Raw genomic sequence first — 134,375 nt, 5'->3', positions numbered from 1 at the left:
CCATGATGGCATCGTCGATCTTTTGGAGATTTTCCTGTCTTTACAAGAGCTAATCTTATTCTGCATAACCTTTCAATTGAGATTCCATATATCCCATAAAATGCTTTGGCAGACACGAGTACTTCATTGACCCCATCTCTAATTTTGTATTTAAAAGAAGCTATACAGGGTGATTCAAAATTGGCGTCATTCCTCTGGAGGTGTTGTCTGGCGCTGTTATAGGAGTACATAAAAAATAATAAAATAAATTAATTGCTATTAAAAACTGAGAAATTTGCAAAAAACTATATCAGAAATACGGCAGCAATGTTTTTCAAGGTAATCTGCCTAATTAACATTGCGCAAATATCTGTGGCTTCGTAATTATTTAAAACTCCGGTAACCATGGAATTATACTTGCAAATGAAATTGAAATGCAAATGTTTTGACACAACGTACACCCTTTCGATCAGCTACAAACAATGCCCTAACCTAACATAAGCTAACAATATCTTATAATATATTGTTTCTCGCAAAAACAACAAATGTCATAGACAACTGTTGTTTTTACGGGAAAAATATTTTTACTTCTGTTGTTTTTATGGAACCGCCGCTTCTTTTAGTGCCTTTTACACTGAGATTTGTGCTTGTTACGGGAAAGTTAAACATCCAACAGCAGCGTTCCATTGCAGTATGTTGAACGTGAAAGCATTGCCACCTCAATTTCAAGAAAAAGTGACTTTGTTGTTTTTCACAGAAACCTCTCAATTAAGTTCTTGGTAGTTAGAACTAACCAAAATAAAATCGATTGAAAGTCTCGGAATCAGATAAAATGAATACAGAATATTTTTATAGTTTTCCGGAGAATTTCGCTGATCCGAGGCAAAGACCAGGAATTTTGTTTTCCATTAAAAATACATTCCTACTGTTGCTGGAACTTGGAAGAGCTAAACAATGAAAACTGATTGATTTTTTATGAGGAAATGGGATGACACTGTTAAACTTAAGAAAAACAGAAATTGCAGCAACGAAAAGAAAGAATATAAAACAACAATGAAAACGTCCATAGAAACCTAAAAAAGAAGTGGCCAAATCGAATAAGTTACGGCCTCAAATGGTTGTCAGCTGGTTGATGAATCCCAATTACTAACTTGAACAAAATTGGTAAATCCCATAAGGCGGTAAGCTCCTTAATCCAGCTCTGCCGCTCCTACCAACCTGCGTACAGGTACTTGAAATAAGGTACAATAAACTTAAGTGCAAAATCATGCTAACCCTCGATGAACAATAGGGATCTTCCGGTGTTTATAGCTGCTCTATTCAACGCCTGTCAAATGAGAATAGATAACAGTTTGTGAAAATATTTTCATCATCCCTTTTCTTGCCGCCTCCCCCTTCACTGGCAGCAATGCCGAATTTTTCTCCTATCAGTTTTTATAGGTTATTAACATTCTTGAGGACCACCTCAGTAGTACGAATAACACATTCCTCGACAGCGGTAGTCTAATAAGTGTGTGTCCTTGCCGAAAGACACTGATAAGATCGGGAATTTATCATCTAGTCAAATTTACACAATAGTAAACCGCTATTGTATGAATTTGTTTTTTTTTTTGTAGAAATACCGTCTCCCACTCTTCACCGAACTCACATTCCTTTAGGTGAGTCATGCATTCCAATCAATGTCACACTCGCAAATTTCGCGGAAAGATCAAATTGGGTTTCAGGAAGACTTTCTAGCCGCTTTTATGTCTAACATTGTGCGGAAGATAATACAAAATGAGTCACGTACAACAAAAAGGTCGTTAAGAGATAAGTCGGTTTTGCAAATTGGTCCTTTGAAAATTTTCACGCTAGTTAAGGGTGACTTTCGTCATGGTGAGATAATGTTCAGAAGATTTCTTAGATGTACCAGGTCACTCTCGCAGTTAGGATGAGGGCTAATTCTTAAAGTACTTTAAGATTATCTCCTAAAACGTCACCCTAAGCGTTTTTGTTTTAGTTGAAGGATTATAAAAATGATTAAATGTTACTATAAAAATGGTGATTCTGCTGTATCAACGTTTAGGGCTTTACGAGCAGATTACGGTCGAGATAATCGACCAACAGAGCAAACAATTTCGAAGATAGTCGAAGAAATTGAAGAGACTGGATCGGTTACTGATATTGTAAGGCATGTGCATCATCGCAATATTCGTTCAGCTGAAAATGTCGCTGTTGTTGCTCAAAGTGTGGAGGAAGGCCCGAATTCGTCAATATCCCGACGTGCTCAACATTTGGGCTTGTCCTACGGCTCATTGTGGCGAATTTTGCAATTGGATTTGAAGCTCCATTCGTACAAAGTCCAACTGACTCAAGAACTTAAGCTTCAAGACCATGGGCAACACAGAACATACGCAAATTGGATGATTGAACAACAACCCGTTGATGATTTTTCGAACCGAATTTTCTTCAGCGATGAAGTTCATTTTTCGCTCGGTGGTTAGGTGAATAAACAGAACAGCCGTATATGGGGCTCTCAAAATCCTTAGGTGATCGCAGCCTTTGCATCCTGAAAAAGTGACCGTATGGTATGCATTATGGTTCGGTGGTGATATTGGCCCGTATTTTTTTGAAAACGATCGAGGAAGAGCCATAACGTTGAATTCTGAGCGCTATGGACGCATGTTAACCGATTATTTTTGCAGAAAAATGGGAGATTATGATCTGGACTGAAAGACATGTGGTTCCAGCAGGATGGGATCAAATTAGCACCACGACTCATGAGCATTTAATCAAGATACACTTTTTAGCTTCTCAGTTGAGATTGGAGCATTTAGTGACGAAGAATGGCCTTCTTAACGGGATCTCTTAGTGCGGTTTGTTTCTTCAGCAAAATTATTTTTCAAGGCTTGACCCTGGATATGACACGTGGTCTTAGCCAAAAAATGATGTAAAAAAAGAAACCGAATTGGTCTTAGAAAAACAGACGTTCGATAATAATTTCGTCGTGTGCATTTTATGGAAATGCAAAGGCTTTGTGAACTTCGAGCTTCTCAAGCTGAAGCTATAAATTCTGCAAAACGCTGCAAAAAACTCAATGAACAAAAATTCTGTCTGTGGTTAAGACGGCAAATTCCTAATCGTAATCTGATCGATATTTTGCAAACACTTTTAATAAACTTAGGAACAAAAAGATAATGAGACATCGTGAGAGAATCACAATAAATTTAATTTAAACAACATATATTGTATATCCGATTTGCATAAGAAAACAAGCTTTCAATTGTTGCGAAGCAAGAACATCATTCGAGGAAAGCTATTTTATGCATTTTATAGAAATGGAAAGATGTTACGAGCTGTTCTGTAAATGCTGCGAGCAAATCGATGAAAATTCTCTTCGTGATAAAGGCGTAAGCGTAATAAACACGCACCATCAAGAATATTCTGGGAATAAATTTAATCATTTTTGGAAAGAACGCATAATGAGGCTTCGTGAAGACACGTTTATAAATATTACAATAAATTTAATTTAAGCGACAAATATTGTAGACAAGAAACTTAACTAAAATTGGGAGAAACTTAAATAGGAAAAAGCTAGTAGTTCCTCTAATCCTGTAATCGACTTAAAATTTTAAAAAAATACTGAACTAACAAAAATGCAGAGAACTTTAAGTATAAATATTATAAAGGATCTTTCATTGGAAACGCCCCATTTTTACATTGACACTTCTCATGCACGGCGGCAATTTTTTATTTGTGACATTAATATTTGTATTTGTAAATGTCTACAATTTAATCATGGAAAGGCTCACGTTTCAACAACGTCTACAAAGAATCCAAATTTATTATCAAAAAAGTCGATGATTCGATTATTTCAAGGAACGGGCCGATCAATTATCCTCCTTGTTCCTCCGATTTAACTCCATTGGACTTCTTTCTTTGGGGCCACATAAAGTCACACTTTACAGCAATCATTCAGCAATTTTACACGCTTTACAGATCAATATTGAACGAGTAATGGTTGACATAAGACCTGATTTGTGTGAGAGGGTCATGAAAAATTGGGTTCAACAAATTCATTCCTGCCAGCGATTACGTGGACATTTAAATGATGTTTTGTTTCATAGCTAATAGGATCCATTGTACTTTACAATGAAGTAAAAGTTTCCGTATTTTCTAAATAAATAATGTATTTTATTTCCGAAACAAAATGGGGCCTGCTCAATGAAATACCCTTTATAATTAATCAGCTGTTTCCTTTAAGATCATGCTGCAAAAATTTTAATTAATAAATGAAAAGAGCCACTAAACGATAAAGATACCGTTACGTATATAGAATGTAAAAACGGTGTAAAGAAACCACCTAAAAACAATGAATAAAGATAATGAATAACGAAAATTTCACATCTGAATCAGAAATGAAACAGTTACTTTTCGTAATCTAAAGCAAGACTCGTAAGTAATAGACCAATTATTAATGTATGTACTTTTGTGCATATAATAAAGTTTCTATGTTTTTTCCCGTTTAAAGAAATATTCCGCTTAAATAAAACTGACAAAAAATAAGAATGCGGTTACGTGAAAAAATCTTGCACCTTGAGTGTCTTAAATTAGCACTGAAATTAAAAATAGATAGTTCAGAAACTATATTTAGCGAAAGTTTAGTTTTGAACTGTCCAAATAATTGATAAAAACGAATTTTTACTTATGGCTTATGAATCATATTTAATATCGATTACACAGAGTAATTCAAAAAAATTGAGAAATACGAAAGCAGTAAATAAGACACCAACGCACACAAATTTAATCCGAATGGTAATAATTTCTGAAGTAGAAGTGTTGAAAATTATATTACTAAACAATTGGATAAAGTTATGCTTTTTACACAGTTACAGTAAAGAACTTTTACAGATAAACATCTAAGATGAAACATAATTTATGGTTAATTTCATGTTGAATGCCTTTCTTTTCCATCGTGTGGATTGTCAAAGTCCCACAAATGATTATTTGTGCAGAAAAACATTCTAGGCTGAGTAAATCAAATTCCGCCGCTTCAGACATACAATTTTTGCAAACAAGTATATTCGTTCGTTTATTCTTCTTGTCGAAGGGTGTAGTTTTTCTTGGTTTAAAAACTCTCCAACTGTGTCTTGCAAAATTTAAAAGACGAATACCTGAATTCTCCGTCAGTCTATCTAACTTTGACTCTTGTTCCTCAACCGAAATCGATTTAAAGGCGTTGTTTTCACAATTGAAGAGCAAATTTCCTGTTTCCACGTCATTATTTATTAGCTTGAGTGTACTTTTATTTTTTGGTTTTAAAAAAATTTTAATTTGTTCGATTTTCCTTGAAAATGGATCGCAATATCCAAATGGCACTAAAGTACAAAATTACTTTAAAGTGTGGGTTTATCAAGTAGTTAGTCAATTTTCATGTAAAACATTCGGTCTAATAGTTATTGACTATAAATAAATCTCATATATCAACTAGAAAAACAGAATTAGAACTTTACAAGAATAAATTAAATAGAAAACTTAAATAAAATCTTATCTTGAACACCTTTTTTTCTAGATGTGCAAGTCTTCTTTTCAAACTATTAACATCTTTCGTGTTAAAGATCTTTAGATCAACCTTCATCATTCCTCTTGTTAATCAATCGCTGTGTATAAACTTGCCAAATTGCCGACCGTTTGTTAAATTCGTTTTTCAATAGTAAACAACGTTTTACATCAAGATCTTGTCGCATTCCTTCGTATAGTAAATAATTTGTGCTTGTTTCCATTAAATTTATTGAACATAGCGATGTCTCAGTAAATCAACAGAAAACCAGGTACATTTCCATGCAAAGCGCTTAATAAACAATTCAAGCATGCATGATTACACGATGGAAAAATGATATTTACAGCATTCAAACAGACGTTTTTGTTTAATTTCGCCATAATTCAAAACTATTTATCGCTTTCAAACACCTGCCAGCTGATACCCTCTCGATGCTTTTTGAATTCAATATTATTTAAAATTTTTATAATTCGACGATTTCTAGGAGCTTATGGAATATTTAATTATTTCTGCAAATTCCGTATAATCGTTTAATTTATTATTTGCTCTTGCCTATTAATTGTTGTCTATTACGTTAAATGTGAAACCGTGCAATCAGATTTTATTCATTCTTCGAATTTGCTATATTATTTGGCATTAACGAATCTACAGCGTGATCCAAAATTGTCGTCAATCGTCCAGCTTGAAGAATTCGGGGTACATGTAAAAAAATTGAGTCGTTTCCTCGAAAATTTGAGCTCTTGAAGATGTGATTTAATTTTTGATATTATGCAAGGTTTTAAAGTAATTCATTAGTTTATTAGTCTCTGGCGCACTATTATTAAGTATTGCTAAAATCTGCAATACTTGTTTAAATTTTCGAAACTTTCCCATTTGGAAAAAAATCTATTTGATCTTCAAAACTTGAAATCTATAACAATGTCGAACATTAAACTGTGCAGATTGAGTTGTGCAAAAAAAATTGAGCAGTTCGGTAATAAATTGTACTGTGTGTTCAAGTACTAATAAATAAATGAGTAAATCATTAACAAAGCTGTAGAACCTCACATAAAAAAGCTGATGACTGAGTTTAGAAAACAATTTGATGAAGACTTGGCGCGTCCAAAAATATTTTTAACTTATTTCTAGTGATGGAATAACGATTGCTTGAACTCGAAAATTGTCCAGAATAAGCAAATATTAACTGATATGATCCAAGATCGTGATTGGCTCCAGGAACGAGCCTTAAAAGCTTTCATCAATACCATTTAGCACATGGATGGATGGCACTTAGGTAGGTAACACAAAGTTAATCCAATCCGAACAAAGAATACATTCGGAACTAGCGCCTTCAACGAACTGGAAAAGTTAGTACAAGTGGCAAACAACCAATGAAAAAGTGAAGAATTTTGCAAATAAATATTCGAAAAAGACACACACACAGCACAACACTCTCAAAGTTGGGTTAATCGAACAAATGAAATATATTTACCATAATTATATTATGAGAGGAAGCTTACAGACTGGCCAAATAACGGCAAATATGGCGCCTATCTTCAAGGTTGGATGGAATCAAACAGAATTGAGCTAACGAGCGAGCGATAACAAAAGTAGGTCTTAAGACAAACCCTTGAATCGAACAACAACACATGTAGCAAATATTTCAACAAAGCCTTTTTTCGTAGGCAATGAAGAAATTATCTAACACTCGCAACTTTGAGGTGATAATACAGCCTAAAAAAATCGACTGCATCAATCACCTACCTTCGCTGTATGTGAATTCAATGGAAGGTCACAAATTGACACTGATGAACCGAAGATGTTTAAGAACGGTTAACAATGATTGGAAAAAAAATGCTAACGCAATAACACTCTCTCTCGATCAAATCTTGGACGAGCCAATATTTGCAGAAATCCTTCACAGACAGTATGGCTTCGTGTATGTGTGCCGCGTCATATTTTAAAATAAATACGACAGACTGGCTGGATCCACCTGTTTCACTTGCCCATCCCATCAGGTCTTCTTTTATTTATTGATCTGGCTTTGACGTGGATTATTTGCCTTTGAAGAAATTCCTGCGAATAGCCAGTCCGATCAGAAGTCGCGATAGAACCGCCTCAGGGGCTTTAGGTTGCTTTCCGGGCGCTTAATAGAACAATGAGGCAATTACTACCTCAAACTCTTTATCGAATCGATCAATGTTTGAGGCAACAAAAGTATTCTCAATTAAATTAAAGGTCAATTACCGAATTCCAGTAGCGTCCCCCTTTTCTCTTACTGCCCCCTGGTCGGGATGAGCAAACAACGCATGTTTCGCGAAGAATGCAGGCCCTCGGGCAGTGCACCTGGTCGCTTCGGCCCCACCCGGGCCCCCTTAGTTCAATCAGCTAAAACTGCGCAGTATTTGCATTGGCTTGTTATAAATATTGCCGCTTTTTGAGTGCAACGTAATTGATTTCTAACCCTCCGAAAGTAGCGTTGACTCTATTCCAGTGAGCTTAAGCAAGCAACGCCTTTGAAAACGACCGCACGCAAGTCATTCTCTAACTCATTAAAAAGGCACTAAAAGGCAAACGGTTCAGCAACGATCATTTCTTGCCTTATTGACTGAAAGAAAAAAACCTGCCAGTGATGTCCACCCGAGATGATTATGGGCCAATTATCACTTCCTGTCCATTTGGACACTGTTTGATTTTCCGCTCTAATGTATTTGTGCTTGCTCAATTTATTTGAAACATGATCATTCTAGCACCTTATTTACTGGCATTAGACCCTGTTTGTTTAAGCATAAAAAATGAAAGCATTAGCGCTACCAAAATGCCGGACGTGTTTAAGGACAGATGCATTTTTTACAACTACTTTGTTTGGCTTCAACAAATAGGAATGAAGGTTGAAGATTTGATTTAACTTATGATATCGGCATAAGGGATGCAAGCCAAGCAAATGCGGGCTTTGCCAAATTGAATTTTTATGCCTATAAATATTCGCTTGGAAGAAATTCACTCGCACTTGGTCTTGGTACTACTATAACGCTTTGGATCGAATGCCATTCAGAAGTTCAATTGCCTGATTTTCTTAAAACTACGAATATAATAAGCTGATGATCAAAATAAACTTTTAACAAGGAGGCCAGTGTTGAGCAACAATTCAAGTTACAACTGAGATTTCAACTAAACACTCTTCCTTCTAGATTAGCAGTTTAATTATTAGTTGAATCATGTTAAAGATCGTTTTTTACCGCTGAGCATGCAAAACATACTGCAAAAAACAACAGCCAGATACTAAAAAGGCGTTTCATAAATTAATGAGAATGGTGGAAATGAACCATTTGATCTCCTTACGTAATAAACCTCATTTTCAATGGCGGTCCATAAATTTATAGCAAACACGACTGAAAAAGCAATGTTTCCTCCAATAAAGCGTTTTATTAAGAAAGTTGAGGTGTTTAACGACTGATCGTTTTAGGGCTGTGATACGAAATATACACTACTTTGTAAGAGGTTCTGTGTATAAGAAACTACTCGAGGTAACTGAAGAAAGAACATTTTGTTTGACTTTATCTCCAAGATGTTTTGCACTAATTTATTACTAATTCAGTAATTCTATTCGATTTCCCAAGAAAATAATCTATCTTACTTTGGTTTGTCTGCTATTTCAGTCTGGATTCCGGACTAAAATTGCTTTATTTTAGCGGTTAACGCTCATGTTCAAATTGTTGTTCGCTTGTGCAAATCACTTGCAGTATCAGTCACATACTTGAATAAGATAACTTTCATTTGCTTATATCAAAAACAGACCAAATTAGTTTGGGGAGTTTTCTGATCACATTTCCGTGAGAAGGAATTCAATACGAAGTCTAGTCTTGCCTCTCATCTGCTTGAAACCTTTGACTACTCAATGCCAAGTTTCATTTTTCGCACTTCTCCTAGAGAACCCTTTTTGAGCGTGACATTTAACAACTGAATCGATAATTTTGAATAAAATTTGGTGGCACGGGATAAACCTTGAATAAATGGCAGGCCAGCTGGTTGGAAGATGCCGTACAAAAATTCGCAGGTGTTCTTCTTCCGGGTTGCCATCTTCATTACAATAATCGGCCTTTTCGGTGTGATGTAAGTGACTAATAAATACTAACACGTATTGTAATAACTGCGTTTTTTTGGTTTTCTGTCATAATAGGAGTTGCGTGACCGACAGTGACCATCGCGAGCAGAAAACGGCCTTTACATAATTGTAAATCCCTGTTTCTGTGCAGGCAAATAAATGGCGGCCCGGACGATGTGTCAAAAATGACGAGGGACCCCGATCGAAAGCCACCTGAGGCTCTTCGGCTTTTGTTTTTACCGCTCAGGCTTGTTGGGACCTGCCGGGGGGGCCCATGACATTCCTTAATGGTTTTTTCTCAGGCCCCTTTGCGCTTATGATTAATTTATTTTATCTGATCACTGCATCTTTATGGGATAATTTAATTTTATGGATATTATATTAAATAAACAAAACGTCCCTAGAATATTAATTTGGATAAATAATGAATCGTCGGTCGTTTTGGTCAATTCCAATTACAAACGCTCGGTCGATTTTGCCTCAACATTCACCCCCTATGTAAGTCGCTTTTAATCACGAACATAAAGCGGCAGGAAACGCACAGTTTAATTCCGATAATCAATGGAAAAAGTGGCCAACACGACAACATCGGCGAAGACCTGGCAGTTGCAATTAACATTCCTGAAGACCTGCCATCAAGCAGCAGGCGTAGAACAAAGATATCCGTGAATGCTCTGTTGTGTCTTCCCCGATCTTCATTTTTGTTCCCACCGATCCGGCCCCGGTATAGTGGATGTTGGAAATCGGTCTTGTCATTCAGTTATTAAAATGCCGAAAATTTCATTTCGTTGACCTGCCGATCCGATAATAATTAGGAAAAAGTAGGCGGATTTGTTGTAAAATTGATACAACACAAACATGATTCTGAGGATTTTTCTATTGCCAATCAGTGGCTATCCTGGAACGAACTGAGATCATTTATGTGTAATGCAAGTTGGCTGCCAAAAATTCAACAGTACCATTTAATTCACGATATATTAAGAGCAAATAAACTAATCATACTGGGCAATCTAGCAGAGTTTGGAAAACAGTTGAGAATATTTAAGGCAGTAGTTTGCTATAGATTGTCTCTAAAATGTGCGAAACAATGATCTTGTGAGTGATTTTAGAGTGTCAAAGGTTAAATTTAGTATCAGGTTTTCAGAAATATTTTCTTTGAAAACTAGTGCATCGGCACAACATTAAGCTTTTCCTTGGTAAAATTAAAATCTGCTATCAATTCCATTCAAAAATGTGGCGGTGGTAATACCGTCGTGAGAAGATTACTATACGTAATTACTTTTTTGACTCACTCGGAATTTTATTTAAAAAATAAAATAAAATTTAAATTGCCAACTTTTGTGATATAACGACAGAAATTCAATGAACATGTATTTAACCTAGGGATGGGAGAAGAACAGAGGATGTAATTCGTTCGATGTTCGATATTTTTACCATCGATGTTGGAAATTTGGGACATCGATAAAACATCGATGTTACATCCTGACAATAAAACATCGGACATTTGATGTTGATACTAGATAGAAACATTTTCTGTGTACTCTTTGATAGTCCCGATACAAACGATTCCGCGGCATAGCGGCCGATTTCCAGCTGTACCCGAAAAAAGCCTCTTTTTGCAGTCAGTTGACCGAAAAATGTGGCAATTATAAGTTGAATAAATTTACTCGATTATTTACCAATGCATTGTTTTAAGATGTCATAGTAGTAGTAAAATAAAATTATTTAAGTTTAAATCAACCAATTTGAAATTTGTATTCAACGGCAAACTGTCAAGATGTTGTCAAACATCGATGTTCTGCCTTCGATGTTTCCCTAACATCGGTATTACCTTTTGATGTCAACATCGATGTCTACCATCGATGTTATAAAATCGATGTCCCATCCCTAATTTAACCAGAATTAATCCAAACTCACCCAAGTAACAATAGCAACTAAATGCCCCACAATCTCTAATTACATTTCTTGCAACATATTAATCTTTAAATACGATAAATATTTTGATAATTGTGAACATTTATTGACGAAAAACCGTTTTTAATTAAGTTTCCGTTCTTTATCACAAAATTAATTTTTTAAATCCGACAAAAAAATTAGTTTTGTAAACACGAAATTGTGATTCTGATTTTTTTTACCGAATACATGTTATATGTTAGAATATAACAGATTTTTTGTGGGTAAAATAAAAAAAAAAAAATAAAAAAGGTTGACCAAAAAAATATGTTTTATTTTAAATGTGCATAAGGTCCTGCCTCTAAATGGCGCCTCAACATTTCATCATAACAATGGCTGCAAACTTTAATGTTTTGCCCCAAGGAACTCGTCCTAGCCTGATATTGTGACAATAGATTCGTTAAAAAAAATATATTTATATAAACCCAAAATCGCATTCTGTATCTTCGAAACCATCCACTTCCGGACTGAGATAAGTTTTAAGTCCCATATTGAAAGTAATTGCTTGAATGAATTAATATCACTGTTATTCGAATTAGTTTTGCAGGATAGAAACCTTCAAATAATTGATGAATGGCAACAAAAATTTACATTTGCTAACCAAGCTTGTAAATTTTCAGGATTCGGTTCAAGGATTCCTTAGAAATATCAAATCTAATCTGGGCATGAGTTGAAGTCTAAGAGTCAGATATTGGAAAACTTTGAATGCAAAAATTAATGTTTCCGGAGAACGGCAAGTGAACATTTTCTTATGGTGCTCAGTAAGTAACTAGTTTTGCTTCAGAAGGACTCACAATGGGGCGATGTGAAGCTGATATACAAATGCCATTGCTCACTCTAATCTCAAACAAAAAATAATTGCAAGAATGTGCATAGCAAGCGAAGGCTTGAGAGATCTGGTGACACAAACTTAATCCCAATAAAAGTAAGATTTTTCCAAAAAAAAGTCAAACCAGACGTCACCCGAATGTTACGAGTGGTTTCCGGAAAGTAGTAGAAGGATTCCTTCAACTTGGCTAATTCAAAATGGCGTTGATGATTGTCACCATCAGCCATCGTTGTGCAGCCAATAAAATCTCGAATAGCCACCGTCATATGCAAATATTCACCGATTATGAAAAAGCAAAAACAGGTATTCTCGTGTCTCACCTGTTCGACTTAAGTTTTACCTTCAAGAATACCATCAGTTGGTAAGGAGAACGCTCGTTGAACATACCATACCAGATAATATCGTGCGAGAGTGTCTATATGTGAGAGTGTGTGTCGAAGAAAAGAAATTTTCTGTTGTGTCGTTTCGCCGATAAATATCGCACTAAAAAAAACACCGACTTGTCTAGAGTGGCAGCTGAATAAGTCGACGGATAGTCTACAGTGCCTTGAACGCAACGGGGCTCATTAAGAAATTAAAATATCTTGGTAAAACAGTGACTAAATGTAATAAAACTAATCCCGTGTGGGCGTCAATTTCCTAATTTTCGTAGCCGACCCGAGTGCTGTTAAATTGCCATCAAAAGAATTTCAGTGTTTCTGGAGATCTATCGGACTCAAATCTGTCTAATATGGTGTCGCTTTTGCTTGCAGTGCCTTAGTGTCTGTGCATTTCAATTCATTTCTCAATAGCAGTGATTTTCAACCATTCGCAGCTTAATTTAATATAGGAAACGCGGTTTGTAGTCAATCAAGGATTTCGCGTCGACATGTAGTCTGCCGCGATCTAGGTGTGTGTCTTTAACGAGGAGGTGTTAGCTACAAGCTGTATTCTGGCCTGGATTTTTCCTTGCAGGTATGTCTTAATTACACCCATAAGAAACCCATAATATGTTGACGACTTATTTTATTATGAAGATATTGAATTAAACTGGTCACTAAATGGATCTAAAACTTGTCAAGGCCCTGGTATAAGGAAGACATCAATAATCATTAAATGAAAATGCGCATACAACACTGAAATCTTACGAAGTCTGATTATGAGCCTTCTAATTAGCATATAGATTTCTAAGCCTGAATGATGCCAACAATATGACTCTTAAATGAATTTAAACCTTTGAGGCGACTCAAAAATATTTCGCTTGAAACCACTGAAAAAGCTTCTCTTAATTTTGACAAACTCCTTGATTTTTTGACTAAGAATTTTTTAAACTGTCCACATTCTAAGTTTACTTTTAGACTAAATCTTCCGTTTTGCTTGGCATCATCTGAATTTTTTAAAGCAGAAAATGAGAACTAGTCACTCTGTCAGTGTAACTAATACTTCGTGTAACAGTGTAACTAATTAATAGTTTAATTAAATAGCCGAAATGTATTAGTGGTAGTGAGCCATCAAGTCATTTTTTAATTTCTCCAATTCTTTTGAATTCATTATTGAACTAAAATCTAGTAGGAAAATGTATAGCTGTGTAAGTAATAATAAGCATATACAGGGTGGTCCTCAACTAATGTCCAAAAATTCACTGACATATTGGTTAGGCAAAAATATTGCGTTTCAGGCAAATTTGTCTTATCTGAAAGTTAGTAGATTCCGAGATACAGTGTCAAAATGTAAATAAAAATTTCGCTTTTTCTAAATAGATTTTTAACCAGTTTTACTAGAACCACAAAAACTTCTGTTTGGGTGTTTTTTAGATCGGAAAATCCAAATTCCCTATTGGTTGGCTTGCAGTTTCTAGAGGGCCCTAGCTGCAATAGCCTGGAGCAATCTAAGACATCAGAACTTTTTTGTCGTTTCCAATATCGTCATACGGTTGGTAAAATCACATTTTATGATATTTTTGAAACATAACATGTATACTTGTTTGAAGTCAATATCTCTCACCGTTTACGAGATATTTCATATTGAAACATATAGTGATTTTTTCAACTAATTGGAAATCTATCTGAAATTGGATGTCGAAATAAAATATTTTTTTTTTGCAAATTTTCTATTAAACAAAACTTAACAAACATTAGACAGCATTTATTTAGGCACGTTTAGAACTACTTTAAAATAATATAAGTCAATTTACGACAATATTAAGGATCTAATTTGAAGTAGTTCAAAAAATTACTAGATGTTTCAATGTGAAATATCTCGAAAACGGTGACAGATATCGACTTGAATCAAGTACACACTTTTAGTTTCGGAAATATTGGAGAACCAGATATTTCCAACAAAAAAGCGATATATTAAAAGCCAAAAAAGTTCTGACGTTTTCAATGGCTCCAGACTATTGCAGCTGGCGCCCTCTAGAAACTACAAGCCACTCAATAGGGAATTTGGATTTGCCGATCTAAAAAACCCGCAAACACAAATTCTTGTGGTACTAGCAAAACTGGTTAAAAATCTATTCAGTAAAAACGAAATTTTTAGTTACACTTTGACACTCTGTATCTCGGAATCTATTAACTTTCGAATAAGACAAATTTGCTTAAAACGCAATATTTTCGCATAGTTTTGCAGCACCCTGTATAATAATGCAAAAGAAACGTTAAAAAATCGTAGTCAAAAATCGAAAATGTCCGTTCTGAGAGCATCTTCGGATTGTTCTAAGACACAAAATTATGCATCGGGGGTTTTATGATACTTTAAATGCCAAGAATAAGTAACACCGAACAGTGGAAAGTTTTGAATGTGTTAAAATTATATAATTAGTGGTTTCTTTTCCGTTTTTATAATAATGAAACTCACATCTGCATTGTCTTTCAACAGTACATGTACTGTGGTTCAATAAGTGGAACAATTAACACTTGATAATTGTTGTATTGTTGGAACCGACAAAGTTTAATAATAACAATGATAAACAATGACGCAAAGTTGTATTAAAATATAAAAATATTGTTGGAACGAAACAAAAGTCCTAGACAGGCATCCTGGAAATGGAAAAACTGCAACAATAGAAAATAAACATTGCGGTTGCCAGTTTATTAAAAAACAACTAAATTACCATCATTGCGTTTACCCTAATTAGCACTCAAAAGTAGAAAAAGAAACTAGCCTTTTGCAAACATCAGAACTCTGTTACAATACTCATTGTGTTTTCACAGTTTCACAAAAAACCTTTGAAAGCTTTCTTGAGAATGTTAAATACCAAATCGTTTATAGTTCAAACAACATGTGTTTGTCCAGTTATTTCTTTGAAATATTTCATTGAGCACCAGTTATGTAATTTTATTTGTCCATACTGTATCCACACTAAAATGAACTAAATGTTAAATATTTGCTTTTTCAATTTAACAGCCATTGGTAGGCGAACTTGCAACTTATTACCTATGAAACAATATTTGCAGACCTGCTTACTGTAAATTGTGCACAAGTGCTAAATGGAAGAGGTCGTCTATAACAAAATTATCACATTCAGTTTCGCACATTTGGCAGGTCCAAAGTTTAATATTGTTATTTCATTCATACTTTAGACAAGAATTAAGTTGTCTTCAATTCCCATGATTCGTTTAAAATGGCTTCGAAAAACGAACAGCAATTAAGTTCCGAAACAAAAAACTCATCCAAAGAATATCCGAAAGGAAGAGCTGTTGGGCCACAACAGCGATAACCGAAAACCAGTCGAATATTTGTGTAATCTTTAATAATATGTAACCTTTCTGATTAAGATTTATCTGTCGAGGGTATTGGTTTGGACGTAATTAATACCAAACCAGGTTAATTAGAATTTTTGAATTTTCGACCAGTTTGACCAGATAGCAGCGAAACGTTAGAACAGTGTTAATTTCTATCTTGGTTTATGACATAAATACTTTTTATAGATTTCTTTGAAACTATCACTTTAAAGTGTTTAATGTCAAAAAAATAATGGATGCGATCTAACTATTAATCTGAAAATAATTAACAATATCCATATTGCGTTTCTGAGCACAGCACAAAGTGATGAACTATGTAATATATATTTGTATTAAGATGCTGTTCTTGCTTCCTACTAGAGTAATTTTGGCACTCTGATCTATTCATAGCGTTTACTTCATCATTAAATAGAATTTGGACTTTTGAATGAGGCAGTATTGTAAACAATTATTTTTCCGATAACGCTGCAGCTGCCTAGTTATTTTTAACAATTTTCTGCATTCAATTGAGGGATTCAGAATTCTGAGAGAACGTACAATAAAAATTTCCTGCCAGCATCATTGATGGGCGAGTTTGGGTATCTATTAAAGCAGTTTATAAGCCCGATTCGTGCAAATAAATACAGACATTCAAAAATTCGCTTTAAAAGCTGAACATTTGACGCAAGTTGCATTTTAAAGAAGGAAAACACAGCAACCCAAGTTTATAAATTTAAGTGTAGTTTAATTTCGAATGTCAGGCTATTTGTGTTAGAAAGCTAGTCTGATTCGTGCCCTAAAAATTATTTGGAAGTGGTTGTATTTAATACAATACATATTTTTTCCTTATAACACAAATAAATACATCCGGATTTTTTTTATTTGGGGAACATAAAAATATTTTCTTATTTTTTCCCAATTTCCGCCTGTCTGTAGGTTCATGAATAAACCTGTCAAACAATTCCTCTATAAAACTAGTATACTTCTAGCTAGCATAATGCGCTGTCCATCATCAGTATCAGCGAATAAAAATATCTTGCACTAACAGTTCATAATAAATCATACATGCAAGCCAAGTAGAAAGATGATAATCAGACAAGGAACTATTTGCCTTATATTGAATGAAAAATTTAGAAAGCAGTTAGATTAGTAGGTAGTGCTGCTTCAGTAATTTAAGGATTTGAAGCAAGCAACTTCTCGGTGATTAAAGGCGGAAAATTTGATTTGATAAGTGAAGTCTTCTGCTTCATTGCAGCTCTTTAGTACTGAATTTGTGACTCAATTAACCGGAAAAAACGTGCAACTTGCAAAATATTGCAAGACTGCCATTCAGATCGCCATGTCGTCAAATACCGGAATGCGTGGCATTGAAACATGGCGAATAATTCTCATATTCCTCGCCCCGGCTTTTTTCGAACGAGAAAAATGCTCAAAGATTGCCATTTGCCAGGCTGTTGTCCCTTTTTTCTCCATGAACTATGGCTGTGAAGCTGAAGAACTTTAATTGCGAGCCACTGTGACATAGGTCGACGTGTGGAAACAACGCAGAACGCACATAAAAATGTAAAAGGTCCCGCGAGACGTTTTCTAAGAAGACTTTTTTGTAATTTTTCCGATGAGCGCAATCACTCTTCGTCGACCCATCCACTTCATTGTCTTTTTTCCGATGCGTACCTAATCAATACGTGGTTTGCGCTTTATAGCTGCCATTTAAAAAGTATGAATACAAATGACATCTTGAATGCCGCAGGTGAGCAAAAACATGCAATTATTATTGTTTTCGAAGCTTCAGTAGAACGTCTTTCATTGGGGATTTTGTTTTGGAAAATTGGAAAAATATTCAAGTTTTAAAATCCAGTTTCGGACGAAGGTGCTTTTCAGTTTGGTCTATTCTTGTATTTTTCAATTTCAACATTACAGCAGCACATTTTCCAGATATTCGCTTATACTGAAAATTGACTACCATAGAACACATTAGAGAACTGAGACTTGGAGGTAATGAGTTGAAAGTTCCTTCAAACGGGTCAATTTTAAATCCAATTTTAATTTGGATTTTACATACTCTAATGATCGATACTTAATGAACGCATGTTTCAGCGGAAGTTTGAGATCCTATAACTGAACAACCAGAACAGCTATAATAATAAAAAATAAACTACTAAACCAATAAATACGTAAGTTATAACGATAAAATGTAAAGGCCGTGGATTCTAGATGCGATAGCTATGGGGAAAGCAGATATTTAGGCTAGAAAACTTCTCACGGCTCGAGAAAAATCGAAGAAAAAAAACAAAAATCAGAAGTTCGGAGAAAAGAAAGCATGGCTGGTTTAAGACCTTGAGATTGCACCACTCACAACACTTGCACCAACAACAAATTGTTTAGTTTCACAAATTGCCAGACTTCGAAGCAAAGGTGACAACGAAGAAGCTCAGATTGCCATTTTGAAATATCTTTACGAATTTACGAATATTTTTCAGCACGAAAACGATCTTCAAAATACTTTGATAGAAAGTAAAAGAACTGTACGATTGAGGGTAGAGAGTGCAATTGGCAGGAAGAAATTGTAGCTGAAAAAAATTTGCAAATATGCACACCATCAAGCTATTCAACTTTCAAAACGAGTCTTCTGAGTTTGCTAAATCAAATCTATTAAACCCATAAGAGTTAGATAATCGGTAGTTCTATTGTGTAAACTATAAGCAGCCTTATAAATCAGAGAACTTGAACTGAATGTCATAACGAGACTCTGCAATGAATTTGCGATTTTAATGCACTTGTTCCACTTCGAACGTTTTCAACTTCGGTGTAACACTTCTTGTACACAGGGTTATTCAGATTATACGACTCGGAAGATTGCGGCTAAACTATTTAATGTACTATTTTAAAATGTAACATTTTATGGAGACACCGAAGACCGCTGAGGCTATATTTTAAAATTAATTTCAAACGTTCTCAGATATTTGGAGTTTTGTGAAAATTAAGATCTTTTTTAATTTAAATTCTCAACAGCCATTTAGAATTTTGAAACGAAATTCTACCCTGCTGCTACTAATACATAGTTCCATTTCCGTCGTAAAGACGCCGGTGAAATGTTCGATTTACTAACATCATAAAATGCGCATTTTCACCGTTAGGTAAAGCTGAAACCATAAAAATTTCGTTCAAATTTTATATAACCAAAAGTACCTACAAACTGCAGTTAAAGGATTTGCGCTATTTCTCAAAAAGACCATTTTTTTGCATTGTTGGGGTGGCGATAATAAAAACGAACTGGGGACAAATCCGGATAATGTACTGGCCAGCATTTTGTTTGCATACAAATCCTTAATACTTCCGGGCCTAGTATAGCATTTATTGTGATTGAAAGATTGAAAAATTTGGCTGAACATATCACTAACCGTCCCTGAAATTGTTTTCAGATATTCCTGATGCTACTAGAATACTCTAAAAGTGTAAAATTCAATTGTAACATATTGTGCAACTGACTAAATCCATTCGAGTCTCAATTAAAATTGTTTGTTCAGCGGTTATTACATGGAAAGATCCGTGCACTAAAAACATGTTATTTTTAGGAAGCAATCTAATTTCAAGTGTTGCAATATAACATGTTATGCAAAATCATATATTTTTGTAATTCCAAGACATTTACCTAATACTAAGCGCATGTTGTATAATGCAAGTCATCTGGATCGCACGATCCAGCGCTGCATCCAACAGCTCGTTGATATTATATCATTTAAACTTATGCTGGAAATATAAACGCAAAAACTTGCATATAAACGATCAATATTGATTATTTTAATTTCCAGGAATACAGTGTATATAGGATGAATATGTCCGCGACAAATAAACTGCTAAGTTCGATCTGGAAAACACATGTTCTCCATCTTGAAAAAATAAACACAATTAGCCGATCGAGTAAATGTTGTGAAAACCATGTTGTTTTTTGGTAATTTCTCAAGGTCGAGAGGAAATATCGAAAGTTATTTATGACCCAATTTATGGTGATTTTAGCGTCGATAACAATAACTTAGTCGAAAGTGTTAGTGTAAACTATGCCTAAATTTAGCAACAATGCCTTCCTAGCAGACATGCTTTGAATGGGCAGCATCATTTTCGGAAACCGCTCAATCATCTATATAAACATTGCCTGATTGAGTCTTTTTTCAAAAATAACCATTTGGCCTTATTACGCAACATTTTACGTGCATTCTCCAAAACCTTCCTTAATTTCAAAAACTTAAGTTGGACCAGAGATAGACAGAAGAATACGTAAATTTATGAGTATTTGATCCCGTTTAAGCCATTTGAAGTGATGGTTTTTGAAATTGGCGATACAAACAATAACAATAAATGTATTTTAGTGACTTACCTTAACCTGGTGCGACTATCCTTCACGTCCGAAAGGATAGCAGGATCTGAAAGAATATAAAATTTCAGACGTTAGTTAGTACTGTCCTTTTTATAGAATATAGGTTTTTAAAACTGCAAAACACCACATTTTGATTCTAACGGCGATAGTAAAAAGAAGCAAATCTTGAGACTCGCTTTATGGAAAACATTTCTTGAACACTCAAGTAATGTTTTCAACGTCCAAAAGTCACAATTGGACTATAAATACATATGAGAGTATGCATTTGTATTTCTAGTAGAGATTAACTCTCAAGGAAAACTTTACACACAATAACTAACTATTTGTATAAAATTATATGCAGTATTTATTTATTTGGGTAGAGTTTAAAGATTACGTTTATAATTTTTTTTTGAAGCAAGACATTTTAAATAGATCGCATTAGACTTTTAATCAATTTCCTCCAAACTGACTGCATTAGGCAAACTGAAAGTGTTAATTAAAGCAAATTAAATGTTTTTTTCCTGCAAGCAGCACTTTTCCTGCACACAGTAATAAAAGCCTAATGACCATTTGCTACTGTAGTGCAGCTAATTAAATTTATGGACAAAATCCCATTGTGCGGAAATTTTCTCATTGCCAATAAGCAAGAAAGAAGTTCCAGGAACGTCGTTACACACGCACTTTTTCTGCCTTTTTCATTCTTGCATGCCATATTAATATTTAACAATGTATCTTCAAGTGGGGGTACTTTATTTTATGAACCGTTGCGTCGTTACTCAGGAATCAATCTAGGTAGGAATGTGCTTGCTATCGATCACCAAGAAGTTACAAAAAAGTGAAATTATTATAATGGACTTTTTTCATTCCAGTAATGTTATTTAAAAATTTGCTAAATCACTTTAGGCATGTGGTTAATTAGCAGAATTGATTGTATTTTCACTTTTCACATGTTTTTTAGTGAACCCCGAACTGCGAATGTAGCAGTGAATGAATAGTCGACATAAGAAATATTAACGAATTTATCTACAATTAGATATAAACATTAGAAAGATTAGAAAATTAACAATATATCAGGTAATGGGCTTAAAGCAACCTTGACTACCCGATGTATGACCATTGAGTTCACCTTAAGAAGACCACTACCCTGTTGATTTTACTTAGTGTTTCAGGATGATCAAGTCTGTCACTGTTTCTAAGTCAAAGTAACTGTGTTTAAGTAATTCGTCTTGAAAAAGTATTTTATGTAGTTTTTTTGGTTTATTTATCATATTGTCTTAACCAAATAATAACTTCTCATTTGTATTAGTTCAGTTAACGTTTTTTTGCTTATAAATGTTTCGTCTCTTCTTTCGCTTTATTCCGACACCAAAATTCCCATTTATAGCTTGCAGATTTTCCATTTGCTGTTTACAAATAGATTTCCAATTGATCATTTTAATTAGCACTTTGGCACTAGCGGCTCCGCTTCCACAATGATCTGGCATAGCAAATATTTACGTATCTCACAAGAAAAGTGTGATATCAGATAGTCTGTCTAATTTCCACTCCAAATGATTCAGTGGAATTCAGAAACGATTTGTAAAATACCAGAAAATGTCGATGAAGAAGTACAGTGAAGTCATTGGTTAAAATAAATGGACCAACCAGCCCATCTGTAACAATACCAGCCCACATATTAACTGAAAATATTGACTGAAGCCCATGTTTGCAAATTTTGTGTGTTTTTCATCAATGCATATATGGTTGAAGCCGAAATTGAATAATCGTTTCTTCATAAATTTGAAGAAACACACATTTTCAAAAAATAGTTTTAGTTAGTTTCGATTGTCCCTAATAGAGAAAGTTATCAGGATGCAGGCAGCATCTGCTCCTTCAAAGATGAGAAGATGATTTCCTTCCACTTTTCACATGTAGAGGGATGAGAAGTAGTTTGCACTTTCGTATCTTTTGGTGCTCCTGCTTGTTCTTTTCCAGTAGAAACACTGGCAATCCTTAATCCAAAGTTAGATGATTGCAACGTTAATTTCACTCCCGACTCATTCTAATAGGAGCATGGCTCCATTTCGGTGACTTGAGTCGAATGGATCATTTCGATGTAACTCATTCCTAAGCACAAAATCAAGTTCAGGACAGTTGAGCAGCTCGTTGTTCGCTTGCGAAGAGGTTGTCTTGAAACGCTGCACCTGTTGCATTAATGCGGCGACCGCAAGAGACACGAAGGCACCGTTTATATTGAAATCAAAATTCCACAGCTTTTCACACACACTCACACCGGGTCTTTGGTCATGGCTTGTTTTCATTTTATTTATTTGCCAGAAGAGCCCGTTCCTTCGGGTGCCCCCTTGTCTGATTGTGCCTTTCAATAAATTAACTGCCTTTGGGCTTTCAGTCTTTCATTACCGCTTTTGTGACTTACAATATGTGGATTTGGCTGCCTGGTCTCCCAATCGCAATGCTTATTTTTCTCTCTCATTATTGGGACCAAACACCTGTTTGGTAACGCGTAAATGAAAGTACGGTTCACGTATGTAATAGCCTAATTTATTCCGTTTAATTTTATACAAGGTGTTGGCAGCGAATTTATGAGCATAATTGACATATTTATCATTGGAAATTTATCCGGCTCGTTAGGCATATGAACTCACACCTTAATTAAGGCCTTGCGATGGGAAATTTTCAAAGCTCATTCAGAGAATCGTTGTTTGTGTTTTGCAGTTGGAAAAGTGGCAGGCTAGAAATACAGGACATATATGACCTACCAAACTGGTTACATCGCAGTTGCTGCTGCGGAGAAGAATACCCATGCCGGAATCGCCATTGGCGTTCAAATGGGTGCAGCAAGGCTGCGATTTGAACCTTCAAAAATTCGCTATCCAGCTTTTGTCAATTTATGTAAAATCCATCGAAACATGACAAACCTACTCAAAATAACAACCCCCTTTAACGTAACTCGTAACACAGACAATGTTATTTCCACCGAATTCATGCGCTATACATTAAAATACCCCCCATATATGAAAATAAAGAGGGTTCAAACTAGGGGACAACCAGAGCCAATTGGGTCACTTCAACTCACCATTCTGGTCCTGGCGACTTTGAAAATTTAAACCAATAGCGTGCATGCCAAGATAAATGCACTGGAAGTCCTTGCAAATAGAGTAATTTCAACAAATTCCTTTAAAAGCGTTTCCTGGCTTACGAGCAATGATGTTAATGCGCCCGTATGTGAACTTGCTAAATGATAAACTAATCAAAGAAATATTTATAATGTAAATGGCTTCAACAATTATACTTATTTAAGTATGTTTTCATTCAGGTTTTCGAGTATAATGAAGCCAACGGGTACAAAGTAACGTTTGTGGTTAATTTTACCATTAAAGCGTGGATTATTTTAAAGCTAAGATAATCCTGACGGATTGATTAAATAATCACGTATGAATAACCGTGACAAGAAGCGTCATAAAAAATGGACTATCGAAACCCCAGTGAGTGAGTGTTTGAGCTGAGCTTTACTTTCAGGTGTAGGTATAAAGCAGACAAGGCCCTAATTTCCGGGCACCTTGGAAAATTTAACTGATATATTGAGTCAAATTTAAGATATTTGGTCCTTCGACCCGGATAACAAAATTGCAAACAAGTAAGGAAACATAAGTGAGATTGACACGCTGAAAATGAACTTTTGGTAAACCCCTCTGCTGACAACTGATTAAATCAAATGAAAACCCGAAATGAATGAACTAAAAGTGTTCTAATAATACAGTCGATTTTACAACTACGCAACACACACACCAACAATAAAGTGGCTCAAACATGCATTGGAAAACAAGGCAATTTTCGAAATACTTGTCGGTTTCTCGAAATGAACGTGGGTTGACTAAATTACAAACTAGTAAACAAGCTACAACAAAATAAGACGTAAAAATTGAACCGATTTGCATTTGTATTCTATTACTGTTATAAATAGTGCTCATATTAATAAAGCACGTAATCCTGCGAGAAGTTGAGGTGCAGAAGGTCGACGATACAGTGCAACAAAAGCGGTGTTTCATTTTTGGATTTAGGGGGGATTTTCCGAAAATATTACGATGGCAACGATGGAGTGGGCACAGGTGTGCCCCAAAGTCACGTGTGGCCTCGTGTGTGTGAATTCGGACAGACAGACCGGTGGATCGGGCCCCCCAGTGGGTGGCCTATCTCAGGATTGTTACTTTATATGTGCCCCATTGTTCGGCGGACAGATGCAGTGAAAAACCCACAATGGCCTATCTGTTTATCGTCCCGAGTGGATTATAGGTTAATAAATAATCGACGAGCTTTTTTTCGGAGCTTTGAGTATCTGGTTACGTTATTATTTACGTATTCGGGGGCATTAATAACTCTCTCGGAACGGGTATGGGAAAGGCAAATATGATGGGTTGGGCCAAAATGACTTTCTCGGAAAGCTCTCTATGAATTTCATCCAAAGCTCACAGGTTTTAATTGATTCACAATGATCCATCCACATTCTGCTATTGTACACTGTATAGGCAAGATCCCATTACTCTTTAGCTAAAGTATAAACGATGTTATATTCGAAATAAAAAGTTTTTAAAAGACTCTTCGAGCAACGTATCATTTAATTTTACTTATTGCACACACTTTGTTCATTCCAGCTTTATGGTCCGCAAAAGTGGCTTTGCATTTTCTGGAAACCGACAATGTTGGTTCATTTGCTGAGACATGCAGGGAAATCCGAGCTATTTTCCGATTGCATAATTTTAATTGCATATTTTACCAGCAAGAATAAGGCAAAACGTTCATGTAAACAAGTAATAAAATAAGACAGCAAATGCTCCGCTTACGAGATACAACGAGTGTTTTACAGAAGCCAGAAGCCTAATTTTTCCATCACAAAAGCGTGATTTTTGCAAATTTACTGAAACAAGACCTGCATCCACTGCAAATGTGCAACCATTCCAATTTTTTTTGTTAAATATTGACGAATGAAATCTGACATGTTGCACAAAATTGATAAAATGCTCTTTTTTTCGCCATCAATAGCTTTACGTCTGTATCCAAATCAAGTAATTTTCAATTGAACCGTATGATAAAGCTAAATTTGCTCGTAATAACAGAGTATGGAAGTAGTTATTGATTGAACTTTGGCCACCCCGTTTTAACATCTAATTTGAAAATTAGAGAAAAATATTAAATACAGGGCAGAAAGACCGATTGGGTCGATAGCCTTTTTCCGTAGGAAATAAAGATTATTTATATATATATTAAATACAAAAGTTGTAGATATTAACGTCTAGTTTATTTTCAGATAGTAACAATTGATACAGGGTGTCTGAAATTCAAGTGACAGACCAAACTTACATTTTTTTAAATGGAAGGCCGAAACTTCTAGGTCTATTCGATATACAGGGTGGCCATTTTCTGAATCTTTGTATGGGTAACTTCTACATTTTTAAAGATAGAGAATCCGTTAAATGGGCAAAATTGGGCCGAATTCGATTGCCTATTCAATACAGTTTTCAAAATTTAGGTACCCGACTTGGTTCCTAAAATATCCTGAAAAGGCAAGAAAACAACACTTGTTTAATTATCATATAATTCGTAAACTGCTTAAATTAGAAAAAAGTTAAAATTGTCTTTGGTAGAACTTTTTGCGTTGAAATAAACTTATGTTTTCCTAATCCTAATTTTTTTCTGAATTTAACGATATAACTGTTTGTATGTTTTTCTCCTTTTGTTGCCGTAAAACTTAAAAAATAAAAAATGTGTAGTAGGCTAAATACAAAGATTCAGAAAATGGCCACCCTGTATATGTTCTTTAATGATTTTCAACTGTTTTCGAGTTAATAACCAATATTGATTGAACTTTGGTCACCCTGTTTTAACATCTAACTTGAAAATTAGAGAAAAATATTTAATACTAAAGTTATAGATATTAACGTCTAGTTTATTTGACGATAGTGAAAATTGATCCAGGGTGTCTCAAATTCAAGTCACAGACCAAACTCAATTTTTTTTAAATGGAATGCCCGAATATTTAAATTGTTATTAACTCAAAAACAGTTGATTTTGACAATAATTTTGCGTAGGTATAGTTCGAATATGCAATGAAAAGTGCGCCATTGCATTTAAAAAAAAAAGGAAGTTTGCTCCGCCACTTGAGCTTGAGACACTCTATATCAATTTTAACTGTCTTAGAATAAACTAGACGTTAATATACAAAACTTTTGAATTAAATAATTTTCTCTAAATTTCAAATTAGATGTTAAAACGGGCTGGCCAAAGTTCAATCAATATTGGTTATTATCTCAATAACAGTTAAAAATCAATATAGAACATTTACATCGAGTGGGTCTAGAATTTTACGAATAACTCGAATATGCAATAAAAAGTACGGCATTCCATTTAAAAAATGGTAAGTTTGGTCTGTCACTTGAATTTGGGACACCCTGTATCAATTGTTACTATCTTCAAATAAACTAGACGTTAATGTCTACAACTTTTTTATTTAACATTTTTCCTTAATTTTCAAATTAGATGTTATAACGGGGCCAAAGATCAATCAATAATCTTGTACATAGCTCAAGATCATTTTGCAAAATTCTTTAATGAACAATTTTCTCAACGAGCTCGTCTTTCACCTATAAACAAAGCCAAAACCTGACTCATCTGAGAAGAAACTTCAACAACAGAAAGATGCTTCAAAAACAAGTATTTTTCTTCCATTTTTTAGATCCTGGGACTGAAGTAATACATTTTTTTAACAGATACGTTTATTGGACAAAGTGTCGGAAGAAGAGAACATATTGACTGAGCTCTTAGATCACTAGATATTGTTTGATTAACTTTTAAACAGCTCAAACTTGGTAAATGACAATGTAAGAACGTACCAAACAAACTTGTTCTATGTTTGAAGTTTGGCTTCCGTAGCTCCTAACCAATTACAGTGCGAGAAGGATTTGAAAACAAATAAACTGAAAGTGACCTGGTGAAAGCCAAAACACCTGCATAAGAAGATCGTGGTGCTTCCATGCTCGAAACTGTCAAGATTGTCAAGTAGTCGAATGGGACGTTTAGCTTCCACTTTACATGACTAATGTTTGTGATGTTGCCCATTGTGCCATTGTTGGCTTTGTGTATTCACTATTTAAACCTTTTCTTATCTGGCGGTTATCCTAATATTAGGATTTATTTTCTCTTTTAGGGACGGTTTTCTGATATCGTTATCTTCTGTGGTTATCACTTGAAGCTTAACAGATTATATCTAACTCACAATTATCACACCGAAAAATTTGACAAAAACAATTTCGATGCGGAAGAGCAACTAGATAACCTCTAATTACCTACTGCGTTTTGAGCAAATTTTCCTAATTACCTTTCCGGCTCAACACAAAACAATGCGCTTCAAAATCCCATTATCAAACCTGGAATGCGAATTTTCATCAATACCTGTCTAACGCAAATTACACAATTACAGGAAACCGTTCCCAATCATGTTCAAAAATAGTCCAGCATTGATCTTTATCGATTTTACCGGAACATTTTAGACACAACAACATGATTTAGATGAGTTCAACCAGAACTTCTGGGTACTTAAATAAGAACAAATTATCGAGAGCCAAAAGTCAAGCCATGCAAATAAGCCGTTATGTCGTAAATTAGACGAATGTATGATGAGCAGTGGGTTAATTAGTTTCAGCCAATTTATGGTTTGATAAACTGGTTCGTTTTGTTCTGGGGAATTTTGAATACGATGTTTTTCTTCCAAGTATTGACAGTCATAACGGTAATAAACACTAATTGACTGAAATGGGCATTGGCATTATTATTAGAACAACGTGCAAGAATGACAACATTTTTTTAAATTTGAAGGCAAGATAAAACAAGAGTGCAGGCCAATTATCTAATTTCCAAATCGAAGATAACGGAATATTCTTTTATGCTTGCAAATATATAAAATAATTGCAAAGTACGTTTGGCTTAGCAGGTGGGTATTGAAGCAGCGTCAGTTCTGATTTGTAAAATGTGCGCAAAAAATTATGAGCTTTTATAAAAAGGACCATTGATGCCACATCAGAGTTATGAGACACTCCATATACAAGCTAGTTTCTCCAAAAATCACCCATTTAGCTGCTAAACTCAAACGTATTTCAAGTTCGGTGTGTATAAATTGGGCAACGATGCGTTCTAGGGCGCGATTTTTATACAAAATTTCCTAGAATTGATCAAAAACCGACTTATGTGGGAACATAGGACTGTAACACTAAAGCGGAAGTGCATATCGCAGTTGCGAGTATAGTTTCACTTAGTAAACATCCTTAACAGCATTTCCTTTCCATCCCTAACAGGTTGCCCATTAGAGCCAACAGCCCCTGTGTTTACTTTTGAAACACTCATTTCATAAATTCATAAATAAGTTGTGCGCGTTTGCGTCTAGGTTTCTTTGAAAGTATGTTCATAATTTTCAAAAATATCTAACTCAGGTAACAAAAAAAATGCATGGCAATTTTATGAATTATTCTGCACCTTTATTGAAAGCAAATACCTAGTTTGGATAGAATTTAGAAATTTATTTACATTGTTTCCCGGTACAACTCACAATCCTCACTGTCTGTTTATGTAACGAGGATTCCGGGTTGAAACCAATTAATTCAAAAATGATCTTTTGGATTATCGGAAAAACGCTGGTTTAACAGCAGCTTTTCTGATTAAAAGCTAATTTATGTACGGCGGTCCAAAAAAGTTACAATGATCAACATTCATTTTTCCCAATGGAACACTAGTTTTTACATAAAATTCTACACCGACATACGACAATTGCAGTTCGAAATAGATTTTTGAATTTGAAAAAAATATCTTTGAACCCGATTTTGGAACAGCAAAAGTTGAAGTGTCTGAGCGTGTTTACGAAAACAAACTCCTAATGTTTAACTCAATTGGCCAAAAAATGTCCGAATTTTAGATGTTCTGATTTCGATTGCAAAAAGGTCAACAATTTTGGGACACATTAGTGATTACTCTAAAAAAGCGGTACAAGTAAGAATATTAGAGAATATATTCCCTGAATAGTTTTTTAAACAATTCAGCTGAATGCTGTTTTTTCTTCGGCAAAAAGGTTATATTGAAATGCCTGATAATAAACCTAATTATGTTTAGTAAATATACATTCTGATACGCAAATGCGTTTATAAGAATTTGTAAATACAGATTTTGGTTGTACTTCGGAAGAAATCACACAATTGTGTTCTCGTTTCAAGAGGATATATTAGAAAAGTTTAACTACGCTTTTAAATATTTCTTGAAAACTTAAGTTAACAAATTTATCAGAATAACTGTCACGATAGTTTTAGCGAAGTAAATGAGTTTCAGTCAGGTGAAGCTGAAAACTCTAAAAACATTAGAACTTATATTTTCCAAAGTTTGTGCACGAGGTGCTTCTAACGGCGATATTCGATTCAGAGTAAGTAAAAAACATTCATAACGCAAGAAAGATATAAATTTTTGCAATTCTCGCACAATAATAAACACTAGACCAAAATATAATTTGTTGCTTAGAACCAGGGCAGAATTCATTAACCTGTTACTGGTGAAAAAAGACTTACTTAGCTTGTTAAATTGTACTATACCCGACTAAGAATTTGATTTTTGAGAAAAAGTGTTTAAAATCTGTTTCATCTTAAATTTGAACTAACTACCCAGTTTGTATGGACTTATACAAGGTTTGAAATAAAAGTATTCCGCAAGAACCACTCAAACGAACGAAAACTTCAAGTAATCATTCACAATTCTAAGACTTTGAACCAGACAAGGATTTGTTGAGACAAGGAAATAAACACAATAAACTAAAAGCTCTGTTTCTAATGACAAATCGAATTGAAACCTCCATTTCCGTGATATTTAAATTGGGCACACCCCAGTACAGTTGAAATGCATTATCGTTAATCGGACCTAAAATTAATGACCACCAAACGCCATGTTCCACAATGCTTGAACGAATTTGTTGCACCCAGTCGCCCTAACCGCATAAGGCCAAATAGAAAAGAAGAAGTTCAGGCTTGAGGCGTTTCATATCGATGAAAAAGAAAAAAAGGCTATCGCCTAAGTTAGTAACCATCTTGAACCACCCGAATGGTGGGGAAGTTGAGAAAAATGAGAAAAAAAAGCAAAATAATCCATCCAATAATGCCTTCTGTTCGTCCGGTGTGGGTGGTACCCTTCGGGAATCCAAACCCACCCAATTAGTACTGCATATAAAACCGAATCTCGACTGCATATCTGAAGCAGTGCACAGTAAAAAGCACAACAATAAAATACAATAGTAAACTGAAAATCGAGTGGAAGCTTTTGTGTGCGAGCACGTGTCAAAAGCTGGTACTGCCGTACCATTGGTTCGGAAGTCCCCACGACTTCGACTGGAACACCTGAGCACAGGTAGAGGGTGGTCAGCAAGTCTACGATCTTCAAATGCTTCAGTGTGTTCGGCTAGTAGCAATCAAGCCACTGGATCGATCCTGAGCGAGCTTTTGCAAATTTCAGCGCCGGTCAGTTTTTTGAAATGTGCGTGCAGTGTCTTGGTGTGTTTCAAATTTCGGATTATCGTTTTTGAGTGGTTTTGTTCTACTATTGGATGTACTGTCTACCCCGCCTATTGACTATAACGGTGAGTGGGTTTCCTCGATTTTCGATTTGGGATCTCGTCCGAATTGAATTGTTAAATTACACCAAATTAACAAGCGCACTCGTAGATTTTTGCATACATCCATTATGCATGGTTCACAAACCCGTAAAAAACTTTGAGTTGGTTGAAAGTTAAAAGTTATTTTTTACAATTTAAAAACTTTTTGTTTAAAGATGCCAGTAGAAAGACTTAAAGTGTTTCAGTGTTCAAGTGCTATTGGCTCCAAATTTATAAAGATTTTCTTGAAATCTTCCAGCAACATTTCTAGCTTCTAAAAGCCTCAATTCAATCGATCCACCACAATTATTAATTTCATCAAACGGAAATTTCGTATGTCTGCATGACCCTACATTTAACTCTTCCATTAGCGAACCAAACATTTCACCATCGTGTAAAGAAGAACAAAATCACACGTATGCATTTAGTCCATAATGGAATAATTTAATCACACATTCGTTCATTCATAAAAATCATACATTAAAATGCTGAATTTTACTAAAAATGCATATAAAACAATTAGTAGAGTAGATCAGAGAGACTAGATCACATTTAGGTAGGAAGACCGATACAAACGAACCAAAACGCTAGAGTTGCGAAAAAACGACCAGTAGCAGATAATTATAAAATTTTAAATAGCCAAATAATTTCAGACACAACTTGCATAAAAACACGAGTAAATTTATGAATTTTTTCACTGTTCTGGATGTATTCGCACGATTTCTTAGCTCATTCAATCATCTAAGGGTCGATTTTTTAATCCGCGAGTCTTGAGTCAACAATTGAAACCAGAAAAGTATCGGATCATTGATATTTTCAGTTCAAGATCAATACCGGGATGCTTCTTAATCTTTGTATCTCATATTATTGTATAATTTGAACCATTTTTGTCATCTACAATTCCTCTCATCTGTAAAATCAATCAAATATTGTAGAAAGCTTAAACTCTTTTAAAATCGATTCTCATTTGATACGACTGAAGATTCCTGTCGAATCTCATTATTTAGGGACCATGAATTTTCAAAGAGTCGGCTGTGTTACAAATTTAGAAGAACCGCACTCCTTTGAGAAATCGTGACTTCGCTTGGACCCTCAGCTTATAAAACAGGTGGGGTGCCAAGTTTAACAATTCTGTTACCAAACCATAACTCACGAAACTTCACTATCACCCAACGTTTATAGCATTTCAATTCAGTTTGAATTATACGCAAAGGCGGAACTAGTGGAACCAGGCAGTCTGCTGGTTGAAACCACTTGGATCTAGGAAACACCTTTTGTCTTTTTATTGCAACTAACCCTAAGAACACACGTGTTCCACTGGCCTGGGAAAGTAGTGCGAAACTCGCACCCCGTGATTTTAGGCAATTTAACAACAAAAATTTAGCTATATGGTGGACGACCTGTCGACACCTGGTAAAATTTAGCACTTTTCTATGGCTTTAGAGAAACTGCGTCAAATCCTGCGGGCAAAAGAATGTTCCTAGAAACGGGCTTTGATAAAGTGCAATTTCATCGATATTGCCGGTTGTATATTTGCTAATCAAATTGGACGATTTCGCCGATCGGGCAAACATCACGTACACCGAATATTTTTAGAACTTTTCCAGAAAATTAGCTTCTGTAACGGCCTATTCGGTGAAATGTGTTATGTCTGATATCGAGTTTATTATTCCACTGAAAAAATCTGGAGCTTATTGGATTTTCCCATCTCCCCAAACACCTGTAAACTGCGAAATTATCGCCCATACTGGCAAATTTTCGCGCACTCATCCATCGCATTTAATGTACATTCTTTGCCCAAAAGAAACGCTTGGGCTGGCAATAAACATTTCTTCGAAAGCGAATCGTTAAGGCAATAAACATTTTTCAAACTTTAATCTATCAATATCTATGCATGACATTCCGGTATAAAAATTTTAATTGTAAGAATGAATATTAAAATTATTACTGAATACATTAGAGCTGGCAGTAAGCACTGCATATTTTAATGTCATTCAAGTACTTTTTTTATTACAAATTGATGTCGGTCTATTAATAACCAAGCTTTCATGCATTAAAAAATCGTATTTTATGCTTTTGTGCTTTTAAACAGCAAACTTACTGAAATACATATTTGAGTTATGCGTGGATTTTACTTGTTTGGAATGGCTCAGTTTTACACTTTGCAATAATATCTCAATATTAAGTAACCGCAGATTATTTCAGTAAATCAAAGTATTTTTTTCCTATTTTCAATAAATGTGGATGCAGGATTCTTAGATAACAAATACAAGAGTGATCGAAAATTCAATCCTCCATTGCTTCTCTGTTAAAAAAATTCACAACCCATACAATATCGGCTTATGGCTAAAATTCCGGGTTTAAAATCAAGCTTTAAGGTTCAGATAAATGCATGGAAAAGTCTCGTTAAATTCAACGAAATTATTCGCTTGTTCTTCTAATGCATAATCCGGTTCAAGGCAAATAATCTTTAAATATTTTGTTGGTTTCTGAAAATAATTAATAACTGAAAAGCGTCAATGAACAGTTGCAAACTGTAAGAGAGCTCAATCAGGAAACAATCGTTTGGCCATTTTCCATGCAAGGTAAAAGGTTCCCCAGTAAAGCATGCAAATTCGGCCACTTTTTACCAGAGCTAAATCAAATGGAGCAGATATAGATGCATGAAGAAAGAAGATATAATAATAATAATTTGCTTATTCAATACTGCCCGAAAAAATGCTAAATAATAAAATCCAGTCGGTTAAATCTGGACGGCGCGGAGGCCATCGAAGGTTTCTCTCAGGTTACGCGTTTTTTTTTGGCATTTTTGCGAATTCCAGTAGCTATTGGTGTTCTTTGATGGCAAAAAGAGCTCTTTAGCCTGTCAATACCATACCCAATCAGGCCATCAAGCAGCATATTTATTAAGTGCCATATACGTTTCGCGGGTACTGTAGACTGCTCGGCACCACATCGTGTTCTATAATCGGAGATCAAGTTGCCTTATACAGCTGGACGTACTCAATTGTTTTACTTCGTAGCTGAAACAATTGCGTTGCCATAACGACGCTAATTGTTGCTCGATCGTTTGTTTTGACGCGCTTTTGACAAATAAGGCGCGATCCGAAAATAGACAAAGTTACAGCAGGTTGTTAGCACTTTGCTTTTCTTTTTTCGTATCTTTCTTCTAACAGGTGTTTCACTGCACTGTCGGGATGTTGTAAGATGTGATTCCAGCCAAGACAAATATGGAGAATGGATTTTTCAGCGACTTGTTTGGTTTATTAACCAGTTATAAACCTCGAAAATGGTGGATTAATTGGCGTTCGGGGACTAGCTTAACGACTCATTGAAAAACTAATCAGTATCAGAGCAAGTAATAGTAGTTTTCGATAGAAGGGCGAAAAGTGTCGTTTTTCGAACGACGACGGCGTTTGACACCCGAGACGAAGTTCAGGGGTCAATCCGTTAGGAGTTCGAACAATGGATTTTCGCCCTCGTACCAAACATTTTTTTTTCGAATTAAGGACATAACACGAATAATAAGTTACAATAAATAAAAATAGCCAAAAATGAAAGCCGTCAACTTCATATTTAAAATTTGATGTCAATGCCATTTTTGAAATTGTCATGTTTTGACGTTTGTAATTTTTCAAAAGCGTACTTTTGTAAGCATAAGCTAGTGAAACAATGAGTGTTGAAAATTCAAGTGCTGCTTTCACGGTATGGTGTTTCTATAAGATGCATATTTTGCATAAAATTTGCTATCTTTAAAAAAATCGTGTTTTGCTTGTGGCAACATCGGCGAGTGCAAAAAATAGACCATTTGAACGACTTTGAGACTGAACTTGTAACAAATTTATATTTTCCAAATTGTAAGTAAACTCTAAATTATGATCAATAGTTGTCTATAAACCTACGTAATTCATTAAAAAAGCATGTCGTTTACTTTTTAATGAAAATACTTCAAAATATTTTATGACAGTGGCACGTTCAATTTGTCAGATTTACTTTTGCGCACATGTGCGTAAAAGTCCGTGCGTAAAAGTAAAACAAATGAACAGTAAAGAAAAATGTTTTTTTTATAATCGCTTCTGATGGAAAAATGGCACTTTTAGATTCATTCGAATAAAAACGTATTTTCGTGTACTCAGTTCCCTAGAACAACATATGCACTTTTGGACAAGCGCTTCAAGTCTTGCGCACTTTATCACTAAGCGTATTTTCTTTTTTTTTTAATTGAGTTGTTTTTCCCGACAAGTTTTCCCGTTAAGTTTTGTTGCGGTAATCGATCTTCATTTCACAATCTTCAAGACTTGTTAGTTTCGCTATTCTCACATTTTCATAGTGACTTTCATCGAATTTCCAGCAGGCGTAACAGTCTATGGAAAACACACGATCAGAAGCTGCACCTTCACTAAGGCATCGCATATTTTCCACCTGAGTTGCTTGCAACAACCTTTAAATTGAAAAGTTATCGGCAAGTAATAAGTTACTTAACTCTGTGTCTATTTCCTCTTGGGTTTTTCCAACATCTACGTAAATCTTAATAACCAACTATTTCTTTCGCTATCCTAATGTTTATTAATGCTTAAATATTGCAAATCAATGCGAGATTCAAGGAATTGCACTTGTGCTGGCCAATTAATACGTTTTTACGTTGGCGTTCTATGAAATTTCTCAGTGACGTGTACTTATTAATTTATTTATTTGTTGTCATTTCAATTTATCTGGTTAATAAGACGCCAATAACAAGTAGTGTCCATGTTGGGCGAGCCTGAACTAAATGATCCCAATGAAACCCGAGGCTACTGTGATATCGGTTAATCATAGCAATGTTAATAATAAATTTATTACTATTACATCTAAGTGGGAACAGTTCAATTGGGCTCCAAACTATCAATAAGCATAAGTTGGCAGCCACTCGAACAATGAAAGAAACTCGATCCTTTCCATAGTAAATAGTAAACTGTAATTACGAAAAACTCATTTATTGCCACTAAAAGTAACGACTTTGGTCATTTTTCTATTCTAAAATTATAATCGCACAAGGTCGCACGCTTCCATAATACCAGCCAGTCTTTTCAGTCGGTAATTTCAAGAAATCTCCTTTGTATTCTTGATGATTGAAACAGAAATAGAAACTTCTGAATGGATGGATATTTAAACGGTTGAAGCTCGCATATGGAAAGTATAGACATTTATCAGCGATGGTTGATGTGAAATTGCACAACACAAGTGCTAATATTATCGATGCATGTTGATAAAGCGTCAATTGTTTGTTTTTTCAACACTTTTACAGATAACTTGACATTTGTTTGGATAACGTCTTCCTTAAGAAGTAAGAGTAAATAATATATGAACGCGGCCAAAAGGAGTCGCGAGTAAATAAACGATAGAGCCAAGTGAGGCCAAACTTAAGAAAGGTAAAATTGTAATCAGGTAATGTTGAAAAACAAAATTATAAGTTTATTTAAATTCGACATCAATCCTTTTTTATACATTTATGGGGTTTACCGACAGGTGTTTAGTAGATAAATGTATTTTTTTATTCACTAACATTCGAATTTCCGTGTATTTTATACTCGTTGTTTCTTCAAGTAATTCTTAACAATTTTGTTGATGTGACTTACCAAACAATTATTAATTATTGCAATTGGGAATCACAATTCCCTTTTACGTAAGTTTAAAAATTGATTACCTTTACCTACCTAAAGATGAACAATTGTCTTCAGAATTTACAGTTTATACTACTATATACTACCACAAAAATCTGCTTTTACATAGCAAATACATATAATCAATTTCAGACAAAATAAATCAAACCTAAGTTACTGATAATTACTGATTGTTTCATAACTTTAACTACTAAAGAAATTGTTTTATGTTCGTGTCCTAGAAAGCCGCCGTGGAATGAGAAAAAATGGTTCTTGCTTTAAAAAGGTTCATTTGTTACTAAGTATTTATGAATAGGTTCATAGTTAGTGAAAATTATGCATTTTACAGGATTTTTAAGTTTCTGTTTAACAAATCGGATCAATCTTTTTAAAACAATGTGGCAGAAAATGAAATATCTTGTTCCTACCACATTTTCCCAGCCATCACGCCAAGGAAATTTAGATTGGGTTCTTCCAATGGCCAATTTCCAAAAAATTGTTTATAAAATACTCAAAACTCAAGCCGAATTAAATGTGAAACTTTTGCCTAAATATAAGTAACAAGTGCATTTAGATGCATGGGTCTGGCATAATGACAAACTGAACTTCACTTTCTTTCAATTTTCATGTTCTATACTTCCAGGTGTAAAGGTAGAAATTTCCAGCGCATTTAGAGTGCAATTTTTTTGTGACTGTTACTGATTTTGTATCTACAGATCTTCAAATACTGGCAGATTTCTCTGTACTCTTGCAGATTATAAGATTTTCAAACAGTTGCGAAGAGCACTCAGCAAAAGTAATTGGATTTTTCTCGATTTTAATCTGTTACTGTTATGTGGGTATTTGCCTCTCATCCATTTGTTTTAAATCCTCAGTATGGTCGAAAAATCGTCATTTTTATTGGAACCAGTGTATCTGACTGCAGATTTTACTTTCCTATGGGATTTTTCATTTTTGAGGTTTCAGTCAAGTTATTGTTGCCCAAGGATTTTCCAGAAGAAAACCTCTAAATCCCGCTTTATCTCCTTGATCCATCACACATAGCAAAAATAGTAGAAGTTTTTATAGTGGGATTATTTGATATCGGATGCTCAGAAGAACTTGATCTTTTATCGCTTTCAAGCGTTTGTTTTGTTTCACATCACTTTTGTTCCAAGCAAAATTCTATTCGTCGTTATCTATATTATTGGATCGATCAGCATCCCGAACCCCATTTAGTTCCTAATTACGTTGCTTTAAACCATTATTTTTAAATTTACTGATCCTTTAAATCATAGATTTAAAAATTGCATGCAATCTAAATTTCCGACGTTTTTATTCAATTGGATTTATTCAAACGACTACTCTCAATGCGTTTTTATAAGTAAATCTCACCATTAACTTCCACCAGCTCCCAGCAAATACCTAAAGCATGTTGTGAAAAAGCTAATCTGGCTTTGCATCAGATTTCTGTTGGTTATTTAAAGCACAGAAAGGCAGTCGATAAAAGCGATATATCTTGGAAAGTCAAATATACACTTGCACTAATTAAATTAGAATGCTTTGAAGGCACGATGTGGCTTAAATTTCAATAGTAAACATTGTTTTTAATGGTAGTAAATTGCAAATCGGATAATTCATTATTACATAGGTCAAGCAAGAAACAGCTCTAGTCATTAAGAACGCGGCCGAAAAAATGGAAGGTGCGAAAGCGCTATTAAAATTTTATTGCTGAAAAAATTAGCGGTCGTCCTTGTCTGGAATTACAAAACAGTGTCATCAACCTGTTTTTTTTTTCGTGTTGGTCAGAGGAATTTTATGATCTCGATTCGTCGAAAAATATTTACAGCATATTGAGACAAATCGCGTATTAAGCATTTTTGAAAGTAGGTATAGTAAGGGAAACTATAACACCACATAATCTAGGTCATGGAAAAATTACTAAATGCGAATCTTTGTTCAGTAAGGCAACTCTTCCATTTATTTTTAAATCGAAAATTCCCACTTTATCTGCCAGCATATTCTTCTTCATGTTTATCATCGAAGCACTTGCGGAGAAAGCTGACAATCGTATTTTCTTTGTTTCTACATCGTGGCCTGCTGGAAGTGGCGTTTCTGCCTCTTTCGCGCAGCCACACTGTCTGGTGAGTCCTCTCTGCACTTAAAGTGAGTACTAGCGCAGTACTCTAATAACGTTTATCGTTAAGGGTGGCTTCAGTCTGTTTTACTGTTAATATTCTCCGGTTCAGTCCTTCGGATCCAATAACGATACCTGAAGTAACTGTCAAGGTGTTTGTTAACTATGCTTGCACGAAAAGATCACTTTGAGTGAATAGGAACGATGACAAAACTCGCCTCATCTGCTAAAAACTCAAGTAGAATATTTATCGAGGCCAACAGAGTTTGAACATTTAAACATCTGGTCAAACTTAAACGGGCCGCTGTTTATTTTTTCAAGATATTTAAGCAGCGCTAACTGATACTGCTTTACAGCCAGCAATACGGTTACAGAACAACTTTTTAAGTTTCTGATTACTTTAAACAAATAACTTTTATTTTCGGGCTATTTCGGGCTTATAACAGACGATTTTTTCCAACAAGATTTATTAATGTTTACTCGCCTTTAATTGGGTAATCCTGATTCTGTTAGGAAATGTGGCCAATCTTGACCTCTACTTAACCTCCTTGGAATAATAAAAAACCACTTTAATCCAGGTGTTGCCGAGAATTAATATAGTTTGATGTTATGGGTTGACAATGAACAATCTTGAAGTATGGTAATTTTATTTGAGTTCGATTCTGGAAAACCAATTCAGATTGAGGAGCAGAGACAGTAAGGCTTAAATAGTTTTTGTTCTTCAGGTAGTGAAACTTTGCCTTTAAGATTCGATTGAAGAGGGACACCTAAATATGATCAAGATAACAAGGTAAATTAGGTATACTGAAAACCATCAAACAATCAAAGAAATGAAAATTGCAAAATTTCTTCACCAGATGTATCACTTCAAGGTTGTTTTTGAAAACTTCATCGACATAGATCTGCTAGAAATCGTATTAAACAAAAATAATTAAAATTGGACATTAGAAAATGACTGAATAGCATTAGTTGGAACACGTTTGGTTAGTTTCAACCACTTCAGACACAACACAGAAACACTTCTGAAAACATCTTACCTGAAGATTTCTGTTTGAAAGCAGTCTGACTGTATGTTAGTTTAGTGTTAAAGCGAAGAACCAGCGATAATAGTTTTAGGAAACGGTTCCAAATTATGTTGTGGTGCAATTCGCATTTGAGAGATAGCGAAAAAGTTTGCAACAACATGATCGAGTGCGAGTCTCAACATGTGTTAAAAATGTTTTCAAAGTTCTGCAATTTGTTTGCGGCTCCCATTAGCTGTATCAACCAAAAACAAACACGCTTGCATAACACACGGCAGGCGTTAATAATTCAACAATTACAACCAATACTTTTAAGTAGGCAAAGGAAATTTACTGAGAGCATTCCGATACTTTCTCTGAAATGATCGAATTCTTGTTGAACTTAAAATCTACACGGATTTGTCGTGCCTTGACTACCTGGTGCAAGGAAATTGTGTGGTTTGGGTGAAGTGGTGAACAGATCGGAGCTAAGTAATAGAGCTTTGAGAAAGCGATTCTCTAGCGATGTTGTTGTGCTTGTGCTATTGGTGGATATGTGATCTTCATTGACGAAGAATGTAAACCTGCAAGTTCTCCTGTAACGACCACTATCTACGTCGTTTGATACAGAAAGGCCATAAATAAATCAGGTGACGTAGTATCTACACGAGATACAAACATAATAATGTTGAAATTGAAATATACAGCTAAGCGAAGACCGGTTCGCCCGGTATCCTTTTCAGCCTAGTCGCCTGGTGTACACGCAGCACCTCGTTTTAATGAACACGCTTGGTATTTGGTATTCAGATTTGATGCAAATACAGCATTCTTCGGATCCGTTTTTATTGCCCTGCGTTTTTCATTATACCAGATACGTTTCGAAACCTCTGAATTGTTTAATCATCTCAGAATATTCAATCGGTCCTTCGGACAACATCTGCCAACCCTGAACATTCACCACTCAGCTTTGTGGTGTTTCAGCGCGCAACAATGCAGACCGTATGCAAACGAAGTAAATTCCAATAGCAATTTGCTACTTACCGCTTGATGAAGGTGCGAAGACGATTCCTTCTAGTCCACTAGTGATCAGCAATCCTTATTACTACGGCCATGAAGGTGAAGTTTCACCTGCATAGAAGAAGAAACAGTGTTTCAGTAAGGCGTTATTATGTACAAAATGAATTGCTCCAAAAGAAGTAAATCTTATTTGCATATTCGATGAAAATATAGGATTATTTCAAAGTGGTTAATACCTACACGAGTCAAGTAGCAAGAAAAGTTCTTAAATAAATTTAGCAGACAATCTAAAATTATTCGGTGAATTAGACAGGTTCCTTTTATTGGCCGCTCAAAGATTGTATAAATATTTATCATTCCCGGTTCTTTAAATAGCACGTTGGATAAATTTGGATAAATTATACAATGTATTACAATCAGTCAACACATCATATGTTACTGGGATCGGAACCTTTTGCGCTCTACACGCCCTGTAACTTGCCGCTCCGATATGGTTGCAATAATAGGATAATAACAATTAACACCAGAATGCAAAAAGTTTATGATTTCCATTTATTTACCGGTAATTAATAATGCTCAGATTTAATGCCTTGAACTTTACTCCGTAAGAAGGCAGGCGGGCAGTCGTTTATAAACAATGACAACAAACATTTAAACTGCGGCATATTGTTAGTTTTATTGCTCAATATCGTTTCCTCATGTGAATATTTTACCTGCAGCTTTAGTTTACAACGAATATAAATGCATTTCTATATTTTAGCGTGGCGGACTACTATTTGTTAATTGGTTAACTCTCTTGCTTTCGTTATTAGCTAACCTTCCTTATAATATGGTATCAATGTTTTCTACCCGGGCTTCAGGTAATCGCGATTTGAACATGGAAAACGGTAGAAAATGAGTATGTTCGATTAGATTAAATCTTGAAATACACCAAGCTTGAATACAACAGTCCAGTTCCGATTAGCCATAAACACAACTATTTCCGTTCCGACTCTTTTGAAACCTGATCCCAACGTTAATAAATCAGATTGTTACTAAGTACTCATGCGATGAAACTTTATTGCGTCCCACGCTTGTATCATCTTCTCAAGTGGTTCTGTAGAGTATGATACTAAACAATTAATACATTTAAAAAAATGTAGCCAAACTAACCCAGGAAACATAACCAGAGCTACGAAAAACGACACCTAGACGAAAACTTTGCAAACGTTTTTTGGTATTCGTTTTTTATATTGAGCCATTTCGTTTGAAACTTAATTTGAGCTCAAATTATAGGTTTTGTGAAATAATAAGTAAAAATATCAAGTTCGAGAGTTATCCATGTGTGTATTACACTTTTGAAGATTTTAGTATTATAAAATGTATAGTGCAGAATAGTTGCCTGTAAAAAGAGCTTTGGTGTTCTAAATGTAAAAGAGTGTTTGAATTCAGCTCGTGGAGTGACGAACCAGTAATTTTATTTCATTTGCGTCGCTTTCAATTTTTTTGTATCCAACTTCTCTGTTTACCGTGAAAGCAACAAGCCGATAAAACCGCTCGCTTAATACATATGCAATTAAAACCCTTTTAGAATTACCGACCGTAAAGAAATCATATTTGACCCATTTCAGTCCTCCAGCAACCAATCAGGTATGCTACTTCGAGATCAATAAAAAGAAGACACATAAATTAAACACTTCTTGGTAAACGATGAAATCACCAACTAATTGAATGTGTTACTCAATCAGCTGAATCATTGATTGCAAGCTTTTTCACTAATTGTGGGGTTTTGTTTCAGAGTGTCCGATAATGAATTTCAGCAACAGCTGTTGGCTGCTGGTCTTGGTGACCATTCTAGAGTGTTGCTGCTCAGCGACAGCTATTCCCGATAGTTACCCCCAACACATCATCGAACAAGTCGAATCATCGCTTCTGTCGCTCTTTGGACATAGACGACGACCCCAGAAGGTACTTTAATTAGCACCGTTAATTTTATGTATCGTTTTAACGCAAAATCAAAACTCCAATACGAAGTCTAAAGGACATTTACAGCACAGACTTTATCTTTTTGAACGTGAATAAATGGTAATAAATTTAGATTGGTGTCCCCGTAGCAACTACCTGCTCTTACCCAACTAAACTACATCATTATGTCAACGTGGAAGGACAGTATTATCTATTATCGTCGAATTTTTGCGAAAGCGACTTAAAAGTCTGGGGTTGATAGGATGCGCCTTTACCATACAGTGTGTCCAGCTAGGCTCAACAATGTAAAATTTCAATTTGGGACTATGTAAAACACCATTTAACTACCTGCAATAGGTCATATTTTACATCACATGTTTGGTAAAGGTTTAAGCTCCGAAACTAAGGTTCATCGACGAGATGAAAATCCGTAGATCAGATGTAAATGAAAGTCTTTATTAAGGGTCTGGTTTCACTAGTTAACTATTAAGTAGGTACTTACAAGCTACAGGCAATGGAATCAATATTTTTCAAATTTTAGTTAATTTAATAATCTCGAAAGTTAATAAGTATACATAGTTTGTTTGCTCTATATTAGTCCATATTCTGCACTAAATGAAGCAATCAGGGTGCTTGAACTGTTCGTGTTGCGTTTACTCTCATGTTAGTAAGTCCCACTTGCTGATATCGATAGTAAAGCGTATAAAATATTTTTATGCAGAATCGGCGCTGTTTCTGTGAACCTAATTTGTCCGTTCTTCTACTTTATGATTATCCTGTTTCGACCTTTTTTTCAACGAATTTCGCTTGAAGACCTTTCGCGTTACCGCATTGTGTCTCATATTTTTACGCAGTATTCGAATATTCGAAAAGCGAATAATTATGTGTAGTCATAACTCGAATAATCGAATACTTGAATACACCAACATTATCAAACTCACAAGGTGCGAATATCTTTATATGCACTTTGTATACTTTTATAAAATTAATTATTCATATTCTACAAGCATTTAAACAAATACCTATATATTTAAAAGCAAATGAAAATAATCATATTTACTCTCCTGCAAATGAATGTAAAATTACGTCGTCTGGTGATACGCGTCATCAACTTTTGCGCGGTGTTACAATTAATGTGCCGACAAAGGCACTTTTTTATCCGTTGCGGCTAGTTGCCAAAAATGATATGAGATAACACTCGAATATCTAACGAATACGAATAGAAATACTCGAATATTCGAATACTCGAATACTCGAATATTCGAATACTCGAATACTCGAATATTCGAATATTCGTTAGATATTTGAGTATTCGAATAATTTTACTATTCGAATAAACCACTGAACGAATATTCGAATATAAGATTTTAAAAAATTCCGAGCCCTAGTAACAAGTACTTCCTTTGGAGATCTTCTTTTTCATCTAATTGATTTATCTGTTACTTTGTGTTTTATGTATTAAAAATGCAAATCCTTCTTTCTTTCTTTCTTAATGTAGATTTCTCCTCCATATGACACGTTTGAATGAATTTTCACTACATATTACCTTTTCAACTCTCCCACCACGATTTTCTCATTGTTAAACGGTTTATATTTAAATAAAAGGGAATCTGCCAAATGCGTCAGATCAACAAACGTTTGAGTTCACTTAAATCGCGGGTGAAAATCTAAGGGAGTTAAAAGCTATAACTGATACACAATGATTAACATGTAACAGACACTTGATAAATAATGAAAAAAACTGTTTATCCTGTAATAACCAAAGGAAGAAAACTAGCACAAACAATATATTTTTGGTAGACTGTTCAATACCAATAAGTACTGAATTTTAATTGCAGGTTGACAGAAATAAACTGGAAATTCCCGAAGAGATGATCAGACTGTACGAGAGGCAAAACGGAATGAAGTTTGCCACATCTAACTTACCGAAACGAGCGCCTTACTTGACCAGCGCAAATACTGTGAGGAGTTTTGTCCATATCGGTACGTACTTCATTGACATAAAAGCAAAAATGTACAAACAATTTCAAGTTTTGCCTGATAATTTAACACGAACCCTCGTATCTAGCCGATCTGCGTCAGTCGATTTTTGAAGGGAAAAAGCAAGTGTTTATTAAATAATTAATACCGCAGGTTGTATAATGTGCTTAAATAAATACATGTACGTCCTACTTTCGCTGCCTGGTAGCTATCTCGTTTTTTGGAACTACCACAGTGGCGTCATCAATGAAAATTTGCTTCAGTTATTATAATGATGAAAAAAAACGGGATCAAAGATATAAATAATATTTAAATCAAATCCGATTCAAAGCTTTGAGAGGATTGAAACTCCAGATTTAAAAAATTGACACATAATTTGACAAAAATATTGCGGTTTCTACGTTCAAGACTCATATTTGGAAAATTCCTGAACATTAGAACATTACGCACTACATTTCTATTTTTTTGAATACATCAATTTTAACCCACGTGTCATCCTCAGAAGCAATGAGAGAACCGGTAATCAGAAGCCGCTAATAACATTTTATGAGTTGTGCTTATGTGCGTACTCAATTTAACGACAGGAAACCCTTTTCAATTACGCCACTGGCTGCTTAGGAAGCTTAATATTTTTTACAAAGAGTACCAAGCTGAAGATTTTGCTGAAATGTCGAGGAAATTATCATAGATTATTAGAATATTAGATATCTTGAATAAAATGAACGTTTCTAAACGATTGCTTAACGTTCGCTATTGCAGGAAAAAAAGTGCTGAATTAATCCAATTGTTTGAAATTCCAATGCTCTTCACAAATTATTCCTGTTAGCACCCGATGTACTTTTCGCGCTTAGTGTAAATTTGTTCTCTTTGGTTATAAATTAACTTATTCTATTTTTTTCCTTCGAGTAAACTCTTGAACATGTTCTTTAAGTTAAGGATTGATTCCCAGAGACCCTTTTGCGTTCGAATGCTTTTCAACACAATGCCTCATTTATTCCTCTTTCTGACCGAATTCAAAGATATTCTGAAGATTTACCATAAAACCAATTTCCGGTTTTTTTATTTCCTTTCTCCGTGTTTTAGATATTTTCTTCCTTGATCACCGAGCGGTTTCTCGGCATAAAATTATTTTTTTGTTTGCCATTTGATGCATGGCTCATAATGAGTTCAAAGATTCCTGATTTTATGGCAAGTGTAATGCTATTACTCAGGCATTCTTAATGATAATGACAGAAAATCTAAAAGCTTTGGCTCATTAAATATTAATTTGAAGCTCGTAAATAGGATTTTTTTTGTTAAATGTTCTACATCATGCATAGACTAAACGTACTAATCTAATTGCCCCTGCGTCATAACGCGGACCATCTGTCGGTTTTTTGGCTGGCATTTTTTCCAATCACTGAGCAAGTAAAATCCGCATTTTCCAATCGAACGCCACTGAAATTAGGTGTTTATGATCAACACGTCCAGGCTGCAGAACCACACCCAATTTGTATCTCTTTGATCTCGCTACCAGCTGACTGGGACGGTATGTTAGTCATGACGTATTTCAAGCTTTCTTAAGAGGTCGCCAAAGATATGAGCAAGTTGAGAAAAATTGGTTCATTTGATAAATTCCACCTTGAGAAATCTTCTTCGTGTTTCATTATCTCACTAAGAAACGTTTTGACTGCGCGTGTGAGCCAATCAAAAAAAACATTCGAGCTGCAAGACTTATTTCTTTCCTGATCGTTTTGACTTCATCTTCGAAACTAAGTAGATATGAAAAAGCCCAACAATTCCACAAGTTTGTTATTTAAATCCTAAGTTTTTCATGAGTTCGCAGTCCAAACAAGTACATAAAATTCGTTCGAGTTAATTGACTCTACTATTAAAATTATTAAGTATTATTAGACAAAATTTTCGGTTTGGCTTACTTTCTGAAATACACAGTGGCGAAATTGATTTTTATTTGCAATTTTAAATTTGATTGAGTTTAAATGCCAAAGAGCAAACTCGAATGTTTCTTGTAACTATGTCATTTTTTATAAATAAAATTTATCAAAAATTGCCGTTAAATTATAAAAAATATATTTATGTTAAAGACTGTTTAAGATCGAACTGCGAGTCGCATTACACAACAGTTTCAGTTCAGTTCTCACTTTTTAATTCCGAAGCACACCGTGACATAATTGATGTTTTTAGAATAAGTACTGAAAAACGAGAAACAATTACTAAAACGAGTTGATTTTTCGAACTCCTAGATGTGTATGACAACCTATAAATGATGAAATATTCAACTATTCTACTATTTCTACGCTCATTTTACATCATTCGGCTTCAAACAAAACTACTTACTTAGAGAGAAATTAAACCGAAACCAACGATATGATTTGGGAATTAGAAATTTACTCATTTTGATCGATTATTAAAAGTTCATCTACTTGTGTGCTAATTTGCAAACAAGCTTACCGCTGGGTCTGGATATTTTAAAACCGTAACGCGTTTAAGGTGCTTCTGAGCAATTGCAAAAATCCATTATGTTAACATCAAAGCCAATCAATCTAACCGAATATTCTTCATTATTTTCAGAAAGTCCCATTGACCGACGATTTCAAACTCCATCTAAAATGCGCCTAAAGTTCGAGCCAACAATGCCAGAAAATGAAGACTTGCAACATGCTGAACTGGCTTTACACAGGATAGCGCTGCCAACAAACTCAATGAAAGACTCCTATATCAGAATAGTTGTCGAAGACATATTGAAGCCCGGCATCAAGGGCAAACATGGGCCCTTAAAGAGAGTAATCGAAAGCAAGCTGGTGAATATCACCAAAGACTCACTGTTGAAACTAGATCTTACGGAGCCAGTGCAAAGGTGGATCAAAACCCCGAAAGAAAACTATGGAGTAATAGTGACGATTCTGGGTAAAACTGAACATGTCCGAATGAAACGAGACTTAAATGAAGACGATCGAGCATGGACGAGATATCAACCGGTGCTGTTCACGTACAGCGACGATAGGAAGAACGGGGAATCAGATATCAAGGGAGTAGCTAGCATGATAACGCGGAGCAAACGAGCTGCTAGACGCGCAAGCCGAAGAAAAGACGACCATACCGATTGCATGAGACACAAAATGTACGTGAATTTCCAGGATGTGGGATGGAGCGATTGGATTGTAGCCCCGCCTGGATATGAGGCATATTATTGTCATGGGGAGTGCAGATTTCCGCTGGCTGATCATTTGAACACAACGAATCACGCCATCGTTCAGACATTGATGAACTCAATGTCCCCCATGTCGGTGCCAAAAGCTTGTTGCGTACCCACGCAACTCAATTCAATATCAATGTTGTATTTGGATGTAGATAACAAAGTCGTACTGAAAAACTACAAGGAAATGGTTGTGATCGGATGTGGGTGTCGGTAGTAACTTTTTGAGTAAAGGCCAGCGATGTAACAGCTGATTTTACTTTATTTTTGAACCCATCCTTAAGCAAAAAAAAGCAACTGTTGCATCCTGAAATAAAAACAAGCGTCTGTGATCCAATCTGTTGGACTCGGGTACGGAGAATTGTAGTGTGCGGAGTTCCAGTGATTCCCGAAAGTTTGTCCAATTATTGTCAGGACTTGGCACCTTGATTTATTTTAGACTTATATTTCTCGTCTGTGATTGTAATTTTTATTATATTTGTTGTATGTCTGTGTGTTGTTAGTCTCATATCTTATGTTATATTGAAACTGTGGAAAGTTGGTTTTTTTGTTGCAACTGATAACAGAAAGCTGCTCTACCAAGTTACCCCCCGTCACTCTGTACATATTCATTGCTTATTGACAGTATATATGAGTTTTCACTCAGGCTCTCTTAAAACAAAAAATATATTGTTTTAACTGGATGTGCCTTTAGCACAGGTGTTTTATACATACAACGATTGTCTCAACTATTTTTAAAATAATATAAAACTTTAATGTGTGGTTTTTAGATGCAGAAATTTTTTTGTAATATCGGGAAACCACGACACGCAATTTAAAAAAAATATATTATATTTAACCACTCCATATGCATTTTTCCGTAGGATCTCCACATACCAGCCAAAATCTTAATTATAAATCTAACGATCCATTATATTAGAGCGCAGGATACTAATATGAAAGAGCACCGATATTTCAGAGCGTTTTAAACCTGTACATTTTTATACATGCCACGAAACACTTGAACATTATATACCTCAAACGTCTCAAACTCGAAGGGGAATTCTGTAACGTTGTTATCAATGGTAACCAAGTAAAAAGTAGCTAGCGGATGTGACAAAACTCTTTGAATAAAACAAAACTAAACATAATTCCTTTACCTTAAAAATAAAAACAAACAGTTTAAAATTTTGAATAAAACATTGAAATTCTTAAGAGAGGCTGTGCGATCACTTGCTCGTGTTAACCAACGATGGCTGTATGCAGTCACGTGAGTGTAACTGTACACATTCGTGATCAGCGTGAACTATCACTAAATATTTTATGAAACAATAACTATTTGTTGTTTTAGATCTAATGCCTTGTACGGTTTTGTATCGAAGCTGGTCAAGTAGTGCGATTTAATGAGTTGAGACATAAATTGATTTTTCTAGTCGAAAGAAAATGGTGCGTCAGAACAAGGCTTTAGATTTGGAAACTAAAGGAGATGTAATATATAAGTACCTGCAAGGATATATTGGAAGTATTTATTTTAAATAGAGACTATTGAGATTTGTGCATATTGTACATACAACTTTAATGTAAATTATTAATTTTTAGCTTTTTTGTAAAGTGTGTAAGCTGTACAAAATGTACATAATATTAAAGCATTCTATTCATATTGGATTGTTTTCTTTGTTTGCGAGATCCTTATTCCATAAAATCACCTTTATCCTGGCGAGACAAGAACATTACTTAGAATTTAGAACTTAGATGTGAGTCAAACCTAGAAAAAGCTGGTAGAGTTTCATTCAGATGTGATACAAGGTGAGTATGAATCGAAATTTAACAGTTTTCTAAAAAACAATTTGCATTAAAGAAAATTCTTGCAAAAATATACCGACATTAAATTAAATTTGAGACAATCACTTAAAAAATTAATGAAAATATTAGTTTGAAGGAATATTTTTGACGAAAACTAATCGTTTGTAGTGACACTGTGACACTTACAAATTATGCCTAATACTAATACAGATTTAATCTTTTATGAAACTAAAACAATTTGTTAAAATTCGTATAAGGGAACTAACTAAGAAGCAAAGAAAAACGAAAAAAGCAAAAATAATACATTTTTTGAATTCCTATGTGGCTTGGGTACTTAATAAAGGAACGTTTTAAATATAAAAACACATCCAATAAAGTTGATAAAGCAACAATATTCAAGGAATAAGTGTCAGAGTTACAACTCGAATGAAGAAAGTAGAACTTAAACGCACACAATTGGTTAACAATTGATTGTAAAAGCAAATCAGAAATGTCCTTCTAATTATTTTATATTATTATCAGATGTAACTTATTCAGACATTGCAAATGTGACGAAAAGCAACTTAGTATCATTTACGAACACACTCAGATTCAAGCTACGAAAGTAGTCAATGGAATAAACTGAAATCTCTCTTATCCTACATAAAACTGAAAGGGGAACTTAAAAGATGCTATAAGAAAAAATGAATAGTACAAAAATTGGAATGCAATTGCGTATTGCAATCAGCCCTGCAACAAAGAAACAAGAGCTGGTTGAAATAATCGTCGAAAATTAATAAACCATAAGAGAACGATAAAAAGAATACAAAAGCTTTCCAAGACTACATCAAATTTTCAATTTGAACAATGAACCAATAAATAATAATGTAAAGGCATCTGCAATTGGAATTCAGTTGAAATGAGAAACTTGAAAACTATTGGAGTAAATACTGTTAAAAATTAAATGTGTCTCTGAAACCGGCCAAAATGTACACGTTTATGTGCAAACATAATTGAGGCATTTGAAGCAAATGAAAATTGCGGCTTGTCTTCAAACCTTATTTAAGAAGCTAATCATCATGAAAATTCGCATTTTCGTGGTGTCGATAAAACGAAAATTTCAATTCTAAAGTCAATCAATATTTGGATTGGAAAGTATTTGTTTTTGAAACTACTGGGCGGTCATAACATTTAATTCAACGTGTTTTTAAACTACTCCTTAACAAAACCATGCTTTGTTTTGTATAAACAATCTAGAAATTCGCCCACAAAAAAAATCCATATGATTGAGATCGGAAGGGCTTGGTGGATATTCAGTTGTTCCGCGCATGTATTAATTTTTTTCGTCAAAAAATGCATACTTAAAAGCAATAAAATACACGGACAAGTACTTTTCTGAAAGAAATTCCCAGAGTTTTAATAGAGTTTCTGCTTTCTCTATGGGGACATGGTCTATTCAAAAACATGTCTTGGAATGTGTGCAATTATAAGCAGACACCAATCCTTACTTGGCATTACTATACATATAAAAAAATACAACTTACCACACGCGGAAGAAATCGAACTAAATCGCACACATTATAATTCACCGATTTCAGGTAAACAGTTAAGTAATTCCCGCTGGAAACGGGGCAACAAATGAAACTTTTGTCCAAAATCAGCTGTGTAACAAAGAAACGCGAGTTACTTATAGTATTTTTGCTATATACTTGCTTTGTAAAATCGATTGATTATTTAAGACCAAATTAATAAATCTTCAAACTTTATTGCATATGGAATTCGAAGGCACCAGTAAAAAGATCTTTTAAATATTACAGTCTCAAATTCGCATAAAGCAAATGAAAATTACGACTCCTCTTTCAAGTTTATTTAATTAAGAAGCTGGAAAAAAACTAACCAAACGCCTGCCTTTTTCAGCTAATCCACACGGCAAATAGTTACTGTTACTATTTGGAGCTGGTTTTAAGTTTTACCACATTAGTTATACCATTGTTCAGTAATTGGCAAAGAAAACGCGTATATCGGAAGAACTTCGTACTATCCGAACGGCAATGCAAAGGGAACTAAAGAAAGATATTACCTACAAGTGATAATCACTTCAGGAATTCGACAGCAAAACAATTTTTTTGCTGGACGGCTCTTTGCGTCGAATTGTGTATATATTATTTCCTTATTTTAACGTGAACTTCAAATATAGCCATGGGTAGTTAGTTAGTCGACGACGATTTTATCAGGAATTTATTTTCCTAGTTTTCAAATTTGCAACTCATGATTAGTTTTAACAATATGTTTTTCAAATCATTTGTAATTAAATTAAACTAACTAAACAGCTAAATTAGCAAAACTAAATGTATGCGTTTTCCCAATGAAATTTGGCTGGAGGTTTTCAAGAGTTTGCCAAAATTTACAGATTTACAAAGAACATTTTTGCGGACGTTTCTTTTTATCAAATGTTTATGGAGTGTTTTGATCTTACATTACACCCAAGAGAACCATCCAAAAAAATCACAGTCTTGAATAAGTACCGTACTATTCGCTTATGTCCTAGACATTAACACGTATTTGTAAAAAAACTAATTTTCCCATGCATATCAGTGCGCCCGCAAGTTTAATTACGGCATATTACCGCTTCATTTTCCATTTATTAGCATCGACAAAGCCGTTTTTTCCAATCTAAAATAAAAATTAATAAGTTGTTTGGGAACGCTTTAAGTATGTGCTTTTAAAAGTCAATAAACCGAAGAACACAATGGGCAGGACGAGCGAGATAGAAGCACGGCATAGCGGGATTTCGCGCTTTAATTATATAAATAAGAAAAAAAAGCTCATCGTAGAGATGCCGTGATCACGTGAATGGTATTGCCTGATGAGAAGTCACATACATTGCTGCTAATTAGTTGGTACTTCGCCAACCACTAATTCCCAATCAATTTACTTTAACCGCAAAATTGCGCTCGTAAAATGTGTGCCTAATGGTAAAGTCAGCTCAGCAACTTGTTTCAGCTTTAAGCGATTACCATCTACTCGATATAACGATTGTTTTCCGACAGAATTTGTTTGTTAGTGTTGCATATGAGGTGCAATAAATTCATCCCGGTGATGTGAAGAAACTGTGCAACTTTGGACAACATTCTATATTCTGTTTACTCTGAAAAGTTTACCCAACAGTAAAAAATAATAATTTTCAAAAAAATGTAGAACTCCCTGCAGTCACACAGTAAAACGCACGCCAAAACTCCCAGTTTTTTAATTTATAATTATTGATAAGAAATGAAAACAGAGAGTTTTTCACCCTTCAACAATTCACTACTGAAGCTAACTGATTTGCCTCTTCAATAATGTGGTCTTTCTGGACAGTTATTTGGAAGGAATGTAAAAGTGCAAGTAAGTTTTGCACTCTGATTCTTTGTTGACGATAAAGAGTAGATGCTGTCTAAATTCTTTTGATTCCTGTAAATAATGTTTTAATATTTTGATGTTGGTTCTTACTTCACCAGAATCAGTTAACTTAGCAGAAGATATGCTGCCGTCTGAGAATGAATATTTCCGAAACAGCGTATTCTTACACATTGAACAGTAAACATCCATCTTCTAAACTAAAGTGACCATGAAATCCGTTCGAACGGATGTTGGGTTGACTGAGATTTTCTGTACAATTCACATGAGACGAACCGATTCATCAAGCAGTATTCCGAAAATCAAAACAATTGTCGCCTTTTACTTTTACGTTAAAGGGAAAAATTGGTTTCATAACCATTTCAAATAACTCAAACCTACTTGAAATAAACCTTAAAGGCATATTAACTCTATAAGTGAAAATTAAACCTTTTGTTCTATTGCCACTTTCCTTTATGAACCATTTTCTGTAGGTATATTCCAGATCAACGCCTATCAAAGTTTTGCTGTTTAAGGCCACTGAAGCTAAATGATCTTATAATATATATATTTATATGATCTATATAAATATAATTTCAGTAAAATAAATTTTATTTCTATCAATCCAATCAAATTAAGCTCAAACTGAGCTTGTTGTTGAGAGTATATTTCCGAATGTTAGTTCACATTGGCAATAATTTCTAAATATTTGAAACACTTTCGCAAGAATCTTACAACGTTGTTGCAAATTTAATATATTTTACATGATTCATCTTCGAAAGAGGTTGAACTGAATCATTTCAGAGTATGGCACTTAAATGAGTGCTTCAAACTTTCTTTTTAAAACATGATGCAATGCTAATGGGTAATGCTTTTAGAAATGCCAAGAAGTCTGCACCGATTGTACTGCAGGCTTCTCGTCTAAACTTGGCCTTTTGCAGACACCGGGTCTCAGATCGGCCGGCCTGCCTGTTCGCTGCATTCTTTCCCAATCATTCCGAAATTGTAGAGACTATAATTTTTTAACCGATGATCGTTGTTTTAGCTTTACGGTCATTTGCCAGTGACGTAGAAATCAATAGAATATGAGAGAATAACTTGTGAAAAAAACAGTCAATATGCCAAGCTAAAACGTGGTGATGAATGTTAGAATGCGTTTCGAGATTGTTCCCTTTTTTAACACATTCTTTCCTATCCAAAGAAAACGAAAGGTATTAAATTCATGCTTAAGTTAATCCACAAACTAGATGACTGAGACGATGAGAAAAAACCACAAATTAGATGACTTCGTATTCGGTTTTTCCGGAAACAAAGCGATGTAATAATGAAGTCTTAATAAAATATTCAATAAGGACAAATCGGGCAAAAAGAATTGGCAAAGCCGACGCCAGTAAAAACCTTTCTAATTTATTTATCTAAATTCTATCACCAACGATGAAGTCGCTAAAGAATACGTTCAAGTGGAATTTTATTTCCATGCTTATAACATAATAGACTTATCTACGACTTACACGCTATTTAATGCGATGGGAATTAATTCCATTTGATTTAGAGCTGCTTGTAGAGTAGTACAACTATTATCGCACTTGTAGTATAATGAAGCTATTTATTTGCTATAAGGTGCAATTGAAATACCAAGTAATGGTAGTCCGTTCAATAGGCAAGTAGCATTTATTAGCTATCACTGACAAAGTTGCTCAGAGCATAGTTTACAAACAGTTGAAAAAATTAGATATAAAAAACTATCAAAATAAATAGAGTTTTTCACTATTACTTATGACAAAAATAAAATTATAAAATTCATAACTGAAAATTAGAATAAAAATTACCTATCAAATTTACTACTTCGTCAGTGACTTTTTATACATGCATATGTTAATGTTAGTTATTGCAATCCGATATTATAAATCATCTCGATTTATTGGTCTATAAAAGGGGACAATTATTGAAGATCACCAGATATGAGCGTAAAGCGTGAAATAGGCCGCCATCGATAAATCGTAGGATTTATTGAGGACTGCGTGTTGGAAATTATTGCGAAATGTAAAAAATTTTCTGGGAATTTGGGGATATTTGCCGATTGCTAACTGTGCAAAACAATTCTGGCGGCGATTCTCGAAGTAAAGTAAATTGCTTTTCTTGTGTTTCAAATGCTGAAAATCTGTGTTGTATGCAATAAGTTTAGCAAATTAATAAAGAAAATTTTTAATTTCTTTAGAGGCATAAGCTAATATTTGGCTCTTGGCTCATATGCACATAATTACCAACACAAGACAATAGAACAAAAGTGTTGAAATTCATGTTGGTTTTACTGGATACACAATATCCAATATTGTGTAGTCGATAACGGCCAGGAAGATAAATGGCTCACTTTATTGGCCAGTAAATTGGGGAAAAGTGCGTAGTGTAATAATGGCATAACAGATTAAACTGTAAAGATCCATTATGATTCACATCATATTATTATGAGTTTGCTGTGTTTTTTTAAGGTCAAAAGGAATTATTATCAAAATAAATTACTACATATATGCAAATGGAATGAATCGACAAAAGTGCAGATTATTTATATGGGTATTAAAGTTATAAATGCTTCCTATATTTAGCAATAACTTTTTTTCAAATTTCAACTTAAATAATTAAATTAAAAAACTTAGACAGTTGCAACGTTTTGTGTATGATTGAGAAATGCGAGCTGGTATGTTCAAAGACAAGATTTTGCCAAATTTTGTGACAGTTTTCAAAAATTATCTGAATGTTTTTACCATTGTAATAATATGAACAATTTCTTAAATTATATGATAAAACAAATTGGAAGGATTATCGGAACAAGACATTTGAAGAAAAACTTGACACTTAAAAAACCTTAACGGTCATTACATGAGTACCGTTAAAATGACTCCAATTAACGACGGATAGTTGCTAATGAAAATAGTTATAAATTAACACAAAACATGAATATTTGCATGTAATGAAAATTATTTAGAAGGGAGAAAATAAATAGTAGAGAATAAAAGCGTCTACATTGATCAAGTGCACTTTGTAAATATTTGACATTATGAGTGTGATATTTGCTTTATACACTGTTTAGGTAACTATAAAGAACTTATATACAAAAATTCCAAAACAACTCATATTTGCGCTTTCCTCCCATTTACAAGAGAAAACTCAAATGAGTTAAAACAGCTAAAAAACTAACACATCAGTTTAGAAACAGAAGGCGATTGCTTTCTGTTTCTACAAATGTACTAAAGCGGAAATCCAATTGATCCAATAATTACACAATCGGTGAAACCAGGAAACATTTTCAAATTTTCGAAGACAAATTAAATCCGGTGCCACCACATTTCAAAATTAATTATATAGTTATACATACAAAATGTGAGTCTCCAAAATACTTCGGTTCAAGCGCATTAAATTAATAAAATTGATTAACTTTTTATGCTATTTTCCAACAATATTCTACCGCAATGGTGGTGTAGATGGAGGGCAATTTTTTAATAAAGTCGAGGCAGGGACCCCCACATTTATTTCCAAAGGCTCCGCCCATGTATTCGGGACTGCCCGCCACCCAGGTGTTCCGTGAGTTCGTTTGTTATCCCGTGTTTGTTAATGACGGCGCGATGAGTGCCTTTGTTCATCGACATGATCGGTAACGTTTTAAGAGGCCCTCACTAATTTTCATAATTCATATCGGCCGGCAATGAGAAGCACCTGAACCTAAAGTTGCTAAAATGCTTAATTAAAGTAGGTATCTCATTAAAAGAACATCAAGTTATTTACTGAGGATATTTAGAAAAACGAAATGTTTATGAGGACAAGATTCTCTAGACTATAGAGCTATAACAGGTCAATGCGAAAACATTCAACGTTTTCTAATTTGCCTAAAAGCTGCAACGAAATATGAACTCGATGAAAATAATGAAATTCAATATTCCAAAAAATATCAGTTCAAGCATTTAAGTATGAGAAAATGGTCATGGAGTGAAACACGACCGTGATTTCCTCATGATGAAACATTCATTTCAAGGTGGAAATCCAGAATTCCGATGTTTCCATAAAAATTTCTGAATACAGTTGATTCACAGATAATAAAAATATTAGCCATGAATCAAAACCCACATTTAGCAGAAGTTTGAAAATGTTAAAGTCGCGTTAACCAGTTAAATGAATCATCAATTCTGATGTTCAGCCTTCCCCTTATTCAGAATAATTTATATATTTATATTTATACTCCTATCCTCCTCATATCCCTGATTTGAGCAAACGCGATTTTTTGTCCATACTTCTAAAAAATCAATTGTGAATCTATTTTAAAATGAAAAGAGCATAAATGTTTCGTAAAACTATGGCACATAATGGCAAGAAAGAAATGCATTTTTTGCAAATTTGCCATAAGCAGATGATTAATGTTCTCATATTAGCCTCAAGTCGAACCTAATTAACTGAAAAAAAAATGCGAAGCTTCTTCCGGTCTCACCATTGCAGAAGTAAAGAGAATGTTAAACGTGTGGGATAAAATGTAGAATGCTGATTATGCACCTTGAAGCAATATGGTCATGTCGAACCTTTGAGAAGATACTATAATAATAATAATTTTTGTAATTATGTATATCAAATGTAATTTCTGGTTTTGTATTTTAATTATATTTCATTTATTTCTACTGAATTTTCACTTTAATTTGTGCATCACTCTTAATAGATTCAGACCTGACAAGAAAATCTACATTTTGATACTTGACTGGCCAATAAATTCTCATTGAGAAATACCAGCTTGCTCTAAAACTAGCTTACATCGCAAAATAATACATAGAAGAACTAGAATAAGAGTGAATTTGCTTATAAATGTCCTTTTACGGATCGAGGTTTAACGGATGGTTCACACACCTTAAATGAAGCTTGTTTAACGATTATTTGTTGAGAATTTTTCGATGATGGTTGATGGCTTATTAAAACCATCTAGATTGGACCTCTTAAGGCTGGAATGTTTCTCAGGCCATCTCCGAGGTGGGCCATAGAGGAGAACGTGAGGGATGGGGGGAAGAGCACTAATGGGGCCTCTACAAATCAATCAGCGCGATCCTCGAAACAATGGGGCACCAAATTTCGACTTTGCACCGCAAGAGACGCTAAGTCTAGAGTAGGGTTTTGCGCGCTTTGGGGCATATATTTCGAATTTTCTACCGCATTTCCCTGAATATTGTTGAAAAAATTTGCTAGGAAGGTTGTTAAAAGAGCAAAATGAACTCATCTAGACCCAAAGCAGAAACAACATCTAAACCCGGCAATTTACGGATATTGTATGCGATGATAATTCCATATTCTGAAAAATTATAGCTGCTGACCATCTTATGACCATAATCACCAAAAATAAAAAATGACACTATAAAGGAATGCTTTAATTTAGGAGTTAACATGGTCTAACCTGCAATTTTACATCCTTTGGGAATTTTTAGAGATCATTAAAGACGTAACAGCCTTATAAATAAAATCATTGAGAAAAAATCTTCGCTTCGCATTAAAGTTGTCATTATTTTTAATATCACTCCGAGATCTCGGACTGATTTGGTGCGGGACAAATGGTCTAGTAAATTATATGGTGGTCCCCGTCATTTGGTAGTAGTTATAATGTGGGAATTTATTGTGGAGAATTAGCGTTATTGATGGGATTTTATTGCCGATAAAATCGACAGATTTACTTCTAATGGTGAAATTGATGCGTGTTCACTAGTATCTATTGGAAAGAGAAAATCATATATTTGAGAAGGACATTTTTCAAGGTGTTTTAGAGTCTACAGCATATCAAAGTTAGATTGAACATTAGCTTTTGACAACCCATTTTTTAGGATTTCTGTTTGAATACCTGAGCACATAATTGCATTAACAAGATGATAAAAATTGCATAACTAATTGGAGCTCACGTGAACTATTACAATCTGTATAACAATAAGTAAATTTGATAATAATGAATATGAAAATGGCACAAGAAAGACATGAAATGGATTTACCATTATAGATCTCTTGTGTGACCCTCGTTGAAGGCTGTTAAATGGAAAGCGTTAATTTTATATCATAGTCAGTAGAAATGGGTCGGCATCTGGATCAAGTGAAACGGTCTGGCAGACCTGGAGGTTTAAATCTTTTTAGCCTTCTGGTGATATGGCCACTGAGTAGTTCAATGGCGAGGATATTAGGGTGTTTTTTGTGCGATCTTGGTATTTGATCGAAGACCTGACAATTTCTTCGCGGGCCCATGGAACATGCAGGTCAGACTGGATTGTTGACGTACCAGGGACTTCTCGCAAGGCATCGTAGTATTTTTGACTGGAGCCTTTGCAGAATTTCAATGTTTTATTTACTGGCGGTACCCCACAGCTGAATGCCGTACGTCCATATAGGCTTCAGAATTACTTTGTTCAAAAGTCCTCTGTTGTATATGCTTAATTGTGATTTTCGATTTGTCAGTCAGTACATCTTCTTAAACTGTAAATTTAGTTCTTTGCGCTTAACTTGAATGTGCTTTTCCACGTCATCTGTTTGTCAATATGCCTCCCCAAGTATTTTGCTGAAACATCTTGAAGTATTGGAATTCCATTTAGTGTAACTGGCGGGCAGTCGCCTTTTTGCATGGAGTAGGTTACATTTTTTTATTTCTTTTCGGTAACTGCAATTCTCCACTTAGAGAGCCAGTCTTCTATTTTATTTCGTTGGGTTTGCTTTGCATGGCTGCGGAAGCTTGGACCGGGTTTTCATGTGTGGTCATAAACGCAGTATCGTCAGCGAATGTTGAGATAAATTCATCTGCAGGTATGTCAGCAGTTAACAAGTTGTAGAGTGTTGGTCCAAGAACTCAGCCTTGGGCCACTCCCGCCTTTATATCTCGCAACTTAGATAGAGATTGATTTACTCTGACTTGAAACATGCCTTCAGTCAAGTATTATTTGAGTAAGACAAAAAACTGTGGCAAGTCAGTTTTTATTTTGAATAGGAGTCCTCAATGCCAGACACAGTCGAAAGCTTGCTTAACGTCTAGGAACACCCCACAGTCGTAAAGTTTATTCTCTAGACATTCGGATATTTGACTAGTAAGTCTGTGGATCTGCTCAACTGCTGAGTGCCTATATCGGAAGCCGAACTTGTGGTTTGGTATCAGACCGTTTCTGTCAATTGTTAGTTTTAGGAGTTTCCGAAGCAGTCTTTCAAATACTTTGGCCAACTGAGGTAAAAAGCTAATAGGTCGTAAGAGTCGGCATTTTCAGGTGGTCCGTCAGCCTTAGAGATCATTACTATCTGGGCCACTTTCCACTGTGCTGGGAAACAAGCGGTGCGAACTATGGAGTTAAATACTGTTGTTATGAGCAGCAAAGATTTTCTTGGCAGATGCTTGAATATTTTACCCGATAATAAGTCGCAGCCTGTAGCCTTGTTTGTCTTCATTGCCTTGATTTGAGAGCGTACCTCAGATGAATAGAGTTGAGAGGGTTGACTCTAGTCGACAATAACTGGTGTTATATTCAGAAGCGACAAAGAAGTCCAGCAGGTTCGGAATTTTGGCGTGGTCAGACGGCCAATACGTCGGTTCTCCCTCCGGTGGAGAGGATGCTGTAGTTTTCTTCTTCAATTTCTTTTTGAAGAGTTCTTCCACGAGGTGTTATAAGTCTTAAGCCTCATGCGGTATGTTTCGCATTATTGACGCCACCAGCAACAAACCTGTGCTCTAATTTAGGAGATCAGCTTTCAGTGAGTGTCTTGGGAGACAATACACTGCGGAAACTACAAAAGATCCATTAGTATCCTCAACTTTTACATTAGCAGCTTGGAGAAAATCTTCATTGAACTTCTCAAGCTCGTGGTGTTTGATGCTGGACTTAATCAGAACTGCGAATACGCCACGTGCCCTGCCATCGGTATGCGGGGTACTGTAGGTCTCATATCCACGAATTTTAAAGTATGATTGATCAGTGAGATGGCTTTCGGAGACTAGTATTATATCTATACTCTGGGATGATAAGTATTGTTTCAATTCTAGTTTACGCTGAATGAGCCCATTGGTGTTCCAGAGTATTAAATTACAGATTCTATCAGCCATTTGCACTAACTTCTTGACTAGTGTTGCTAGTAAATTGATGAGGGATGACAACTGCTTGGGTTGCTTCATCATAGCAGCTTCCAGTTTGGCAAAGGATTGAGAAATAATATTGAAAATTTGGTCGGGTGAAGAGCTATTCTGGTTAATGTTTTCAGTAACTTGGACGTAGCTTCTCGTGGAAGTAGCTGGAGATGATGTTTGCTCAGAACTAGTATGCGTTTGGCCAGAGTTGATGTTCAGTAAATTTTTGCTAATTTCATGGGGTTGGTTTGATGTCGGCCTTGAAGTACCGGGGGAATAATGGCGTTTCCTTTGACTTATCTCTTGGTATACAGTGCAACCTTCATAATTTGCTGGGTGATTGCCGCTACATAGTACGCATTTTGCTGGAGTGTTTTTATTTTTAGCACATTCGGCAGTTTCATGGTCTCCCCCGCATTTGACGCAACGATAGGATATGTTGCAGTACCCTTTGGTGTGTCCATATCTCTATTTCTTGGAGGTTCCACATTAATTTCTGAACTCAAGAGTGGCTTTACTTTGTAGATTTCCTGGTTGGTGCTATGTGGTTCTAAGTCAACAAAGAACAAAGGTGTGTTATTTTTAGTAACCCTGTGTCTGATTTTACAGATGTTTCGGACTAAATAGCCTAGTTCCTCTAACCCAGTTTTAATATATTCAACTGGCGTTGTCGGGTGCATGTTGCGAATTACAACTCGGAAAGCGCGATCTTGTTTTAATTGATGTGTATGAAATTGTGCATTTTTGTTATTAAGAATTTTAATGGTCGCTCTAAAAGAATTGATTGCGTCAGTGTTGATTTTGGTTTTTGTTGACAGTTTTGTAGGTGAGCTCTCCTGGTAGCTGCAAGTTACGTAGTTCTTCTTGTAGTTTTGTGATGCTAGAAACATCAGGAATGTATACTGCAGGTGGATTTGGATCTTTTCGTTTAGCACCGGATGTGTCTTCAGCTTCTTGCTCGTTTAATATTTGGAACTGATTGCTCAGATATATGTTTAAGTGTCGTTTCTTGTTGGTTTCTTCGGTTGGACTATTAGGGTTAGATCTCTGTCGCTTGATTGTTTTAACTGTTTGCCATCCATTTACTTCAGAGTGGGTTAATTTCAATGGAGATATTTGAGATGCACAAGTTAATGTGTTGTCGGCTGGTGTTTGAGGTGTAAGGTTAAAATCTCTTTCATTTCCTTCCGAATCGTTTAGTTGCTTAAAACGCCAGAATCAGTGTGGTTTATCACCGTCTAAGTGTAAAATTTTTTGGAATAGTTGTCTGTGAAAATGGATAAAGAATAGCAATTCGCGGAATGCAGGGGAGCACTAGCACGACTTATCGATCCACTGGTTGATAGACGTGTTTAGAAAATATAAAACAAAAATACTATGCCTATCAACGTTGGCAAAAGATTTAGGTTGAAACTGATGAGTTTTTGGAGCTATTAAGCCCCCGTGAAAAATAATTTCGTTCTAACGTTTCGCAGGCACAAGTAGCTTGTGGCCCTTGCATCTTCAGCAGGTGGTTTGCTCGTCGCAGCAGGAAATTCTTTTCCACGATATCCTAAAAGCTCTAGAAACTCATCAGTTTCATATCAAAGTTACGTTTCGTTGTTTTCCTATCGTAAACTAATTTGATCCGCAAAATGTTCGATTGAAAAACAAAGGTCAAATTTGAATTCAGTTGAACTTATTTTTGTAAATATCGTCTAGTTTTATCTGTTCCATATGAAGCAACAGATATGTACATAATGTCAACAGGAAATAATCTTATAAACCAAAGTAGCGTAGTCGCTTAATTTAAAATTGAGGATTTAAAATTTTGAACCGTCCTTATATTATTTAAAATTTGACGAATTATCGACCTGTCTCGATAATGAGATTGTGTTATGAAAACGCAAAAATCTTCTTCAATTTAAATTAGTCATTCTTATGAGAATAGCTGCAAAAATGTGCCTCTTCCATTAAGAAATAAATGGTTCAAATTAGGAAATTTGCAAAAAAAATTATTAAAGAAATTATTGAAAAAGTTCCATGTACACTGACAAATTTACCGGGAAGAAATACCGAAACTATTTATAGATTGAAAGCATGCGAATTATAATTTTCTATGGTTTTTCATAGATAACGAGGGACTGTTGTGCGAAGTTTTTGCGTTTTCTTTGTTTCCGGATATTTTTCAACTCTTAAAAAAGAAATTTGGACAAATTTCTTTGAAAAAAATACCCGCAAAAATTATACACTTCAATACAAAAGCTATTCATTTATATGATCCAGTGTGTGCACTCCCATTCTTATTATAGAAAAAGAACTTGAAAGTAGTAAAACATGAAGATAAATATTTCAATGAATGGCAAAATGTTGTGTGAATTTAACAGAAAGTCAAAAGATATGTAAGCATATTTCTACTTAATATTCCTCTTCTCTGAATTCAGCAACAATGTCACCCATCATAAGAATTTTGTGTTCAAATTCAGCACGGATTTGAAACCAAAAAAAATGTAATTTTAAAATATCATCCAATCCAAACAACTAATAAAAACTGAATCAACAGGGGGCATAACAAATAAAACTGTAAAAAAAACATGCAAGTATACAATTGGGAAAGTAAACGTTTAAAATATGTTGCTTTTTGAGCGATTGTGTTGTTGAAAAGTGCGTTTGTTTGGACGGTTTCGGCCTTTCAGCCGATATTTTTCTGCTTTAAGCGTAAGTCGTTCTAATTGAACAAGGTGAAATATGGACAACAAAATTATAAACTTAAAATATTGATTAAAATCAAAATAGCCCTTATTGAGACATAAATATCGATACAAACAAATTTTATGGCCAAAGCGAAAGGTAAAACATAAAAAAATATGAACATTGTAATTGTGCTCCGCTTTCGCGCGGGTTTGAAACCAAACTATTTAATTTTAAAATATCATCCAAGCCAAGCAAATAAAAAATTAGGATCAACAGAGCCATAACAAATCAATCAAATAGAACTTTTACATTTTTGGAATATGATACCTTTAAAGCTATTTTGATTGCGACTTGATTCAGAGTGTTCACCCGAAATTTTTCTGCGTCAAACTGAAAAAATCTAAACTGAAAAAAGGTAAATCTTAGTTGATTTACTTATGACCAAACACAATTGCACAATTAATCCAAAGTTTTCGTCCTGAACGGAATTTTTTTTACTGACAAAAAAAGCGCCATTTTTCTTTAAATCGCATCTTATTGTTGGTGATTTAGGGTTTTTTCGGTTTGTCCAGCCTGAATATCTGCTTTGACATTATTGGCCCTTATGAGAACCGTTTTGGCAAAAACGACACGAATCATTTCACTTCTGTGAACGATTGAAGGTGCATAAAGAGAGGCCGAAAAATGAGTCAATCGAGGGACAAAAAGGCCGCAAAATTTCAGCAGAAATAGCAAAGTTTGCGGGTGGCGCTCGCTGCTCCTTGGGAGGTTCGAATGGTATCCGGTACAGCGGTCCCGCCGTGTCATTACTGGGTTCGTTAAAAAGAGCACTTAACTTAGAAATAGGTCCTTCACAAGCAACTGACAGGTCCGATAGCTTTGTTTTTCGGCCGCCCGTCGTAAAATTCTTACAGGTATACTAATCAGCCTGATACCTCCTGTGCTCTCTCGCCTCGCTAAAACGGTCTGAATACCTGCCAATCGATAGATTAACACTAGATGGTCAGATTTGAAACTTCGGTATATATTCGGTTTTTGAAAAATCCAGTACCTACTTACTTACATTCGATTTTTCTATTTATTGGTTATTACACTATGGTCAAAGGGTTTACAGATGGCAGGGAGCAATTTTTCCCTTGAAACTTAGATTTTTAATATCGCAGGAACAAATTATCTAGAAGCACAGTTTGCGTTAGTAGATCCTTCGAAGGGTTTTGGCAGTAACATAAAAACATGTCTTACGATAAAATTAGTAAAAGCATAATCAATTTAAAAAATGTGAAAACCCTGAATTTTGGTAAAAAAATTAGTGTCAAATATAGACACGAAATTTGATTAAATGATGATTAGGGAAGTACTTGAATCTTCTATAGCTCCACAGTAGACCGTTGGACAAAAATCTGCTTCCGTGAGAAAAATTGCAACTAAAAGTGGACTTCCAAATTCGAAAACGCAAAGTATTATGACGTCCAATAAATCTTTCCACTCTGAAAATGACCATATAAAAGTGTCCAAAATGGAACACCCTGTATATCTACTCCTGAAACACCATGTGAACGATTATTTTCTCCGACAAATTTAACAAATGTAATGCGTTTTTTGGAAAAATCAATCATTCAAACCGCACGCTTTTACAGTTCGGCCCTTTAAAATGATACCTACACTACACCTGTCTAAAATTCTATTAGTTTAACTAATTCCGGTAGATTCTTCATAAGTAGAACCCATCAAGCTGTACACATTGTCTAGAAAGACACCGTTTAGCACTACCATCCCAAATGGTATAGTTAAGGTTGGAGGACATCTAACTCTCCTGGTTTGACCATGTTTGCATGACTTAAAAAACCTTGCTACAAAGTGGTTGGTAGGTAAATACTTGTTCATAAACGCAGCAACTGGAGTTTGTTCCAACTTGCCCGAAACGAACCTAACTCCTATGGGACGCAAGAATAATTTCTTATGCAACACTGTTAGCCAGCGATCAAACAAGAGGCAATCATGATCTTTTGAAACTACTAAAATCTCGGCCATCCTTAACTGGAGATTGGTCAACTGCTGACAAAAGAGAACAGTTTGGTGGTTTTCACACGTTAGCGTCTGTTCAAACAACGGCTTTGGTGATGGAATGCCGTGAACACACAAAACTCGTTAATTCTATTTGTTTAAATGTTTTTAAATGCACCGGATAACGCTCGCTTCGAGCTGGAATTTTCTTTATTAATGGAACGATCAACTGAACTGACGCGATTATGGATGATAAATAGCCGCTCCATGTGTAGAGAGAAGAAGACACCTGCAGATCAGCAGTTACCTTTTTCGAGCAATATTTATGAGCCATGTAATTCTATTTGAAGGGTTTTGTGGTTATCAATATGTGAAAGGTGCTTAAATAAACTTGACTCAACACCATTAGAAAATTTAATGTTTTTTGTGTTTGTAAACAGCACTCACGCCATATGGTACGTCCCGTTGAAACTTGCGATTATATACATATATCTCCGACTGTCTCTTTAAAATGAAAAATATTGTTTAATAACTCATTTCCATCTCTAATTGAGTGATTTTGTTAACTATACATTTTGAGACATTACGGATGTGAATTTCGAACCGATTCAAAAGTATCTACTGTTGTATGTCTGTTTTCTTAATTATATGGGTAAAAAAATGGATGAAGATTTGGTGACTAAATTATTTGACGCAGTTAGAAGGAACCCTACACAAGGCAAATCCTCATTAATTGTCATACTGGAAGATTTCAATTTTAATTCAATAGGAAAAAACTGAAGTAGGCAAAAACTGCATGGGAACAAGTATTGAGTGGAACTAAACGCTTTACCAAGTCTTAGCAAAGTTTACCAGCAGAAAAAAAAATTGGATTTGCCTCCAATGAGAATATTCACGCCGAGGACGCCATAAGGGAACAAATACATCCAGACAGTTCCAAACAGACTTCATAACAATAGATAAACGAATTGTAAATGCAATATTTGCGCTAACAACATATTGAGGGTTGATAGTAAATCTGACCAAGTTCCCCTTGTAACTGAACGGTTTTGGAACTTTCGGTCGGAATTGCAATTCCGACCAAAAGCCCTCAATTAAAAATGCGACTAATTACAAAATTGATATGAACAAACGGAGAAACCTCGTAATAAAACCCAGCTAAAGACTAATCAGGTCGAAAGAATCTGGATCAACTTACGGAGCGAATCAACCAAAGAAATAGCCACACTTTAAAGAAGAATGCAAATCGTCTGGGGGCTCAAGGATATCTTGACAACAGAAGCGAAAATAAAAGCAACTCTGATGATAGAAATGCCAATAAAAATATTAACGAAGCTCAGAAATGTTCCAGCGAATATGCCAGGAGATGGAACTAGAACCGATACAGATTCAAGAATATTAGTAGATGAAAACAGAAAACTTCATTACAAATCGTCCAGTCCTGAATACCTATACTCTTGACTTGGAAGTACTAAAGATATTGGAGGACAAACAAATTGAATGCGGTAGTAAAGTTCCAGTGGAATTTTTCAGTTATTGATGAGAACAACTTGATCACCATTCTTTTTTGCACTTGCTCATCACTACAAGATACCGATTATACAGGGTGATTCACAACCTTATAGACACAGAGCAGGGGCGTGTAGAGGACCTCAAAACAAGTCGAGTTTCCATTTAAGTTTTTTTCTTAGGCCCATGATTAACAAGATACAGGGTGTTAACAAGATACAGGGGTCAAAAAAATATTGGAATTTTCTTTTTAACTCCTACAGTTTATCAGATGTTTTGCTCTAATTTTTAACGTATTTAGAAAGAAAGATATATAATATAAAATAGAAATAGTTTTTAGTTTAGTTTTGAGGTCTTCTACACGCCCCTGCTCTGTGTCCATAAGGTTGTGAATCATCCTGTATATGAAAACTATGAAGCAGTAGAAATGTTCCAAATTTGGAAAATGCAACATTTGCAGTATTGCGCAGTTTAGAAACGCTAATCCAAATTAAATGTTTTAAAAGCTTCCATATAACAAAATTCATCAAATTTTCTCGCTGGTTTTAACGACGACTTTTTTTCTCTCTAAAACTATTTAATTTTACAAAATTCAAAAAGACACAAAACTCAACTTCACCGGACATAGAGAGCACGCAGGGAGATTGCGATAAATAATTCATTAGAAACTACTATGATTGTTTCTGTTCTTTTGCCAGTGCGTTCAATGGCTACTCTGAAGAAACCTTCGTAAAGGCTTAAAAATTGCTCCAATGAGTAATATCCGCTCTGCAGTTGATACTGTTTTTAAACGGCCAATCAACATTCAACCGGATATGTTAAAGCGTCACAACTAAGCAGTCTATATAATAATATAATACTAACGACTTGGTCGGATTATCGCCATATCGGACTACGGTCCAAATTATACTCTGGCCATCTGGGGTTGATGATATCAAGTACTTTATAGTATTAGCTTTCTTGTAATCTGACCATGTAAGAGCTTGCTTTACTGGATCTTCCGGCTTCTGAATTTCAATTTCTAAACAATCGATTATGGCGTAAACTTTACTACAATGTGCACGACAAGGTATAGGTACACGTTTTTTAATTTTGTTAGGTGGCATCCAGACTATTAAAGTCTTTAACATCTCGCTAATTAATGGAAGGGATTTTGCAAAATTTCTACTCGCTGTACTTGCGGGAAACCCAAAAACATCACCTAGTTCAGCAAAAGTTTTGTCAAGGCGAATTTTTTGAAGAACTAGATAAATATTTTATTAGTATCTCTATTTATTTAATTAGTATCTCTAAGTAGCTTAAATATAAATAAAGCGTCTTTATTCAGACAAACTACCTGATAATTCTGATACGATTCACTCGTTAAACTTGACTCTGATGAGCAGTATAACTTTTTGGTATCCGTTTTAACTTTTATAGGAGATAATGCAATACTAGATAGTAGTTGAGCACTTAATAGGCGAACAACTCTGACAAACTGTAGCTGTGCGAATGTTACATTGAGATGACTTGCTTTTATACTTCCGTCTTAAATTTACGTATGGTTATTGATGTTCCACTACAAGCAAAGTTTCCGGTTCTTGTAACATCTTTTACTTGTTCCTGTTCGCGAAATTTCTCCTCTTCAGATTTTACGTCATGCGTTTTAGATGTACTAGACCTGTATGCATCTAAAGCGCAATTTATAATGTTAAGTCTATTATGTTTCAAAACTACGGCTCGTACAGGAGCGTCACTACTTTGTTTTCTGTCTTTTTGGCACGCAAATTTATGTGGAACAACATCTTTTTTCATTCTTTTCTAAACTCGCATCATTTTTCACTCCATAAAATTTTCCATGTCCTTTTCAAGCAGTGAAATAAAATAATAAAAAAAAATCGCCGTCACATTACGATCAGCCAAAACTCGTCGTTTCGGCGCGCTTTGTGTAAGTTTAAACTTTGATTGCAGATAGATTTGTTACGACAAAGAATGTGAAAAAAAATTGTAGGTCCCTTATTTGTTCGACATTAATCAATTTTATGAAATAAATAAAAATGTGGAACGACCCCATTGTAACGATGGAATCCGATGGATATGATTCCTCGATTTTGGTCAGACCGATCAGAATCGGATCAAATCTGATCGGGTGGAGACAAAGACTATGATCTAATATAGACGACCCGTTCTTATGTCGGTATACACAATAGGCCGAAAGTAAAATTCTGTGATTGTCCGATCTAAAGTCAACCACTAAAAAACGCTGTCGGATTCTTCGGAAATCAGAGACATTAGAGTTAAAACCTACATAAAGTAAACCAAATTCAGAGTGAATACTACAAAAAACATTCAAGAAATAGATCTACAAATACGAACAGAATTCATCAGTAAAGTACCTACATCTAGGGATGATTCGATACAAGTAAATACAAGTAGGTATTCGATACTTTTGTTTCGATACCGAGTACTTTGGTAATTGAATCGTTCTTTCGATACCAATACTTGGTATCGAAATAAAGTACTCGTATCGAATCGAAGTATCGCATCGTCGTAAATAATCAAATTATCAAAACTGTAAACACTGTCACAGTCAAGACTATTGTCAATCGTCTTAACTGAACTTAAAAATAGTGAAAATTGATAAACGTCATTAAACGTGAGTTATGTCACCCTTACTGACCCAGCCTGACTTTAATATGGTACCATATTACGACTAGATCAATTAGATCAATATGCGTTATGACACCCTTACGTGAAGTGCCGCCTCTTAGATAGTGATTATTCGATACAAGTAAATACAAGTAGCTATTCCATTCTTTTGATTTCGATACCGAAATACTTGGTATCGAATCGAATTATCAAAAGTGTAAACACTGCCCAAAGTCACAGAACATATATTTATGAAGATATAGAATATTTTATGAAGTCTGTAGTATGAAGTATGAAGTGAAATTGGAAAATAGCTTGGAAGGAAAAAGTTTTTTTGATGCTAGTACGGATAGTAACATACCTCCATAAAGTACTTTAGAAGACGCATTTTTACAAGTTTCAGCCAATAAGGAAAATTAATTATTTCTAGTACTTTTTCTTTATCGAATATAATAGATATATCTATTTTGGAGGGAGGTTCAAAATACAACAAAATAGTGCAGGCTTTAGCGTTGTTTGTTTGCAATTATTGCATTCCTACATTGTGGAAGGAGAAGCATTTTTACGCCTTCTGAACGTGCTTCAACCTAATTTTAAGGTAATGTAAAGGTAGGTGAATATCTATATCCTAAAGCTGGTGCACAATGACGCACAATGGAAAAAGCTAGTCCCCTAAATAATTGCAGCAACTGATTTTTTGGGAAACCTTCAGAAATAATATTTGTTGTTTACATTATGGCAATAAATGCCTTAAAATATATTCCATGAATTTTATTACAATACCTTATTTAAACCGCTTTTTTACAGTTAAAAGTCACGGTAACAGTTAATTTCGGTCTTGAAAAACTCATCGAAAATGTATACTTAAAATGTGTTTATGACGATTATACGTATTTCTCAATATCGAGTCAGTTAATAAAATTGTGAGTAGGTAATGGTATCGATACTTTCAGAATACTGATATGAGCAGTATTGCAAGACGATTTGGTTACTACTCATTTGAGTAAGTATCGATACTTTCAGAATGCTCATATGAGTAGTATCGCAAGATCATTCGGTTTCTACTCATTTGAGTAAGTATCGATACTTTCTCAATATCGTATCGTCCCTACCTACATCGCGCTCATTATTTAAAATATTCAGTGAGTTATGAATTGAACTCAGGGATTAAAATTGGAATTTATATATAAAAATAACCATTCATAAATAAATTAGGAAATCATTGAATAAGAGTAACCTAAACATGTTTTCAGGAATTACATTTGCTTGGAGAAGAAAGCATCCGACCGAAATTTCACACCTAATTTCCTTCTTTTTAAGTCTTGAAAATATTACAGGGGCAGAATTGAACCTTCACGCCGGGAACGGAAATGAATATGGGGCCCAGTAGGTGCAGTAGGGGCCCTCTCAACGTTGGGGCTCGGGGCTGAAGCCCCTGCTAGCTCCTCGGTTAATCCGCCAAAGACAGTTTAAAACGTCAGAAGAATACTTATACAAAAGTACCTATACCTACTTAGTACCTATAAGAACATACAGCTAAGGGAAATTTACGTTCAGTGGAAAATAAACGAATTTAAAACAGTGAGGCTTGAAAAACTTGAATTAAAACTCACCAATAAACTGGAAAAACTGCAAAGGAACTTTGAAAGTGATTCCCAGCTGATGTATCAAGTCACATTCGCCATTTTAATGTCACCGTTCAATGAGAACAATTATTATTGTGCTCTTATTTATCGACTGACAGATTGCCACACTAGAGGGCAGGCAATTAAACTGAGATTACTGTCTTTCTCGCTCATACATTCAGGAGGATAGAGACTAGAACCAATCGATCATTTAGCCCAAAGTGCGATGTCAGTCCCTATTGTCAAAACCAGATGAATCTTTGTTTTTGTTTTCATATAATAAATTATTGTTTATTGTTTCCACAATCTTAATGTTCTTCTTAATCTGAGGTTGCAGAGTGATTATTGCTTACCTAGTGTGACCAAGTCGTCAAATCGTGCAAACACACAAAAACAGACTTTCTGCATGCGAATAGTGGCGCTTCCCATTTTTTATATAACGTCAGCTTTTGCGTCGTATTTAAATAATCATTTACATCAACTGGTATGTGTTAAAAATATATATTAATTAATATTGTCGTGTATAGTTACTTAGTACTCTTCCTTTGCCCAGACCAAACAAGGGAGTCTTTGTCTTCATAAATAAAATCTTTGCACTAAGGCACGAATTACTTTGTAGAATGCTCCTTGAGATTCGATTATGGCAGAGCAAACTAAAAAGAAATTGTACCCAGACCTGCCACTAGATGATATCAACCGTCTAGTGCCTAAATATGTAAGACCACAAAAAATCAATTTCTTGGCCCTTAACTAAACTGCGAAAATCTGTAGCACTCCTTGCCCCAGCAACCGACTGAAGCAAGTAGCAGGCCTTCGAAAGATGGGCCAAGTTTCCCCCAAACTGGGCCTCCTAGTTTGCCCCACAACCTGCAGCCGCCTTCTCCATCACTAGGCAAGGGGCCAGTCCAGAAGCACTACATGGGCTTTTTGCAGGATTATGTGGAGAAAATTAACGAACTTCTCGAGAAGTTTGAAGAAATAAAGAAAAGAGCTGCTGATCATCATTACAAGAGCAACTGTGCGAAGGTTTCAGGAACAGTGGTCAGCAGCACTGGCGTTGCTTTAGTTATGGGCTCTTTATGGTGGGCCCCTGTAACTGCTGGCAGTTCTTTGATTCTTGGAGCAGGTAATTTTAAAATTACAAACCGAAACTAATTTAAAAATTTACACTTAAAACTAATTTTGAAATATGAAAAACTCGTTTTAAGGTGGTGCTGTTATGTCAGTAACAGGCAGTTTGACCAATGCCTTAACCGACTACATCGACTATAAAACAACCGCGACCATAATGGAGGACATCAAATTGCTGCTAAAGGAAAAGGAAATGTTTGATATGTGGATGCGTAAAAGTATCACTCACTTCAATGAGTGTATTACGCAACTGATGGAGGAAGGACTCACAAGGGAGGTGGCTATATCCACTATTATCGAGGGTAAACCCGATCAATGTTTCAGTATCGACAAAACCCAAATTTCCTATACATATTCCAGGAGTGGCAAAAGGAGCGATTAACATAATGGAAAAACCCAACAACCAAGTGCTTTCGTCCCTAAGCACCGCGGTAAAAATGCATAGAATTCAGCATCTGGCCGCTGAAACTCTGCCAGTTATTGGAAAAACGTTTCACATGACCGAAAAGAGTTTTCAATTTATTTATAACATTTTGGGATTAACAGGTGCGTAATAATTTGATTATTAAAATTTCGGTTAATATCATTGCTTATTTCTAGGACGCACAGTTCCAACAATGATAAAGGAATTTGCGAAAATATCCGGCGTTCTGGCTGTAGCCTTTGCTATGGCCGACATATCAATTTTAATCAAAGATCTGTGTTCAGAGCATCCGTCAGTTGATATTATAGAGAAGGTCGTCGGGCAGTTAAAGGTATACAAAAACAACCCGACTAATAAAAAGTTCGAAAAATAATTCTACAATTCGTATTTGTTTCAGGACGAACGCGACATTCTCCTAGACCTTTTCGGCATTTTAAAGTCAGTAGAAGAACACCAAGATGGCATTTTCGATAGGGCGATGCTGGACATCGAAATGATTATGGATAAAGCAGATCTGCTGAAAGATTTTGTCATTATTAATGACGATGATTTCCAAGAAAGAGCTGGAATCCCCGTGCAATAACACTTCGATATTAATTTATAAATATGTTTAGTTTAATTGTAACAATAACCGACTTACTAACAACAATTTTGATGAACTTGGATTTGTCTTACATTTTTTATACCTGGCCCAATTTAGAAATGTATATTGTCTAGATACTTAAATCTTAAAAATGAAAGACTACAGAAAATCATATATGGGCCGCACCGATAGTTCCAATTGAAAATTGTTATGCAAGTTTAAAGTAAATATTTCTCTGAATTATTTACATGTCAAGATATGGAGAGAAGCAAAAAATACGTTTTACTACTTCAAGTTTGTGATACATGAGTCATGCAGATACATTTTGCAATCTAACTTAACGGAATGCAACGTTGTAGCTGCTCTGCCGAATCTGATTTATTCTCAAATTTTTTTATTTTTATTCCCAGTGACCTCACATTTGAAAAAAATATTGTAAACGCCGGCCTGATGACAAACTACACTTGATGAGAATAGAGGTTGTGAATATGTTTGCCTTTTTCGCATGTATCTAATCCTGGGTTTATATTTCAATAAATACTTTAGACTAAGCTTTGTTCATCATTACTATTCCTTTCCGAACTTGTCTTTATTTCTCTTGTGTTGTCTATCTATAATTTATGGACGGCAAGAAACGGTGATGAAAAACAGTGATTAACATTAGCAAGTTTTAGTAGCGATCCAAATCTCAGCTGATTTGAGGATATGTTTTCCATATGCAGTTTTGAGTATAAATTGAACATTTGAAACGTCTCGGTTAAAGAAACAAATCAAATATAAAAAATGTATTTACTAAATTCTTTACAAGAATATGGCTCATGTGGGCATGCCAGCATCTGCAAGGTATGCATGGTAAAATATTTTCTAATTTACTTATTTATACTGGGGCTCAAATAATGGCAAAAAAAATATTAAAAATTCCTTAAAAACTAAAACAATACAATGTGATGCCCAAAGAAGTATATAAAAAATAAATTATAAATAAGGCGACTGTACAATTTCATGTCATCTAAGTTAATCTGTCATTAAGTATTTACTCAGGATCAATACGTTTTATTATATATATTAAAACCAATACGGGGGGTTCAAAAAACTATCACAATAATTGAATTAGTGAATATTATTAACAGACACTAGCGCCAAGAGAAACGACCGTGAGAAGATTGAGCAAATAATGAACATTTAAAATAAGACGCATGAGACTGATTAACCCGTAAGATTTTGAAAAACAGAAAATTAAATATACTTCCCAGTAATTCAAGATCATCAAGGTAACGCTCAACTAACTCAATCGTTGAAACGATGATCTTTTTAATTATCTTGTTTAGTTTCAAGTCTTTCATACAAACTAATTGTTAATAGTGACGATAAGTAGACATTGTGGTTGCTATATACCAAACACAATGTCTAGCTAATGCGGGCTGTTGTATAGACAAAAAGATAAAAAATTTAAAACAAATACAGACAAATAAATTTGGAAAAATAGTGACCTTTGCTGATCTTAGATAAGTAAATAAACATTTTGTGAGAATTTTGTTTCCGTTCTAATTCTCCTAAATGTAAGAACATAGGTCATATTTGCAATACACCAACCCTCAAATTGGCACGCCGGTGCCTAATGGCCAATGTCCATAACAATATCCTTATTATTTACACGTTAACTAATGTTAAATTGTGCTTAAACACCTGTTTAGGTCTGTATATTAATTTGAAATAAAGCGGATTGGTTGTAGAAATGTCGGATATTTAATTTAAGACATCTGCTATAAATGATATTGTATTAAAAATTGTAATTAACAGTTGGCTAAGCACAAATTAATTCGAGTTGCTACTGTCACTGCAAGGCACTTGTCTAGTTCCGTTTAGTCAAGTAAGTATCAAAAGCAGATCAACACGAGAAATTTAAGGAAACAATATTATTTTATTAATAGCTGATGTGAGACCTTACGAGTCACTCTTCTCCGACAGGTTCAGATTCAAATCCTCTCCCAAAGCAGCGTTTATACTGTCGGCTGCTGGAGCGGCTATTTGAGAAACTTGTAGATATTTCGCTGATTTGTACTTGTCCTGAATTGAGTGCTGCGGATGATTTGGAGCCTGAAATCAATGAAAATTTGTTTAGAAACCAATGTAATAAATGTTTTCTAATCAAAGTCGCTCCATAGAAATTGATTAAGGCATAGCCTATTAAAGAACAAAGACATGTTGCAAAGAAATTTCTATAAAATACAGTGGCAAAAAACCATCATACCTTAACGAAAACTTTGTATAAGAAACTCATACATTCTTGCAGCTCAGATAGTTGGTAACCGATACCTTCGGCGATTTCCGTGGGCCACATTGGAAGTTCCAAAGTGTGGTGGGCGATGGCAATTGCACTGGCAGAGAGTTGACTAGGCAAGAAACAGAGGTACGTTTCCCCTTCAAGCATAGAGAGCTCACAAAGGTACTGAAAGAATCAAACAACTTAGAATGTTCGTATGGAAACATGGAAGGCACATTTACCATTGCCAAGAATTTGGGTTTTTCAGAAATATTATTCATGGTACACATCGCAGTGATCAGTGCAAACGGAGTGGGCACCGACAGATCGAATCCCAGTACTTTTACGATAAGATATTCCATTCGAATAACTTGTCTTTTAGTGTATGTGTCATCGGTGATGTAAACAAATTCGCTAATATCTGGAGGATAGACTTCTTCATATTTTCTGAAAATTCAATAAAAATTATTGTTTTGCCTATTTATTACTAAGAAAGTCGATGCATTTTCTAAGAGTTAGTTAGAAAATTTCAAGATTGAAAACCGAGAGTTGGGGACTATGGCATTTTAAAAAATGTCCAAAATTGTACTGTAACTAGAGTAAGAAATGCAACGACTTGGAGTAGAAGATTTCACTTACGACGCTAAAAACATTGCTGCTGTTCCCACAAGCTGCAACTTGCCTCTGACTACAGACATGTAACTGAGAAAACGATCTACGTAATTGACTGATAAGTAGAGGGTTTCGGTGTGGAGTTTGTACTCTTCGGCTACTTCAACCAACCAATCGACGAGAATGGATCTCATTGACGCGGTAACATCCGGCTGTTTCTTCATGTAAGTGGGCTTCGCGCGATTACGAAGCTGAAAAATGCAAATATTTATAGATTACTTTATGCCAATAGTGTCTTTATAACAGGCTTACTTCGTGTTCTCTCAAATATCGGTAGATATCGACGATATATTCCTCCACATTGTAAAAGTTATCATCCAGAAGGTTTTTCTTAAGAAGTTCTTCGCTATAGTTATTTTCATCATAGTCTTTCTCAAGGCTCATGGGACTTGGAATCGGGCTGAGCTCACGCTTCGGAACCTGTTTTGGAATGAGACCCTTTCTTTCCATTTCAGCCACCTCTCTTTTAGTGACAAAACGATCTTCTGCAGTGCCTGTTGCAAAAAACCAGCCGCTTAAAAACAGGACTATTTTGTACCAAATAATTGCCAGAAAATTACCTTTGTATACATTAGATGTACTTCTGGCCCTAACTCGCTCTTCAAACTTTTCAAGTTTTGACTCATAAGCTGCATCTTCGTAAACTTTGAATGCTTCGAATTGGGCAACTGGAATTATCGGATTTACGATATTTTTACGATTGTTTTCTTTTTTGCTGTTCTCCCATTTGTTTTCTTTGTTTTGAGCGTTATTTAATCCCTTAAGGTTTGTGGGCGCAAATGGCTGCAACAAAACAATTTCATATACATTTCGCGGTATTACGGGTTTTAACGCGGTATTTAACTATTGTTATTAGACGAGATGTGTAACGTGTGAAGGTACAACACGACCTATCTAGTTTACTCGAAAAAAATAATGCCTGTTTAGCCAATGTGTGACGGCAATGCAGCACGTCTTCATGGACATTCAGCACGCTGAATTCGTGTTGGCTTGTTTAATTTCGTTGAATTATTGCTCTACAACTTATAACGATCAGGAAAACTAGTGGTTTGAAGAAGTTACTGTTGAGCACGGCCTTTAAAGCCTGCCATTGAAGTTGCTGAACTAGATCGCGTTTACATGTTTGAGGTTTTCGAAAACTGCAAAAACCCTGAGGTGAAGCAGCCTGTATGTTTCGACACTAAAACAATGCATATATGGGTGCAGTGGGTTACCGTATACTCATTTATGGCCGAAATTGCCAGCAACATACAAAATGCTCAAAAGATCATGGGTTTGTATCACGTATACTGAAAACAAAACTGCCATGAAGTTGGGTCTCATTGGAGGGCAAAAAACTGGATAATTTTAACACAAGCCTGTAGCAGTTTTGCTGCCGAGAACAGCGCAACAGTTTTTCTCACCTGTTTTTCCTTATTTTCCTTTCCGTTTACCCTTTTGTTGTCGGCCAACACTCCCAAAACGGTTCGTTTCTGATTCCCTCCATTATCCACGCGTAGATCCCCCAGCTTACTTCCACGGTTTTCCTGATCTTCGTGGATTCTGAATGTGGCCATGTTGAGTATCAGGCTGAAGAAATGGCAGAGCGATTGCCACTAAATGAGAGTGCACTGATTTTCCCGCAAAATTCGACGATGAATTGGACCGAAAATGGAGAATATTAGTTAGATGCCCAACGGTCGTTTATCCCAGACAGCTGACAGCTGGAACTGGGGGTAGCACTGTCGCCAAACTAATAAGCAATAGTGAAAAATCCTGAAAGAAAATTAAAATTTATTTAGTGGTGCTTTATGAAGACTTTACTAGAACACAGAATATAATGCAAAGTTTTCCAGGATTATAGGAATCGGAATTGGAATGAAATGCAAAAAACGAATAAATAATTAACCTTAGCCATGTAAGGCTCCAAGGTGGTGTTTCTACCAAACTGGGAATATATGCCCGCTTGGCAACACAGCAGCCACGAGCAGCTGAAAAATGTGTGTTGACAATGTTGACATTGCGTTTAGCGGTATATGAACCGTCCCATGAATATTTTTTTGTTTTTTTTTTATTTGGGAATATTTGCCCAGTTAACAAAGAAATCCCACATTCTTAAAACTAACCATAATAAGAACCATTTTTGATACTCACTTGTAAAGTGTAGAAACGGCAATAATAGCAGTAAAAGAGTAAATGTCTAATTGTACTAAATTAAATTGTCACACTGGTTTATTTCTGTGGAAACTCAAACATACCAACAAAATAATGATTTTTATCGGTTTTTATGTCAAATACTTTTCGAGTACTACCAGGAATGTCCTTGGAAGAAGCTCAGTAGCGTCCCAAAAACAGTATTAGAGTGAAACAATGTTTATCAAACCTACTTAGACAAGGAAAAAAAGTCTCTTGACCAAGAGAAAATTGTTGTTAATGAATTAATTATTCACTTAATTAATTAATTGTTATTGCCTGATAGTTCAGCGTCAGTTTATTGCAAACAAAAAATAATTTTTCAAACTAGACACTAAAATATTCCATAGTTGGCGTTACACATCATTTAAATCCTTAGATTCACTCGATTGTTAATTATTAATAGTAGTCAAAATTATAATGATTAGCAAAATTGAGTTCGAATGCCGAAATACTGCCGAATTTAATTAAACGAAAATTGAACAATATTATTATTTTTGCAGTAATTTTTTTCATTTATCTTGCATAACATCTTTCTATTAAACATTGTTTTCACACTATATGGAGATAATTTGGAAGTACTCGATAATGTAACTGGTACATGCATTTGTTGGTACAGGCGACATTAAGGTGGAGGTATCCAAAGTATGGTTCTTTATATATAGTATAGGTGCTTTCACTATTCATTTTAGGTAACTGGTTCTGGTTATGGTTCTTTCTTTAAAATTAGTCTATACGAAACAAACCAAATTGTTAACCCAAATAAATACAGGCACGTTACAATGTTATTGAAAAAGATAGAAGGAAAAATGTGAAAAATCTAAAATGGCCATTATCGATAATGCAACGCGGTTTGGAAGATCTTGTGTAGATGGCCCTGTAGATGGGGTTTTGAAGATTTTCTGTGGTTCTTCGAAAATTATCGTTGCTTTAAAAGTTTAAGTGCAAGGAATTAATTGAAATGCTCCCAATTTATAGCTAAAGTGCCATACGTTTTATATCAATAAAAATACAAGGATCTGGTATTTATTTAAATAAAGTACCTACTAATCTGAAGGGCTAATAAACTTTTTATTAATGCATTAATTTACATAGACAATTGCATAGACAAAACAGCAAATAATGCCACCAAAATCATTTGCAAAGTTTTTTTGTGTGTGTAAGACGTTTGGGATATTTCACATCAGAAAGTTACATTTTCTAAATCGCATTTCCCTTATTTCCACAATTTTTTAAGGAAGCTAAAATCTTTTTCTGTACAATATTGATTCATTTAAAGCGTTCCTAATATTAAACGAACCACCCTGTATATTGATCTCGTGTACAATGCACAACTATTGCAGTTTGTACAAGCAAATCATGTAGTGAGGCATTAAAAATGTCGCATTGGCCGAATTTGGCATTAATCATTTACGAAGTCATTAATATTAATAAACCACGAGGTTGCGTGCAGGCGCTAAACTCATTAAAAGGATTTTTTAACGTTGATTAAGTCTTGCAGTTTTATAGTGCAATGCAACATGCTTTTTTTTGAATTTTTCTAGGTCAACTGTACTTAGCGGTTTCATTTCTAGGTACACTTTGATCGATTTACGTCATACTTTTATATACATATAGGGTGATTGGAAATTGTTGGAAAATTTCATCTCCAAGAGTTCTAAAAGTTCAATCTATTTGGATTAATGAGAACAGAAAATCTAGTTCGAGTAGTCCACCAGGAGTATTTACCAAAAACTAAGTGTTTAAATGGGAACTAAAACTCCCAAATTCGAATGCGTCTTTAAATTGAAAAATATAATAAAATAGTATTAAATGTGCTTATATTTCCGAAATATGTAAAATATTTGCAGCTTCGTCCTCAAAGTTTCGATGGCTTTTTAATTTAAATTTTCAGATTTTCAGTCAAACTAGAAAAACAATGATTTTACTGATAAAACTATAACTTTCAGTTTAGCGGTCTATTATTTAAAAATTGCAGTTTGTTCTTATGCTGTGCGTTATTAAAATTAGTTAGTAATGAAAACTAAGTTCTTCGTAGCTCAAATTAGGCCTGGGCAGCACAGTGGATTTTCAGGTGTTCACACAGCGACACCGATACGGTTTAGCGCATTGATACATCGACACAGCGCGCCACACTTTTTATGTTGAAAAATCCATACTTAAAGAGGCAAGTCAACCGCCTCCAGGCTGCGATCCAGGAAGACATCAAGGAAGTTCGATCGGAGCACTGGGATTCTCACATGGACCAACTAGAGGCTGACGAGTCAAACATAGAGCTATGGAAACTAACTGAGAATGGAGTCACTACTGTGGACCCCAAGGACAAATTGGAGCTCTTTGCAAACCATCTGGAGCTCCAATGCAGAGTAAACCTGGTTGATCACCCAGCACAAGAAGAGGAAGTGGAAAATACTCTAGCCGCCCACTTCCAATACCGGCAGCCCACACAAGCCAGAAAAGTCACCACAGAGATCATCAAGGGGACAAAGCGCAAAAAGGCCCCTGGACATGATGGAATATCGAATGAGGTCCTCAAGAAAGTACCAAAAGCAATAACTGAGAACCTCACCACAGTGGCAAACGCAATAATGGACCTTCAGTACTTCCCGAACACGTGGAAGAAGGCAATAGTGTAGTGGTCCAAAAAGAGAGCAAGCAGGAAGCTGCTTAAGTCCTACAGGCCTATCAGCCTATTACCTATGATGGCATGATATATTAACTCTCAGGGTGAATAGAAAAATTAAGCCATAAATTTGAATTAGGAAAAGGAATGCTGACAAAGGTACGGCGGCAGGACGCCGGTGCAATCTATCAATACCGATGCAAAAAATATTACCTACTTTTTGCTGAAATTTTAGCCTGTATTTAGACACACGTGCTCAAGCTTCAGTTACATTAAATTTGTGTGAACCGCTCTCTCATTTCATGTGCAGAACGATTGTTAATGAGATTGTGAGCAATGAATTTGTGACTTTCCTGCAAATCGTTTCTTGTTATGTGGAAAGTCCTACAATTCAATCTTGGGTGTTCCTCCTTCACATCTGGGTAAAACGAACTGAAAACGCCAGATTTTCGTTGAGTTCATTTGCACAGATCTGGCTTGCGCAAGCCAGATCGTTCAGATGGCTTTTACCCTGGCCTAGCACAAATCAATTCTAAAATAAAGTTTTTCGGTAGTCAATAACTAAAAATTTAATGGAAACTTGTTAAAACCGCTACAATTTCAAAACCTGTTTAGAAATTACTAAAAAAACCCATAGGCACGTTTTGAAGACGCGTGGCCGCGTTGGGAATCAATTTTAGTAAATTATTGTTCAAAAAAATCATATAATCTTCGAAACTCATTCATCTAATGTCCCATTTGTTGTGTGAAGGCTTTTATTCGAGCTCTTGTGCTATCTGGACTGTAAATGCGGCCCAATGAAAGGCACAAGCTTCTTTTAAAATTGTGCATTTTTTATCACATTTTTTTTTACTTTATTTGCTGCAATCAACAATCTGCTAATGTTACATTAAAGCATTAAGAAGATTTTTTCACAATAGTCACATTCACTAGTCGACCCAGCAGCCGTTCAGTGTTGCGCTCGTAGATTTTAATAGATTGTATTGAAAGGAATCTTTCCGGTAGGTCGATCGGTAGGGCTTTCTTAAGTCGTCATATTGGCATGTTATCTAATAGGTGAGTAGCAAGTGGGTTTGGATGTCTTCCAATTCTGGTGTGGTATCTTGTTGATTTTTGGCTTATTTCATGGCGGATGGTAGAGACTTTCAGATCGTTGTGGATGGAGTTATTATTTACATAGCATGGCGCGTTGACTATTTGTCTTAAAGTTTTGGACTGATATCTCTGCAGTATTTCGATATTACTGGTGCTAGCTGTTCCCCATAGCTCTATACCATAGCTCCATATTGGTTTTAGTACCGTTTTGTATAATAAGATCTTGTTTTCAAGACTAAGCTTGGACCTTCTACCTATCAACCAATGCATCTTCCTTGTTTTTATTTCCAATTCTTTCCTTTTCTTCTGGATGTGTATCTTCCAGGTGAGTCTTCTACCCAGGTGCATCCCCAGATATCTTGCATGATTGGCACTTGAGATAGGGGTGTTGTTGATTTTTGTAGGAGAACATGATCCTCTTCTTAAAGCGTATAGCACCTGCGTGCACTTTTCCTCGTTGATATTAATTTTCCATTTGGCCATCCATTTCTCAACTTCGTTAACATGTCTTTGGAGTGTCTCAGCTGCGCTGTTTAAATCGCTATCTGAACTCAATAGTACTGTGTCGTCTGCAAATGTAGCTGTCAGAATGTTATCGTTTTGTGGTAGATCCGATGTGAAAATTGTGTATAGGAAAGGTCCCAGTACAGATCCCTGCGGAACTCCCGAGCCTATGCTAAAGAAGTTTGAGTGATTCTCATTTACTTTTACTTGAGCAATTCTGTTATCGAGATAAGATTGGACTAATAGATGAAACTGCGGAAACCATTTTTTTGTTTCGTACAAGAGGCCTTTGTGCCAAACCTTGTCAAAAGCTTGTCTAATGTCCAGATATACAGCTGGACAGTATGCTTTTTCCTCTAAGCTTCCTCTTATTTTGTTAGTGACTCTATGGATTTGCTCCATTGCTCCATCCAGATGCGGTCACTCGACAGTGACCGCATCTGAATCCAAATTGGTGGTCCGGAATTAGTTTGAGGAAATTTTCACGTTCTTGTAGTCGCGCTAGGAGGACTTTTTCAAAAACTTTTGAGTGCAGTGGGAGTAGGCTTATTGGTCTGTACGATTCAGGTTTAGTGCTGTCTTTTCCTGGTTTTAGTACCATTATTATGTTGGATACTTACCATTGGTTTGGTATGTAGGTTGTTCTAAAAATAGAATTGAATATTTGATTGATGTAGATTATTGCTTTCCTATTATTTATCACATTTGAAAGACACAAAAATGTCCTTTTGAAAATTGTCGATCGTGACATCGCTTTTTTTTATGTATATTCCCGTAGGAACCACGTACGTGCATAATTTGACAAATATATCGCCAAACGTTCACATTTACCAAAAACCTTGGCACGCAATCACCAAAAAACATCGAGCCAGTCTAATTTTATTAACATATCTGCTGTTAATCTTCCTGCATAAATTACCGCTGTCTAGGTCTAATTTCGGTCTAATTCTTTGGTAGCAGAACAAAGAGTTTTCTGAATAAATTTACAGAAACCTCTTAATCCATCAAACTAGGATTGCTCCCCGCTGCTTACTTTAGCCCTAATATTAATTTTTGAACGCGACTTGTTTCTAGGCGAGCACGAACATTGATTGGTCTTTTGGTTCAGATATTAGTAAATAATTGATCGACTTTGGATCGATTTCGGGCTCAATCAGTCGCAGCTTGGCAAATATCGAACGTGAACCTGTTAATTGGGACCCCCTGTAAGCTCGGACACAAAGCCTAGGTGAAATAAATCACAATTCCGATATTAAATTACCATGAGGCCATTACGTTGAAAAATGACAGGAAATCAATCCTCGAAAAATTCAGACCGACGACCACTCCTAAATAGTATGAAGTGATAAATGGCAATCAAACGCCTTGCATCAGTCAATGAAAACTAATTCGAAGTGATTGATAAATAAACATAAATTTACGTGTTTCACGCGTTCGGGCTCGAGATTGAACCGATGTGATTCATGAGGACAAAGGACGATTAGAGAAGTACTATATAATACATGCATACAACTAATTTGAATATCAATACACATATTTCAATTCCCAAATAAACCCCTGTAGAACACACCTGGGTTACCGAAAGAAGGCTTTACTGTAAGCAATATAATCATGTTTTTAAACAAATAACAAACAAATCGAAAGTTATGTTGCTTTTACTATCTTGTCTGTGTGTCTTAGTGTCTGTCTTTTACTATGTGTCTTAGTGAATCGTCCTTATTACTTAAGTTTACAAACTTTCTAGAAAATTTAAGAATCTAAAAGAATTAGAAAACGTTGGGGCTCACTCAAGTAATAAATTGTTATATAGTTAATAAATACATTATTGGTGGTTCGTTCATTTTTAAGAGTTTCTAAGTTTTCGGTTGTTTGAATTTTTGAAAAGTACCCATGCATGAGGGACGTGCTTTTACTTTTTTCGTCTAGTTTGTGTCACTAAAATAAAATATTTAGGTCTGAAGGTCTACTATGTAAACATCATCTCTTGTATTTTTCCATTCTTCACCTTTTCATTCATTGATTTCAATTATGGAAATTTTTGGTTCATTTGTTGCTTGTTTGAAAAAAAATTTGTTGCTTTTGAAAATACATATTCAACTAAAGTCAACGTCGATACTTATTCTTCCAATTTTTTTTTGATTGAGAAGAAAACAGACTAGTGGCAGTTTCTGGGATTTGAAACTTTAAAGTTTTTCGAATGGGAGGCAATTTTTCAATCTTTGGGGGAGCATTAAATGAATTTCATAGATCACGTATGAAACAGAGAGAAAATGTTCCCTACGGGTCTTAAGCAATAAAAAATGTTTAAAGTTTCTGTGATCTGAAAATATTTCAGATGTATGAATATTATTATAGTAGATTTATTAAATTATAAACATGCTACATACATGGTACAGCTCTCGTGTACCTTACGTAATCAATATTGAAAATGTCCGGTGATCATTAGCTTTCAATAAATCCTCGCCTATTGTACCAAACGTAACCATTCGTATTTGTGGTTGACTATAAATCAAATGAAAGCAATAACTAAAAGCATGTAAAGAACCCATGTAAATTACGTTCTCTGTCAGCGATATAAGATATTTTCTTTCCTAACGCGTTTTAATAGAACGGCTTATAGTAAACTGCCTTTTTAATAAATAGGAGGTACTATATTTCGATTGAACTAACTAGGTACATAGTTGGGGGTGTGTTAATCTAAGGCGCTGCAGAACCGATTTCGAGCCTATTACTAGAATTTAGGCTGTAAATAACACTCTCAAAACCTATACTTTATACAAATACGCGCCGTTATTGCATAGTAGAATAGTATCGGTTGATCCTCGGTATCGAATTTTATAACTACGCCGAAAATGTGAATAAAAATAGAGCAGTCGCTCTTAAAACGTTTAAAAGCCAGTAGTTGGGCCCACGGCATTCTTAACCATCTTGAACCAACTTTTCATGTTAATTTTGATGTGAGTTTTTGAAAAAGTTATTACTTTATCGCAATTACTTTAATAATAAAATTAATAACTTAACCAATTTTTCAAATCAGCAGTTTGAGTTAAGTTTCTCTCCAACTTAACATTCCTAATATTCCAATAATCATTTCCAGTTTCCGGCCTGGCTAAGTAGCTGCGATCATTGATAAACATCTTTAGAGTGTAGGAATACTTGCAAGATTTTCAGAAATACTTCAAATTTCCACAATTCTATGTCGGTGAATACTATTAGAGATCTTTTTCAGTTATATAAATTGCTTCCGTTAACCAACGCTGTAATTTAGGGATAAACCGATAAGTGCAAATATTTTTTTACCTACACCTTGGCTTCAGAAAAACCTTAAATCCATCTTCAAATATGTACCAACGCTATAATTAAATGAAAATAATATTTGCAGTTTATTAAAAGAGGATTAGATTAATGCCGTATAAATTTTGGAGAGATAATCTATTTGTTTATTTCTATTAGTTTCGATCTATGTTTTTTCTGAGTTTTTCTAAGCGCATGTATTTGACTGCTAGTTTAGGTAACGAAATTGAAATTCAGTGGAATTTTAAAATCTGCTTTGGAGTGTGAACATTTCAAGTGTCTGCTTGCTCTAGATTAGAAGTTGGCATTTTTTCTAGCAAAAAGTGCTTTTGGGCGAAAACGTCTATTTTTATGCCAACTTTTCCAAGTCGGAAAAAATCAGGGTTAAGGCGATTTGTGCGAAATTTTTCAGTATTTAAATCCTCAACGGTCTTCTATGGACTGTGAACGTTTCAAGGGTCTGATTGTTCTAGATTGGAAGTTGGAATTTTTTGGGGCTTTCGGGCGAAAACGCCCATTTTGATGCCACATTTTTCAAGTCGCCAAAACTCAGCGATTAAGGCGATTTGGGTAATACTTTCAGTATTTTAAGCGCCGATGGTCTTCTATGGACAATGCAAATTCCAAGTGTCTGCTGGATCTGGATTAGAAGTTAGGATTTTTTCTAGCAAAAAGTGTTTTTCGGCGAAAACCTCCATTTTTATGTCAAGTTTTCCAAGTCGGCAAAAATCAGGAATTAAGTGGACAACTGTCTTCTATGGACTGTGAACATTGCAAGTGTCTGATTGCTCTGGATTGGAAGTTGGGATTTTTTTAAGAAAAGTGTGCTTTTGTGTGAAAACTCCCATTTTTCTGCCACATTTTCGAAGTCAAATGCCAAAAATTAGGGATTAACACGATTTAGGTAATACTTTCAGTACTTGGAACTTCAACTGTCTTTTATCGACTGCGGGAATTTCAAGTGTCTGCTTGCTCCAGATTAGAAGTTGGCATTTTTTCAAGGAAAAAGTGTTTTTGAGACAAAAACGCCATTTTTATGACAAATTTTCCAAGTCGCCAAAAATCAGGGATTAAGGCGATTTGGGTAATATTTTCAGTATTTTGAGCTTCAACTTTCTTCTTTGTAATGTGAAAGTTTAAAGTGTCTGCTTGCTCTAGGTTAGAAGTTGGAATTTTTTGGATAAAATAAATTTAGCAGCAGCGTACAATTCAAGTCAATTCATAAAGACGGATACAGTTTTAAAATACATTATCAACTTCTCTGTTATTTCATCTTCTTCACTCGACTTTGTTTAGTCGATATAAATAACTTCACTTTGAGCTAGTATAAAGCTCATGCCTTTGATCCATTTGGTTTCTTCAAAATTATTTTTAGAATTTTGAAAATTTTTAGGATATATATGTTATTACTTTCTATCCAAACTACACTTTTCTCGGCATATAGAACGGACATTTATAGGCCAATGTAGGTGCACATTAGTAAAAACAAACAAGAAGAGTTGCCAAAATCATCTTCAATCAATGAAGGGAAGTGACTTTGGAGGAATACTCATAACCACATATTTTCTGAGAAATTTGTGGATAGCTTTTGTCTGAGTGTACTTATGACTATCTAAAACTACGAAAGCTTTGCTCTCTATCTGCACGATAGTTCCCTATAAACGTTTGTGTTTATAGTGACAAATCGGCGCGATTTAGAATCGTAAAAGCTACTGAAAGAAACGGGTCTGGTTGGGAATCCAAGCTCACCAAATCTACCATCCGCTTCCCAAGGAATTTTAACTAAAATTAATCGCTCCTGTTGGAAGGCATTCGAAGTGGTGGTCCCGATGCAGCATTATTAATTCGCACGATAACGATATACAGGGAATTGTACACGATCGGTCACTTTGTGCACATTCTTCGTTTAAATGGGGAACAAATTTACGGACAGGAGCGGAACAAATGTTATTTCAACGTTTTTGAAAAGTGAAAAACAATATGGCTCTACTGCATCTTCAAATTGATTTACATTTACCTAGTTATTAATCTATTATTTATTATTAATCTATTGAACACGGACAAGTAGAAGTCCAGGAAAACATCACGATAATTCTTGGGATTTCAGGTTTAAATTAATAAAAATTGGTGTATTATTAAATATTTGTAAAATAAGAAAGTTTATTAAATTTGTACTCAATTGTAAGTGGGAGTTTTTGGCAAACTGTTGTACATGATTGTGCTGTACTTTACTGTTTTTTTTGTGCCAAATTGTTGTACTCAACCTTTAATTCTAGCTGTTTTACAAGATGGTTCAAAAATTGAGACAACCCTATAAGGGGCGCATTTCTTAGGAAAAACTCATTTGAGAGGTAAATGGTGAACAATTAGATCACTTTTACTTGCACCATCACCTTTACTGCAGGAAAACGAGAACTTTAAGTAATGCATAAGTTCTTTCAACGACTTTTCGTCTCCCATTTTTTGGCAGCTCCGAAAACCGAAAATGTTAGCAGTGCAATCACCACTACGCAAATTAAGATGGAAAATAATGCAATAATTACAGGAATAGAAATAATATTGCAAAGTTTACCATTTTGTATTGTATTATTTGTTAAAGATGTACTTAGAAAGTTTAACAATGACCTCAAGCCCTCTTAACATTTTTCACTAATTTAAAAAGAATATTAAAATAGTAGTAGTAGTAGTAGTAGTAGTAAAAATATTATTTTCAGAAATTTATAAACTATTACAAAAAGTAGCATGGGCTGCACACAAAAATACATAAAAATATAATGTAAAAATTAAATTTTTGATTGAAAATGCCCCAATACTGTTGAGGTTGGGAAGAAGTTTAACAAGAATCCCAAGCACCTAAACAGACACCTTTTCATACTATTTCAATAAATCGCAAAGAGTCTTCTGGAAGGGAACCGTTTCATTAGACTACATGCTCACAATGAAACGATAACAGAGAAGAACCTTTTGAAGGATCGAACAGAGCTGAAAATACCGCTTGATTTGTATGTCTTCACACCGCTATTTCAAAATTATATCAAAGTTCTGTTCGTTCCAGTCGCCGCCGATTATTATTTGCGATGGTTGGGGGAACCGAAAAAAAAGTTGCCAAACGTATATGGAGAAATAATTGTTTTAAATTTTTTGAACCGGGCGTAATTTTTTTAGCTACCCGCCATTGGTTGGTATTATTCAAACTATGCGAAAACATTAAAACCCCTGGTTTCTCCGATTTTGGTAGCCGATTTTTTACACGTTTATATTAATGCGGCTGTCAGCGTTTAGGTTTCGGGTAAAGTTAAATTAATTGACCATAATTTTAATGGTTGGCCACCGCACGCATTCATTACCCGAAATTCTGGCATCGGTTCTGACGTCGGCAATTAAGCGAGAACAAAACCGCAATATTACAAGACTGGCAAAGTTTAGAGCTGAATTATTAAGAGCAGTAAAGGGAAATCGGGAGCAACTTCCAAAGCGAAAGTAGGCAGGGCTTCATCAAAAATGCATGCAGGAAAGTATGGCAAGTCTTGATGGAAAGCACACAACTCGAATAAAGATGGCGGTTATAGTAATTAAATCGATCAATTCTCTGAATAAAAGAACGTTTCCCCGAGAAATATACCAAATGCGGTTGGGCCCCGGTAATTTGTCAAAGACCTTACGTCCTTAATTATATAGGACTAAAAATGAGCCTAATAATATAATCTTCAGAGGTATAAAACATTTTTCCAGCAAATCTACCTGCCCAGCACCATAAAGGCAGTTTTTTCATATTTTGACGATATAAAATACACATTGATAAAAAGTCGATTTGGTCGGCCCCCCAACATGATTGAATTATTATCCATTTTTACCTGTAGGGTGTAAGGCACAACAAAAGATCAGATTTGTATTTGAAACATGATACAGGTTAACATGTGTGTGGTGAGTGTGAAGACTTAGTCTGTATAAATAGCAAATCGACTATTCAGGCTTTGTCTCATAATAGACATGATATTTTCCTGCAAAAATCTGGTCTATATTTTTGCGTGAAAAAAGCAGTCGCTTTAATATGCAGATTTGATTGGCTCGGAAGGAAACCGAATAATTCGTCGGCCACTGCCTGATTTCCACTGCCCACTGAACCCGCAGGCGCGTACCTTGCATTTTACTGCTTCTTTGATACATTTCCTGCAGAACTTGCATAATTTTCCCAATATATGGAAAACAGTAGAAGAGCAACCACAAATCGGCCACTTTCCGAAAAAACTGCAGAGTCTTGAGCAAAGAAAATTTTCTTCGTAGGTTATTTCTAAAACGTTGAGTTATTCATAGGATGAAAGTATCAATAGAACGTTTTCATACGAAATGTTTTAATGGAGAACCGTTTGAAACGGGGTTTCCAAAATTTTCAGTTGAAGAAGAATGCTGACTTATGAAAGTATGAAATTACTTCTAAAATTTTTTTGAGTATACAATTTGAAATATAGACCTAATTTTATCCCAATGTCCATTAATTTCTTCTGCACTTTGCAAAGTTTCTTTGCAACCGCCCTTAGCTTAATATTCTTTACTTTATGTTCTTTCCGATACTTTTAACAGACTATCAATGTATCTGCTTCGTTTTATTGAAAAAAAATTAGACATTTGTTGAGCAAACTGCAAAGTCTCAGGAGTTACCACGGTATTTGTTATTTGGATCTATTATTACCTTACCATTTAAAAATTCTTTTATTTTTTTATTCAAACTTATATACTCTTTTATTTACGACTTTATGTTCCTTTATAGCTGTGTCTATAGTTGCAGAACTATTTTCTTGAAATTTCCCAGATTTCAGCATGCAGACTTGCTTTAGTTTGTTGTCCTTATTCGTTATTTGCTTTTTAAAAAAGTTTGAATCCGCGAACAAAATTCGTTTTCGAATTGTTATAATTCGAGTTATTACTTCATTTATCGTCAAGAAGCACTTTTTTTTTTCTAGTAACTACTTCAATTTAATTTGGGTAATTTTGTCTCTAGCACTTCATCCACCAAGAATACAACGTGCTTGTGTAGTAATAAATGTCAGTGATATCAAAAAATCTCTATGAATAATAATAAGTGAATAATTAGGCTTTCTTTTAGTATTGTATGGTTATAAAGGGAATTAGAGAGTTAATGTTAGCAGCCATTTTGTTTTAAGCAGGCACACAACAATCGTTTCTTTTGTATGCAAATTTGACCTGGAGGTTTCCTTTCTTGGCTGAACCTGGGAAATCGATGTAAAAGTGTTTCATTAGTTTTTTTCTGCCTACTTTAAATGAGTTTCAAGCAGATTTATCCCCATTGGGGCCATGCAAATCAGCCTTTATCGGCCACGTTTTTTTCAACACTGGCTTAGTTTTACATGTTTTGATTGAATGGAATACCTATGTAACAAAATTCACAATTTGCAAGGATTTGAATTTAACGGTTAAAATTATTTTCGATGATGGAGCTTCTTTCGTTCCTCTACAACTTTCTGGACAAAGGCAAAAGCCAACAAGAAATATCAAAAATTAAATGTTAATAAGCGGAGTAGGAAAGTAGTGGAAATATAAAAAAATCATTCAATAACCGATTCCGATAAATAATGTACCTTCTAAATACATTTCTTTCCCCAACTATCGGGATACACCTGAAATAGTAATTATTAATGCCCAATTCCCCTCTAGACGGCAATTGGCTCTAATTAATCCAATGGCGTTTTTCCATTTCCATATTGTCGCACAAATTCTGGTTCATGATTGCTCGAGTCGTTCATGAATAATTAATATGGAAAACTCACTACAGTTACGTGACACTGGTCGTATTTCAGTTAACACGAAATATTTCATATAATACTTCTTTATGGGAATTTTATACATGGAAGAGCCAGTTACGTAAAAGCAAAGGTAAAACTAAAAGTCAATAGTCAAAAATTTGGATTTGGTTTAATTCCATTCATTGACCACCAAGACATCCGGATTTATATCCAATTGATGTTGATTTCTCCGAACTTATCATATAAACATTACATAAAACAATCGTTACATAGGGTAAACTGAATTTAAAAGCTATTTAAATGCTGCAATTAGTGCAAGAATATAGTGCAGTATTCAATTTCCTTTTGTTATGCAATTAATTTCAGTAAGGTTTCTACTTGGTCCAGACATTTTTCATTTATCTGTACATTTTCAATTGTTGCATTTGATATGTGTTCATTCATTTAAGCAATAAATAAAAGTTCATCAGAGAAAAGCTAAAGATGGAAAATAAAAAATTAAAGTTAAGGCCAAAGTCATTGAAGAAAAGTTATAAAATGCCCATATAAAAAGTAGTAAGCAAATATATTTTTTGTCAATGAAAGATGTAAGTACAAAATACACTTATCAATCATGCCTTTTCTTGACTTCTTCCTTCGAATATCATGTTCATTTAAAGACAAAACTTGATTCTTAGACACATCATAATAACACAATTTTAGTAATATATTAAGTTAATTGGAGGAACACATTTTCAGGTTTCATCTAAACTGCAAAGAGTCCAATTAAAAAATATATTTGTTAGTGTCTTTATGGATTTGTGTTATGTGTTCGCTCAAACTTGTATAAATAGGAACTTTAGTTTGCTTTTTGTGATATTATAAATTCCAATTGTGTACGGTCGAATCAAGTTAAGCTACTCCATTTGATGCATCACCGTTTCACGGTAACTGTTTACAGAACCCAATTCTTAGTGTATTTTTAAAATAATTACTTCTCGTCGTGAGAAAACCTTCCTTTCAATTCCCTGATTTCGCTTCCCATTCAATCTGCTGAACCAAAATATATTTTTTTTAAATTGCAACTGTTTTTCCGTGCCCTCTTTGTGCCCCCTTAAGTATTTTCTTAACGAAGTTCAAATTCTAATCGAACAGAAATCTGTACTAGGATTGGAAAAAATATATAAAGTTAAATACCAGTTAAATATATAGTGTAGTATGATCAAACGACAAGAATTTTAATTTGAACTAAATGTAATGAACGGAATGGTTCAGGATGGGGCCTCAACAAGCAGAAATTGGGTAAGATGTAAGCATTTTTCAAAACACTTTTTTGAAGAGTCTTTTGAGAGCAAACAGATATTTCACCGCTTTTTAACATGCCAATATCAATGGAGCTTAGAATTATTTCCTGTACACTAAACACCTTTTTTTCCTTTCCAGGTGACAAGATGCAGCTTTCGTTAAGTTTGGCAAATTTTTGTCAAACAGGCAGACTTTTGTTGCATTTATTGGTGTTTTCTTCTGTGAATTACAATCTAAATTAAAGGAGTCTTATATTTTTCTATTCTTAACAATTTAATTTCATACTACATTTTCATCTAAATTTCGATATCGGTTTTTTTGGTTCGTGATATTTATTATTGTTTAGCGGCTTTTGTTGCATTTTAACTTGAAATCGTCAGTGCTCGACATACATCCGTAAATTTGGTTCCTCTTCAATCAGCAGCTTATGGCTCAAATTGGCAATTGGACGGCCAATCCAACCAAGCTAAAGAAATTAGGGGTGTGCATTTAAAATAAGAAAGTTAGGTGATAGTTTTGGTACACCCTGTCTAGCTAGAGGACTATTTTTACATGGTTTCGGCCCGACTCGTTATGACCGGAAAGAAAATTTGAAGTGTCTAAAACAACTGCCTACGAGTTGCAAAACTTCTAATGCACGGTCTACGTAAATCACCCTGTATTGTATTGCATGTAACCCGAAATTAGTAAATAAACGATCTAAATTACAATCTTGTGTACTAAAGGTGCATAAGTTGCAAGTAACTGCAATCCCATCTTTGATGGTACTTTTTGGACTTTCTCCTTAATGAGAAATTAAATGCCAATAATCGTCATTAAGCCGGCACACAATGATGACTTGGTTTTTATTGACTCTGTCATAAAAACCTTAGCACTAATAAAAAGCAATTAAGATGGGGTACTTAACATTATTGCTGTTAGTTAGCAGGTGCCTGTTATGGTAGTGCAAAAAACACCTTTAAAAATTCAAACAAAAAAGGCAATATTTGTTGCTTGTATTTTGTTACTTTTCCTACACAAAAATAACTCAACAACTAACAAAAATAAAGATCCAATTTATGCAAAACTTTTGATGAGCTAACAGTTAAATTGCTGTTAGTAAAAGCAGCCAATGTGCCTATAGGAAGTGCATCAAGCAGTCACTTCTACCAAGTAATTAATCTAAAAGTCCTAATGATTTCGTGACCGGTACAAATTAACGTATAAACATGGAAAACTTGTGCAGTTCGGCCTGAAAACGGGGCTTTTCAAATCAATTTTACCTCGAATAAAAATTACCCTACAATGTTTTAGGTTTCGATTGGTCATCGCTCCATGAGAGAACCCATCACACGATGTTAGCTGCTTCAGTGGAAACAAAAATCACGCCAAACCACGTAGAAAATTATCTTCGTTCTTTAATCTGCTCTTCTTTAAATTGAATTTTGATGCGGGATTATGGCTCACGGTTAATAGATACCGCGATCTGTGAACTGATAACCATCGACGTCCATGTAAGAGGAGTATTTTCTTGCAGTGATACACTTTGCAGGTTTAGCAATTTACATTTATTTCGTATTTGCAGACGAACCAGCTTCCAAACTTTTTAGATTCTGACCAACTTTGAATTTGCCTTTCGCAAAGAAGTCACTTTTCTTCATGGAATGATAAATAATCTACCGCTTATGCAGCAAAGCCAAGAAATAATACGCAAAAAATTGATTCATTGGCAAGCAGTGGAAAAGCTACAAAAGTGGAACACAAATTAACAAGTTTACAAATCTGCAAGATAGATCCATGTTGAAGATGAAGCTCTTAGGAAGATCAGACCTAGAAAGTACCTAATAATAGACAGATTATCGAAAACTTTCCTATAAACTGCACACAAAAACATCCAAAGAGAAACATATCTGGTACCATTCCATTTCGAAAATTATACAACTCTTCAAGAGCGATTTCTGCCAATGACCAAGAAAAAACCCCGGCACTTATTTTTTACGTCTTCGAAAATAATTAGGCTTGCGTGATTGTATCCACCCTCTGAATCCCGCCGGCAAGATGCCTTGTATTGGGTATCGTTAAACCCAGTTTTTACTCACAGAGCACCACAAAAGAATCCTTCAAATCAATAGAAAGTGAAATTTACCCTATGGTGTTATTGTTGGTGTTAATCATATGGTTGTGCATATCGGTCTGTTCGACTGATTGTATAATGGAAATATGAAAAAATCAAAAAGTGGTAGATTCGTGTCAATGGTTTGAACGAACAAAGCGCAATCGTTTTATGTGGTAATGTGGCAAATCGGCGATTATTATCAATTTGGATTGGTTGGATTTTCCAGAAAACTGCAAGGGAATTATTTAATGGCGGCTTTGGCTAGGAGGTGTATACAACATTTTTTACTAACCACATGTTGCCGCAAATAAATCACTCTTTAAGGATTTTTTCAGACCATTTACTGTTTAATGTAAAACAATTTAATTTTCAATGCCTATACTATACTATTTTCAGCGAGTGTTAACAAGGTATGTTTAATTATTTTATCAAATACTACTTCAAGCATTGATTGTTGCCGGGAAATCTAAAATTTCCTCAGTTCGCCGGATGAACTTCAAAGCGGCAGATTAAGAAAATTACCTCTAAAATAAAATACATATTTTTTAAATTATCGATTTATTAAACCGAAATAACAGAAACTGTAAATATGTAATCTCCATATTCACCTCGAGTGTGACATATTTCTCTAACTGACTCTCCTTTCCTCCGTAACTGGCTAACTGTGAAATGTTCCCATATTTTTTGGATCCTGCATTCATTGAGAACCTTTGTACGGAAAAACGTAATGTTGGCAAAGTGGTCGAGAGTAATTTTTTTCATTAAACGTTTGGATATTCAACATCTTGATGCATCTTAAATTAAATTAAATGAACTCAAACTGCCTCTAGAGGTAATTGACATCAAATCTGACTCCAAAAAGAGGACAATTGCAATGTTTTAATTCGTCAACCTCCCAACAATTTACATTCGATCAGTAGAATTTAGATTGCTGTTTTGACCCTCCTTGACTTTAACGGGAATCGAGAAATGTGCAAGAAAAACTGAATAGACTCTAACCGCAACAGTTTTACGTAACCTATTCGAACCTGGCCATCTTCTCCCATAGTTCTTTCCGCCATTCACTGTGTTTTCCGTGTTAAAAAAATCTCCAAATTATAGGCATTATGCTCCCATAAATACCAAGGAGGCCGCGGCATCAAGGACTTATTACAGGTGTGGATAAATAGGCATTTATTGCCCGGAATATCGCCTGACTATGTGAAAAATACTAGTTTTAAAATGTTCATATTACGTCCCCTTAATTTTGTTATTATCCATAATGATTGACCTCGGCAATTCTCTAGTTTCGTCTAATTGAATCTGCTGCTGGAATACATAGGGCGCAATGATTGAAATAATTAAAACCGCTTTTTTGATGCACAAACTGCACGCCTTGTATACAGGCAACAGCTTTGACGCTTCCCGAGACTATTACCATTAAAAAGCCATAAATAACCTAGAAGCTACGGTGTTGACTCAGGTCTCGAGGCAGCAATTTTCAAATTCATAATCTGCCTACAATCTTATCCATAGGGCTCAGATCGGGGCGATGCGCCGGCCCGATACGATAAATGCTGTTATTTTCACCTCCTTACAAATTAGCCGATACGATTTTGGGGGTTTGAGCTTGACCGAGGGCGTTCTCGAACAACACCTGCTCTTGGTCAGTAGAGAACTGTTGGAGAAATTGTTTAAATAAAATTTGGAAAAGTTCATGCCATCTGCATGAGTGCGAAGGCATGAAAAACAAATACATATGCGTGGGGGCAAGACATCAAAAGTAATCAAAAAATTAAACTATAATAAAGTCGAGCAGGTGCAAGGAACCAAAAAAATTACTTAGATCGATCTACACACACGAAAGCTAGAGAACGAAAAAAAATTATGATAGGAATCACCTGCATCTATTTCACTCATCATCACGAATCGTAAATTAGGCAGAGGGAATACGAAATGACATATTTGAATGCTTTTTCCACTGGGGCGCGTGGACATAGAAAATTGCTTCAAATAATATCGAGATTAGCATGTAATGGTAGATTTCTGGGTGAATTAAATTCCCATTATGTAGACCGACTTTTTATTAAGCTGATGGAAGCACCCTTTCGGACTTAATATGACACCAACAGCTGACCAATGGGTATTAAATACCAATGTTTAGTGCTGATGCAAAACTGTTGGCTGAAGGATCTTAAGTGAGGTGGGTGGATATAAGTCAAGACTGGAGCTAATGTGGTCGAGTAAACCATACTTGTCAATAGCAAAGATATAATGCAGGTTTAACATAACATGCTGCCGACATTGGCTATTTTTAAGGATTTAAGGAGTTTCTGCATAGAAAGTGCTTCCACGCAAAAATAACTAAATTGTATCATTAAACAACTGGGAAAGAGCATTAGTGGATAAATTTGATCATGCATTAGTACGTGCACTTTATTGCCAAGTGCTCCAGTCAAAGTAAGTTATCCGGGTGCGGTTATCGTACGCTTTTCATCGAAATGTCCATTGCGAAAATTCTTTTTTGGCTTAAGAGCAATAAGTAAATAAAGAACTATCTGTTCACGCCTCCGTAACCAGAATGTCTTTGTCCGTGAAAACCAAATTAAGGCAAGTTTATGGAGTCCATTAGGCCGACACCTTGTGACGCAATCGGTTCGATATCGGCCTCCGAAAACTGGGATTTGCCGACAAACGGCCGCAATACTATTGAAAATATATCCCTATTCCAGTGCATGCCAAATGAGAAGTTATTGTGCAAATTATTGTTAATATGAAAGATGATAAAAAGAGGCAATTTCGTTTTTTTTTTGCTCCTTGCCATGGGGTAATATCAACTTACACAAACATATTTCGGGGTAATGATTTAAAAAGTTCCCCGACCGCTGGAGTAAAGGGTTATTGTGGTGGCAGTGACTAGCAAAGAACCTCTTTTTTGTTGCCTGTTTTATCAGAAAAAAAATGTGTTAAAGAGAACAGAATTTTTCCTCGTTTTTTGCGAAAAATTTATCGAGTATTTCGCAACTTTATTGCGAAATACTCGATACGAAACAAAGCATCCTACCACACCGTTAGATGTCCCTGTAAGAGCAAATTCCAGTTGGAAAAGAAATTAATTGAGAAAATCTACTTGATATTTGAGCATAGCATCTTTAATTTTTTCCTGAAATTGTAAACAAATGCAGGTTGAGAAATATGTGATATATCGAAATCGTTGTTTTTTTTATAATTCTGCGTTCTTTTATTTAATGGCCTTGAAGTTTCTTTCATACAAAATTTATTACATTCACAAGAAATATTCTGAATTTAGTTTTTCGCATTTCCAATTTTGTAATGATGTTCCCTGTTCGAACTACTTTTTTCAGTTTTGGAGAATGTTCTAATATTGAATTTTTCCAAAAACAGTCGCTTAACTTTATATGAAAGACCCGAAAGTTTATTTTGACTGTTGTTTTAATTGTGGATGTTCAGGATTGAAACATTTTGTTTTGTTACCCAATGCGTAAGTTAGTTGTAAACTATGATTTTGAAAATCTCCGAAACAAAACTATCTAACAGTCGAATTTCAGAGCTTGCGGTCAAAAATCTTTCAACTTGGAACAAAGATCCAGAAAATTAGTTAAAACAGAAATTTATCAAAGATGATTGATTAGTCATATGCAGAATAACTGAAAACAAAGTCACAGAGGGAATCTGAGCATCTTTTCACGATGATGGTAAATACCTTTCAAGAAAAAGCGATAAGAACAGTGACCATTTCTGACTTTGCATAGTCCAGACATTTATTAATTATCATTCTTCGGCAGCAGAGAATAATGGAGAAACAACCAAACATTTTTTAACACAAATTTTTCCTGTTTGGCATTATGGCAATATTTTTAATATTATTCTGTGCTTCTGACGAGAAATAGAAATAGAGAATTAGTGTTCGCTCCAACACACAACACTCAAAAGTTTAAGGAAAATGAAGTTTTGAAGGTTTTTCACCACTTTGTCTATGCTGTTGCCGATCAAAAAACTTCAATTCCAATCCTTGTGAGAAAACGGGTTTGAATCTATTACGCTATTACATAGCTTGACTATTTTTTAAATTATATTTTTCAATAGTAATCTGTATCTGCAGTAACGTCGCACAGTGGGGTATTTGATATTAATTTCTGACCAAAATTGTCTTTTAATCAGATTTTATATATATAATAAGTAAAATATTAATATTTTGAAGCATGAACAGTTATCTGCATTATACAGGGTAAGTAAAAAAATCCGCAACAGCAATTCTTTCAGAGAGGATTTTTTACACCGGAATTTGTAAGTATAGGCTACTTGACCCAATAATTATGTGCACAAATGACAAGCTTATAGTCTTCCTTCCAAAGGCTCCAACGTTCATATTTGAAATAAAACGAATATATATTATTTATGTTTTCGTTGAATGTTTAAATTGTCTGCATTTTAAAACCTAAATAAAGACATTATTTTTTTCCATTTAAGGTATATTGTTTGAAGCTCTAAAAAAAACTATAGCCCTAGCAACATCGCCCATATTAAATTTCAAAAGTTTTCACGCATTAAGTTCGTTCTGAGATATTTAGCTGCTATGGGACCTATGACTTGCATACAAAGCTTCAAGAGAGAAATTTTCAAATTGAAATTTGCTGCTATCGGTATTTCAATAACGAAGAAGAAAAACAAAGAAAGGTGAAGCCCACCAAGAGAAATGCAATTTTTAAAACCCTTGAATTTTAGTTTGCAATAAAAATAAAAATTTATTTACTACACAAATTTATTGTTATTTACTCTTATCGTTGATTAAATTCTTGAAAACCTTTTTGAAACTTTCGTATGCCAAACATAATTGTTACAATAAGCACGTAATAAAATAAGAGGTATATTTTTTTATCTGAAATGTAACAAAATGTTAAATTTATAAGCGATATTATTACATGAATAACAAAAATTTGATTCAGTAAGCTATGAATATGAAAGGAAATGCGAATTAACTAAACATGAGCAATACTTTCATAAACGTACAATTAATAGATATTTAAGAAAATTTGCTTTGTTTTTCAGAATTACAATTTAGTTGTAGTCTAAGGTAGACGCGTCTGATTCTGAATTGCTAAGAGTATCTAGAATTGGTTCATTCGGAGATTTGAACTTCTGTAGACAGTTTCATAAATTTTATTATAAATTAGAGGATCTGAAGAAATTAATAAATTATTTAAAATGTCTATGTTCGTATCTATTCTAGAACATGTGGAAAGAAATGTAAAATAGGGAAAAAGTATGACTTATTTGTAAAATCAGATTATGAAGGCTCTCACGGCCGGTCAAATCACATTTAGAAATGTTTTCCGGGCTTTGAAGCCGTGGTCCATGTAAATTTCTTCCTGACGTTTCGTCCACAACTGCGGTGGACATTATCAAAGGCGATGAGGCAGTGGGCGAAGTGATCTCCCATGCTTAGACTGGTTCAACTACTGGATCCCCTGTCGTATTTATGCAGCCCGACCGTGTGAGTTCATGCATGAGTAGTTTTGGCGCACACGCTGTTTGCCAACACGCATATTTGTAAAATATTCAGAAACTGGACCAGTCTATTTAATTTTATCAAACAACAAGCAAAAAGTAGCAGCCAATTTTTCAGCATAAAAAGCTGAATGTTTACTTTTGAAATGTTGTGTTGATGGCGCCTCCTACGCGTTAGAGCTAAATTACTATAAATGTTAAATTTATAGTATCGAAAACTTCTAAATACCAAATTTCAAAAATATATTGACATTATTTAGAAGATTATCAGACAAAAACGAAAACAGAACTAAAATGTTAAAACCCTGTATCTTGCAAACTATGCACTCCTGGACCTATGTTTATGGAAAATCGGGGCCCAGTTTGCCACTAAATAGGACACAATTTCAAGTGTAAATAATAAATTTACACATACAAATTCCGAATTGATTGAAGATTTTCTCTAAGTCGTATATTTGACGTAAAATTACCGCCAAATGATCCAAATAAACAAATTCTTGATAACCCAGCGTAAACAAGTATTGTGGCGACTTGTCATTCATGAGTAGTTTTAAAAATCAGCGCATACTTGATTTTTTGATTTTCGATCAGTTTTGTATTGAAAATACCCCAGTGTGCGTCGGGTGATACTTTAATAAAAGGACATTTTCAATTAGCTGGGCTACTGGTACCAAACTAACTCAACGAGTGTTCATCGAGATGGAAAACGAGCCCGATTTGAAATCCCAAAGCTCAAACCTAATATGTAAACTAAATCCCAAGAAAAGGAATCTAAGAGCCTAAGTCTCGACGACCATATTGACGGTATATCGGGTCCGGTTCTTGTTTTTGTAAAAAGTGAACTGGAGGAATTTAAATCGGGAATCAAACAGTAGCGGAGCCGAGGCGACACGCGGGGCACTCAGGCGGAATCCGATGGGTGAAGATGAGGAACCCCGTTGGGGGACATGTCAGAGCTGGCTCTTTCTTCATCTTTTACCGCACCAAACACGCCATCTAAAATCGATTCAACTATACAAAAGCAGCGATTTTGCAAAGCAAATCTCTTAACTTGTTTGCGTTATCATTCCAATTCCAACATTATCTTTTGCCGATAGCGTGGAACCACCAAGCGAAGAAACTTGGACTGCAGCGCAGAACAATCTTCGTTAAAGTTCCTGTTCAAATTAAATTCATCGAGATTCTGGGTGTTTCGAATAAAATGTTCTTTCGTTTCCCAACTGCTGAGGCGTGTTCTTAGCGCGGTGCAACTTCTCAATTGAAGATCATACCCTAAAGTCTATGGTTGCAAGATCAGGAGAAGGTGCAGGCCACTTCATAGTTTTTATTTCCTCACTGTTTGGAACTTTTTAAGTCTATTTGCTGTCAGACATGGATTTGGAAACGAGGGGCAATATCTATATCGGGGCAATATTTAATACAGAAATACTGTTGTTACAGACATTTCACTTTGTTTGAACACAAAAGGGGTGTTAAAAGCTGATATGCTAACCCTAGATTTTTTGATGAAAAGTTCTTCCATTGAGATCGTCTTCACTAAGCCACTTGTGATCGATTTTGAGGGCTGATTTTCAGCTTCTTTCAGTATGCGAAGAAAGGTTTCATGATGGAACCAAATATCGACTTTCAAAAATAAATTCAAAGATTTAAAACTTATTACTTGGAAAAAGAAGGGAAGCAAATAAACAAAAGGGGGCAGGATTAGTTCCTATTTTTCGTTTGAGATTTCTAGCTAAAATTACAAACTTCTACTATATTTCCTATTCCAGTCCTGGCTTTCAATCATAACGCTATGCTGAACATCTCGAATGGATTCTTGGTACCCTTCAACTTAATTTCGGAATAATACGAGGCCTTTTATCATTTTATTTAAACTCATGTCATTCAAATTAAGATTTTAGAAATTTTAATTCGTGAGAGGGAATCTGAGGCAAAAAAAAGTGAACGGGTTTCATATTACGATGTTCGGAAGCTAAAGCTTATAAGCCCCGAAAACTGAAAAGATGTCGGTGATCCTTTTTTGGACGGTTCCTTACGCTCCAGGAGGTTTTTAATTAATTTCTTGATATCAACGATGGTCGAAAGGTATTTGATGGCATATGGTAATGGATCAATAGCAATGAAAACAATGCATAAATAGTATTTGGGTTCGACGTAACCTCGCCACGGTGAAACGGCCAGAAATGTCCCAGAAGTTAAACCCATTGTGCATAAAACCAGAGCATCCTTAAGTAGGTAGTAGTTATTTAGTACTAATTACCGGTTTCTATCTCTCGGACCTAACTGCTTGTTTAGTCTTGCATGCATATCAATTTTTCAAATTGCCGGGTACGTACCGAAAAGTTTTTGCCGGGTTTCGTGAAGGGTTCTCAACTATAATACATATAATACAGTTAGTGAAAGACCAAAATTCCGGTCAGTCAACTTTAAGCAATTAGAATGTGGAAGTTGGATGTGAATGTTTTGCTGCCCAGGATTCCTTTGCCAGAGCTTAATTAAATTAATTATATTTATTAGTAAATTAAACCGTATCCAAATCCAGAACATGCTTGAGATAAATTAACGGAACACTTTTGGCTTCATGTACATTAGAAGGATGCAGATTTTGAAGAACTAGTTAGCAAATGAATATGTTCTCACAGATCCATTGTATTGAAGCTGTGAAAACCCAAAAACGCAACCGAACCATTTTATTGAAACGAAAGCACAAATGCAAATGAAATGTGTACAAAGCGATTTCACATCAATTGAAATTACTGCGAACTGGGGTAGCATCGCCTTAAGACAGAATGATAAATAGGATTTGCTTTAATGCCAGGTAAAAATTGCTGTATAAATCAGTCTGTAGGTTGAACGTTTAATTGGTGTTCATTGTGCTTTTGTGAAATTGCAAATATTTAGAGACCTGCATGAGGCAGATAGAAAGCTATTTAGTGGTTATTTGGCAACGTGTGTTAGTAAATGGGTACAACAAATTTCAGGGAAAAAAACGTCGTATGTGCATGAAATGGATTCGCTTTTTTTCGTATGGGGCGATGTTTGATGCAAAAAACTAAAACGTCTACAACGCGTATTTTTCGTTTCTTTAGCACATTATCAAGAACTGTCTAATACAGTAACAGTAAGTCAGAACAATAACAGAAAATAACATTAATAAGCGCAAAGGAAATGCATGGCAAGAAATGCGCAATGACTACGTCTAAAAACAAACCAAATTTCATAAATTTGATTTCCTCATCTCAACCAGTTTCAGAGCAACAAAACATCATATGATTTTTTATTAGTATCTCGGCAAACGAATCATTTGCGGATTTACGACTCATAAGCAAACTGTTATTATTTTTTCAGTCATAATTACCCTTGAAATTTTTCGCACTTATTACTAACACCCTGTATAGAATAAATGATTTAGGAATGATGCTACATTATGAGACATAAAAACGACACATCAGGAATATCGCAGTCTTCCTGCACACTGTTAAATAAGACGTATGGACAAAACATAAGTTTTTTGAACTCTTAATTAAAATAAATCTATTTAAGAAAACTTCGTCAATTTATTTAATTTTTTATGCACTTTTAATATGCTTTGTCCGAGAAATCATTCAGCTTCTTAAGCGCGTTTTTCGACAATTTTAGTGCTTTTTAATGCGGACTGTAATTATAATTAAATAATTTATCGCAAAATGATTTACGTTTTCACAAGTTTCAAAATAGAATAATTGTAAAAATTCCATACAATATAAGAACGTATTTAATAATGGCATCAATTATTAGGCAATAAATTAAATATTAAATAACAGCTTGATATTAATTTTGACTGAGATAATTTGGAATTGGGTTTGATAAATAAGGAAAGCATGAGTACCGATATTGTACAGAACCTGTTTCGAAACTCATAAACAAATTACAAGTGCCTGTGTAATCACCTTAGTATGCACTCTTCTCGAGCAGCTTCTCGTATTCGGTTAATTAACTCCTGCTCAATTTATACAGGTCTTCAGTAATCCATTGGTTTAATGTGTATCTTACATACGTGGTAGCAATGTAGCCAGTATTTATTTGGTGCCTGGGAAAGTGTCAGTGGTTGTGCAATGTTCTGTGTGCCCCTGAAAGGCTCTTCTGCAATTATGTATTCCAATATGCTTCCAATTAAACTTGGAGCACTTTCAAAATAATGCTTAATAACAAATAATATTTTTCTCACACCTTCCAAGTAAGCCTCTATTACCCCTTAAAAGGAATGACTCCAATTTGAAATCACCCTGTCTAACTTTGACTGTGTAGTTGCGGCGGGAAAATCGAAAATGCCAAAATTTGTGAAAAACATAAGAAATTATAATATATTAAACCCTGATCTTAGTGATGATTTTCTATTCCAGCAATTGTGTTATTTTTGCAGAAAAATGTGTTTATTTCTGCGTTCTGACTTCGTCTGCTTGATTTTTATTGAAAGAGCATATGAAGTAGATAGTGAAAAAATGTGGCGTGAGTTAATAAGATTAAGTAAATAAAAGTCGAATTCATTTGACCCAGTTAATACCCATCGGAACTGGAGAACTTTCCAGATCGGAACCATCTGAAATTTTTTACTTTTTTCACAAAAATAACGTCTGAAACTCTGTAATTATTAGCTGTGGGTCTCATAACAAAATTGCTCTCCCGACTATTTCAAAACATATACCTTATTACTCTCACACCCATTTCCCAATGATACCTTAGCTGAAGTAACTACAGTTTTTTATCAATAAAATAAAAACTGAACGGCGTTCTTCAGGCAGTGCCATCGCCACACGCAAGCGGAAGTATACCGATTTAACGAGGCCTGCAAAGATACATATTAAAATTCAAAACAAAATACATTTTACAAACAATTAAACACCCTGTAAAAACATGTTGAAGATAAGACGATAACAATCTCGAAGACATGAAATATTTTATAATTTTTTAATAGAAACGATTTAAGAGGGTTGATAGGCATATTTATGTTGCGACGGCATATGGCTAATTAGTTATCTTGATCTCAGGAAATTGAAGGGGGAATTTATTTGAATATTTCATGGCAAAAAGGTCGGCATTTATTTGCCAATAAATCAGTATTTGCCCCAATAAGGACTTGCCAATCAAGTAAGAAAGTGTTGCAAGAATATTCACATTGTTATATCCTTCTAGTTTACCGGGGAAGATCTACGTATAGATAACCCGAGACCGCCTAATAACTACATCTGTTCCCTACACCCTAACTTCTTGGACTCGTCAATATTAACATGTCTACAGGAAGTCAGGAAGATATATTAACTTCACTTCGGACAAAGAGCTTATTAAATTTCGGGGTGTATAAATTTCTTCCACAACTCGTTAGGTAATTATCTTTCTACCGTTTTAAGTCACATGCTAGAAGCTCGGATATTTATTCCATTTATCAGCGATTAGGTGAAGAAAAATGGTCGTTGCTCGCTCACCATCTACCTGTTGGCTGAAGCTGAGCCCTCCACATATCTCGGGCGTGATTTACGCACTTCCAATACATCGACGATTAGGGCAAATGTTTCTCTTGGAGACTTATCGCCAGCACGACACCGTGTTACTGACACCCTCGACAAGAAGACATTTTTAATCCGGCTTCAACGTTTAAAGCCCCGTTCACATTTTTACCACGACACATAAGCTTCACAAATTATAACTCTTCTTTTTACCTGCTGCCTCTTAGAGCGTCTATGAACAACTTGGTTGATAGCTGAAAGTACAGATCTGTACGATTTCAAACAAACAAAAGAATAATAATTTCATTATGAAATGTTTACAGGTTTTCAACCCGAAAGCCAAGCACATTTAAAAGTTGTAACCAATGGGAGTCAGAGCCATTTTACGAAGAAGCCATTCAAGGAATTTTTCCAACCACCTAAGGGTGAATTTCTACTAATAAGGATCGTATTTTATTGAATATTTTATTTTACCTTACTTGCAAATTGTGCTTTCATTAAAATTCGAACCATGGGGCGCCAGAAAAAAGTGAATAGGTACCTGTAAACAACGGTAACCGAAATACTTAACCATCCATAGAGTTTCTTTGAATTTTTCAATTGCATTCAAGATCTGTGAATAAAATCGAAGGAGATCAGAAACTGGTTCTTCATTGTGAGCAAGTTTTAGACAAAAACACATTTATATTTGTTACATATATTGTGTTACTTTTATAGTATCTATAGATATTTTCAGTATTAATGTTGTCCTAATCTCAGCAAGAAACGTCTGGGCAAACGGCGTTCTTTTGCAGAATGTTTACCATCCGAACTGTGAAATGACCATCGATGTTAGTGGCTATGCAAATGAGGCTCCTAGCAGCATTTTAGTCGTCACCACTTTTTATTAATATTCATTTCTGTACTCGCATTAAGTGTGCATATTTATTTATTTATCTAGCAAACGCCTGTAAATCGGGCCTAAGCTTTAAACCAACGATGGCTCTATTAGTCTGCCTACTTTCTGTGATTTTATGGTCCTGCTCCCTCGATTCCGAGCCCCTTATCTCGGAACTTTAATGACCCGAGATGGTGTTAAAAAGGAAATAATTAGACACTCTCGGAGGCGAGAATCTTTATAATTGTTTCACTCTTCTCTCCGGTTTCGACTTTCATTGATAAAACTGTTGTGGTTGTTTCCTCTAATTGCTGCCGATATACTTTTTTCTTTACCTGCTTGGGGTTCTACCAAATTTACTGACAAATGTGCAAAGAGATTACATAATTGCCTTCAAAACGTAAATCTGTTACCTTCTTTATGGGATCTATACATCGATTCACGGGAGAAATGAAAGCTAGCTGAGATCCAAATGCATATTTTATGTACTTTAAAAGCTGACTGCAAGTGCTTTGTTTTACTGATAAAAGTAATAAGGAAATATCGAAAGAGCTCACTAAATAAACAAATTCAGAAGACAGAGAAATTTTAAAAGAGCAGGAATATTTGTCAAAAAATGCTCACTATTAGAGAGAAAGTTCCTTATAAACCCTCGCAGAAAATAACATGAAAATAAGCGCAGAATTTAACTGAACACGTTGAACAAAGTTTATAAGCTTCGCTCCCTGTGAAGAAATTTTCTTAAAAATCACCATTTTCAAGTAAAGGTAAATGCAAATATTTCCCGAAAAATCATTGTCCTCATCGTGTCGATGACGTTGTTACAAAGACAGCAAATTAGTGGCAATCCAGAGCTAATTTATATTTATTCTTGCCCATTTCGAGCGAGTCGCACCACGGATAAGCCGCACAGATTACGGAAGACATTGATTTACTGGGTTTATCGGTTCCAAGGAGTGGTACCGTACGAGGGAACGTTCAAAATGTCCTTTTCCTACCTTTGTCACATTTATCCTTTAATCGGTTACTAGCTTCCTGTTTAATTGCCTTCCTGCGACTAAGCATAGGAAATTATACGAAAGACTTCTCGTCTTGGGACGTTATCAGTGTCATTCACCTTTCTAATTGTAATTTATTCTCAAAATCTGTAAAATTGTCCGGGAACTTGCGTGTTTGGTTTCTAATAAACAATTAGTGTCATCTGTATTAACAGAATTGATTTTTAGGAGAAATTCGTGGTGAAAGGGCTTATTTCCATTTGTTTTCGGTTCAAATAAAGACACTTCTTTTCACTTCTTCCTTAGGCCTTGCATTGAAACCTGCACAAAGCTGACATAAATCAAGTTCCTGCGGAAAAGAGAAATTACAGAAATTTTCGGCTAGAAGGAAAAAGAGCAATGAAAAAAACCAACATTCAAATTTCGCTTTCTGCCTCAAAACTACTCATGATGCTTTGACTGAATCGAATTTTCAATTCTCTATCCAACGATGTCAAGACGAATTATGTGGCTCAGATGGGGCTTGAGGAACTTCGAAAAAAGCAGCGTCATGTTTGAATCGATTTTGCAACCAAAAAAAACGCAAATCTAAAACTTCTTGAAATCAACACTTTTTACACAAAACTGCCAACATTTCTTTCTCGACGGTTCACTGTCTAAAAAGGTCATTTAGTCCTTTCTGGAATGATATAGAAATGAGCGTTCTTGCTCATTTTGCTTCCGAGAAATGAGCAAACAACGAACGGAAAACATGAAGTTTTGGCATAATCTTGCACCTAAGTGTCTGATATTCAAATTTCTTTCTGGGTGAAAACCACTCAAATTTCTTCACTCATGTTGTGACGACTGAATCGAATTTTTAATTCTCTATCCAACGATGCCAAAACGAAATCTGTGGCTCAAATGGTTCTCGAGAAACAGACAAAAGTAGCGTTATGTTTGAGTCAATTTTCCAACTAAAAAAAACATGCAAATCTAAAACATCGTGTAGTCAAGACTTTTTGAGAAATCTGTCAACATTCCTTTATCAATAGTTTAGTTTCTTACAGGGCCATTTAGTTCTCTCTGGAATTATGTAAAAATGAGCGTTCTTCGTCATTTTGCTTCCGAGAAATGAACAAAAACGGGATGGGAGACATGAAATTTTGGCATAATCTTGCACCTAAGTGTCGGATAGGCAAATTTCGGTTTCCGGGACAAAACAACCCGAATTTCCTGACTCAAGTTGTTATGACTGAATCGAATTTTAAATTCTCTATGCACCGATGCCAAAACGAATTCTGTGGCTCAAATCGGGCTTGAGAAACTTCGAAAAAAGCGGAGTCATGTTTGAGTCGATTTTACAACTAAATATCTTGAAATCAATACTTTTTTGGGAAAAATGCCCAAATTTTCTTATCGGTGGTTCATTTGATAAAAAGTCCATTTAGTTCTCTATGGAGTGATGTAAAAATGAGCGTTCTTGCTTTTGTTAAATTTTTCTTATCCTTCTAGCTTTTCCATTGGCTAATTGAGGGTCTCAAAGAAACTAAGGGGCTGAAGGCTAAAACTCGCCCTTATTAATGTAAATTAGGGCCCGATCGTGCCGATATTCAAATTGGGAAAATAATGTTACTGCAGTAAAACGTGTGCTTATGATATATTGCGCAGCCATGTTGGATTTTGCGACACGATCGACTGGAAATTTTATGCGGGACATTTTCTCGTTCCAACTTTAGCCTGCCTGCTAATGATAGCCTTCCATTCCATTCAGTTATTATTCAAGTTTATTGGTTTTCCATATTTTCAGCCGTATTCGCTCCATTATCCATGTAGGCGAAAGAGCGAAAGCAATCAGCTTTAACTACAACTATTTGAATATAAATCTTGTTAACGGTTCAATGATTGGTAATTACTAGGCCAAGACACATTTAAGCTTCCAATTCTGTAGCTAATAATCGAAATAGTAATACCAGAACTCGAACGGTCGCAAACTTGTTCCTAATTTGAATAATCATTTAGCTCGTCCGCGATATCTGAGCGATTTTGTTTAATTAATTTTTTCTAAATTGATTCCGAGCCAAGCCCAAGGAAATAAAATTAATTTTTATTGTTGAATAAATTTGATTAGGTGGGCTTTTATGTGCCATTTTCGCATTCTGCAGTTTATGTGCTTGCATAATTTCGGCGCGAGCAATTTATCAGCAGAAAGTGCCGATAATTTGGGTTCTCCGATACCAGGCAATTGCAAATGGTCCCAGGAAGTGCGGGAAAGTTTCATAATTTTCTATGCTCCCTTAAGGGTTCATTTTATGCCAGATTATTGTAGTCAACCTATGAATATAAAATTTGCTTATCGGGCTGCCTCGGCAGGCAAGTTTCCTACTTTTGCGACCGAGCACGCACCTTTCAGTGGCCTCAATTTTCCTGGGAGTTTTCCCAAAGCAAAAACTCCTCAAATTTCTCAGACATCATCTTTCAATACTACCAATTAAACGCAATTTCTCAAAGTTCTAATTCAACTGGAAAGCTCCTCAAGATGCTTTGCTCTAAGTAACAGAATAATAACTTTAAATATATTAAGCTATAGCCCCCGATCCGAAAAACCGATATGTAAAAACACTTAACGTACTGTAAGCTGTTGAACTGTTTTGGGTGGCGATAATTACTTTATAAATATTTCATATTAATATTTATTAAGTTTTCCCAAAGCAAAAACTCCTCAAATTTCTCAGACATCATCTCCCAATACTACCAAATTAAACGCAATTTCTCAAAGTTCTAATTCAACTGGAAAGCGCCTCAAGAAGCTTTGCTCTAAGTAACAGAATAATAACTTTAAATATATTAAGCTATAGCTCCCGATCCGAAAAACCGATATGTAAAAATACTTAACGTACTGTAAGCTGTTAAACTGTTTTGGGTGGCGATAATGACTTTATAAATATTTCGTATTAATATTTATTAAGTGCGTTATACGGTTCGTTAAGTTACCGTGTTATGCATTTAAAGATTCTTTGAAATTTAAATTAATATTAAGGATTCTTCAATGTAAAAAAGACTATTACGTTGTTTCTTATGTGTAATTAGAGCCGGGTTTTATTTAAAGGCACTTTAGCAACTGGTAAATTTATGGATTATTTTAATTGGGAAATTAGCATTTTTATTATTGTTTGAACTGTCCAGTTTTTATCAAGCACAGAATGCATTGGGCATTGCAAAAGCGGCTTCGGTTAAACCCTGATCCCAGCTATAGATTATTAGCCCTTTCATGTTCTTACGAATTATTTAGTTCTATAGATTTTTCAGCTTTCAGTGGGAGGAATTTCCCACATTTGAGAAAAGATTAAATATGACTTTTACACTAAAGGGTTTAGCCGAAATTTCTAATGGATTTTGCAACTGATATTACAAAACTTTTTGCCTTTAGATTATTGGTTATAATAGTGGACAGCTCAAGGCCGGGATTAGAAAGTAAATTTTTTATTTTGTGTATACAAAAACACACCTTTCACTATTGAAAACTATTAGCAACCGCTTGATTAGAAGGATTAAGTGAAAATTAGAACAAGAAAAGGGAATTAATTATTTAGGTATTTTCAAAATAAAACCGGTTTCAGCGTGAGGCAACATCCAATCCACAAATATATACGAGAAACTCAATACTTTCGAAATGCAGCAGTTAGATGAAAATTATCATAAGCCTTTAAGAAAATTTTGTACAAAATATTTCCGGAAATGAAACAAAAATGTTTTTATAATCTTAAAAGTACATGAGAAGTATATTCGGATTTTTATCAAAGGGGCATCATATTATGAAGAAAATTAGCTTCAAAACTGTATTAATCCCATAATGAATTAGCGAGAAAGCTTATTTCTTCTTAAAAAATAATCAACAGTGTTTTTTTTCTGTTAATCTGGCGTTAAAAGATTTAAAGAAGTTAAATATTTGTTCTATGAAACAGACAAACTATAAAATCTAAAAAGCACGTGCATAATTCTTAAACCGGAGAAAAAGTTAATTTTATTAATCAGACAAAGCTGCATTGGAGAAAACTACATGAATAGGAATAAAATCAAGCTTTAACCGAATTTTTAGCAATTTGAAAAAATGTGCGAGCGAATTTGATTTAATATTTTATTTCAATATTTATATCTAAAGCTTTCTTGTTATAAGACTTTTCCGTTGAGATATCTCTGGATATGCTTTTTTCGGTTCAATTTCTCTAGTCCAAAGATTCAGAAATTTAAAATATATTTTTAGAAAACTCTCTCTTCTTGGACTAGTAAAGCAAAGCTGGATTAAACGCTCCACAGGATTGTTTAAATATCTCGCCAATCGTACAAAATATAAAAATTGTATTTTTGTTTACATAAACTATTCTAATTTAGACCAAACAAGTCCGAAAAGTACCACTTATCTTAAATAGTATAATTAAAACAAGAAACTGGTAAAATCTTGTGAAAGATGTATAACGTTTTTTGTTACGGTCAATTTTATTTGCATATTTTCACGCAATGCTCTCTGAACCAATCCCCGTCTGCAGTTTTCAGCACGTGTTTTCAAACTATTTATAACGATAACATTTTGAAGTTTCCTTTGCAAGTCAGTAGTTAATATCAAAATAGATGTGTCACCCTAATGTAAATTAATAGTTATTGTCGATGTTTAAGCCTATTTTCAATTAAGTATGAAATTTTAAATTGTCTGATCAAAAAAAAATTATAGATGGAAAAACTATAAGCTTTCAAGTTCCTGAAAATACATACCTACTTTGATTTGAAATTTTCAGCTAAAATTACTTTCGAAAAACAGTTAAAAAGCAACCAAATACCTACACTTGAATTTCAGAAAAGCAAATAGATCACAATAGTTCAAACTTCAATTCTGTTTCCAAAAAGAATTGTTGCATTTAGTTTCAAAAACATAATCTTATAAGATATTTTATTTTATGTCTATGGAATCATCTCTTCTGAAATTAGGGACACTATTCATTGATCTCTCATGAGTTCGTGCTGATACTACTAGTACTTAAAAAAAAACACTTCAGTAGCATTGTTATTATGCATTAAGGCATTTTATTTGCACAATGCTGAATAGGTTCCTCATCCACATTTTCCTGACTAGTGCAACTTAACAGCAAACCAACTATGAATCCTATTTCAACTCATGTGAATTGAACTTTTCCCGTTCAAATCAATGTGGATTTTTTAAAATTTAGCACCGAATAACTGAGCAGACGCGCAGCTGCGATATTCAGCAACGCAGCTGAAATACCTGCAAGCTTCGCTACACGCGTTGGGCGGAGAACCGGAGGCTTAAGCCTCGCCTACAAAAGGCTCGCAGGCGTTTCTGCTGAACTTTTGCTTTACAACTAGCTAATCGACCAATGAGAAACCGGCGTTATGTCGTTACCCAAGCGTAATAGATACCTAATTGTGTTGAGCCGCAAGAGAACCCGATTACATTTTATCAGAGTCATTGTTGTTGGGTTTCTGGTTGGTAGCGGGCGTAAGAAATGGGAGATTTTATTTTATTGCTCATTATTATCTGGTAACCGCAATAAGGCAGCGTTTTATTCAACTGGATTTAATTCCAATGAGCAGGCTGACCTTTTGACGGTTACTGATCCGAAACATCAGACAAATTATTTCAAACTTTGATAAACAACGGCCGTCCGAAGCAATTTCGAGAAGACTCTGAATACAATGGAAGTTGCAAGTTGTGATTCTCATGTAATTAAATATTTGAGGAGCTGTTGGAAGCGATATTCTCAGCGTGTTTTATATAACTTGCTTAGCTCCCATCAGATTATTAATATTTGTTTATCATTATTTTTGTAGGATGGATGGATATTTACAGGAAACGCATCTCAAATTCCAAATTTGCCAATTCCGACCGAACAAAGAGTAAAATGGCCAACAGTTCTACCACTAATCCCATAAATATAGCAATTTCAAATGCGTTTTTGTTGCTTCTGTTCACCAGAATGACGAAGTAGAAGTTAGGTTTTATAACAACCGTTTACTGCAAATTGCTCGCCTACTCGCTTGCTTGCTGTCTGGACAGGCGTTTATCGTTTCGCCTTTCTTCAGTTGTCTGCAAGTGGACTTGATAAATAAAAGTTATTTAATAGACATTTCCACAATTTCTTTAACATTGATTGAAACCCATTTACTGGAAGATCAAACATGGGAAGCAGTAGAAATTTAAAAAATTTAAACAATGTATCATAAATAAACTCAATCCCAAAAGCATCAAACTAGAAGTCGATTTCGCGACAAATAAGATGCAGTTTTTCGTAGTACTATGTGAAAGCACCAGATTTTTCTTTTAGAAATTGAGTGTTTTACCCGATTGTCTCAGACGACCACAAAGACTTATTATCGCCTGCTAACCAACGACTATTAACCACTTAATAGGCATTCTCAATTTAAAATCAATCAAGTGGCGTTTAAAAATCGTTAATTGTTTTCTCGCTTTTTTGGTATCTCTAAGAGACCGAAGGTGTAAACAGTTTAAATAGATTTTTATCTCTTTTAATCACTGCGTGACTGGTTACTTACGTCATTATGGATCATAATTCTCTCGATGCGGCTCCTACACTACAAAAAGAATCTCTTCGATACTTATTTTATTTTAATTTTTTTAATTTGCATCGAACATTTTTTACGTCGCTCTGTGATCAAACCTGCTCAAATGCAAAAAAGCAGAAAATAATGCATGCGGCGACTTTGGTTGGATTTTATTGGTTTCATCTGACTTTCAAGTAGGTACACAAATTTAGAGTTTCAGGTAACATGAGAGATCCCTGTTTTCTTCGGCTGGACAGAAACTTAAACTTTCTAGAAAGAGACGTTCGTCTTTGCAAAAGTTGCAAACATATTCGGGCTCAGGTTGCACTCATTCAGAATTTAAAAACCCAACTAAAGATGTTTAAAATGGCATCTTCGAAGGATCCTGGAAACTCTCGGCATTTAAAAAATTGCCAGCATATCTCGGCTAAGGTTGTTATCCACTGCTTATTGTCGTAATTCCACATAAGATTACATTTTACCGGATATTTCATATGCCCCCATACAAAAAGATCAAGTGGATTTAAATCGGGACAACAGCGAGGCCAAACTCTCCGGTTCCCTTCGTATTATCCATTGTTCAGGATAAACTTGATTTAAATATTTTCACAGAGGAAGTTTGAAGTTCGTTGTCTCAATATCCCAGAATTGCTCGATAAAATCGAAAAGTGAGAGGTTTTTATACATCATACCTACCTCTCATGTTACTTACTTACTACGACAGATGAAAATGATAATTTTCTTGTACTCATCTTATTCCGTCATATTAAGTATGAAAGTATAAAAAAATAGTAATAGTCATTTTAAATGCTTCCCAAATTTCAATACTCGGAAAAAACGGCGTGAACATCTCCAAGTTATACCGTCAAGAAGGGTAGACTCATCCTGAATAAAGTGTTAAAGATCTAACTGAATCTTTGAGGCTTTTAGAGTTTTTCCTTGCCAAATAAAGCATCTAAAAACACTTTGGCACTTCCATGATTTTTGCGAAAATCGTATGGCATTTCAAAACCTCTAAAATTCAATAGATTATAGAATTAAGTCTAAACGGAAATATATATTTTTGAAAAATCTCTTATTAATTTATTAGCAGGATCAAACGCTTTAACATTATTATATTAAATCTGTTACTCAAAAACTCTTTACCCACATCTGCTTGACGTTAGAGTTAATCAAACCGCAGCTAACAAATTGGCAAATGTTAAGGGTCCCTAAGCTTATTCTGCAATGTTCAATTTAGTACTTTTACTTTGAACACTTGTACACTTTACTTTGAATTTTCTATTCACAATTTTCGCTCTCTTCGCATCGACTTCCAAGATTTAAATACAAATCGAGTTTGCAGTTTTGCAAATAGTCAAGTTTACATTCATTCAAGCATTCACAAAGATCCAAATATTTCACCGATAGTTTTAATCCCTTACTTTCGACGCTGAAACTTCGACCAGGAATTGTTTCTTGATACAAATGATAGATTTTCTGGTTATTTTTAGTTAATAGCAACTGTTTCAGATTGGTTTTCTTGGTCCAAAGTCTCGAAACACTGAACTTCAATTGAATGTGTATGAAATCGGTACAAATGTCCAAAAAACTCTAGCTTGGCCTCAAAATGCGAGTTTTCCCTGAATACAGACGTTTTCATTAGTCAAGATTCATATTTCTTACAACAAACTAAGGTTTTTATCCTCAGTTCAATTTTAATGGTCAAGGTAAGCATATATCAGGTGCCTTCCAAATAATTGAACTTCACGTGGTTATTCAAAAAACTTCGAGAAATTGCAGGAAAGCGCAGGTACCTAGATATGGGTTCTTCTGTTTCTCATTTTGCTTTTGCTTGTACCAAATCTACTGCATTCGTCTTGTAATAGCAGGAAGACGGTTTTTTTAGCAAGTTCAAAATTTCTCCAAGTTAAAAAATGCATTCCAGTAAAAAGCAAAATTCATGAGAAATTTCGCATGTGGAAAGTCAGCGATCTATTTTCAGACGAGCATATACAAATCTGGGATCAATTAACGAGTAAAAAAGCCCGACAGCATCGAGAAGATCCAAATCTCGTCCCGAACAAGCTCTACACTCCTACAGCAAGACAAATATATCCTCGGGAGATAAAAAGAGATAAAGCTACAACTGAAACACCTTCAGTAACGGATATCTCTTAAATAGGAACAAGAAGCCGGTAATATGTCAATAAATCCTTACAACTTCTCTAGTTATCGATGATCTCTATGTTGCGTCTCTTTCAAACCCGCACTAACTGTAGACTTATCTGTCTCAGTCACACCAACTGAAACCTAAGCAAACCGAGTGGGCTTGGCATTCGTCCTGAAAGACTGCCTATCGTTTATCCTTTGCAACCAACCGGTGGCGGTTATAGAAGTTAGGTATGGTGAGTTTTACCGCCTTTTTCACCTGTGGACTGTGGAAGCAAGAGCGATCATTTGGTGTTAAGTTCGCTACCGGTGAGCATTCTCAATCGCGGCGGGCTTTGAACCATTTTGGGAGCCGGAAGAAACGGATCGCGATTTTTCCGGGGTTCTTGCTCAGGAAGGAAAAGTGCAGGACCAGTTCAGGTCAGTTGGGCTTCGTAAACGAACATTGACTCTACAGTGTAAAGCGACGTAGTTTTTCGTGAGTCCAGTGAAGTGCTGTTTGATAACTTACTCAAATAAGGTAAGAAAACTGGGTTACTTTTAAGGTTGCTTACTAGATTGTGGTTCTCAAAGTTTCTGAAACATAAAATAATTGTATATACTTTCCTGACTGTGTTTCAATTCCAAATCAAATTTATTCCTGGGTTTCAGTCATTTATTGTCTCTATTTATTAATGAAAATTTTGATTAATAAATAGAGACAATAAATGACTGAACCTCAGGAATGAATTTGATTTTGAACATAAAATAATGCCAAGGGAATATTTTCTGCAGACAGAAAGTTTGCAATAATTGGCCGGATATCCCGGGGACTCGATTAGTTTTGCCATGGATGTATCAGATTTTTTTTTGGGTTTGCACATTAGTGCCCCCCCCCCTTTTATAAATCCAAGTTGTTAACATTTATTTGTAAATTTTCTTTGGATTTGGATTTTTAACCTTGTTCAAGGGCGCATTTCTAAGCTTCTACTTGCTCTTAGTATTCGCTTCCGTATATTTTTATCGCTGAAGAGACAAAATTAAACTGAGCTTAATTTGTTAGGAAACTTTAATATTGGGTATTAAAACCGCGTTTGCGCTCGTCTTTGCAATTCGGGAATAATTGCCGAAATAATCGCATTAGTTAAACTGCTCCCGTATTCTTTTGTAGGTACCTATCTGAAATTATTCTATTTTAAGTTGGGTGAAAAGAATAAGAATATCTGCTATAACACATTTTTATACAGCGAAGAAACTTTGCAGGGGTTTCTGTTATAATGGGCGCTCTGTCCCAGGCCGGAAATCGGATGCATATTACTTAAAAAAACAATGTAGCCAAGAACTATTTAAGGCGCTTATATTGACAAATTGTTCGTTGATTTCCAGAAAATCCTTCATAAATGGAAACAACATATGTCGGATTGATACACAAGCTGTGAATAAGGAAGATGTTAATTTCAAACGGAACGCCACTGGCAACCGGGAACGACTTCAGCGTTGCCACGTTGTCAGGTTGCTGTCCAGTGCCGGCGGCTCGCTCCGGATTGGTCAATTGGAAAATGGATCCTGTGGGATTGCCTGTGCCCAATACGGCACCCAATGTGCTACCAACTGGAGTGGCTCTTAGTCCCACAGGTAAATTTGCTATTAATCCCCCAATCAATAAAAAATAGGCAACAAAACTAGCTACAAATTAATTTCACACCTCTCGATACCACTAGCAAGCCCACGCTGCCCATTTTGATTTGTAATTATATGAATATTTTTTTAAATTAATTACCACACTTTATTACTTATCTACATCTAAAGTCGGATTAGGAAGCTACTTTTTCGGAGCCGGTTTACTGACAAGATTTAGTGCGTCGGAGGTCTTGAAAGGTGCAGTGTTATTAATTAAAGTTGAGTTTACAGTGATGTAATTATAGCGAGGTTAATACCAACAATTTAAATTATATGTTTAATCACGAGCGTTGTTAAATATGAGTGGTTTGATATACAGGGTGCGCCCACAGATGCAACTCAAATCATTTGAAAGCTACAAGTTCAATTATAGGTACGTAGGTACTCTTCGAACGTACCTATTTAATTTACAGAAAAGGCAATGGAATTTTTTTTTGGTTATTCTTTGTGTTCGATTGAACATCCGGAATTTTAAACTTTCCACGATAAAAAGTAATTTTTACTTACTTCAGTTGGTAGAAAATGAAGCGATCGAAAAAGCAGAAAAATGATAATACTAATCCTGTCTCTGAGTGCTGAGATTCTATCTGTTTGGAAGATATCTAGTACGAACAGAGCAAGTAATTTTGTGAAGAATGTGTGAAAGTTCAATTGTTAAATTAATATCTGCAGGTACCTACCTGTCTTCCCGGCGTTTACCTACGCAGTAGAATGTTGGACCTTAAAGAAGACAGAAATATAGAGGTTAAATGAATTTTAAGTTGAACGAGTATAATTGGAAACCATATTGTTATCAAAAGGATGAAGTAAGAATAAGAGACAGCGATTACTATAAAGAAACGCAAGCGGCTCTATCTTGGAACATATAACTCGTGAAGATATATACAACTTATTGCATATAAATTCAATGTAGATATGGTATTAAAATTTCTCTTCCTGGGTCAAAACTGCTCGAATTTCCTCATTAATGTTGTTATGACTGAATCGAATTTTCAATTCTCTATCCAATGATGCCAAGATGAATTCTGTAGCTCAAATGGGGCTCGAGAAACTTCGAATAAAAAGTTGCGTCAAGTTTGAGTCGATTGGCAACTCAAAAAAAACACACACGTAATCTAAAACTGCTTGAAATTTGGACTTTTTTGAGAAAGCTGGCAACATTTTCTTATCGATGGTTCACTTGCTAAAAAAGCCATTTAGTTCTCTCTCGAACGACCTAAAAATGAGCATTATTACTCATTTTGCTTACGAGAAATGAGCAAAAAGGGGAGGAAAAATATGAAATTTTGGTATAATCTTGGACCCAAGTGTCTGATATACAAATTTCACTTTCTGAGTACAAACTACTGGAATTTTCCCACTCGTATTGTTATGAGTCGATCGAATTTTCAATTCTCTATCCAACGATGCCAAAACGAATTCTGCGGCTCAAATGAACCTTGAGGAACTGCGAATAAAGCAGCGTAATGTTGGGTCGATTTTGCAACTCAAAACAAACACGTAAACCAAAAGCTTCTTGAAATCAAGACTGGAGAGGAGAAGATTTGAAAAAGAGAGATCTTGCTAATTTTGCTTCCAAGAAATGAGCAAAAACGGGATGGAAACCATGAAATTTTGGCATAATCGTGCACCTAAGTGTCTGATATGCTAATTTCGTTTACTGGGTCAAAACTACTCGAATTTCTTGTCTCATGTTGATATGACCGAGTCGAATTTTTAATTCTGTCTCCAACGTTGCCAAAACAAATTCTGAGGCTCAAATGATTTTTGAGAGACTCTTAAAAAAGAAGCGACATGTTTGAGTCGATTTTGCAACTCAAAAAAAAACACGCAAATCTAAAATTTCTAGAAATCAAGACTTTTTTGAGAAAACTGCAACATTTCTTTATTGGTGGTGTAGTTTCTAAAAAGGCCATTTAGTTCTCTCTGGAATTATGTAAAAATGAGTGTTGTTGCTCATTTTGCTTCCGAGAAACGAGCAAAAACGGGACGGAAATCACGAAATTTTGGCAAAATCTTGCACCTAAATGTCTGATATTGAATATTCGCTTTCTGGCTCAAAACTTCTCAAATTTCCTCATTCACGTTGTTAAGACTGAATGGCATTTTCCATTCTCTATCCAACGACGCCAAAACGAATTAGGTGTCTCAAATGGGGTTTGAGAAACTTCCAAAAGAGCAGCATCTTGTTTAAGTCGATTTTGCAACTGAACTTAACTGAAATTTAATGATAAATGTCTGTAAGTTCTTTAGTTTTAAACCCTTTGTTGGAAATTGTTAAGCACCGTTAAAATGAAAAAAGTATTCCGAGCCGAAGTAGTGCGTTTCTTCATTCTGGTTTCGTTATTCAACATTTCCACATTTCCATGCAAAGACAAGGGAAGGAAGTAAGGCAAAAAGCCAGTTTTCTTCTGTGTTCCAATTGGTAACCTAGTTAGCAAAATTTTTAATCACGGTAATTGCACGATGACTTTCATATTAAAAAGGATCTAATAGATAAATAAGAAACATAAAGCAGTGATTGACATGCCCTAGAGTAACATTCACTGAATCAGAACAAAAGCGCCTGCTACATGTTCACCGATAAATCAGATTGTAGGTAAATCAACGTCAATTTTTTAATTAATTTTTTCCAACCTATACGCGATATCACACAAAGCAAAAAACGTATGAAAATGTTATGCAAACTGATTGGCTTTAGCATATGCATCCGACACCATCTACACAGCCAGATGGTAAAGTCGCGACTAATTGATGCCATAATTACAATATTTTCCACTGTTTTACACCTAAAATTGCTTTGGAAATATGCACGATAAGAGAGCAACAAATTAAATGCCAAACCGACTGAGCTACATGTGTTATTTTTTTTAATAAACAGATTTCATTAACCTGGTTTTTCAGCAGGTGCATTGTCGCGATTTTTAACGAACGAATTAATAATTTCAGCAAAAAATCGATATGATTCCGCTCGGTTTCATGCTACGAAATCAGGTGGTACCGACTGTCGGAAGAATTGTTATATAATATCAATTTATTTTTATTAGAGTTTATTTATTTAATATTTATTTTTCTAATTCAGTTATTAATTAAAAAACTGTAATTTTTTGAGACGGTTAGCCCTTAGTAATTAATTACGGCGCTGTTTCATAACATGATGCTTTAAAGTAGTCGATTTTTCTTACAGATGTTGAGACAATTTGAAACTCAATTGTTGAATAAAATTCTTGCTTGAAATTAAATGTGAAATTATTCTCAGGAAGTTTAATGGGAAAACGCAAATAAAATACATGGGTGTGTTGAAAAAAATAGCAGATGCAAAGAATAATAAGTACAACAAATCAAAATATTGATTGAAAATCAGGAAACTAGTTGTCAACATTAAATTATAACGTGGTCTCTGAGAGAAAATTGATTTTGAAATCATCGGAAACGGCAATGGACAAGCAAGAAAAGAAAAAAAGACGACATTTCTCTTTAAGTCATGAGGTTTCTGCAAAAGTCTGCTTTCAAGGTATGTAAATCCAAAGCAAAACCCCCTCATAAGAAAATCACTGATTAACCCCTGAAATTCTCTTAATGCTGTACAAATAAAGTTGCACATAGAAGTTTTTTGTGAAAACGATTTCTTACATAGTTTTGGCAGTTTTTGCGTAAAATTCTGATAAACTGGCTTGAATTTGGAATCAATCAAAACTTTGTAAACCACGATGTGGAAATATTAAAAAAATTAAAGCTTTGAAGAGAATGAGCTTAAGCTGGATAATTATATACAGGGTGATTAATCAGCTTTCGAAAATCCGAACATCAAATTGCTACAGGTTGAATAGTGCTGCTGTTGTTTGACTATTCTACGTTCTAGTAATGTGAAAACTAACGTGGCTCGAGTTTAAAATCTCTTGCAACTAAAGCATTGTGATCGTTCAATCGATTTTTATCAAAAACGTATGGAAATAATCGAATTAGACCGCATAGATAATGGAAAATTTGTTGCTCATACAGATATCGAAACGCAATGTTCAATATTACAGGACAAAAGGTGTTAAAAGAGACTGTCGAAAAACGGTTTTGGATATCTAACTTCAATACTACCGACTTCGTTAAAGAAATAAAATATATTTTTCAATATGCAAAGAGCAAAACCAGTCCTTTACTGATAGATTAAAGTGAAATGTCTTCAGCCGCCAAATTATTGAATCGCGCTGTAGTAAACAAATATATTGAAAAAATTTTCCCTAGACGTGCCCCTGAAACCTGCTGAGAAAAAGTTATGAGACCCTAAGAAAAAAAGTTCATGTTTTGTGGATTGCTGATTACTCAGACTCAGTTTGTTCGATTGAACCAAATTCTTAAGATGCAGTTGCATTTCTGAGACAATATCCGCATATTGCCAACAACCAGAACTGGTCTGCCAGAAGAACCAAATTGAATGAAGTTAGTCCTAAGTATATCAATTAACTAAAAGCTCGGTTTTTTATTGGTTCCTAAACACAAATCAGAATAGCAAGCAGTAAAAAGGAGCCGATTTGTAACTTTGCCACATTTTGCTTAAATACCGCAAAACACTAAATACCAATAACAACCATCTTAGATCCAACCGTCCATCACTAATAATCGCAGTTATTCCGTTCTACAGTTACGCGCACCCTAAGAATGCACCTCAGCCTCTTTTTTCGAAAATCCTTCAGCAACAGCGCGGATTTCTTCATAATAACTTATGTCGAAAGCAATTAAACGATCATAAAATACCACTGCCGGTACGCGCGCCGCCTTACAATGGGCCACATCGAACCGTAGAACTCGAAATTGGAAATAAATAAATCAATTAACGATGCTAATTAATTTGGTTTTTCTCTGCGTATTAAGAAAGTCACAGCACAATGATTGTTAATATAAATATTTATGGGGCATTTGTTGGTGTCCCAGTGGTGGCGTCCTCAGAATGAGCAGAACTAACATCGTTTCAAAGTAATGCTGCTTATTCGCTAGCAGGGTTTCAAGCATCTATATTAGTTAGATTGTAAAAACATTAATTTCATTTAAATATCCACGCGTCATATGCTACGCCGCTGAACCAAATTACACATTAATTCCATTGAATTGAGTTGGAAACCCAGTAAATCTTGGCAATTGATATCGATTGCCCATAATGCGACTGGCAAAAAGTGGCACAATTCAAATTCGAAAAAATTTTTGACAAATCACTATCGATCTAAATGGTGGGCCGTGCGACGATGGTGATTGGTGACCAGTTCTTGTTGTATTTTTGATTTATTAAACATTGACTTTCCTGAACCGATCGACCGCATATAATTCCGTTATTTCTTCGGCTTTTTCAGGTGCGATAGGCATTAAATTAATAATTATTGCAGTGCTGTTGTGGTTGGCAAAAGCATTTATGATTTCATCACGTTGCAGACATTTTGACCACCATATCCACGTTATACACATGACTGACAAATATTTTTCATTTCTCTCAGACATACCGATTCTATATATTCCTTATCTACCTTATCATATCTTCTTCATGTATTCTTATAGATCCTGCTTCTAACTTCGCGGTAACTTAACTATGCTCATGCAAATAAGCTTCCATAGCAATAAACCGCTGCCAACTTAAGGTGCTCTTCTGTTATGACTAGTAATTCTATCGACTTCTTATCTGCAGTTCGGTAGTGAATTAATTTTTTTTAAGTTTAAGAAGGTTTCTTCTGATTGAGCTGGCCTAAAATCCAACAATAGTTTTGATTTTTCTTATTTTTTTCAAAATGTTGAAGATCTAAATTAAGTTTCCATTGCTTCAGAATTTTGTAACTTGCAACATTTTCCATTATTTAAAGGTCCCAGGTTCTTAGCCCTCAGTTTTGAGAGCAGGAATGTGAGGAAAACTAAACTATTCACTAACTTATGTTTTAGACTTTCTAGACTAGAAGAAAAATAGCCGTAATTTAGTAAAATGTGAGGGTTTAATGCGAGTTTTACCCAAAAAATGTTTAAAACTCAGTTCATAATTACAAGTTAAATTTGGCTCTGCAAATGAAATTTTCACCTTTGAATGTGACTAATGTTGAACATACATGGGAATATTTCAACCATGAGTTAAATTTGTGGGGCAATGTAGAAATACAAATTAGAATAAAGATTTATTTAAGAACTTTGATTATTCTAGCCAGTCAAGTAATTGTAATGTAAGTTGCACATATTTTATCTTATAAAATATCCTTAATAAGCTCCTGTACCTTTCAGATACTTTAAAACATCAAGCAAAAGTTTGCCGTTGAATGTAATTTTGTAGTTATTAACAAAAGCCAATTATCTACGAAAAACTGTAAACTTTGTTGTTCATGTGTCTGTAGGCTCGCTCGAATCAATCAATTGATTTCTTCCTGAATCGACATATTTTCCTCTGGTTGGAAACTTATACAGGGTAATCCATTTTATGATTGGGAAAGTAAAGAAAAAGAACCACATAAAATATTCAGATGAAGACGAAAATTTTAATTCCATATAAAGATTAAACCTGGCCATTATACGTGAAAAACAATATCATTTAAATGTCCTCAAAGGGATTGAGGTAATTTCGAATGACTTCGGCACCATACCGGTAATATCTCGGTCATAACTTCGCGGAAATTGGCTTTCAGTTGCTCAAGAGTTTGAGGATTGTTGGCGTAAACACAATTTTTAGCATAGCGCCACAAAAATAAATCGAACGGTGTTAAGTCGCAGGGTCTTGCGGGCCAATTGTCATCACTCAATCTCGAAATTACGCGTCTTGGAAGTTTCTCTTACAATAGGGTTCTATCTGCCAGTGTTGTGTGACTCGGTGCCCCATCCTGCTGGAACCACATGTCTTGCAGATCATAATGTTCCATTTCTCTCCAAAAATAAGCGGTTAACATGCGTCTATAGCGCTCAGAATTGACTGTTATGGCTCTTCCTTGATCGTTTTCAAAAAAATACGGGCTAATAACACCACCGGACCATAATGCACACCATACGGTCACTTTTTCAGCATGCAAATGCCTTTCTGCGATCACCTGAGGATTTTGTGAGCCCCATATACGGCTGTTCCGTTTATCCACGTAACCACCGAGTGAAAAATGAGTCTCATCGCTGAAGAAAATTCGGTTCGAAAAATCATCAACGGGTTGTTGTTCAATCACCCAATTTGCGTATGTTCTGCGTTGCCCATAGTCTTGAGGCTTAAGTTCTTGAGTCAGTTGGACTCTGTACGGATGGAGCTTCAAATCCAATTGCAAAATTCGCCACAATGAGCCGAAAGACAAACCCAAATGTTGAGCACGTCCGAGAATCGACGAATTCGGGTCTTCCTCCACACTTTGAGCAACAATAGCGATATTTTCAGCTGAAGGAATGTTGCGATTATGCACAGGCCTTACAATATCAGTAACCGATCCAGTCTCTTCAAATTTTTCCACTGTGTTTGAAATTGTTTGCTCTGTGGATCGATTATGTCGACCGTAATCTGCTTGTAAAGCCCTAAACGTTGATACAGCAGAATCACCATTTTTATAGTAACATTTAATCATTTTTACGCGTTCTTCGACAGTTAAACGATCCATATTCCAAAATGGCAAATCTTCAGCTAAACCAAAAACGCTTCGAATGACGTTTACCTTTGCCATATATCAAATAGCAAGGTTTTACTTTCTCAACCTCCAATTGGATAACTCGTTATGATTCCTATGAAGAAAATGTATACTTGCTTCAATTTTGTCGCCTCTTGCTTAATATTATTATTACTTAATTAAAAATAAAACTTTGCTCTGTTTTCAGTGGCTTCATCAGCATCAATTCCACCACCAAACTCGGCCTCATCTTCAGTATCAGGATCGCCATCAATTCAATCATCTTTAAGTACGGCAGCTTTTCGTGAGCTCTATGGTGCTTCTGGTGCGGTTCCACCAGGCCATCCGCTCGCCTCATTGGTGAGCCAGCAGCGTTTTCTGGAGCTGTCCAGGTTCGGACTGCGTCAGTACGACTTGGCGCAGCATATGCTTACTCAACAGGGCGCAGTCACCAAACTCCTGGGTAACTCCACTAATGTTTCAGTTAATTAGGGTTGAGCGATGGACGGTTTGCTCGAGTCGGTTGCATTTTCGTAAATATTTACGGTAAGAAAATTGTGACCGGCATGCGATCTGTGGTGTTCTCACGCGACAAAAGACTGACTTGAGCAGGCAGGGGAACCATAATTTTTCCTAATGTCGCCAATTAAGTTGTTTGTTATGTGAACATGTTTACATGTTGTCAATACTGGTAGATCCTATGAATTGGTTATGATAGTGACGACTAGACCGATGCACCGTTTTGTCAGTAGCGGAGTTTTTCATAAAAATTCATAAAAAGGTCCAAAAGCTCAGGAAAAAAACTGAGAATAAGTCATGTGAGGACTAACCTTTAAAGCTTGGAGGAGCAGCTTTAACTAGACGATATTGAAGGAACACTTAGGTACTCTTGTTCGTTTCAATCAAAGACCATTTCACAGTTTCACTGGTGTGCTCCTAATAATTAAGGCAACTAGAACTGCTTGTATATTAAGTAAAGCAATTTGGAATACAGATTAATTTTTACATAAAATGACCATTTTAGAGGGCATATTTAGAGCCTGAGAAAGTTGGATGCGTGCTCTGCTAGTCAACTTTTTACTGAAAGATAAGCAAAATAAACGATAATCACTAGGGTGAACAACGAAATTTGACTTCTTGGGTTAGAAACGCTTCAATTTCAATTCAAAATGGTGAAACTGATTAAATGGGCATAAGGGTTGCACAAACAAACATCAGGTATAATCACATAAGACACAAGAAGCTCATTGAAGAAGCGTTCATTCAGCGGGCGAGTGAAGAAAAATTGCCATTTCTTAGCGGAATTCACACAGTAGACCTAAGTGTGAGGCCACCCTGTGTATATGAAATTGGAGGGCAAAAAATTTGCATGTCTCGAAATGGGCATTACCGTTCCATCAGACCCATGGGACGAGTTGAAATGGCGCAGGTGCCGATTGGTACTGCACAGACAAAAAGCTCATTGTCGCCACTCAATATGCACAGATCGAGTCGAGAAATTTTCTGTAAAAGGCGCAGAACACACAACCAGAAAGACCGACGCGGTACCTCAGTGCGTTTAACGGCCTCCACTTAATACCAAATCAGAAACAAATCACTCTTGACTGATTTTTATTGCTACTTTTACATTGTCCGGCTGACTGCGGCTGCAATTTTTTTCGGAGAGAAATTCCTGCAATCGAAAAATCCTGTTCGACTAGGCACGAAAATGTTGGAGCCTGGAAATCATCGAATTTCGTACAGAACGGTGCCGGGTTATCAAGATAGTTGAACGTAATTGGTAAATAATACGAGAGAGAACCACTGAAGATTAAGTTTCTTGACAGGGACAAGCGGACAGAGTTTTTTCAGAAAATTTGTCACGCTAACCATAAAAGAACCAGTTAGCTCGAACGACCACGACGTAAATAACACACCACTACAGTCTAGTTTGAGCCGGGAAATAAACCGTTTTCTTAATAGTTTTCCTTTTCCTTCTTCTGGCTTATCACTTGTAAATTCACTATTTGAGAAACATACCATAACAAAAGCACATTCTATAATTTAAATTTAATTAGTAAACATACTAAATCGGAGCGTTATTCTCGCATTTATCAGTGAGAACTTTTTCATGCATCCAGCTCGAAGGACCAAAACATAAATTGTACTGCTAATTCTGTCGGTTCTTTTAACGTTGAATCAATGAAGACAATCACAAAAAATAAACACCCCAGAACAATGCCCATATAGCAGATTTAAAATGAATATAAGGAAATGTGTTTCTTTGATAAATTCAGTGGTTTGTTGCTTTGTCCAGACTGAAGATATTCGCCTCTGCCACAGGCATTGGCAAGGAAAACGCGCCTTAATAAAACTGTACAGATTGTTTGAGTCATCCGACCCGAAGGACCAAAATGAGAATGAAATGAAAAGATCTTCGTGTTTTGTAAATTTGTTTTGAAATTCGGCGCCTTTCCATTAAAAACATGTGACTCGTAAACAAAACCAATCAGTTCTTTTGAACTTCATCAACGCAAAAAAACCTATCCAAATCTACGTATTAATCAAATCATCAAACAGTGAACAGTTTGGCCCTCAATAAACAAAACCTGCTTTGGAATGAAACATTATTTTAATAACAGTGAACGCGTTGTTTTCTACATCCGGCTCGAAGGACCAAAATATGAATAAAAATTAATAAATTCGCCAAAGTAATTGCTGTTCGCAGCTAACAAATATTGGAGAGTGAGTTTTTCTGGAAAAAAAATTGAAACATGTAAGTGTCGAGTCAATCAACGCTTACATACAAAGTTGCCTCATAACTAATAGACTTATTACAGAATGCTCAGTCTACTGAAAACACTTTCAAAAGCAATTTCAGAGAAAGTCGAAAAGCATTACTGTTGAATGCAAGCTCTAGATGAACCTATAAAGTGTGACAAAAATGCACGTCTCGTTTAGATTGCCAGGAATAATATTGGGAACGTATAAATTGAATCGTATTAAATGGTTTTTGTTTTTGTAGATTGTCTTAACTACGCATAGCTCAAATTGAATAGAAAAAAACCGGAGAAGAAGCTGGCAATGTTGTTATTTATCGCTTTGCGGTCGATGCGGTTACAGATTAATTTTAGGTGGACTCGAAAATGATCAATGTATTTGAAATGGTTCAGTGTGTTAAAATGGGATCAACCATCAAAGCCGACCAAATATTGGGTTAAACCGGCTGAAAACTTGTCTTCAGATCAGGTTGATTATCTGGAATATGACGATTTGATTGTTTTGTGCATTGCAAACCCACATACCATTGCCAAGCTTCAATCCGACGAAGAGAAAAGGAAAACTCAAGGTATTTGGATAAATCATCGATTTATCTGACTGGCGAGCTGTTAATCGATCTGGATCGAGAGCGCGTCCGCAAAAACCCGAGATATTAATCTAAAATCGCCGATGCCCAATTAGCATCGACCAGAAATCACCGGATTAAGTCACAGTCCTATCATTTATTACGATTTATACCGATAAATTCCCATAACTGGGACCTTGTCGTTTCACCAACAATTAGCCACGAATTTATGGGTCCATTCCTGTCCCTCGATAACGACGGTAAGGCGCTTCCAAATGATTTTTCGATAACTACAGGGTGTTTGCCACTTTATAGTCCACTGTGCGATTAAATATAGCAAGGATCATTGGAGTCACAATATACTCACAAACCTTGTTTTTAGAAGAAAAAATGGTGAAGAATGCAACCTGCTACAGAAACCTTGCACTCACTATCCGACCAAATATTTCAATGGCGTAATGGATGAGAAGAACAAACCGAATCTTATCCAGATTTGTTGCATGAAAACGGTTTAAAATTTATATTCCTCTATACAAGTTTTCAAAGTTTTTTCTAACATTTGTAGTAACTATAAGACTATGTTCTATGTAACTATAAGCAATTGCAAAAAATGTCGCATCTTCTTCAGATCTCATATCAATTTGTCTCGCCAATTTCCTCCAATTGGGATTTTGAAACAATACTTCCTTCAAAATTCCTAATAATGTATTGTGACATAGAAAACTAGATTGAATATGAGAGCTTTTGTGTTAATTCACAATGATCGATCTATAATTTTTGGTTCTTCAGGTAGCTTGAAACACGGACAAGCGTGAGAAAAAGGCAGAAAATATACAGGGTGTTCCGTAAGCACATGATCAAAAGAGTACTGCGATATTCTTTGGATCAAAAGAAGACGATCTGACCTAACTTTTATTAACAAAAAATTTCTCCTGTGCTATTGATGGTCAAAGTTCTTCAAAACAAATATCTTTTTTGAAATATCGGGAGAATGGTACGATGCATTTTAGTGAAATTCGCTGTAAATTTGTTCTTATGTAAGACTCATATTTTAATGAAACAATCGAGTTCAGCCGTTTTGGATAAAGGGTGAATTTGAGTTTACGCTGCGCATATTTGGAGTTAATGTCTACATTGTCAAGTGGCAAGAAAACAGAAATCTTTTTTGCACAAAAACTATGAATGCTACAAGATTTTATGAAGAGAACAAAATTGTGAATAATTCATTAGTGCATCAACCAGAAAAAATGAGTTGATTTCATCCGCCAAATAAAAAGTTCTGGTAGTTTTTGTACCACGACACGCAAGAATTCACCACTTGTCCAAAACGGCTGAACTCGATTGTTTCATTAAAATATGGGTCTTACATAAGAACAAATTCACAGCGAGTTTCACTAAAATACATCGTACCATTACCCCGATATTTCAAAAAAGATAATTTTCTTGAAGAACTTTGATTATCAATAGCAGAAGAGCCAGACATTTTGTGTTAATAAAAGTTAGGTCAGATCGTTTTCTTTCGATGCAAAGAATATCATTTTGATCATGTGTTTACGGGACACCCTGTATAGTTTCGTTGCACCAGCTAAGCCTGGACGTTCAGTCGGTTAATGTACGTTGAATGTTCCGGAATTGTAATTACTTTTATTCAGTTTTTTTGACAATTTAAGTTAAAAATCTAAAACCATAAGTAAGGACTTAGAAAGCTGTAGTTTTAACACTGTTTTTAAGTTAATCAACTTCATAGATCTTATAAAGGTGATGTTCAATATTAACTTTACTTATTTTAGCACACCTTATTTTTGATCGAAAACGATTGATGATACTGATCATGTCTATTTTTCGTCTTCTGCAAGTTTCATATGTTTATTTCAATTTATTTTTTATTACGATCACTATTCGGGCTAGTGGAATTTTTATATTTTTAAATAAACTTATTTTTCCAAGTGTTTCCAAAGCTATTAAACATTTTCTCTAATGAGACAATTTTTCTCCAATTTCAAAGACTCACGTTGATTGATTCACGATCTACCTATTCATTCACAAAATGTTATTTAAGTCGAAACCACCCAACAAGGTTTTCTCGAGCAATCTTTAGCAATTTGGTCCATACTTACACAATATTTGTGTAAGATCAATGGCAAATTTTTGGTAATTCCTCCTTTCAATATTCTGTCCCATATTCATTGTATTTCCCAATCGTTTTACTCTGTCTCCAAGTATTTTTGGGTTTCACTGTGGCTTTAGATTCAATTTGAGACAATTCCTCTACTGGTAAACATCGTTCTCAATTTCTAAGACTGTTTCGTCCATGGATTCACTATCTGTGTTCTCGTATTCGTCACTTTCTCGAACAGCATTTTGTTTGATACTGAGGGTTTTACCGAATAGTGGCGCTTTATCATGAAGTTTAGTAATAGAGAAACTGTAGGTACATAGGAAAAACTCCTCAAACCAAGCACAGTCGGCATGCATTAAAAAACTTCTGTGGATTCTATTCCATTTCCAAGCTGTCTTTGTTTTAAAACATTTCTTTAATTATTGAAAACACATATTCACCTGTGATGGAAATTGCGACTCAAAAACACTGAAGCGCGTCCATTTTATGCATTTTTTGCATGTCGTGATTTCGACCTGATAGCGCGTCATCTGCCTATGACTTTCATGGAACCGAACAATGGCTTTACATTGTTCCAACGTATATTTAAATTGAATTTAAAAAAATTAGCCCGTAAAATGGTGCATTTCCATGGTATTTGTATGTATTTCGGTACGCCTATTGTGACACTGCGACATCGCTTTAATTATGGGAAGTGGGCAATTCGTGAATGGACAATTTGCTTATTATTGACACGAGAGTGCTGTTTTTTGCCTGATCAGTGTAATTGGCTTGAGATCTATGCGTGATAGGTTTTGTAATTAAGTTTTGGTATAAATTGATTTTTTGTCATTAATTGTTTGTAAAGTCCATCACGGCAACAGTTGGGATTCAAAATTTTTTATTTCTTGCCCAACCTACTGGAGTTGCAGTAAATTTTTTTGCGTCCAACAAATCATCAGCCAGTCCTGATAATTAGGGTGGCCGGGTTTCGAAATTATTGGACCACAGTGAAACGATAGAGATCAAAATAGCCCAAAGGAAACAATGGTTAGCGTCTGTGTTATCTCGAAATTTGTACATAAATTTTCCACATAATTTCAGTGAACTTATGTGGCATTGTAAAAAGCGTTATTTATAACACAAAAGTCGCGTTTTACTTGAAAAGCAGATGTTCCATAAATATTGAACAAATTGGCAAAACAGCACCGAGTGTAATAGTTGATTCCAGCCCAAATATGCCTTAAACACCTGAAATAATTTCAAGTAAACCGATGATTGCTTTATTCCCAACTCATTCAAACCATTTAAAACCGCTCCCAAAACCAATAGTTTAATTCGCCAAATCAATATCGGAAAACCAAACTAATAAATTGCCAAATCCAATAGCGCCATTCTAATTTCAAACTCGTTTTATTAAGTTTATACAGCAACACTTCCTCTATTGTTAGCTTCCCGAACTTTGCCACAACAGAGCTAAAGTTCATCGATTCCTAACCCATTGAAAAACCAACCATTAGAAAAAACTGCTCCATTGTTCGAGCACAAACTAATTTCCCATATGAGTTTTCCTTTCAATGGAAATCGAATTTCCTTGGAAAAGAAATTGTTTTGCTTTTATTTTGGGGTAAAATTGCTTTTCTTTGATTTAATTCCTGACGGGCGATGTGTTTTATGATTTATGGTCGACTTTTGACAACGTACCGGTTAAATATAACTTATTTCCTATATTTTATGTGCGCAGTGTAAATAGCGGTTCTAGATGGTTATGGTATAATGGTGGTCGTCTATTTTCGGGGTTTAGCACCCTTCCGAAAAAAAAACAACAACAGCATTATCGTCATAGCATTTCAGCACATTGCAAACGTTGAATAGATCGGAACTTGAAAAAGCGATTACGGCACGTGCTCGTCAACACCTGCCAGTTTTTGCATTATTCAGCAATCTCCTTATCAAGAACCGTCAATATTTCAGGAACTACATCAATTTCTTCCACCTTCGCTGGCCCGATTTTTTTCGATTTCGATCACGATAAAGTTTCAGCAAGGTGCTCCACAAGTACCGCATACATCAAAAAGTATTATGCAAATACGTAGGCGATGGTACCGACAAGGGGCTGTTTGTATTGAAGCGATTTGCTGAAGATACTCGACTGATTCATGTTGATGGACTTTTGATATGTTTATGCACACATGAATTGGTACAAAATCTTTACTTATTCAACAATTCGGGTTCAAGTGTTAGGAACTTCAAGTTCCAAATGAAGGGAACTTGGTGCATCTAGAATATTTTTGTTATCACACTCTGGAGATTTTGTGCAGAGTTTTCACTTAATTTTTTTAGGCTTCTATTTAGAAGTCTGTTACATGATGGCTGATTCACTCCAGGCCATTTAGTTTCTTCCTATATATTGACAAAATAATTTTAGCTTGGATTATTAATACAAACAAAAATAATTTTTCTCAGTTTAGCGACTCGCAAACTTTGTTACGTTTTACTTTGCGGCTTTAAACGCAGCATCTTTTACAAACGCGCAAG

The 134,375-nt window shown here is 35.1% G+C and overlaps 4 protein-coding genes and 1 long non-coding RNA gene across 9 annotated transcripts in view; 3 read left to right on the top strand and 2 right to left on the bottom strand.

The window, feature by feature from the left end:
* The first annotated feature begins 12,714 nt into the window (after positions 1–12,714).
* On the top strand, positions 12,715–49,646 carry LOC109534820 (protein decapentaplegic). Of its 4 annotated transcripts, none has more exons than XM_048669391.1 (4): positions 12,715–13,338; positions 42,665–42,834; positions 44,670–44,814; positions 47,383–49,646. In XM_048669391.1, exons 2-4 carry the CDS (start codon positions 42,676–42,678, stop codon positions 48,222–48,224), a joined length of 1,146 nt encoding a protein of 381 aa, XP_048525348.1. In that variant the 5' UTR covers positions 12,715–13,338; positions 42,665–42,675; the 3' UTR covers positions 48,225–49,646. The 4 variants fall into 4 exon arrangements, with proteins under 4 accessions (XP_048525348.1, XP_048525347.1, XP_048525352.1 ...); XM_048669390.1 differs by lacking the exon at positions 12,715–13,338 and adding an exon at positions 30,858–31,099; XM_048669395.1 differs by lacking the exon at positions 12,715–13,338 and adding an exon at positions 34,797–34,819.
* On the bottom strand, positions 19,858–40,993 carry LOC125505493. The gene is made up of 3 exons (XR_007282217.1): positions 40,912–40,993; positions 20,461–20,506; positions 19,858–19,975 (listed from the first exon to the last, which is right to left on the bottom strand). It is a non-coding gene; the product is annotated as an uncharacterized LOC125505493 (long non-coding RNA).
* Positions 49,647–71,894: 22,248 nt separating the features above from the next.
* LOC109534821 lies at positions 71,895–74,378 on the top strand. The gene is made up of 7 exons (XM_019900602.2): positions 71,895–72,173; positions 72,309–72,404; positions 72,461–72,815; positions 72,898–73,122; positions 73,181–73,366; positions 73,421–73,575; positions 73,642–74,378. The coding sequence occupies exons 2-7, from the start codon at positions 72,330–72,332 to the stop codon at positions 73,825–73,827; spliced, it is 1,182 nt and encodes a 393-aa protein (XP_019756161.2). The 5' UTR covers positions 71,895–72,173; positions 72,309–72,329; the 3' UTR covers positions 73,828–74,378.
* A 219-nt stretch (positions 74,379–74,597) lies between these two features.
* Positions 74,598–79,032, bottom strand: LOC109534819 (G2/mitotic-specific cyclin-A). The gene is made up of 8 exons (XM_048665787.1): positions 78,896–79,032; positions 78,166–78,517; positions 77,323–77,545; positions 77,015–77,256; positions 76,730–76,953; positions 76,333–76,537; positions 76,079–76,276; positions 74,598–75,924 (listed from the first exon to the last, which is right to left on the bottom strand). The coding sequence occupies exons 2-8, from the start codon at positions 78,316–78,318 to the stop codon at positions 75,772–75,774; spliced, it is 1,398 nt and encodes a 465-aa protein (XP_048521744.1). The 5' UTR covers positions 78,319–78,517; positions 78,896–79,032; the 3' UTR covers positions 74,598–75,771.
* Positions 79,033–117,365: 38,333 nt separating this feature from the next.
* Positions 117,366–134,375, top strand: part of LOC109535579 (paired box protein Pax-6) — a 41,446-nt gene continuing 24,436 nt past the window's right edge. The window contains exons 1-3 of one of the 2 annotated variants that reach the window (XM_019901500.2): positions 117,366–117,683; positions 118,529–118,777; positions 126,623–126,877. In XM_019901500.2, the coding sequence (XP_019757059.2) occupies positions 118,591–118,777; positions 126,623–126,877 (442 nt within the window). In that variant the 5' untranslated portion in view covers positions 117,366–117,683; positions 118,529–118,590. The remainder of the gene's footprint in view (positions 117,684–118,528; positions 118,778–126,622; positions 126,878–134,375) is intronic. The other variant, XM_019901498.2, reaches the window with a different exon arrangement.

This window comes from Dendroctonus ponderosae, unplaced genomic scaffold (assembly GCF_020466585.1).
Source record: "Dendroctonus ponderosae isolate FM_Combo_2020 unplaced genomic scaffold, Dpon_F_20191213v2 Dpon_F_20191213_1, whole genome shotgun sequence".
NCBI classification, from domain to species: Eukaryota; Metazoa; Arthropoda; class Insecta; order Coleoptera; family Curculionidae; genus Dendroctonus; species Dendroctonus ponderosae.
The sequence above is the reverse complement of the archived record's forward strand: the minus strand, read 5'-3'. Positions and strand labels throughout refer to the sequence as shown.

Coding starts and splice junctions, on each gene's coding strand:
- LOC109534820 (XM_048669391.1), top strand. CDS start 42,676: ATGAATTTCAGCAACAGCTGTTGGCTGCTGGTCTTGGTGACCATTCTA. Junction 42,835..44,669: donor ATAGACGACGACCCCAGAAG/GTACTTTAATTA, acceptor TTTTAATTGCAG/GTTGACAGAAATAAACTGGA. Junction 44,815..47,382: donor GAGGAGTTTTGTCCATATCG/GTACGTACTTCA, acceptor CATTATTTTCAG/AAAGTCCCATTGACCGACGA.
- LOC109534821 (XM_019900602.2), top strand. CDS start 72,330: ATGGCAGAGCAAACTAAAAAGAAATTGTACCCAGACCTGCCACTAGAT. Junction 73,123..73,180: donor TATATCCACTATTATCGAGG/GTAAACCCGATC, acceptor TACATATTCCAG/GAGTGGCAAAAGGAGCGATT. Junction 73,367..73,420: donor TAACATTTTGGGATTAACAG/GTGCGTAATAAT, acceptor GCTTATTTCTAG/GACGCACAGTTCCAACAATG.
- LOC109534819 (XM_048665787.1), bottom strand. CDS start 78,318: ATGGCCACATTCAGAATCCACGAAGATCAGGAAAACCGTGGAAGTAAG. Junction 77,546..78,165: donor AGGAAAATAAGGAAAAACAG/GTGAGAAAAACT, acceptor GTTTTGTTGCAG/CCATTTGCGCCCACAAACCT. Junction 75,925..76,078: donor TATACAAAGTTTTCGTTAAG/GTATGATGGTTT, acceptor CATTGATTTCAG/GCTCCAAATCATCCGCAGCA.